This window comes from Rattus rattus, chromosome 15 (genome assembly GCF_011064425.1).
Source record: "Rattus rattus isolate New Zealand chromosome 15, Rrattus_CSIRO_v1, whole genome shotgun sequence".
Taxonomy (NCBI): domain Eukaryota; kingdom Metazoa; phylum Chordata; class Mammalia; order Rodentia; family Muridae; genus Rattus; species Rattus rattus.
Window position 1 is genome coordinate 70,034,252 of NC_046168.1, and position 125,249 is coordinate 70,159,500.

General features: G+C 47.1%; 1 protein-coding gene across 1 annotated transcript; it reads left to right on the forward strand.

Moving 5' to 3' along the window:
• Positions 1-1,581: 1,581 nt before the first annotated feature.
• On the forward strand, positions 1,582-119,612 carry Ablim3 (actin binding LIM protein family member 3). The gene is made up of 24 exons (XM_032885553.1): positions 1,582-1,727; positions 2,077-2,179; positions 45,728-45,865; positions 59,845-60,028; positions 61,639-61,751; positions 67,630-67,756; positions 72,306-72,399; positions 78,375-78,462; positions 92,814-92,872; positions 95,054-95,125; positions 96,983-97,138; positions 98,691-98,720; positions 99,102-99,231; positions 99,940-100,038; positions 101,888-101,935; positions 104,371-104,505; positions 105,089-105,153; positions 107,377-107,524; positions 109,736-109,765; positions 110,268-110,326; positions 112,325-112,385; positions 113,142-113,149; positions 113,640-113,720; positions 117,627-119,612. Exons 2-24 carry the CDS (start codon positions 2,167-2,169, stop codon positions 117,738-117,740), a joined length of 2,052 nt encoding a protein of 683 aa, XP_032741444.1. The 5' UTR covers positions 1,582-1,727; positions 2,077-2,166; the 3' UTR covers positions 117,741-119,612.
• Positions 119,613-125,249: the final 5,637 nt, after the last annotated feature.

Below are 125,249 nucleotides of genomic sequence, written 5' to 3' on the forward strand. Positions count from 1 at the left end.
GGATTGAATAAGAAATTCCGGTCTAAATCTGTAGCCCTCTCCAGAGAAATCTTGGAGAAGAACTTAAAAGTTTATTAATCACTTATTATGATTTCAAAGACATTCCAAGCCTCTGCCCTTTTCAGCACAATGGTGTATCTTAAATGCTTCTGGTGCTTAATAAAGGAACCAACCTGGATGCTAGACATCTGTACTTCTGCACATATCTGAAAACTTGTTTCACACATAAACGATTCTATGAACCACTTCGAGAAGACTGGAACGGTCTTCACCCTACCTCAGAGGGAAAGGCAATCACGACACACCAGCAAAGTGAGTGTGGAATCCATTGACACCTCAAGTTATCTAAAGGGTCTTCAGCCACTACCATGCATTTAGGGCATAGCAACAGTCTCAGCGGCGCCAGGGACAGACCTTACATTTATCTATAAGGTGTCTTCTCTCCAGTGTTAAGAAGGCAGCTACTGCACCTTAACCAGAGACCCCAGACTCAAGTACATGCAGTTGTTCTCACAGAGAACGTCTAGTTAACCTAGAGGGGTCAGGTTTGCAAAAAGACGCTGTGCCCTAGAATTGTGAACTCCGAGAGTATGGACATTCAGTTTTCTGAGTTCACACATGTCCCCTCCGGAGCACTGTATAGACCGGGATGGTATATACGGTCTCTAGTCTGGTTATTTGTTACATTTTTGTAAGCATAAATTAGGCAAAGGAAATGCCAGAGTTGGCAGTCATAGGAATGTGAAGGGTCTCCACCTCATGTTGGCCAGTTGTCACCAAAGAATTCAGAAAATAGCCATGACAACTAATTGCTATAACAATAACAACAACTCGAGGTAAGTTAGCTGTACAAAAGCTGAGGTGACCCAGCATCGTGAGGCTATGTACCTGCTGCCTTCCTCAGATGGGAGAGAGCAACAGGCTGAAGATGCTTAGACCTCCCACAATTAGGGTTGTGGTATATTAGGGTCACATAACACAAGGGTCATTTTTTTTCCGACAAATACTGATACCTACTATGCCAGGCCCTGACGGAGGAGGTCTACTGAAAAGACCCTTTTTTTTTTTCATACAGTGAACGTTGCTTGTGAGAAAGGGGAGGTAGGCTGTCAGAGCAAATTAATCTAGTGATCCCAGGAATCAAGAGAGTAAGTAGGGGAACGGGGACACGAGCTGAAAGGAAAACGGCATCCTGAGCATCTGTCTTATTCACTGACCCAGCTACCTCAGGATCCAATTCAGTAGGAACCTGCTCAAAGCTAAACTGCACCCAGCTTGTCAGCCCTGGGCTGAGTTGGGAGCTCAAACTCCAGCAAATCCAGTCTCTCCTAAGTGATAACTTTCCTCTTTCCTTCCTTATATCGGCTCACCCCCTAGGTCCCAGGTCCACCCCCACCCCACCCGGCCGTACTGGCCTCAGAACATCAGGGTCCCGTTTTTTGGGGGGCAGTTGGTGATTTTTTTTTTTTTCTTCCCACCACCCCAGCACTCAGGCAGAATGCCCTGCAGGGCGGAGCCTCAGACACGCGCCGGCGCGTCCAGCAGGTGGCAGCAGCGAGCGGCCGCGCCCCCCGCGCTGCCAAGCTGCGAGCCCACATCATGGATGGCGAGCTCTCAGGTTTCGCCTGGCTCGCCCTGGCATCCCAGACCCCAGACGACCAGCGGGATTCATGAGCCGCTTGCAGGGGCCGGGGCAGGGGCCTCTGGCTCCCAAAACTGGACAAGAGGTGGGTCCCGGGGCGGGTCGCTGCTCCCGAGGCCGGGCGGGGACGCGCTGCCTCCGCCCTGCCTCCCTGTGGTCCACACCCCCTTCGGGCTCCGCAGCCTGCCGGCTGGGATAACGCGGGGTGCGCACGAGCCGGCGCTGCCAGCCTCGCTACTGCCCGGGGTTCGGGTCCCAGGTGCTGAGGACGAGGCACCTGAGTCCTCCTCGCCTGCCCCTCCTCTCTGTTCACCTGCCCTGTTCGTCCACTCGCCTTAAAGGCCAGCGGCTCCAGCCCAGACGGAGAGGGGCCAGCAGGGGGAGAGCGCACCTGAGGATACACAGCTGGCCCTGCTCTGCCTTTTCACCCTTAGGTGATGAGTGAGGCCAGGAGAAGAACACAAGATTTAAAAAGCAACCCGGGCCTCCGTTTTGAATGAACGACCCAGAGCAAAGGCATCACCATGAACACGAGCAGTAAGTGGATCCTCCTCTCCTTTGCCATGGGAACAGGGGTGGGGGCGGGAGGTTCAGGAGCCTGCGCCCGGGCTGCCTGGAAAGAGGAAGGAAGCCGGTATCCGCGGGGACACCTGACTCCTTCTTCTTCGGGTGCTTTCGGAGCTCCCTGGCACAGGGAGAGCTTTGGGGTCTGCCTTTTCCTGATGATTTTGCTAATGTTTAATCGGCAGCGCCAGTTGCCTCTGTCGGGAAAACTGCTGTCTCCTAGCTATGCCTGGAAAGGCCTAAGAAGCAGTAGTGTGGCCATTGTCTGACTGTGGGGGGCTCCCAGGAGACCTCCATGCCCACATCTGTAAATCCATGGAGGCCCTGCTTGTCCCGGGAAGAGCAGAGAGGCCGTGGGCGGACCTGGGCGGACCTTGGATGGCAAAGAGCAATTTGATAAACAAATCCTCATGAAGCCACCTTTGGGTCCTGAAGAAGATCCAGCTCCTGTTCCCTCAGTGGTCCAGGCTGGTTCCCTACCGACCTGGAGGCTGCTTAGCCTACAGGAGAATGAGAGGAAGTGGCAAACCCTCTGAGCAACAGCTTTGGCAGTAACTGCCCTGCAGAGCCTGGCCCGGACACTTAGGGCCCTGGCTATCATGAAATGCACTCAAGCAACCCAGGAAGGCCCTGGTTGGGTTAATGTGACCCAGGCAATACCCTAGGAGGGCATGATTGTGTTCAACTGGCACTGTCTGGCTCTGTTTTCAACTTGCTGGCTGGGGTCATCTCGGTACCAAATCCGATGGTGGAAGCAGAGGCTTCCTGCAAGCATTCCCAGTTGGGGGTTCTGACTTTTGGGCTTAGTCCCAACTCTGCATCTCAGATTGCTCAGCTATGAGATCTGGAGGGATAAATCAGAGACCTTTCTGATCAAGAACTGACAAGGTCTTTCTACAAATGCTAGAGCTTGGCAGTAAGGGCGGGGTGAGGGGGGGTTCAGCACCTGAGTGAGACGAGGTCCAGGCTAGCCCGGCTACTTCCTGACCCTCCCTCCATTTCAAGGCCTTGGCACAGAGAGAAACTGCAGAGCCGCTGGGATGGAAACGAAATGTATTTATTTACTACGTATTTGCGTGACTCACGTCTCGTCTCTGTCGTCTTCCTTTGTGTATCACATAGCTACGCTAAGCAAGCGAGTGAGGCTTGACTCCCTTCCCCTCTTATAGCCAAAGAATTTTTTCCCTCATAGCTGACAGTCTGAAATGATATTCTGGCTTCGTACCAGACTTGGGGAGGGGGTGGGGCAAGCCCTGTCAACCCTGTCACCGGAGGGCCATATGTTTGCATCTGTGTGCTTCAGAAAAATTAAGGTGTGGATTGCCTGCCATTCCTTACTCTATCTAGGGGAATTTTTGTTTATGGGAGTCTTTCCCAGTAACTGATAGAGGAGAAGGAACTAAGAAAGGTAATTAGCAACTGACTCTGCCTTTTGCTGTTCTAGAATCCTAAGAAATGTTTGTGCTATTAGCAACACTGAGTATTATAAGCTGAAAAAAAAAATCCAAAAAAACCAAACCAGAGTTCCCTTCGTTCTGTCTTTTCTTCCTTCTGTCTAAATAATGATCAATGTAATAATGCACTTAAATGTTGTAGATGACACAGACAGAAGAAAAAAGTCTACTTTTCTAATTAGGAGATGTTCAATTTGCAGTAGTGTGGGGAAATGAGCAAGAAAATGCCCAGCACAACCTTGGGAACCCCCAAGCGCTCTAGAGGGAGGACTACTCAAGAGCTGGAGCATCCAGTGGGGAGTCTCAGGGCCTGAGAACTTCATCTCAACGGAGACCCTGCAGATGGAGAGAGTATAAGTCAGACCTCGTAGGAGGAACAAGGCCATAGAGCCACAGAGCAGAATATTGGCAGGAGACCGTTGGCTAGTCTGATGTGATTAAAAAAAAATGTACCCCTTTTAGATGTGAAATGATCCAATTCACATGACTCTCAGTGTTTATTCCACTGCCAGTTAAGGGGTCCTCATGCCAGTTACTAAGCTGGGCACTTCTGTTAGCTCCACAGAGAAAACCCCCACTGGGAGATTGCTCCAGCTTTGTAGCTGAGACCTTACTGTTGGTATTTGGTCATTTCAAGCCATTTATTTAATTGTTGGATTGCAAAAGGTTCTGGGATGTGAACTGTATTTGACAGTAGGCACTATTCCTAATCGGTGGTTCAGGTGCCAACATCGAAGTTTGGGCAAACCATAACTTACCGCTCAGCTCCTAATCAGGTCATCTGGAGAACACAGGGCTGTGGTTTAGAGACAACTCTAAGAGCAAGTACAGCCGGGTGTTGTGGCACAGGGCCTCTTATCCCAGATATCTGGTGGCTGAGGCAGGAGGACTTCCCCGAGTTCAAAGCCAGTCTGGGCTACCTGGTAAGTTCTAGGCCAGCATGAATTACAGAGTGAGAATCTGCTGAGAGAGAGAGAGAGAGAGAGAGAGAGAGAGAGAGAGAGAGAGAGAGAGAGAGAGAGGAGAAAGAGAAAGGAAGGAGAGAAAGAGAAAGGAAGGGAAGGAAGATTGATTGGTTGATTGATTGATTGATTGATTGATTGATTGATTGATTGATTGATGGAGCTTACCCTACATCGGAGGGTCCCCAGATCAGATCGTCTCTCTCAGTAACAGCGTGGTCTTCAGCCTGTTGTTTCATCTGCAGAAAATTAGACTGGAATGGAAACTACATGTTACACGTTTGTGTCAAATACTTGGTGAAGTACTTGTCTGCGGGCACAGCTGATGTGTCAGCGACAGGTGATTATCGGCCATCTTTACTCAGGCCATCGTTGGGACCACTGTCACCACTAAATTAACTCTGGGATGTTAGCCAGCAGTCCTCTCAGATGTCACAGCTTCACCAAGGATTGAGAAGCATACCTGGAGGAGGGTTAAATAGAATGACAAGGAAGAGCTCTTATAAACGTGTTTAAATTATGTTTATTAACAAGAAAGTTGCTTCCCATGCCACCAAACAGGACAGTGCCCAGCCAGCCATTACTTGGTGTGGATTTCAGCATTTTCTAGATCCTTACTTGTGATGAGCATTAGCAAGGCATCCAGAATAGTGATTCTGAGGCTGGGGAGTGGAACAAAAGGGTGCACCAGGTGGGCTCCCTACTCAGAACCCATGAGTGAAGTAGAAGGGACCACCTGGAGCAGGGTTTCCTAAACTTTCCCACTTGCCATCCCTGTTCGCCTGGTAATTATTGACACAGCTCCAGGTGTGTAGCTTTATAAAAAAGGGTGCAGAAATCAAATATTTGGGACTGAAGAAATGCCTCAGAGGTCTTCCCAGCGCCCACATGGCAGCTCACAGCCGTCTGTAATTCCAGTACCAGAGAGTCTCCAAGCCTCTGTGTCACAAGTCCTGCATGTGGCACACATGTGTACATGCAGACAAAACACTCATACACACAAAATAATAAAATAGATAAACCAAAAATAACGTTCAAAAGAAAGCAAATATCTGCTGATAATAAATTATAAAGAAATTCATTTTGAAATAATTCCTGGAGGTGTAAGTACTATAAATTTACTCTATATTGATTACCGAAGCAAGTTTGCATACCGCCACGATGTGATCATTTATTTTTACATAATTAATTAAAGTCTTGGTTGACATTTTGATACAGTAGGGCATAGAATATCTTTGGCATTTTCAGAATTTAACCGACGTCAATTCTGAACACCATTTCATGTAAATACATAGCACAAAATGGCAGAAATATGTGTAGGGCCATTTGAGAAATTGTTGGAAATTCTGTCCTAATCCCAACCCAAAATTCATTGACCATTTTCTTTTTTTTATTTCATTTTTTAAAAGATTTATTTATTTATTTATTATGTACACAGCGTTCTGCCTGAATATATGCAGAAGAGGGCACCAAGATCCCATTATATAGGTCTGGATTCACCACATGGTCGCTGGGATTTGAACTCAGGACCTCTGGAAGAGCAGTCAGTGCTCTTAACCACTGAGCCATCTCTCCAGCCCCATTGAACAGTTTTCTATGAAAGAGAAGTCAACGACTCAAATAGCAGTTCTTAAAAGCAAATGTTCCAACACAATGCACAAAAATATATACTAAAGATATACTAATTTAGTATTTACCTGCCGAAGGATGATCGTTAAACAGTAGAAAAGCTTTTATTTCCCATAATTAAACTATTATGTTTCTATCAGAGCAAAAATATTAGTAAATGCAGTGAAAACACCGCTGTTCTTAACATGCGGTAGCTTCGAATCTGCATCCTGGTGCCCTGGTGGTGTTTGTTGGCAGCTCATGGTGCCCTAGCCCTCTCAGCTCAGAGACAGGGCAGTGAGGTCATGTGACACAGCCCAGCCGAGACCTGCCAAAACACCAAGTTCACTACCTATTTGACTTTGAATTCGTCTTTGCCCAGTGAGCACTCAGAGACCTTTCACCGTTGCCAAATTTTTCACAGCCCCTGCATTGTGACACAGACCCATATAAGTCGTAACACAGCGTTTGAAAGTTGTATGCTAGAGGAGAGACTGGGCTTCAAGGCTCTGGCTTTTATGGCTGCCTCCCTCATCTGGCTTTCTTTCCTCCTATATATAGGCAGTCTAATTTCAGGGATCATTTGTCTCCTGCCCCACTGAAGCATCTCCCGTCTGTCCCGTCCCTCAGTTGTTCCCCAACATTCACTTTCTGTGTCACCCTCTGCAGAATTTCATGTGATCCAGCCCCATCCCTTCTCTGTGTCCTTCTTACGTTTGCCTCTTTCATCCCGCTAAGCGCTTGCTCCTCTGACCGTCGCTGTCCAGTAAGTCCTCTCTGTGTCACACCAGTCCCTCTGCCCACTCCCATGATTCATCTGGTGTCCTCTCCACCCTCCAAAGCTGCTAGGTTCTCCCCAGATTCCTATTCCAGCCAGTATCTCCACAGTAGATGTTCACGGGCTCAGAGACTGGGCTCTGTCATTCTGTGCGCATGCGCGTGGGCCCAAATACCCAATTCCACGTGGGCTGTGGCTTCCAGCCTGTGGCAACGACACACTCTGGGATTTTCATGAACCCAGACCGGTTGTTATCCCAGTCTAGAGTCATGGATACCACCCATCAACTGTACAGGCTCAAGCAACAATGTTTTATTGTTTGTTGAAGCTCTTGTGTTGATATCAGGAGTTCCAAAACTGGAAGAGACAGCGTTGACCCCAGTGTGCTTGAGGACCTGAACACCAGAGTCAGTTTCAGGTTCTGTAAAGCGCCATATTACTCACTGGCTTGGGGCTTCTACGGATCCTAAATGCTTAAGTGGAAAACTTAGGGGTGGGTCATAATCAAGGTGGGATTGAGCATCCTGCACACTACAGACCACGCCCTCTGTGCTCTTTCTCATGGCCTGGCACGCTAACAAAATTACTTTTTCTTTTGTTGGAAAGTGTATTCGGAAGTTATTTAACCCAACAAGAGTGTGACTGGCAGGAAGAAACTGTGCTTTGACGAATGGATCCCTAGGTTCCAGTTCAAGAGTTTCATGATCTCAGACATAACAGATTCTATCTAGACTGTGATTGGTAAGATGAAAAAGGTCAGAGTTCTTGAGAGAACCAAATGAAATGCTCGTGGGTGTTAGCTGTCACTGAGCAGGGGTGAATCTGAAGTTGGTCATTGAGTAAAGCGAGGTTCTGAACTAATGGTGTCATAGAAGCCAAGCTCTCAGATTGACGGTCATCTCCGAGTGATGGTTTCATCATTACGATAGCCAGTATGGGGTTTTGTATATAAATGAAGCCATATTATTCAGGAAGATTTTTAACCCAGCATTGTATTTGTCTTACTATAAAGGGCAGATAGAAAGTAAGAAGCCTGTGTGGTTGACACACATTGTCTTGGTTTGGAAAAGGTAAGAGGCCAGGGTTTGTGGTGGTTATAAAACAGAAATAAGGGGAAAGATCCTTTAGAAAATAAATCATGTCACATGCTACCAACTTGTAGTATGGGGTTAAAAACAGAGGAGGATTCTCACAATTGTGCTTCTGGCAGGGGCTAGAAGGGTACTATATAGGGAGATGAGAGAGCTTTTCCCCAGATGTGTGGGGAACATGTAGAAAAATAAGAATCATCAATGCCTAGGGGAGGGAGACTAGTTAAGACACCCACTCCCCAACCCTGACACGATGGCCCCTGGCCTGAAGGGGAGAAGGAAGGAACCAGAAGGTTCTGCTAGGTGCTGAGTAGGCACTACCTATCAGGACCTGCCATTTTTGGCTCCCAGAAAGCAACCAACACAGTTTTAGGGAAGCAGCCAGGAGAAGGAACATCGTTATCCCCTCTGAGTTCACACAGTAGCCCCGGCCCACTAGAAGCCATAGATAAGAAAGGCAGTTGACAGGCTATGCCCCATTCTCCCACATCCTCACAGGGTTCACAGCAGGATAGGAAGAGGGGTGGAAGACAAAGGAAGCAGCAAGGATACCAGAACAGGTAGCAATGTCTCTGCTAAAGCCATTGCCTGCATCCAGTGTCCTGAGGCTTCCTGAAGAGGAGTCATTTACAGCACAAACACAGTCAAACAAACAACAACCAACGATGCTTCCCGGACAATGAGGCCGTTGTTGCTAATGATTACCTGAGAGGACCTAGAGGAGCCATGTAAATGGCCACTTTTAAATCATCCAAAATTAACGGCACACGTCTCTGAGAAATCACAGTGTGATTTCAAGAGCACTTGGATGGTAGAGAGGAAGTGATATCAGTTCTTCAATCCCGACTTCCCTGCCTGGCAAACGCTTCATCTGGCTGAGATAGCATCTGCTGTAGTGAATGGTCAAGCCCTGGCTCTCACCCAACATTCACCAGATTCCATTGTACATGAACAGAAAACAACCAGAAGTGTGTAAGCATCTCCAACAAGCTGGGTAGTTTGCTGATTAAATTGTCATCCTGTAGTTCTTAAGGGAACACTGGACTGAAATTTATTGAATTTAAATCCATCCCTGTCCCTTACTTACTGTGTATCTTAAGTAAATTGCCTGCTTTCTACACCAACTTCCCTTCTTTGATGATAATTAAGAGGGCATGGAATATTAATAGGACTTCTCATAGAGTTGTTGCGAATAAATAAATCCGGGTGTTGGAAGTCAAGGTTTTACCTCAGTGAGTTCCCTTTGATGGTCTAAGGTTCCAGAAAGCTCCTAGCCTATACCTAGACATCTTTTTGTTTCTCTTCATGTCTTCCAATTCTGTGTGTGTTTGTGTCCAGCTTGCTCCTCTGGTAAGGGCACCAGTCCCACTGGATGAGGACCACTCCCATGACCTCATTTTTACTTGATATTTATACCAAGGCTATGTTCAAATAAGGTCGTGTTCTGACAACCAGGTCTTGAGATCTCCAGGTATGAATCACGGGGGGAGGCCCCAAGTCAATGCCCAAGGCCATGTCTGCTAAGGGAAACCCTCCAAAGGAAGCACTCCCTGTAGGTAGGTTTCCCCAAATATCAGGAGCCCTCATAGCTAACAGGTGATATGAAATGCTGACGGCACCTAAGTTGTCTCTCCAGGGTTGATGTTTAAACACTCCCTTTGCACTTATGGCCAGAAACATCACCCTCTTGACTGGAGAGAGAGCTCAGTTGGCAGAGTGGAAGCAGCACCTGTAATCCCAGCACTCAGGCAGTAGAGGAAAGGAGATCAATTGTTCAAGGTCATCCTCAGCTACATAGCCACCAGGGCTAGCCTGAGCTACTTGCGATTTTTGTCTTAGAAAGAAAGGGAGGGAGGGAGGGAAGGAAGAGAAAAGGAAGGGAAAATAGGGGTTGGGGGAGAGAAGGAGGGAAGGAGCAAGGAAGAATGGGAGGGGAAGAAAGGGAGGGGGTAGGGAACCTCATACAGGGGAAGACCAGAAGTGGCTTAGCATATTCACACTAAGTTTGCTGAACACAAATCACACACCCACTCAGGACCTTATGCAACTATGGTATTCAGTAGGATAAGGGAGTTTACAGGCATGGTCTTGGTTTTCCAGTCTGCCTAGTTCCTGGTAATGTCCAAAAAGGTAGTCAAAACTGCATGATGTACTCACTTAAAAAGTATTTGCTAAAAATTAGGCCAGCACCAAGCCTGATTCTGGTAACAGACAATAAATGTAAGCAGTGTGGCCAGATTTCACGGACCACACAAGTAAGTACAATGAGGCATGCTGGGTTTGCCTTGTACTGAATTTTTAATAAATTTGAATTATTATTCAACTCAAAATTGGGATTTCTAGATTATCTTAAAAACAAAACTGGAACAGCGTCGAGTGGTGGTGGCACAGGCCTTCAATCCCAGCACCGGGAAGGCAGAGGCAGGTAGATCTCTGAGTTCGAGGCCAGCTTGATCTATGTACATAGTAAGTTCCCAAATAGCCAGGATTACACAGAGAAACCCTGTCTGAAAAAAAAAAACAAGGAAAGAAAACAAGGGCTGGAGAGATGGCTCAGTGGTTAAGAGCACTGACTGCTCTTCTAGAGGTCTTGAGTTCAAATCCCAGCAACCACATGGTGGTTCACGACCACCTGTAATGAGATCTGATGCCCTCTTCTGGTGTGTCCGATGACATCTACAGTGTAGTTATATATAATAAATAAATAAATCTTTCTTAAAAATTTAAAAAAAAAAACGAAAACAAAACAAAACAAAAAAAAAAAAAAAACCTCGAAGATTTCAAAGCACTCTTCCCCCTTTCCCCCAACACAGACACAGTCAGAGGATTTATTATTCAGGTATACTGTATTTATACAAGTCTATTTAGCCTCATTGACCCTACTTCCTATCACTTAATAAGTATGTCTGTGTGACTTTGCCTCTGTGATCCTGGGTTTTATAGCCAGCTCTAGTAGATGATCTATATATGGTCAAATGTGGAGAAGTGCATCTTCCCATGGAGAAACTAAAGCTGACCCATGGTGTTTACAACCAAAACTAGAGTCAGAGAGTGACGCATGGCTTAAATCCCAGCACCCGGGAGGCAGAGGCAGGAGGATCTTTCTGAGTTCCTGGAGTTGGTAGGTGAATAACCTACCTCCCGCCAGATACTAAAGTCCCCTTGAAGGGAGCAGACCCCGCTGTGAGCCCTACTTCCCTAGCTGATGGACACCTAGAAGTGGGTATCTCATCGAGTTACATGCATTTGAGGGGAGGCAGGATGCACTATACCTCCGGGAGGTCACCTTTGGTTCCAGGGACCCAACCTGGTAGTAGAAATTAGGGCCAAGAGCAAAGAAGACTATTTTGGATCAATGGTTCCTGAAATGCCTGAACAGCATCCTTCAGGTCTTCTTTGATAGTTGTTCCATTTTTGTCATGACATAGAAAGCATACCTGGTCCAGCCGAGGACTTCTAGTCACAGTGTGAGCTCTGTAACAGCTGCCAGGAGTATGTCCTGGGAGGCTACAACAGGGACCTCGCTTAGATACCTGGGGTCTTTCTAGGATAGAATTTTTGCCCATTCCCCTGGGGAAGTTAGAAGAAAGCAAAGCACGCACGGCGCTTGTTACAGAGCGGCGACTCAGAAGACATCTGAGGAATGAATTAGTTAATGAAAAGCCCATGTGCTCTCTTAAGCTTTTGGATAAAGACAGATGATTGTGCCCCGTCCTTGACCATAATTCCCCTATCGAGGAAGGAGTAATCACTGAGGTGGGCTCATCTCAGACTCAGGAGGAGGCGCTGAGCACTGTGGGTTGCTGGCACATGCGATTCAGGCTATGTGGATGTGCTCTGCAGAACCTGCCTAGAGCTCTGTCCGCAGAAGCATCATGTGCTGAAAGGACAGTGGTCCCCTGGGTGCGCAGGAAAAAGTGGCCAGAACAGTGGAGGATTCGAGACCTGCTAGGGAGCAGGAAATGCCAGATTCAACATCATACACTGGTCCATGTCTGCCTGAGAGTAGTTAACTCCTCAGAAATTTCAGTGGGCACAAGCCGGACAAGGGGGGCATCGAGGCAGGCTCCCCACTGCTTCTGCACCGGTGACCAGCCCCACCCCTCCGAGCCCACTCCCCCCTCCCCCTCTGGCAGAATCTCCTAGAGCTGCTTCCTTTCCTCTGTTTAATTTTGTGCAAAGCAAAGGTCTTTCTCCGCGGGCTGCTGTCACTTGCCCTCATCAGCGGAGCCAATGAGATGACTGCTTGAGTAGTCTAATGACACAGTTGATCTATTTTAAGCACCTGAAGCGTACTCCACCGAGTGCCAATCTTCCTGCTGCGAGCCACTCTCAGCGTGCAGGAACGGGGGCTGCCTGAGGTCTGCTCCCGCATTTTAAGATCCAGGGAACCTCCCAGGAATCCTGGCCCTGCTGTCCAAAGGTAGACGAAAGCATCCGCTGAATGATGCTATTTTCACAGTCAGCATGGGTGCATTGCCTCTGATGTTAGGATTATGTGACCTCGGGTAACCATAAATCCCCCTTTCAAAGGGCACACACAGAGCTGAGACTGTCACACACATAAGAAGAGGAGACCTGGGAGGCAGCATTTATAGAACAATGAGAAGCCCAACCTCCATCAAAGATTCCTTCTCCTTCTCTTCCCCTCCTCCCTCTCCTCCCCCTCCTTCATCTCCTTTTCCTCCTCCCCTTCTTCCCCTCCCTCCTCCTTCCCATCTTCCCCACTTCCTCCCTTTCCTCCAACCCTTCCTCTTTCCCCTCTTCTTCCCCCTCCTCCCTTTCTACCTCTCCTTCCCCCTCCCTTTCCATCTCCCTTCCTCCCCTCTCCCACCCTCCTCCCCTCTCCCACCCTCCTCCCTCTCCCACCCTCCTCCCCTCTCCCACCCTCCTCCCCTCTCCTCCCAATGAAGAAACATTCTTTTCTAACTGTAGCCTGAGTGTTTTCTACACATTACTTTATGGGCTCCTTACAACACTCCCCTGAGCTCCGTATCTAACAAAGGTCTCTACGTGATGCTGCGTTCTCGCCATTCATCACAAACAGACCTAGCATAGCCCACAATGATTACGTTCATTAGCTCATTGATTTCCTTTCTCTCTCTTGTCCCCCTTTGAAAACCAGTGAAAAATAGTGTTGACTACGTGACAGTCTGCCCTGTTTTGTGCTGCTCTATCCCTTGCTCCACATTCAGTGTTAGATGAGCATTGCTTGTGCCTGCATATACAGAACAGAGAGGTCCACAGCTTCCCGCGCACTCACCCGCCGAGCCCACGCAAGAATCCTGCGTGGTGCACACCACGTATTATACTTACTTAACTCACAGAAAAAAGAAAGTGGCTCAGAGAAGAGACATAGCTGCTCCGGGCCACAGATTTGAAACAGGTGACGGAGCCTTGAGTAGATACACGAACAGATACAACTAATGTCATTCTTCTGCATAAAAGGGAACTGAAGTTCACAAGTAAATCACCTGGACAAGGTCCCACAAGCTGGGAAGCCGCTGTGCGGGTATCAAACCGTGTCTTCCCGGCCGGGGCCACCTTTCCTGCTTCTGCTCGTCCTTTGCATGGTCTTTCCCTGTTTTCTGTGAGGGGAGCCCCAGGGAACACAGGGACTGGATGTTAGTTTGCTCATTCACTCAGGCAATAAACAAGCTCCCCACCCACCCCACCCCCAACCCCCGATCTATGTGGCAATGATGTTCCAGGCACCTGAGGTGCACAGGACGGAAATCTCAACCTAAGACCATCTCCATCCAGAGTCGCCAAAGGACAGGCACTGGGAATTTACTGAGGGAAGCCTTCAGGTGTGGAGAGAGTAGGCGGGGTTTGATGAAGGCAAGTCTTTGCAAGGCTCAGGAATCTACCACTCAATCTAGACCTCAAGGGGATGAACAAATTTGTGTTAGGTCAAGGAGAAGGGACAGCACCATGGCTTGTTTAGTTATTCTGACTGACAAGCATTTCACAGCCCCTTACTGTACAACTCCTGAGGCCTGGGCCTTTGACTGGGAACTGGAACGTAGAACACTGTGAAAGGACATGAGCTCGCAGGGAAAGGCCAGGAGCACCAGCTGTTTGTTTTGCGCATGCGCTGAGCAACGTGGCAGATTGATATACGGTGTGGAGGAGGGCTGGGGAGCATCCGGTCTTTGAGAGTTTCAGGTACCAGCTAAGGAGTGTGCCTTACAGTCTGTAGCTGAAGAAGAGACGCAGGAGGTTTTGCGCTGAGTGACCTGACAAGGCTTGTGCATTATTTAAGAAGAACGCACGGCAACACCCAACTGATACACTGCAGAGCCCGGGGGTTGGCAACAGGTAGCTGTACAGTGACTTATGAGAGGGAGACCACCGGGGCTGCAAAGAGGTCGTGGCACTACAGTTCCCCATACATTATGACCTACATCGCTACTCTGATGCCCACCGGTGCGTCTGCCATCCGATTCTGCTTTCTGACACCATGCAAACTGGAAAACTTGAAAAAACGAGGTCACCGGCCCAATCAAGAAACCTAGATCGTGCTTGAGCTAGAATCAGACAAGTAGGCTGGGTTCAGATTCCAGCCAGGAACTCTGCTGGCCGCATCACCTGCAGTGACTTATCTCTCCCCGCCCACACTTCAGTTTCCTCTCTAGATAGGAGTGAGAGGGAGGGAAAGGCTAGGTGGGAATGCTTTGCATAGTACCCAACACATGGCAAACACTCAGACCGTGAGAGAGTGATGAGTACAGTCGAACGCCTTGGGAGAAGTCCCTTAAATATGTGAGTAATCCTCACGCTGGGCTGGCTGACACTGACGTGCCCTCATCATCCAGTCCCGTCTGTATTGATGACACGGGACTTAATTGTTAGCTAATAAACTACGGACTTTATTACCTGTTAGACCCCATTCTGAACACTCCCCACAAATAGTCCCACCCCCTATTTTTTTTTTCTTTTTACTTCAGCCATGAGTCAGGGGTCACATTGATTTTTAAAGTGAATTGTTCACTTCATTGAGGTTACCGAATTGAGATGGTGACAGAGGGGCGCCAGTGGCCATGTTATCTAACAAACGTGGGAAAAATAAAACCATAGCCTTGACCATATAAAAAACTCCCATGAGTCCATCCACACCTGAAGCCAAAGCTGCCGCCCATCTCAGACCTCCCTATTGTTAGAACCAATGAATTCTATTTTCACATCAAGTACTTTCAGCTGGGTTTCTGTAAACCACGCTGAGAAGATTTCCAACAAGGAAAGGGGGATAAGCCATGTGTTGCATTCTTATACTGTTCCCATCCTGTCACACTTCTAGCCATCTTTAGGATAAAATACTCTTCCAGAAAGATCCTTTTCAGTCCCCTCTGCAGTGATTTTATCCCCTCCGATAAAGTCCATTTCATTTGAATATTTTGATTCCACCAGTTTTCTGGCTACAACTCCTTTTCTGTAGATCTGTGTGGTTTGCTAGTGCATTCCTTAGTGCCCCCCTTGCATCCAAGGCTCTTGGAGGTCGGGAGTCCTGAGTCAGTCAGCTGTGCATACGCCTGCTCCCCATCTGCAGCCGCAGACCATGGAGGGACCGGGGATCGCTTCCAGAGCTTGAGAGAATGTCCGTGCATGCTCAGCTTCAGATGCACGGCATCTGTCAGTGCATGTGTTGGGGGAAATTCAACTTGACAAAAAGCTACCGAAAGACACTACTCGTGTGGAGAGATTCACAAATGGTTTTGACATTAAAAAGGAGTCCTGGGGTAACCTGGTGCGGCTGCATGGATACCTGTGTGGTTGGTTGGAAAGAAGGCTGTCCGACTTCAGATCCTTAAGATTTGAAACTTCAAACGCCCACAGTAAAGAGTTTAAAAGGAAGGAAGGGAGGAAGGGAGGAAGGGAGGAAGGGAGGAAGGTGCCACACACCTTTAATCCTAGCATTTGAAAGGTAGAGGCAGGTAGATCTCAGTGAGTTAGAGGCCTGCCTGGTCGACATAATGAGTTCCACAACAGCCAGAGTTATATGATAAGACCTCGTGTCTCGGTCTCTGTTCTATTGCTGTGAAGAGACGCCGTGACCAAGGCAACTATTATAAGAGACTGCATTTAATTTGGGGCTTTCTTACAGTTTCAGAGGTTTAGTCCATTATCACCATGCAGGAAGTGTTAGATCAGTAGCTGAGAGTTATATCATGATTAATATATTCAGAGAGAGAAAGAGAGAATGAATGAGAATCTGGGCATAGCACAGGCCATACCTACTCCAACAAGGGCACACATCCTTATCCTTCTAATAGTATGAAAAATTTCCACTCTGTGGTGACTAAGCATTCAAATATTTGAGCCAATGAGGTGTGTGTGTGTGTGTGTGTGTGTGTGTGTGTGTGTGTGTGTGCATATGTGTATGTGGGGGGGGATCATTCTTATTCAAACCACACACCTTGTCCCAAGATAAATGTTAAAAATAAAATTAACATACATGCAGAAGACCCAAGTCAGATCCATATCTGCTTCCTGATCTCTGTGAGCCCACTCGAGTTCTAGTCAGTTGATTCTGTGGGTCATGTTCTTGTGCTCTTGTGGTATCCTTGATCCATCTGCCTCCTTCTTCTTCCTCTCCCCTCCTCCTCTCCCTCCTCCACTGTACTCCCCAAGCTCCACCTAATATTAGCTTGATGTTCTCGTGGAATTCCTAACAGTGGATATGGGGGCATTCTCTGACGCTTTTGCCTTGCTGTGGGACTTTTCCTCCTCCTGCCTTGCCTCATCCAGCCTTGGGGGAGAATATGTGGCTGCTCTTCTTGTACCTTGATGTGCCATATGTGATCGATGCCCCTGGAAGGCTGGTTTTTTTCTGAGGGAAGTTAAAGAGGCCTTGGATCTTGGGGGAAAGGGAAAATGTGGGGAGAGATTGGAAGGAGGGAAGGAAAGGGAAACTGTAGTCAGGGTGTAGTCTATGAGAGAATAATAAGTATAAAAGAAAAATAATAAATTAAAGGGAATCTTTCTATAAGACCTCAGTTAATCAATATGTGAAAACTGATTCAAAATATATAATAGACCTAAAGAAAATAAAAGCTAAAAATTATAAGATTTTTTTGCAAGAAAATATTGATAAGTATGTTATGACCCTAAGGTAAGCCAGGGCATCCTTGATCTCTAAAATAAATAAAAAAAATAGGTAATAACCAAACCAACTCATCCCAAAAGAGTGAAAATACGTGGCCAACAGACTCCTAAAAAGGAGCTCACCATCATTAGTTTTTGGTGAAATACAGTTCAAAACACCTGCATATGCCCGCCCAGGTAGCTAGCATTTCACATAGGTTCCCGGTGGGAATACAGAGGGCACAACTTTGGGAAACTACATGAGAGTGTCATAAAAATTCAGAATACACCTACCTGTGATCCAGCAACACCTCTCTCAGCTGTGAACACATGAGAGATGAAAACATATATCTGCAGGAAGATTTATGCAAGAATGTTCCTGGCATCTCCATTCATAATAGCCCAGAGCTAAAAACCAACCCAAATGTTTCTTCTGCACACAGCTAGATAAGCAGATTGGGATCCATTTGTACAATGGATCGTTGCTTGCTAAGGAAAAGTCAAAACCTGGTAACACAAGCCGCAACGTGAAGTGGTGACAGAAGCCGGTGAATAGGGGAGTTAGGCATAAAAGTATAAACCGTCCGATTCCCTTTATATGAAGTTCAAGAGCAGAAAAAAAATTGATCGAGGTGGGCAGAAATCATAACAGAGAGCAGGCAAGATTAATCAACATGAGCAGAGACCATAACAGAGATGTCACAACTACTAACATGCTTGCTATGCAAGTCTGAAGACTTGAGTTTAAATATCAGCACTTGTGGTTTGGTTTGGTTTGGTTTTGTTTTGTTTTGTTTTGTTTTGTTTTGTTTTGTTTTGTTTTGTTTTGTTTTGTTTTGTTTTAAAGAACAACGTTTAAAGCCAGGCACAACTGCACATACCTGCAGTCCCCACATTGGGGAGGCAGAGACAGGAGGATCCCTGGGACTCAGGGAACAGCTAGCTAGTCTAACAAAATTGGTGAGCTCCAACTTCAGTGAGAAAGCCTGGCTAAAACACTAACGTGAACACAGCAGAGAAGGACACCAACGTTGGCCTCTACACGCGTGTACCCATGCACACATTTACCTAGATGCCTGTGCACCAGAAAACACAGCACACATAACAACACACACATAAAGAAGTCATAACAGAGTTTGTTCTTGGCCAGGAGAAAAAAAAAATGACTGCACAAAATCACAGCAAATTACCCAGAGACATGGAAATGTCCCTTATGTTGACATGACCTTGTTTGGGTTTACCAAAACTCTGTGAGATGTGTGTGTTAATGATAATAAATTGTGCGCCGTTTCAGCATGTCACATGATTCTCCCCTTAGAATCCGATCTTTAAAACAGAACTGCCTTCCAGCGTCCGCTGTCCTGCTCAGTCTGTAGTCACTGAGGCTGGTTTCTCGTCAGGCCCATCCTGTCAGCCTGCTTGTCTTAAAGGGCTAGTTCAACCCAACACCTGTAAAAGTATGATTTGGCGATAGACAAACCTAAGGATGGTGTATTTTAAGAGCCGCCTCTCCAACATATTTGTACTGTTCTCCATGGCCCTGATATCCTAACCACACTGGCCTCCTAGACCTTGTTGCCTTGTCCCTAGCCTTGGGTCCTTGTGTGTTATGTGCCTTTGGCCTGTTCCTTCCCCTGGCCCACAGTTGATTCCCTCCCAACTTTGTAGAATTACTGGAATACTTCCCCTCCCCCACTCCTCATTTCCTTCTGTAAATGTCTCTCTAATTACTTACTGTAGATCTCTCCCATATAATTATCAACTCCCAATGCCCAGGAAACACAACTGTTTCCCTAGTCCCCAGCACATAGAAATTACCCAGGAAATATTGATAAAGAATGACGTTTCGCCAATGTGCAGGGGTTATAGACGTTGCAATCTAGTTGTGCTCAGAACTTCCTGCTTGAGGCCAGGTCCTCACTGGGGTTTGGTGGGTGCTAGACTAATTCCCACTTGAGAAAAACCCTTCGTGTCAAGGGACTCGGAGAAGTCATTAGGGCACCTTGACCTTAGGAAGATTGAGACACTTTCCGTGTATGACTGTGCTGTACGGCTCCACCGTTAGCCTACGGCCCAGGAGTCTTTCGTATGTGCACAGGTAGAAAAGAATCTGAAGTACAAAAAGTCTGGCAGTGTGTGACCCAGGAGTTGTCCCCACCTCCAGTCCCTCCTCACCCTGAACCTGGCAATGGGCCAGGAGTAAATGGAAGGACCATCTTCCTCCTTTTATCCAGAACCACCCCTCCACCTTAATCTCTTCGCTCTCTGTAGCTATTAACCAAACTGCCTTTTTTCTTGTGTCGTCTGGAACCAATGCTACTGCCTGCCCTGAAGCCATTTCTCCCCTTGAGCCAAACCCAGGTCAGAGATTACCTTTAGACCCAGAGCATAGCCACTACCCACAACTCACCCACCCAGGAAGCCCTCAGATGCCCTCAGCCCTGCTACTAGAGTGAGTGTGGCCATTTGGATTACCTCAACATCTGTGACATCAGCATTCTGGGGAAAATACTCCATAGCCAGTAGCAAAGTCCACTGCTGGGTGTAAACATAAACGATGCTTTGGAGAGCCTCCAAGGGCTTTGAACTCAAGGAAAAACCTGGTGTCGGCCCACCCGCTTGCCCTGTAACCACAGTTCCGATTGCTGTTTTCACGGCTGTCTCTCTTGAAATGAATATTCTTTTCAACACATATTGTCAAAAAGTCCTTTATGTGAGTGCAGTATGGGGCTTCTCTGTTACTCATCTGAGAATCTGTCCAGTGCCAATGAGTTTGGGCCTCTGGCCTTCATGTTAATTATTGTACCAGGATTCCTGGAGTTGACTGGGGACAGGATACCTCTTGGGCTAGAAGGAAGACATCTGGGGGATGGGGGTTGTTTTGCCCATTAATCTAGCTTAGAGAAGGTGAGCAAACGTGAACGACATATTTGTGTCCTTTAATGAAGTTTTTCTTTTCTTGTCCGAACAACTCACTTAGCTGGTGTTTGAGAACCAAGTGGCAATGAATTGGGGGGGGGGGGTTTGACCTTAATATTGCCAGTAGTCGGCTTTCCTACCAACAGTGTAACAGTACCAGGAGAAAACTCTCTCTCTCTCTCTCTCTCTCTCTCTCTCTCTCTCTCTCTCTCTCCCTCCTCTCTCTCTCTCTCTGCCTCTCTGTGTCTGTCTCTCTGTCTCTCTCTCTGTGTCTGTCTGTCTGCTCTCTCTGCTGTCTCTCTCTCTGTCTCTCTCTCTGTCTCTCTCTGTCTCTGTCTCTGTCTCTCTCTCTCTCTCTCTCTCTCTCTCTCTCTCTCTCTCTCTCTCTCTCTCTCTCTCTGTGTCTGTCTGTCTGTCTCTCTCTGCCTCTCTCTCTCTGCCTCTCTCTCTGTCTGTCTCTCTGTCTCTCTCTCTGTGTCTGTCTGTCTCTCTGTCTCTCTGTCTCTCTCTGTCTCTCTCTGTCCTCTGTCTCTCTGTCTGTCTCTCTGCCTCTCTCTCTCTCTGTGTCTGTCTCTCTGTCTCTCTGTCTCTCTCTGTATCTGTCTGTCTCTCTGTCTCTCTGTCTCTCTCTGTCTCTCTGTCTCTGTGTGTGTCTCTCTTTCTCTCTCTCTCTCTCTCTCTCTCTCTCTCTCTCTCTCTCTCTCTCTTTCTCTCAGCAGGATGACAGGAAGTAGTCTACCTAAATGTAGACTTTATGTAGGAAGGTAGCTGGCTAAATGTACAAGGACTGAGCTGGCATCAGGCACATACATGGCTTCAGTACCCTACGTCTCAGTCTGCTCAGCTGTGAAACAAGTGGGGTGACCCTCTCCTTACCTGCTTCACTGGGCCAGAGATGATCACATGGCACAAACCATAAAGACGTCTGTCTCCTAGATAGTTAGCAGATATCTTCTTCCCTTAGCTACTTGAAAGAGAAGCCAGCAAAGATCTGACTTGATTTTTTTTTCCCCCATTAGATCTGGTTATTGGTAGCGTTTCTCTTACCCGTTAAAATCTCAAACAATTCTGCCCCAAAACTGAGCACAAAGCAAACCCGACTTTATTTGGGTTAGAGCTGAATGGACCAAGTGAGGAAGAACCAGTTCACTGTGGGTCTAATGTAATTACATACCCCTGCCCTCATTTCAAGTATTTTATAGGAACTCCGGGCCATGTCCCTGCTCACACATCCCCCGTGTCTCATTCAGAAAGCATGGCGTCTCTAACCAATTGATAATAAAAGGGTCTCAGGATGGTACCCACAGGGTAGCATCTTAGCTGTTCCCTTTGTGTCTGGAAGGGCAGCGGGCAAGCCAGACCAGAAAGAAAGAGCCCTTTCATCATGTCTGTCAGAGCAGGTGACTTGTCTTGGCTGACAGGCTCAGAATGTCACCCTTCAGCTCCTTTTACAGCTCCCAGGTGAATGATGCTGTCACCAGCATTTGCATTGGGAAGAACATGCTGTGACCCTCGGGAGGACTCAAGTTTTAGCTTTCCCTCTCCTCTTGCTTATGCTCCTGACTCTTGGCAGCTGTTCCTGAGACCATTGTCTGCTGATGGCTCACCTGTCACAGGCAGTAGAGAGGGTTAGAGATGACCTCTGCCTGCTGAAAGCTGTCGGATGCTGTACGGTTTCCTAAATGGAGAGCCAGGTAACCCAGAAATGCCTCCAATACACCTCCTTGGGAGAGAGGATCTGCCAGTGTGCAGAAGCAGCAGTGGAAAGAAAAGAAGTCCAGGGTGGATGCGGATGAAAGCCGGTCTGAGATGAGGCTGAGGAGGCCAACAAGAGCCAGGAGATAGAGCAACATGGCCCTTAGGCTATGGCAAAGTGGCTGGCTGGATTTCAGGTAGAGTGAAACTCCTGGGTACTATTCAGTGCCCCCTGGAGGTGATAGGAGTCAGAGTTGAGTGTTTGCATTTTGAAAGCATCACTTTGGCTGCTGTGAAGAGAACGAATCAGGAGAGGCCAGTTGGGTCTTAGATTCCTCCAGGCTGTGATTGGGGCCAAAGGTAGATGGGGTAAGTACCTCCTATTCCAGGGCCGTTGTATGGATGGCTTTGACTCCCTGGTAAATATTTTTTAAGATATTACTTACTTTTATTTCATGTGTATGAGTGTTTTGCCAGCATGTGTGTATGGTATGTGTATGTATGGGTGTGTGTGGGGGTGTGTGTGTGGAATGTATGTTGTATGTATGTGTATGTATATGTATGAGTGTCTTTGTGTGTATATGATGTGTGTATGTGTGTGTGTGTTTGTGGTATGTGTGTGTGTGTGTGTGTGTGTGTGTGTGTGTGTATCTGTGGTGTGTGTGTGTGTGTGTGTGTGTGTTGTCTGTTGCTCACAGAATTCAGAGGAGAGTATCAGATTAGGTAAAACTAGAGTTACAGACAGCTGTGAACTGTCATGTGGGTGCTGGGAACTGAACCCAGGTCCTCTGTAATAGCCATCTCTCCTGCCTATCTTAGTAGCTTTTGTATCGTCCGTGCCACTTAAAGTAATGATGTAGATGCTATTAAATAGTTCATTAGAGCTGCCATAGTGAACTACTGTGTGTGGCATAAATAACAGAAGTTATTTTATCATAAATATAGACATAGAAGTCCAAGGTCAAGGTTCAGGCAGGGATAATCGCTATTGAGATTCTCTACATGGCTTGTAGATGACTCTTCTCACACACATGTTCCCATCATCCACCCTGTGTCTTCTTCTCTTCTTGTTGGATTAGAGCTTACCTCACCACTTCACTTTAACTTAGTCTCCTTAAAACTCTGACGTGCTAGTGGTTACGATTTCAGTCAATGAATGAGGGAGGAGAGTTCATGATTCAGCCCATTGGCAGTCCCTCCTGATGTAGACCACCTTCAGTGTTGCTGTTCTCTTTCCCCACTTCCTTCCCATCGTGTCTGTGTAACCACACTGTCCAGTGACGATTTATAATCTGTAACCACACTATGTTCAGTGAAGGTTGCATAATCTGTAACCACACTATGTCCAGTGAAGGTTGTATAACATTTTGATGAATTTCGTTCGGGTTTTGGTCTTTCACCCAAATGGTCCTGTGATTGTTAAGATAACCACAGGAATTTCCTGTACTGGTTACTTCTTGGTAACAAACCTGGTGCATTTTACTTTCTCTGCGGCCTCCGGAAACACCTGCTATATGCAACAGCTGTCAGAATCATCCTGAGGAAAGAACTCTTAGCTCCTTCTTCCATTTGTGGGTGTTCCAAATATTTGTCGTACGTCCACGAGGACGTTCCAGGTGTCCACTCTTCAAGTGACTTATGATCTGATGGCAAAGTGGAACAAATGCACAAGTCCCTTAATTACATGAGGACCACGGAGGACAGAGGTTTGCTGTTTGATCTTAGGTCACATTATTAACATCACGTAGGAATTAGCTAGAGCAAGACAGGTTCTCAGCCCTCACCCTAGAACTACTAAACAGAAACCACAGGGGTAGAGTCTGGCCATCTGAGTTTTGACAAGACATCCAAGAATTTAGACGTCTGCTCAAGTCTGACAGCATAGCTTATCCCTAAGAAGCTCATTCCATGAGATTTCAAGGAAAAAGAGCTCATATGTGGAGTGGGGACGAAGGGAGAACCAGAGACTATTTCTAGAAACGCGGTGCGTGTGAGAAAGGCCTTGAAGAGTGGGTAGGATTTTTATATTTATGTGGAGAAGATCATATTTACTACAGTTGCCATCTGCATGTTTATGTATTTCTTTTTACAAAAGTAATTAGCAGCCTGGACTCTAACTGGAAAGATCTGCTAGCTGTCCCTTCCCTGTATTCTAACTGGCTCACTCTGAATTGAAGCTCCCACCAACATATGCTCAGTTACAGAACTGGGGACTGCAGCTGGGGGAGGGGCACGCTGCTAGAGGTTTGTCCCCATTCCAAACACAGCTTGATCTGGAGGTAGGGGTCCTAGCCCCATAGCTGAGACAAAAGCAGGTCAAAGCAACTTTGCACCTCACAGTGGGAAGGAGCTGTCTGTGTTATCTAGCCATTTAACCCAGCTAAACAGCTTCTCAGCTGGCCTGGGAGGGTGGGTAGCATCAGGACACGTATAGACGCACACCTATTTTGCCAGACCATTGAATAGAAAAATGGACAAGCTATGGCCTGGGGACCAGCTCTGATCCACATCTCGTCTTAACAGCCTCTATTTGCTTGGAATACATCATGCCTGCTCACTGGTAGTTATGGTTGTGTGACCCTAGAACAGAACAGGTTCTTAATCCTCTCCAAAACCCAGTTCAGACTACCTCAAGTGTTCACTGGTCCCTATCGTTGAAGTCCAGAGAAGGCCTGTATGGAATAGCTGCTGCCGAGTGCTCTGTGTGACAACTGCAGGGTCACGTCTGTGCTCCCCACTGTGAGTGTTCTCCTTAGTCACACCCACAGATAGCTCTCCAGGCTTCACCACCCAGTGTCCTTTCTGCTCCACCCAGTCCCCTCTACCGTGTGCAGGTGTCTTTTCAGCTGTCACATGAGCACCACACTTGGAGTCAAAAGTCCTGACTTAGCTACTCGATAGCAAAAATATGAGGCGACAGGACGCTGTGACAATCAAAACAAAACAAAATTCAGAATGAATATAAAGGGTTGGTTTTATCCTTTTAGAGACAAAGCATATTTAAGCTGGCAAGAAGACTAAAGTTTATCTCATCCTCATAGTCTGAGTGAAGAGAAATGCATAAATGTGTTTTAGTTGGCCCGTATGATATTCTTTTTTTATTCTTGTTTGTTTTGGTATTTGAGCCAAAATATAAGAACCTGAGAGTTTTACTTTAAAATCTAAGTTTCCAGTTTCACTGAACCAGTGTCCCTACAGGGCAAGAGTCAGTTGCAACAGAGTGGAGGCAAGCCTTTTGGACAACAACCTGCTGGTCCCTTTGTCTTGCCCCAACCACATCACTTTTAGCACTGAGTTTATGCATCTTGACCTGGTGTAATCCTGCATCTGATACCCAAAGATCTGGTTTCTCACTCTGTAAACTTTGTAACCTCACAGTCTCAACCACATATAGGACACACACTGACCTGGGAGGTCACCCATGTGGGTATCTCTGACTTGGGGACAGTTTTCTCTGTATAACCAACCTGCTTAGCATGCCAAAAATGGGTAAGTGACTTACCACAATTCTTTTGAATATGGAAGAGTTAGGAACAAAGTCCTCAAAACAGTGTTCATTTTACCCCCACCTGATGGAAGTGTGTTTGTTCCCACCTTCCTTCCTTACTCATGAACCCCCAACTTGGTTTAAATGGGAGAACACTTTTAAAGTTTTTGACATCAAGCTTAGTGTTGGTTGAAATCTCAACTTTCACAGTCTATTTTTGTTTTACATTTTAATTAATTTATTTTATTTTTTTGAAACATGGCCTCACATGGCTCTGGCTATCCTGGCTCACTACATAGACCAGACTGGCCTTAAACTCATAGAAATCTGCCTCTGCCTCTGCCTCTGCCTCTCTCTCTCTCTGCCTCTTTGCCTCTCTGCCTCTCTCTCTCTCTCTCTCTCTCTCTCTCTCTCTCTCTCTCTCTCTCTCTCTCTGCCTCTCTCTCTCTCTCTCTCTGCCTCTCTCTCTCTCTCTCTCTGCCTCTCTCTCTCTCTCTCTCTCTCTCTCTCTCTCTCTCTCTCTCTCTCTCTCTCTCTCTCTGTCTCCCACCCTCCCACTCTCTCTTTCTCTCCCCTCTGCCCTTTACCTCTCAAAAGCTGGCACTAAAGGTGTGTGCCACTACACCCTCCCAACTTTCCCATCCCAAAGAACAAACTTGGCGTACTTTTTCTATAATGAACTGCAGGTCACAGGGTCTCTGCTGCTATTGTAATGTGAGGCCACCATAACCATGTATCAGTGAGTAGAGATGGTTCTTATGGCGCTTAATCTTGAGGTCAGCTTTATTGGGCTTAGAGAAGCCTACATTAAGAAAGCACACCTTCAGGGGTGTCTGTGAGATTTCCAGAGAAGTTAGTTAAGTAAGATTGAAAGACCTACCCTGAATGTCCACCACACCATCCAATAGATGGAATGGGCTACCATGATGCAATCAGTCTCCTCTACCACAAGTTTCTGCCACCGTCACATCTGCCTCACTACGAACCCACATAGCAATGGACTGAGTGACCCTCGGACCCAAACAATGAAATCATACACCCCAACCAACCCCTTCCTTCCTTAAGGTGTTTTAGGCAGTGTTTGTCTAAGTAATGAATGGTCTGGCTAAAATAATTGTATCCCACAAAACTGTTCACAAAGACAGGCAGGCGTAGGTTTCGTGCTATGGAATTATGTAGTAGGCCCACAAAATGTGGGTTTGGGGTGGTATCCCAATGCAATCTAGCTTTTATGGATTACGTTACATAGAGCATTTCCGAATAGCTTGCTGTGATGTCTTTGTGGGATTTCATCCCTCTAACATCGAGGCAACTCATATAGCACAACACTTTTGAAGATGTTCCAGGGTCCCTGAGAGTCCCTGAGACCCTCTGAGGAGCCCAGGAAATCAGCATGAATTGTGTACAGACCTTAGGTTATTCTCCTCCTCATTGGCTCATGACGAAACAGCGGAGGTTTCCAGAGGCAGTGCATGGTCAGATCACTGCTTTGATGGCTAATGGAATCTGTGCACTTGTGGGTTTTTTTTAATTCCTTGGGCATGATTGTTCATATGGTAAGTATTTTATAGATATAACTGATATGGACAGAGGCTCTTTAGTATCCATAAGAAAATGTAAGAGTACAGAGGAATCCAGGGACCCAAACTTTCCAGAACTGTTGACATTGTAGGATTCTGACTACACTTTCCCTAATCTGCAGAACTCAGCTCAGTGGGTGTGTGGTGTGGCCTTCCGGATGTCCTCAACAAGCGCATCACTTTCTCATAGACAGACACTCTGCTAATCATTGTGTTTCAAGGAGGCTTGTTTTAATTTTTTAATCTTTAATGTTTGTCACTGTATGCTAGATATCGTGCTTAGCATTAAGACTACAGAGATAAGCTCAAAAATGCCCTCTGCCTATCAAGCCTAGAGTCTTTTGGGGAGACAGAGATCAAACAAATAATTATATGAGTACCTGCTGAGGATACCATTGAGAGAAAGTACCTAGGACCCTGAAACCAATGAGGCAGAGTTTATACTGCTCAGGGAGTTTGCCCTGAGAATTGTGGGGTGGAAGAGTTCTAGCCAAACCAGCATCTCTTAACATACATCTTAGACCAGATCATTCCATGTCAAGATGTGAAGGAGGAATTGCCCTACACATTATTGGATAATTCCTAGTGCTAAGTGTCAATAACATACTTGTACACACCACAGTTTTGATTATCAAACATGTATCTGGGCTTTCCCAAATAACCCTGGCTGGGAGCTGTTCCTAGTTGAGAACTGGTGATCTAGAAGAGGCTCATGCTAGGGAGGACACTACAGTGAGTGATGCACACAGTAAAATGGAGTCGGCAGCAATGGAGAGAGGCTGACCTGGAATGATACGGAGACCCATCTGTCTGTCTGCAGCTTGATAGTGGATAGGCAATGCATTCGAATAGAAAGTGGCAAAGGGCGGCTTTTGTTTGCATAAACAACACCAACACAAGCTGGTTATGAGACCTCAAGGTCCAAGGCTTATAATGCAAGACAGTGAGGAGAGATACATTTGCCCTTCTCTCTCCAGCATAGTCACCCGGGCTGTTCATCTTTGCCTAGTAAGAGATGGCTACAACTGGGCAGTCAAAATACTCTTCCTAAATGACAGTAAGTATAAGTCATTAGGAGTCAAAGCAATAGTCGTAGGTTCTTCCTTTAGATCTATAACCTGTCTGGACACAGGTTCTTAGTGTATCTCTCAAACCTTGTCAAAGAAGTTTACTTTTGTAGTAGATGGAGATTAACACAGAGGTCCTCGATTGGTCACGATACAAAGAATAAGGGACTGTGGAGTTCTCAGCCGTAAGTCGGACATCTACATCTTCGACTGCATCTATATCATACCTCCCTTCTTACAAGGCTCGAGGATCATTGCAGAAGAGGCAAAGGAAAGAGTGTAAGAGCTGGAAGCAGTGGATGAATGTGGGGAAACACTTTTTATTAAGTACATTAGGGCAGTTACACGTGCAAACTCACAGCAGGCACAAGACATACAAAAGCTTGAACCAGAGAAGAGAGAGGAGGCAGGCATAAAGTTACCCCCAGCTGAGGATCTGTGGGTAATTTATAGCTGCCCGGACAGGGTGAGTTAGTTTTCTTTAAGGATGTAGGTCAAACACACTCCATGAGTGTCTGGGTAGTACAAACTGGACTGGATGGGTTTTGTTTTAAGGAGGAAATGAAGTTGGGCAGGTATAGAATAAAGAGATGGATCTTGGAGGCATTGGAAGAGAGTAATTATGCTCAAAATACAATGTATGAAGTTTTCAATGAATTAATGAAAATAATTTAAAGCAAAAAAAGAAACGATAACTTTAGAGAAGAAAAACCATCTGTCGTGGCTGAGAGAATGAAGTGTGTGTTTAATCTAGCAGTAGCGGGACAGCATTTCAATGCCAGTCGACTTTTTTTCAAACATTCATGAAAGTTGGCAAACACTCTGCAGACATATACTTTGTAATACCCAGGAGGAGGCTGGCACACTGTCTGATAATGCTATTTGTAATCTTGCCTTAGCACTGAGGAGTGCTTAGCGTTTCTCTCCAGTTACTAACCCAAGGGTTCTCATCCTTGGGTGAGGATTGAGATGTCCAGGGTAGCTTGTTCAGAATGTGATGTCTGAGGTGGAACCCCATCACCTATATTTTAACGGGAAATTCTATAGCCTGTAGTGAGCTGACCACTTTGAGAAATATCTTACAGTGAAAAGTGCCTTGGAGGAAAGTGTTATGATTCCTATCTGTCATTACATATGCTCTGGGACCCCACTTATTTCTCCAAGCTCTCCTGTTTCTATCCGGAGCCATTCTGACACACTTTCCCCACTATTTAGATGCTCCCAGGTCACAGTCCTCTGGGCGCAGCAACAGATGCTAGGCCCATAACAATAGCTAGATTGGCCTTAACAATCTAGACATGTTTGTTGTGTATTACAGAAAGCAAAAAGAGGGCAAGGGTGGATTCATCAATGTCCATCTATGCCATCAAATTCCCAGATGGCTTTTTGTCTGACGCAGCTTGGAAGTCAACATGAGCACACGGCTCTTCTGCTGCATATGGATCACAATATCCACTGGATTAAATGTTCTTGGGACCCGGTTCTATTCACCCAACCTCTAGAAGATTTCACTGGTGTCTCATTGGCCAATATCACATCACATGTCTTTGCTTAAATCAACCCAAAGGAAGGAAATAAATGACTAGGATCCATATTCACCAGTCAGAAGTCCCTGGGCCAAGTTGGAAAAGGTTACTTCCTTCTCTGAGAGCTATGCTTGCTCTGAGAAAGGTCCACTAAGAAAGAAGCTCAGGAAGCTAATGGGATTGATGGCTGCTGAGAAGGCAGCTGCTGGGTCTCCATCTCTTATAGCACCATCTCCATCCTCCCCCACATGAGAGCCAGCGTCATGACAGGCAGGAGTCACTTGGATCACCTCAATGTCCTCAGTTAAGCTATGAGTCTTGTTACATACATGTACTCCAGCATGAAGTGGCCCCAAAATGACCTGTTCAGTTCAAATTGGTGGCAAGTTATAGTTTGGATGGAAAACTAAGTGTTAGTTTTAGCTATCTCCAAGAGACAAATGCTCAACTCAACATCACGTCTTTCCATAAAGGGAGAGGAGGATAGTGTCTTAGTTAGGGTTTCCATTGCTGTGACAAAACACCATGACCAAAAAGCAAGTTAGGGAGTGTCTTAGTCAGTGTTTTTACTCCTGCCCAAACATCATGACCAAGCAGCCAGTTGGAGAGGAAAGGGTTTATTCAGCTTACACTTCCACATTGCTGTTCATCTCCAAAAGAACTCAGAACAAGAACTCAAAGGGAGCAGGAGCCAGGAGACGGGAGCTGATGTAGAGGCCATATAAGGGTGTTATTTCCTGGTTTGTTTCTTTTGGCTTGCTCAGCCTGCTTTCTTATAGAACTCAGGACCACCAGTCCAGTGATAGCCCCACCCATAATGGGCTGGGCCCTCCCCCATTGATCACTAGTTGAGAAAATGCTTTACAGCTGGATCTCATGGAGGCATTTCCTCAGCTGAGGCTCCTTCTACCTTGTGTCAAGATGGCACACAAAACCACCCAGCACAGGTAGAAGTACCATGTTGGTACTTAGAATGCCCAGAGGACCCACAGACTCAAGCAGGGAACTCAGAAATCTATTCACACTCAGTCCTAAAGCCCTCTCCAAGTGGAGACCAACCCCAGATGGCATCGAACCCCTCAAAATCAATCCCCTGCTGGCTCAGTAAGACAGGTACCTTCCCCAAGAACTCCTATGGAACTAACATTTCAGGAGGGTTTAGGCCCTGTGCCTGCCATCACCCTAGAGAGGAATTAGCATCTGCTGGATGGGCCAGGTCTAGACTATTTGGCCACAATGTCCTGGGACAGTGTCAATTCTACCCAGATTTCATGGGATGGCTTCTCACAGGAAAGAGATCCCATTGCCAGAAGAAGCTGAGAACAGATGCCAAGCAGACAAAACAACAGATGCCCACTACATTTATGGGTGAAAAGAAAAAGCTGTTTGCAGGGCATCATACACAGGCTAAGCCACCATCGAGAGCCTCTTGCTCATACACTCAGAGATGAAACATGCCCTCCTGCTCCTCCATATTGTAAAAATTAAATTTGAAATTCAAGAGGATCATTTGTTTCCCAGGTTCAAATGTGAGTTTGGGGCCTGGTGGGGGTAGCAGCAATGGTACACACCATTAATCCCAGCACTCAGAAGGCAGAGGCAAGTGGATCTCTGGGTTCAAGGCAAGCCTGGTCTACAGGGTAACTTCCAGGACAGCCATGGCTACACAGAGAAACCCCTTCTCAAAAAACAAAAAACAAAAATGAAAAAGGGAATTATTGTCCATTGGTGTGTTAAAAATCTCTCCAGTTTTCCTTTGGAAATGATATCTAAAAGTTTTCTATATCTTTCTTCTATTACCTTTTGACGTTTTTCTTCTTTTTTATTCGCTGCTTATTATGTCTTAACTTCTAGAACTCACAAATCAAGGACCAGCAATTTATTAACAACTATAAAAATGCCATCTCTTTCTGAGGGCCAGCAAGATGGCTCAGCAGGTAAAGGAACTTTCCTTGCAAGCCTGTGGACCTGAGTTCAATTCTCAGCACCCATGTGAAGAAAGAAGGAGAGTAACAGCACCACAGGTTGTCCTCTGGCCTTCCTATGTTCTCTGTGATGCCTTGGTGTACACGCCCACGCACACACACTCACTAGTTAAATATTTTAATAGCATTTCTCCATGACACAAGAACTCAAAGCAAGGCAGGAACCTGAAGACAGTAGCTGATGTGGAGGCCATATGAGGCTGTTATCTCCTGGTTTGTTTCTTTTGGCTTGCTCAGCCTGCTTTCTTATGGAACCCAGGACCACCAGTCCAGTGATAGCCCCACCCATAATGGGCTGGGCCCTCTCATTGATCACTTTCTCCTTCCCTTCACAGTTAGAAGTAATCAATAATCCTATCACCCCACATAGATACAATGTCCTACTGTAAAGGGTAGCTACTTAGAGATGTGTTTTATTCAATCATTCAAATACAGTTATTCAGATAAATACAAAGTGAGTACCTACCATACCATACTGGGTACTAGATGAAACACTAGAGACAAAATCATGACCAGTGCCATAATCAATACCACCATCATCACCATCATCATCATCACCATCATTACCACCACCATCACGAACACATCACCACTACTATAACTTCCTTTGGGATAAAAGGTGGCCTCATCTTTACAGTTCTTTGACCTTTAACTTTTAGTGGTAACATCATCATTAACATTACTATGACAAGCTTTTGTTGCCATGGGCACACTGCTTTCTGATTCTTTCAGAAATCCTCAAGAGTAAATGCTGTGATTCCATCTCACTGAAGGGGAAACTGAGACTCGGCGGCATAAAGCCCCTTGCTCACCCTCGCAGTCTGTGAGAAACAAAGCCTAGAGATGACTGAACCCTGGTCTGACAGGATCTGTAGCCTACTCTCTCTCCATGCTTGCCCAGTAGAAAACTGGCTTCAGTTTGCCTGTAAAGGTTAAGGTTTGGGTCCACTACATTGCGTGCAAAACATCCACTCCAGACTTGGAGCTGTGGCTGTTTTAGTGAGGATAACTGTTTAAGGCCCGCTCTTCCTGTCAGTTGTTCCAAGCTATCGTTAGACATCCTTGAGGCTTCAATTAGTTCCGATTCCGTATGCCTTCCACCTTACAACCCTCTTTGAAGGACCTTGGCTTTTAGATCCTTCATTGTCAAAATTATGAAGCTAGATCTAAACCAGACACCAAATAGGACAATCTAGAGTGCGGAAAATGCTCCACTTCTGTCTTATCCGGGATAGCGGCTTAGTCGCTATTGACCACGTGAGTTATATAATACAACTCAGAACTGATTGTCAAGTCCTAATAAACTTTAACTTGAATAGCCACATGACCAACAGCTACCTACCACAGTAGACAGCCCATAGCTAGAATCATCTTTGTCTCCCTTTCTACCTCGGACAGCCTTCCTACAACCCAGTAGCAGATCTTGAACATCAATTCGCTTGGTAGCAGACAGCATTTTACAGGAAGTAGAAAAAAGTATGTGGACTAGAAGAGCATAGTAAGCATGTGTTCTGCATGATAGGTTTTCATAGTGACACCTCATTTCGCAGATTTATATCCCGGGTCTTTGTGCAAAAGAAAATGTCCCCAGTGGGTCATTGACCTAAAACCGTGTTTGGAAACTGCTGCCCACCCCCTGAGTAAATAATGAAACCTGGAGAGTAAACAAGTTCTGGTGGCTTCCTTTTCCAGCCAGGAACTCTGTAAGACCTCACTGCAGAAATATGCTGTTCCTCTAGGTCCTTCAGGCATGTGGACAGCATGTGGCTTGTCTCAGATAGTAATTGAAAGTGACTTTGTGGTCATCTGCCTATAGAGATGCGAAGACCCAAGACGATGACCCATAGGCAGAATCTAGTTTCCACAGACAGGTTCTCTCTGGGATTGGCATATGTTTTTTCACGAGTGTGGTTCCTGGGAACCACATTTGGGTAGCAAATCTCTTCAGTCTGGGTCTCTTGATTCTGTTTTTCCATGCCATCACCTGTCCCCGAAGGCACAGTGTGTGGCAGCCTGTACTTGCTCTGTGTTCAATTGTACAGACTCTGAAAGAAGTCTGGGAGACCTAGACTGCAGTTCTTAACCTTACAGGGGGAAAACAAGAGCCTGGAAAGGGAAGGGAACCACTAAGACTTCCTGGAAAGTTGACTGCCGCAAAGGCCAGAGAGAGGAATGATGGCGGGAAAGGGATGGGAGGGGATAACAAAGGGAAGGCTGGAAGAGGAGTTGGAAAGATGATTAATATTCTCATAACCTGGGGGAGAGGAGGCCTACAGCTAGGTCAGGCTCTGTGGGGTAGAGAGATGAGCGTCTACTGAATATTATGAAGGTCTTGAGGGGAGCTCTGCAGGACTCTGAGCAATTGGGCCAGGACTTTATACACAAAAGAGAGCCTCAAGAAAACCCTGACTATCTCAGAGCTGAGAATGCTTAAGTAGCGTCAGTAACTCCATAACTTGTACCCTCCCCCCTGAGGAAATGTCCTTGTCCTGGAACCCAGTGTTGCCCTCAGTTCTGATAAAGCCACCGTGATGAGGACCATGAGGACCTCCCTTCTCTGAGGCTCAAGGTGGTATCTATAAAGACAGAGATGGACAGGATGTAGCAGAGGTTCCCCGGAGACCTGATTGGGGTGAACAGAGATCGACTTCGACTGCAATGGCTGTCAGTTCATCTACCTAAGTCTTCTAGGATCTCAACCCAGAGCTGTGGAGTGCCTAGAGTTTGGAAGACAGGTTGATCATGGCTAAGGAAAAAGGAAGAGGGGTAACCATAGTGATCCACAAGACCTTAAACACAAATACTAGGCCACCCAAATAAAGCATGTGTGGGAGAAACATCCAAGCCACACAACAGCCGGTCCAAGGAAATTCCCTTAATAACAACCAGGACAGAATATATTAGCATTCCGGGGGGGAGGGGCTGAGGAGGGAGCTTAGCAACCTCTGGGTATTTCTAGAAAATTAGATGTTTTCCAGAGTTCCTCCACTCTAATGAGAAAACCGTTGCGTCCCAGGGCTCAGTTTGCTAGCTGCTATTCCCAGGACTTCTCTGCAGTATATGGGAGCTTGATGGCCTGCCAGGGTCTCAGGAAGCAAACATTGTATAACTACTGAAGCCTCTGGCTCAGGGACCAGGGGACTGAGTCACTCAGAGCACAAGGACAATGGCCAACTTCCTGAGGGCCTCCATCTTCCAACATGGTTCCCAGGGCCCCAGACAAAACCCAGTTTCTTAGATAAGCTGTGACAAACTCCTGGAAAGGGGCTGCCAGGCTGGGGTAAGACAGCCATGCTCCCCTTCTGGCAATCCCTGTCAGGCCCAAGCTGGAGACACAGCAGGGAGAAGAGCAGTTGTCTTTCTTTTGGGGATGCTCTGGACAGGAGACACTGCTGAGGACATCCCACCAAAGAGAGAGGACAGAAGAGCAGGCCTCTCCTGGATGGACTGGTGCCTGGCACACGCAGCTCCAGCCTTTATCTGGGTGGTGACTTCAGTCACAACAGCCATCCCCTCTGGGTCTTGGAACCCCTGAGGTGTCTGTCTCATGGGATTGTTTTGAGAATTAAATAACATGAAGACCACCAAGCACTTAGCACAGGCTTGGCACATGGTAACTGCACAATTAACGGTAGCCACTTTTATCCACTTTTCCAGGCTTCTACGTGTGACTGACTGGGCATCTGGGAAGGTAGTGAGGGATAAAAGAACTGGTGTTGATCGATCAGAGCCACTCCAAAGTGGAAAAACAGTCCCAAGACTAGCAGAGGCCTAGTAGTGTCTCCCTTCTCCATGGGTCACCCTTGCCTGTCCTCGGCTATTCTTACACAGCTTTGGGGAGCGGGTTAGTAGAATCCCATAAGCAAGGCAGCCAAACAATATTTTTGGAGCATCAAGGGGACTTTTCCTTCACCACCCCACTCTGAGTGAATTCCCTCCACTCAAGGAACAAGGCCTGGGGGTCAGGAAGGGCAAGGCAGAAAGCCGGGCCTACAGAGAGCAGTTTCCTGACTTTAGAATTTCCAAGGCCTGCAGAAGAACATGGGGGGCTGGGAGGGTGGGGCGTACTGCAGATTCAGATGTTCAGCACAAAGCATAAATTAGGGAGGACAGAAAGGGCTCCTATCCCACAGCTAACGGGATTATTCCTCTGCCTAGGGACAGGGAGGAGGCTTTCTGGGCAAGAAAGGAAAAGGCACATTTAAACTGAGCCCTAAGGAAGAGGCCCAGTGCCAAACGTCTGGATAAAGCCTCGGACACGGGCACAGCCAACAGCAGACAGGGCGGGAGGGGAGGCAGGAAGGGGCGAAGTGACTCAAACTTATCACAAAAGAGAAACAGATATATACTTAGAAAGATAGGCCTAAATTCAAGTAGAGGCAAGAAGAATGATCAGAAACCAGTGTGTCCCTGGTGTGTGGCAGCCACTTGTAACCCCTCCTCGTTCGTGACGCTCACTGCTGTGAAGCCCATTTCGGGTCAAACCCATGTGCTCCTGCTGTAGCTGTCTTGTGGCAGTGGCTGTCAGACAGGGGCAGCGTGTCTGGCCAAGAGCTTGCTGCTCTGACATATGTACCGACAACACTCTCTGGAAGAAGACAGCCGTGGTGTGAAGCATGCTGCTTAGCTTGGCAGCATGGCGACAGAGGATGTTCTGATGCCCGTGCTCTCAACCTACTGACAGGGGAAACTACAGCCAGGCCAGGCCCAGCTGTGCAGAGACCTGGGGATTGGGGAGACTCAGAGCTCCACCCTGCTACCGCCGCCAACACCTGCAGAGTTGACCTCTCTTGAGGACCACTATGCACATCTGCCAAGCTCTGTCTGCCCGTGCCAGGGAACCACTCGGGGCTGAAGTACCCGGCCTGAGAACATCCGTCATGGTTTCCTCATCCTCTGTTAAGGATGCTAAATTACACGAGTCCTACTCCGTACCCCAGGATTCTCCAATCATCATTTCTGGATCTTTTCTTAGTGACTTTTTGGAACCTAAATGGCCACAGTTAGGGGAAAGTAGATGCTCCTTTAGCTGTCCAGCACCACCACTCCTCCAGAAAAGCATGTGGCAGCAGACGACTGCTGTGATCAGAGCATAGGTCTCAGAGTCAGGCTGGCCGGCTTCAGGCTCTGACTCTACCCCTTATTAACTAACTGTGTGACTTTGAACAGGGAGCCTCCATTCTCTGGGCCTTGTCAGGAAGAGTGACGTTCTCCCTTGAATGAAGGAAACTCATTGGGAGTGCGCACGCAGCTTGTTGAGCATGCTTCCAGACAGAGAGTATGTCTGAATTTTACCTATTGCCTTTGCAAACTTTACCCCTGTGCTCACTCCCCTTGCTTCACCTGGGCGTCTAAGTCTTGTAAACAAACCCCGGCCACCTATGCAGCACTAGAGCTCAGCCTGTCCACTAGATTTAGTATAACGTCTCCTTTCTACGTTCTCTGACCCCCTCTCTAAGACCTGGGCTCTGTGTCAGCCCAGCTGACCTCTTTTTTGCCTACTCTGGTCCAGTTGTTCTATGGCAGACATGTTTATTCTCCGATGCAAGTCTCTGTGGTTGGTACAAGTTTGACAGACCCTTTTCCTTAGGCGTCTCCCCTAGGGCTCATTTGTTCAGTGGTTTCCTGATTTGGTTCTGAGAAAGAAATGGCAGCATGGTGAGAGGAACATGCTCTGCACACTTGGTGCTGAGGGCAAACTGCTAAACAAGAGCATGGTCCTTGCCCACATGGGACTCCCAGGCCAACACATAAGACCTCCCAACCCCTTTCTGTTCCAAAGGTCTTCGATGAACATTATTGGCATGGCTGAGACTTGACCCTTCCAGGTTACCAAAAAGCAGCCAATCACACACTTATTCTAGATAAGCAATCACCCACCCACTCCCACCCCTGGAAACAGCAGATGTGTTCAATTACATAGGGACATCACTGACAGATCTAGTCTCATTCCCACATCAGGAGGGCCCGACTCATACGTTCCTCTGCAGCCCACAGTAAGCCTGGGGAGGGAGAGTTTGCTCAAGATGACGAGTGGGCTGTAACCAACAGCTTTATTTTGATAGCCGCCAAGAAGGGAAAGAAAGGAACCCTGGCTGGATGTGTCCAGCAGTGGGTTTGAGAACTGTCTGAGCCAGGTTCAGTGGCTAGCAGGTAGGGGTAATTTGGGGGGAAAATTTTTATAGTGGGTTCAAGGTAAAGATACAGGACTTCTGACAGACTTTAAAATTATGTATTGCTTTTGAGCCTAAGTTATTGGTCAGAGTCCCCTGAGCACGATTTAAGTTACTTAATCTGTGCCAAGTTATTCCCATTCTAAAGATAGGGAAGTTGAGGGCTCAGTTCTGCAACTTTGCTCAGTCAGATACCCATCAAGTTACAAGGCTATAATCCAAGCCCCACCCCCAATGCCAGCAGCCAAATGCTCATGCGCTCTTCCTCTTCCGGTGCAGAGACTAGTATCACTGTGGTCTCACCTTAGGAAGCTAGATCACACCAAGAGGAGCCTTTCAGCTCTGAAGTCAAACCCCATCCCATTGCGGGTTGCCAGATCCATTCCTATGCCAACCCCTTGACCTTTCACACAGCCATTTCATTGCCTGCAGAGTGTCGGGATCCACACTTGGATCTCCTCGGCACTTAGCTAACACTCGAGAACACACCCGGGGTGTTTTGGGTTCTAATAGACTCTGCAAGCTGTAGGATGGCAGCTGCTACACCCTGCACCCCGCCTAGGTGTGCATTTCTCTGGGCCCCGGGGCCTTGGCAGCTCATTGCTGAAGCAGTGGGTCCTCTGCTTGATGTTTCACCTTGCGACAGGAAACTCTGCTGTTTTTATTACACTTCTAGCCAATTATTCAAGCTGTTAGATCAGCTCCAAGTCAGCTTTGCTGCTCTCTTAATTAGACTCCAGCGTAGCATAGGTGCCCTTACTTTTTAAAGACTATTCTAAAGGCACTCTATTAAAACATGGGAACATTTTTATCTCCAAGGTCAAGTGACCCTTGGGGAGAAGGAAGAGAAGATTGCACAGGTGGCCCACGGTAGAAAGAAGGTAACTTCTTAGTTGTCATGCGTACTGAGTGGGGGGGGGCGGGGGGACCGGACCTATGCCATTACCTGCTTTAAAATAGAGTAATAAATCTGGTAGCATAAAACAGAGTTTAGTTTAAATGTAGGACCATTTAGTAAGGGGATAAAGAAAGATGGGAGACGAGAAACTCAGAAGCAAACGACAAAGGCAAAATCATTTGTTAATTAGAATGAGCCTTACAAATCACACATTGTCTACCAGGATGCTTGGTGGCCAAGAACAGAGCTGAGGCTCGAGAGATGAAAGGATTTATCCCAAAATCAGAAAACTAGGCAGCAACGGGGAGGAACAAGACCCAGGTCGCCACCAGCCCTCTCAGAGAAAGGTACATGAAAGCCAAGAAAGATAGGGGGGAAACACAGGTGCGGAAATCAGGTGCTGAGTCAGACTTGCCGAGAGCAAACCAGTGTTGGTGAGGTTGCAGTGGGGACCCTCACACACAGTTGACAGGGATAGAAATGAGTGTAGCCATTATACAAATCAGCATGCAGGTTCCTCAAGAGCTAACATTAGAGCTGTCATATGATCCAGCCACACCTCTCATCAATATGTACTGAAGGGATCTGCATGGGCATACAACAGGCATATGTCCATACTATTGTTCATGAAATAACGTCACTAGAGTCAAGTTAAAAAATCAATTTAGGTGCCCATCAACATATTAATGGGTAAAGAAAAAGTTATCTATCTATGTATATCTATATATACATGTATATATACATGTATGTATACATACACATATATGAATATATACATGTATATATACATGTATGTATATATACATATATATGAATATATACAAGAATATATATTACAAATGTATGTTTTTAGCCATAAAAGAAAATTATTCTTTGCATATATATATACATACATATGTATATGATTTTTAAGTGTGTATGTGTGCCTCTCTACATATCTATGTACCACACTCATGTGTATGGAGTGCTCGTGAAGGCCAGAAAAGGGCTTTGGATCCTGGGGCCTTGGAGTTAGAGATGTTTGTGAGCCACCTGTAGTTGCTAGAAATGGAATCCTGGGCCTCTGGAAGAGCAGCCAGTGTTAACCACTGAGCTGCCTCTCCAGCCCAAAAATATCCATGATTTTTACACAGCTCAGAACCTTTTGTTTTGAGATCAAATTCAGGATGTGTAAGTGTGTGTATAATTGGTACTGATTACAAATTGGATTTTTTTATATAACTTTACAACTTTGCGGGTGGGGGGATAGAAATGAATGATTTGGGCCGGGAGGTGGTACAGGATTAAAGGTGGCACACCTATAATCCCAGCATTAAGGACACAGAGGCAAGAGGATCTCTGAGTGATGCGTTTATAGAAAGATAGTCAGGTATAGGGGAAGGGGGTGTCTCTGTGAGCCCATGCTGAGGCATCCCTTCCCCCTGTGGGACCAGCCACAGGACAGTATAGCATAGAATAGAGTTTATTCAGGGATGGGGGAGGGAGTTGAGAGGATGGGGGGATGAGGGAGGGAGAGAGAGAGAGAGAGAGAGAGAGAGAGAGAGAGAGAAGCAGAGGCAGGCTATGAGCACGTGGGAAGGGGAGGGAAGGCAAGAACAAGAGCAAGAGAGAACAAGAGAGTGAGGAGGGGGCAAGCAGCCCCTTTTATAGTGAGTCAGGCACACCTGGCTACTGTGGGACGGAGCTTAGACAAAATGCTACCACTGAGTTATAAGCTAACTTCGGGATTACATTAGAGAGACCCTATCTTGAAAAAAGATAATACTTTATGTCAATGGTGGTATCTGAGATAATTTACATGTGCTGGTTTTATATAAGCAGAACTCAACCAGACTTAATTTCTTTTCCTCTGCCTGATGCTATCTTTTGAAACTGTTACTTTACTTGCGCTGCCCAATATGGTAGCCACTAGCTACATAGGGCTACTTCTATGTCAGCCTGTGCCAATCAAAATTAAGTTTAATTCCAAATTCAGTTTCTCAGTCATGCTAGCCACATTCCAAATGTCCAGCAGCTACCTACAGCTGATGGCTAATAAACTGGACCATGCAGATACCTGCTGTTTCTGCCACCCCACATGCACCTCTAGATAACACTTTCTAAGTGCTGATAGCAGTCGTGACTCTCACCCAAATAATTCTAAGAGAAGCCAGAGGTTCCCTGAAAGCATGTTGAGAATATATGACACGGTCTAAGTGATTAAACTTGGCAATGCCAAGTTACATCACAAACAGAGCTACTGTCCCATGAGGCTTGTCACCACCCTTACTTGGTGCTCTCGAGGTCAGGGTCCTTATACATGAGGTAGTTTGAAAATCTGTATGTAAATTGACTTGGAATCTAAAAGACCTTTACTCACGAGACAAACATGATAAACCATAAGACCGCACCTCACTACTTTGTAGGTTTAAAAGAGTGTGTGTGGTGGGGGGCGGAGTGTGGAGTAGCCAGGAGAAAGTCAACTGTCAATCTCAGAGTTTGGGATGTGGGGCAGTTCAGTGACAGAGCTTGCTGGGCATGTGTTAAAGCCCCAAGTTCTATCTGCCAGCTTCACAACTAAAATCAAAATCCAAATAAATCAACATTTCGAAGAAGCTACAGATGGGTGGAGAGAGGACACGTGCTCTCTACCCGTCCCCCACACACACACCTACACACACAAAAATAAGGTTAGGTTAATTCCCTAATCTAATTAGCCCAAAATACAAAATCTCACTGAAAACAAGATATGTGACCTATCTCAGACCAGCCTCCTTGACCCAAGAGGTCTCATTGACACTCTCTGGTTATAAAAATGGTCCTAGAGCTGGGTATGGCGGCATACACCTTTAAGCCCAGCACTTGGGGGAGGGGGAGAGACAGGTAGATCTCTGAAAGTTCCAGGCAAGCCTGGTTTACAGAGTAAGTTCCAGTATAGCCAGGGCTGTTAACACAGAGAAACCCTGTCTCGAAAAACCAAACTTAAAAACAAAAACAAGAAACCACCCTTTTCTAATCAGCCTCCATCAGCAACCTGGAAGAAGTCTTGCAGGGGTGCATAGGTTTCTGCTAATGATCTACTTATAAGCACCTCACGGAGCCTTGACCGTGCACAGAATCCTTAGGGCAACATCCTTATCCTGGGGAGGGGGAGAGGGGGACACAGAGAATAGAGTTAATGTTTCAGTCCACAAAGGGCCATTTTCCTCGTCTACCCCCTCTAATTTTATCTCTTTCTATCAGATTCAAAGACTGAATTCTGATGGAGGATGATGCCCACAATGCTACTTCCCTAAATTAGAAAAAAATGAAACTGACCTTGAATGGTGCCTCCTGAGCTATAGGACAGATTGAATAAAAGCGGCAGATGAGCACGTGTGCTTCTGGTTCTGGTAGGGATCTGAGAACCTTCCAAGCTCTCCTCACGCATGGGGATGGCTGTACTATTTGTTCTGATTTCATTTCCAGGCTCACAGCTTTGCTTCCCTTGGCAGTGGTATGTCACCGTGCTGCTCATATGAGTGGGATTTATATTTTCTCACAAACCAGAGAAGAAAAGGGAGTGCAATATTTTCCAGGGGACTCGGAGCAGAAGCTAGAAAGAGAAGAAAAATGGATTAGACTAAAGAGAACATTTCATGAAACATTCTAGGTGAAGAAAATTGTTTTGAGCTATGGAAGCATGGTGGTCATGATTTTAGTCAACATTTCCAGGACACACACACACACACACACACACACACACACACACCCTGGGTGCATGCATGGGTGCACACAGAGGCCAGAGAGGATATCAGATCCTCTATAGCTGGAGTTACAGGAACACACACACACACACACACACACACACACACACACACACAGAGGATGATGTCATTATGCAGGTAAAGGCAGGTACAAAATAGAACAAGGCCTACCATTGGACAAGAAGGAAGGATGGACAGGAGAAAAGTTTTAGAGAGAGGAGGAGGAGGGACTGGAAGAAGCAGTGGAGAGAACATGGAGGCAGATGTTAAGATTCCTCTCTGCACATTTACAGGTTGTTATGAATATTCTTAAGGGATGGATGTGTGTCTAGATGAGCAAATTAAATATCAATTGGATCGCTGGTTATTGTGTTGTGTGTTCTTTCATGTGGCAACTTAAGTTTAAGAGAGTGTGTAGTGACTAGACACGCTAGCCTGCCACAAAATTGGGATGTGTATGTCCGGCATGGTGGCAACCTGCCTTGGGAACTAGATGGGTAGAGAGATTGTTGCCAGGCTCAGAGAGTAGCCATCAGCAGTGTGATATGGGATGGAGCAAGGCAGGTGAGCCCCCTTGCTGACTGAGATGAAAATCTCTACCAGATATCTAGAGGCACTCTGGTGCCAGACCTAGAGCAAGATAAAAGACAGCATTTTTGATAATTTTACAGCAACACACACACACACACACACCTGGGTGCACGCATGGATGCACACAGAGGCCAAAAGAAGGTACTGGATCCTCCGTAGCTGGAGTTCCAGGAAGATGTGAGCTGTCTGACCTGGATGAAGCAAGAACTTCTAACCACTGAGTCATTTCTCAGCCCTTTGCAGGTCACTTAATGGACTTTTCCATGTTAACTCATTCAAGTGATTTACTGATCTCTTTACCTGGCTAATCAATGCATTTCTTTGATTTACTTTTTCTGTCTTTAAGGTAGAAAAGAAAAAGATGAGCAATGGTGAGAGAGATTATGAAATTGAGTCAGGCGTCCTGGTGAGACCCATATTCTTAGCAGTTGAGAGACAGAATCAAAAGAATTATGAGTTCAAGGCCATTGTGTGTGTGTTGTGTGTATGTGTGTGTGTCTGTGTGTGTATCTCTCTGTGTTTCTCTGTCTCTCTCTCTCTGTCTCTCTGTCTCTGTCTCTGTCTCTCTGTCTCTCTGTCTCTCTGTCTCTCTCTCTCTCTCTCTCTCTCTCTCTGTGTGTGTGTGTGTGTGTGTGTGTGTGTGTGTGTGTGTGTGAATGAAATTTCTTTTTCTCCCCCAACCCTAGCTACCAAAATGTTCAGAGTCCAATTTCAGGGCAAAATAGCCAGGTCATAGCCCTGCAGCACACTTGTGATTTAGGACACTTGTAAGGAGGAAAGAATCAGAAACTCTATTCTCTTGCCTGTAAACAGAGAAGACTGATGAGGTGAGCTGTAGAAACCATAGCCCTTCTGACCGTGAAGCTGGCTTGAGGATGATGTGGGCAATGCCAGATTTCGCTGGGGAAAACATCAGGTTCCAGGTGGATCAAAGAGAACAGTTTTGGTTGTGCTGCACTAACAAAAGGTCTTGGGTTCCATGACAACCAAGACTGGTCCTTGCTCATGTTGGATGCCCATGCATGGATCCAGGCTCCAGTATCCTGACACTATCAGGACATCCTTCACTTATCCCTAGGTGAAGAGAAAGACATTATACAGATAGAATACTGGCTCCTTGAGGGAAGGCACACACAATTTCCATTCACACTCCATTGCCAAATAAGTCACCATCCAAATGCCAGTGAACAGACTTCAGCTACACTAGGTTAAGAACTTCTAAAGGGTGTGATCTCTGGATCCCTCTGTAGTTCAAGGTGGCTGAGAGTCCAAGAGAACTTATAATCCACTCATCCATGAAGACTGCATGTGTAAGTGGTATTTTCAGGACAAGAGTGGACCTTCTAACAGAGTGAGAACAGATGGTGTTTAACTGTGTCTCCAACTTTGAGTGGAAATAAAGGAACTGAGGTCATCAAAGGTGACTAAGGCTACCTACAAGAGAGATTAGATTCCTCAAAGGCAAAGTTGCTTATATCAGGTTATTAATCAAGCTCTTAATATAATTTCAACCCTGAGGTCTTGTGGTCAAGGCAGGAAGCTCTTATTCAATTCCAAGTGACCAGATTTCAGGGTGGGTAAACCACCTTACATTTCTACATAAGCAACCAATTACATCTCAGGGAAAGTAGATCTCTAACATAACCATGAACAGATCTGAACAGGAGATTAATAATAGTGGATAGATCAATGACCCTTTGCATAAGTATGCTGTATAAGACTTCTAAAGTATTGCTATGATCATTTCAGAAATTACTGGAAAGTCTGCCTCAATCCAAAGTCAAAACTGATTTAACAACTTCTTTGTGGAACTCAAGTCAACAACTCAAGCATCAGTCTTTACAATCAGACATCCTAACACAGCACAACCCAAAGATACACTTATTTGCTACTTGCATGGTAAGGCCTGACAGTTGGAAAATAGCAGAGGTCTTTGTTTTCCATGATTAAGCTATTATGTTTCAATGAGAGGGAAAGACCTTGAATATCAGTAAAACCACTGTAGTTCAAAACATACCATGGTCTCAGATCAGAGTCAGCCTTCTTTAGCACTGCATGGTATGATGGAATGAGCAGTGTGGCCAGTGCCCATAGTATCTTCAAAGACAAGGCTGAGGTAAAATCTCACAGTTCAACACAGCTGAGCACTGCCAGGAACACCTAGATTCACAACACATTAGTACTACTACTATTACTACTACTACTACTACTACTACTACTACTACTACTACTACTACTATTTTGCTGCTGCTGCATGTTCAGAAATCTTTGGCTGTTGCCAGATTTTTTTACAACCCACCCCGACTCAGTTCCATGACCCCATATGAAGCTTTGACCTGTGGTTTAAATACAGTAACAATGAAAGGTATAGTACAGGAAACACAAAATGAGTAACAACCATCTGTTATCATGGTCAAGCATTCTGTACTATGTATAAGAGTTTGTGCTTTCTATGACTGGCAGTGAAGTGGGTTTGTTTGCAGGCTATGAAGTATGGTCATTGAAGTCAGCGAAGGAAGCATCAGGCAATAGGGCCTTCTTAGCTGACGCCAAGGGTCCCCATCATGTATCTGACCTTGGCCCAGATCAAATACAGCACATGTCTGTACACTATTTCCGCTTTCGTTTCTCTTCATTCAACAGTTGGCTTCTATGGTTGTAAGGAAAAGCTATGTGCATGCCTGAGTCTTTGCCTGTTGGAGGAGGCTAATAGACTCCTCTCAGAGCCACCCAGTGCCAAGCTTGGCATATATAACGTGCTGAGGACTTCTGTTTGTTGGAGGGATAATTTCTACCCTTCCTACCTCTTATTCTTCTAGTTAAGGTTATGATGACTTAGGACTGACTTCTCAAAGAATCAGAGCCTCCTAGACACTGATCTCTTGTTTCTATTTACAGTTCCTTACCAGCAGAGTCCGTACAGTCCCCGGGGCAGCTCCAACGTCATCCAGTGCTACCGCTGCGGAGACACCTGCAAAGGAGAGGTGGTCCGTGTCCACAACAACCACTTCCACATCAGATGCTTCACTTGTCAAGGTAGGAGGCCATTTCTCAGATGCTCGGCTGCCCCCTGCCAGTGCGTGCCTCGGGACAGGAAGAACAAGTTGTTGAGATGGTATAAAGGCCAGAACTCTCTTCAGAGAATTCTTGAAGCAGTGTGGAGCTCAGGGAAAAATTCCAGTGAGATTAGGGATGGATGGATGGATGGATGGATGGATGGATGGATGGATGGATGGATGGTTGGATGGATGGATGGATGGGTAGAAGGATGTGGGGGTTAAGAGAGAACTTGACCACCTCAAAGAAACAAGGGCTGGCCAAGAGAAAAGGACAATCCTTAAGGCTAACTTCTACATCTTTAAAGACTGTGACTTGTAATTGTCAATCAACTGGAAAGTAAATGTTAGTGTAAGCTGTCATTGGTAAACCCGGCCTGGCTTTGAGAGATGCAGCCATCCTGTGGCCATATGTGAGTCCTCAAAGGCTTAAGACTGATGAACGAAAAGATCTGCCTTGACCTTCTTAAGGTTTGTCATTTGCAAACAGATGTTCTGGTTGCTACAGTTTTTACCCACATAGAGCTGACTCACAGTGTCCTACAGCCTACGCCCAGCCTCGTTCATAGTTCCCAATCAGAAAGGATCCCAGCAGCAGGAAGGGAGAGGAGGTTGGCTAAAAGAGAGTCCTGTCGCCCACTTCCCTCCAGGGTCCTGACAAATACCTCTCTCCCCCTGAACCTCCTACCTCTGCCTCCAGGCTGCCAAACTCACAAAGCAGACATTCCCGGGAAGGACTGCTTGTGGATTTGACCTAAAACCTGTGGCTTTCACCTGTTGATCATAGATTTGTGTGCTCCAAGTTTGATGTGTACTTTCTGCTCACCATTCCCTATGGCTGAGCTTCAGGCATGTGTAACCAAGGTTTCCCATGACAAACGATATCACAGTTCCTCCAATTGAATGTCATCTGAAATGACTCCCACCTGTGTCATTATCTTGACACTTCCTTTTTGATCCATTCTAGCTTGTCAATATTATCCATAAGTCATGATTCCCAGAATGTATCTCAGTTCTCAAGGGTAGGCAATCACAGCAACACTGTGTTTCTATCAATGGGACTCATACTGACTTGATTTCTTAAGGATCCAATTCTTGCCATTAACTTATATTGAATTCAATGGAAACTTTCAGATCTCTTCTTATCAATAATTACCTGAGTCTCATGGCTTCCCTTGCTATGAAGAAAAATCCTAAATTCCTTCCTTTTTGCTCCAACTAGGCTTTGCATTGAGCAATATGTATTTCATGTTCTCTAATTCATTCTATAGAGGCACATATAGGATATATTGATTTGTATGGTTTAAATTTTACCTTATTTATATTCAGAATTGGCAGACCCTTTAGTACAATTGAGCTCTTCAAGTGTTTTGGTGAATGACTATTTTTACATCTCCGAAATTGGAGCAGGACAGGAAATAAAATCAATAAAGATGTGTCGTGTGTCTCTGCGATTAATTTTCTAAAGAAAATGTGGGCGGTTAACTTTTTGCCTGCACGTGGCTTGTCACTTCCTGGCCCTGGCCTGGCCTCATTCGTGTGATGGTGTCAGATCTCTAAGCACAACAGGAAGATACTCTCCAGTGATTAAGACCTTTAACACCCCAGCTTGGGACATACTTAATGTCCTGCTATTGACAAAACAAGCCAATAGCCAACCCAGATTCAAGCTCCTGGAGAAACTTTGCCTCTCGTGGGGAAATCTGAAGCCTCAGATCTCAAGGATGTGAACACACAGAAGGAATAGTGTGGCCAGGTCAACAGTCACAACAAGGAGGTTATAGAGTCTCCTTTGATGGAGATTTTTAAGGAGAAAAATAGACCATTATTTTTTTCTGAATATTTCTAGGTCAGATGCTCAGAAGTAAAACAAATGACAGGGATTAGGGTTTCCTTCACTAACAAGGAAGCAGATTCGTTGCCTTCAATAGGCACCTCATTTAAAATTCTGAAATGTCTACGCGTGCCTGTTACAACTCTTTCAACACGCTGCACTGTGCCAGGATGAAAGGAATGGATCTGTAGAGGTCAGAAACAATCAGGAGAGCTAGCAGTGGAACAGCCAGTGCCGGATTTCATCCTGGTGGTCAGTGCAAAGCCTCAGAGATAACCTCACCTTCATGTCTAAGTGGATCATGGAGAAAAACAAACCATGCTAGAGCCGCCAAAACTGGGATTTAATAGGAGACACAGAGTGAGGCCCAGCGGCAGAGCACCTACTCACGGTGCATGATGGGAGAAGGAAGTGTCTCTGGAACCAAAGAGGACAGCAAGGAAGCTTGCCTGTGGGTACAGGGCACTAAAACGTCTATGCAACTGTCGAGAATCCATCCTTTAGCGACTCATGGACGATAATGATAATATGTATTTGCTTTACATAAGAGTTGAGGTATATTTTGTTTCTATGAATAATTTTATTATCAATATGCCATTGATAGAAAGGAAAATGCAACAGGTCCCTACAAAGCAAGTGGAGAAAGCGTTACTATGCACACCAAGAAAGCTAACTCTAGAGCAAGAAGGAGCATGGAAGTGCACGGGGGAGGGGGTGGACGGAAAATCAAATAAATGTTAAATGAAAATGAAATCTAGCAATCTCACGCACAGTTGTTGAATAGCCTATTATCTGGGGGGGGGAGGGGTGGAGACTTCAAATTCCAGGCCCCAAAACAAAACAACTACAAAATAAAACAAAATTCTAAAATAGGAAGGTGGAGGCAGGGGGACTAGGAGTTGGAGGTCCTCCTCAGCTACACTAAGTGTGGGGCTAGCCTTGGGTATGTGAGCCCTCTGAGAACAGAATGATAAAAGCTGCAACCAAGCACATGCAGATTAGGGACTCGGGTGTGTACTGCTGGGTCTACAGGGTGGCTTCCCTGTAGACTCAGGGATCCTTGGAGATTGGTTCGTTGTGTGACATATCATTTCTGCCTTGATACCCGAATGACGAGCCTCCTTAAGACTTCCAGGACTGTGGGAAGCCAGGGAGTATGGTTGTCCCACATGGCCCTACCCTCTAGCCCCAGTAGAAGCACCTGTGCTCACTGAGCAGAGAGGAGATCTCCTCAGGTGGACAGAGAGATCCCTGGTTCTCCATCCTTGTTTCAGGCATTGGTAGTGAAACGACTAGCAATGGTAGAGCCAGAGGCTGAGCCAGGTAGGACAAGGACAAGGACTCAAGGGTACACGTTGTCTACTAGTGCAAGGCTGGACAATAGGCATGCTCAGTGGTGCCCTTCTTGTGCCTACACCATTAGAACCAGGTCTCAAGTTGCGCCACTCCACAAGGTTGAGTCTGGTGGCCAGGATCTTGCCAGCCTCCTAGTGAGGGTAGGAGTCGACTTTGCAGTGTTTCTGGTGCTGCTTCCTGATGGTATTGATGACTTGGTAAATCGGAGAGCAAGGAATCCCGAGTCAGCTACTTGACTGTAGCTCGGTTCAGATCAGTTCAAGTGTTTTCCAGAGTCAGAGAGATGACAGAAACAGTGGAGAGCAGAGTGCATTTTAGAATACACGTCATCTAATAATAATTAGAATATATGCTATCTAATAACTGTATAATAAAACCCTTTAGGGAAATATAAAAGAACCAGCCTACATGCGTCAGAGTGAAACCTCAGATCATCGAAGATAAAGAGATAATCTCAAAAGTAACCAGAAATAAAAGACAGGTCATCTGCATATGAATGGTAAATGGGTTGACAGTTGACACTTTAGTAGGAACAAACAAGCCAAAAAACAGCAGGATGAACTTTCGTTGACTGGTGGGGGGAAAAAAACTTGTCAAAGTAGGATTACATAATCCACAAAACCACTTTTCTAGAGCAAAGGCAACCCCACCTGTAACACCATACTCACTGGTGAAAGACTGAATATTTCCCTATGAGAGAAAGAACAAGCCGGGAATATCTGATCTCACCACTTCTGTTCAAAGATATATTGGGCTAGGCAAGAAAGCTAAATAAAAGTATGCAAGTTGAAAAGGTTGAAAAGGATCTCATTGCAGATAAGATGGTTGCATGTATAGCCAAATCTATATAATGCATGAAAAAAAAACCTGTTAGAACCGAGAGAATGACATGTTTCAGAACACAAGATCAGTACTCCAAAACCATGTGTGTGGTTATGCACTGGCGATCTGAAAATAAATGTGGGAAAGCGTGGAAAGGTAGTAGCTCAGTGGCAGAACACTTGTCTAATATACACAAGGTTCTGGGTTCAATTCCCAGCAATGCTAAAAATAAAATAAAATTGAGGAAACAATTCCAGGGGCTGCTGAGATGGCTCAGTGGGTAAAGGCGCTTGCAGACAAATCGGTCAGTCTTTGAGTTCGATCCTAGGAACAGGTGTGGTAGAAAGAAAGAATCGATTCCCACAAGTTGTCCTCTGACCGAAACATATAAACAACATCACACACACACACACACACACACACACACACACACACACACACTAAATAAATAGTTTTTTTAAAAACTACTTACAATAGTAAATATATACAAATAATATAACAAAATATAAGAATTATAATGATAGCTTGTGTAGTGGCACTCAATATCAACAGTGTCTACATGGTAGAGAGAAGGGGCAGGGCAGGGAGAGAGACCTCCTTATAAGAGAACTGACAATGCCACTGATTACATACAAGACCCTGTCCAAACATAAACCTAACTATCTTATGACAGCCATCCCCAAATACCATCAGCATGGAGAGCAAGGCTTCAACATATGCATATATCACTCCGTAAAATCCGTATCAAATTACAAAGAGCAAGCAATGAAGAATAGCATTGACGATTCAACACTTCTCACTCTAAAGGCTTGGTACAAAGCTAAGCTGCGAGCAGTGTGGTGTTAGCACACAGATTGACATGCCAATCAATAGAATAGAATCAAATGTCCAGAAATAAACCCCTTATATTTACAGCCAGCTGATTTTCCACAAGGGTGCCAAGATAATTCAATAGAGAGAGAAAAATAAAGAACAGCCTTTTCTATAAGTGGTTCCAGGAAAACTGACTATTCACAGGCAAAAATTTTTAAAAAAAGGACAGGAAATAGATTGTTTCTTACAAGCGCATAAAAATTAACTCAAAATGGTTCAAAGGTGGAACACATGAGCTAAACTGTAAAATTTTAAAGAGAATATAGATGAGTAAATCTTTGTGTCCTTTAGCATAAAAGGATACTCAGCAAAGGGAAAGTAGGCAAGTAAAACATCATCAAAGCTTAGTCATTTTATCTTCAGAATATACACCTGACTATGATTTGAGACAAGTTCTCACTATGTAGCTCTGGCTAGCCCATAACTCACTGTCTAGACCAGGCTGACCTCAAACTCACAGAGATCCACCTGCCTCTGCCTCCCAAGAGCTAGGAATAAAAGGAGTGTGATACCACGCCTGGCCTAAGTACAACCTTAAGAATGTGAACAGGTAACTCCCCAAATAGAGGAAGATATTTACCCGTCAGATATTAGCCAAATGCTGGGTCCAAGCTGTGTGAGGAATTCTTGTCATGAATTTCAATAACCCAACTTCAAAATGGCTGAAGGATCTGCAATGACATTTCTCCAAAGAGTTGTGCAGACGTCCCATAAACACATAAAAATGCTCAATGTCGTTAGAATTCAAAGACATCAAATCTAACCACAATGCGTACAGGTTCCCATACGTAAGCCCAATACAAGTGTCAAGAAGGAGGAGGTAGAGACATTGGGCCCCCTGTCCGTTGGTGGGGATATAAACAATTGTGCTCTTTTAGAGACTGTCTGGCACTTTCTCAGAGGGTTGAGCATAGAACTCTAACTGTCGTTCCTGGGTGGTTTTCATTTCAAGAAAAGTTGACAAGAGTAAAAGACTGGATCCCCAAAACCCATGTAAATGCAGAGCTAATCCAAGTGGTCATGGGATGGGAAATGGAGACAGGCAGATCCTAGGAGCTTATGAACCAGCAAGCATGGCTGTGTGGAAGAGACGCAGGGCAAACAAGAGTTAGAAGGTGCCTAAGGATGGACAGCAAAGGTTGTCCTTTGACCTTCACGCCTGTGCCATGCATGCAGGTACCTACAGCTTCCACATACACAAATGCCTGTACATGTACACAAAAAGAGTAATGAAAATAATTTCACACAAAATACTATACATAAGTGTTCACAGCAGTACTGCTCAGAGCAGTTGAAAAGCAGAATATCAAATGTCCATCGACGGATGAGCTGATAAATCAACACATTTTGTCTATACGATAGAATATTATTCAGCAATAAAAGGAATGAGATACATTCTCTAATGTAGATGAACCTTGAAACACGTAGGAAACATATCACCAATATGTGTTTGGGTCCATGTATATGAACTTCTCAGAATAAGCAAAATTAGTGGTTCCCTACAGCTGGAAGCAGTTGAAGAAATGTAAGGACTGACTTTAATGGGTTTATCGTGTATTTCAGATGCAATGAAAACACCAGATATGCTAAAGTATACTAACTATGGATGAGTTATACATGTTTAAGTAGTTGAATTTTATATCGTGTGAATCGTTTGTTATTGAAACTGCTCAAAGAACATTTTTAGGAAAAAAAAGACTGGATTTTGTTTCAACAGACCCTCATTAGATGAAATGTTGGAATATGTTCTGTAGGCAGAAGGGAAGCAGCCCAAAGATAGAAGAGATGAGATGAAATTATTAGAAAAAATCTTTTTTTTTTTTTTTTTTTAGTTCTTTTTTTCGGAGCTGGGGACCAATCACTAGGGCCTTAAGCTTCCTAGGCAAGCGCCTAACCACTGAGCTAAATCCCCAACCCCTAGAAAAAAATCTTAATGGAAAAATAGAAGGTGCTTAGCAGTGACAAGAGATAGGGACATGATGTATAAAATGCACCAGAAAATGTTAAGTGGTTCTCAGAAAAAGCTGTAGAGCCTTAATAATGACAACAGGGAAGAAGTTTGAACACTAGTGAACCAAACACCCACCCAGTTCTAGAAATTTAAAAAGAAAAGAATCTGAGGGAAACAGGAGGAAGGGAACAGTAGATACCAAACACACACACACACACACACACACACACACACACACACACACACACAGAGCAGACAATGAACAAAGCAAAAGGCGACTCTTTTAGAATGTAAGTTTAATAGAATGATGGAAAAAAATCATTTAAGTAAAGAGAAGAGATATGCAAATAGACAGTGTAAACGTTAGAAAGATACTACAGGTGAAAACATAGCATTATAGTTGTATAGCTATACATAACATGCATAAATATACACATATGTATATATAGTTATAATATAACATATAGTGAAAACATTTTCAACAGTGTCAGAATAACAGATTTTAAACAAAAATTGATCCTGTCAGAGTGAAACTGATCAAAACTTGCTCAAAAAAATGTGAAAAGGTGAGTGGTCCTGTAGCTCCCCAAGATATTGAACCACTGGATCTTCAGTTAAAACTCTTCTGCAAAGGAGAGGGGCTTCAGCAGCAAAGAACTGGATAGGCAGACTATATTATGTTTGCAAACCCCCAGCGAAGTGATGTACTCAGACTGTGTTCATCGATGGCCAGTTCTACCCACATCCCCACCCCAAATCATAAAAGTACAGTGAACCAGGTACCGCTCGCACTTCTAGACTTAACTGTCAAGTCCGAGAAGTGTAAGAAGTGGGGCAGGTTAGTCTGCGCCACAAGGTGCAGCCAGAAGAACCCAAGCTCTAAAGAACTTTAGAGGGCAGGTGACCCAGTTTCTTCAGGAAAAACATTGCAAACAGAAGGAAGGGTAAAAAGAGGGCCTTGAAGATAACAAGATCCCTTGTGCCGTGTGGACCTTGAAAGACCTTGCATCGAACAGCCAATCACCAAAATGGAGAAAGACGAAGAGGTAATTGGGGAAAATTGAACACATAACCCAGATGCTGCCTTAGTAGTTATTACTTTTAATGACTAGGTTATTGTGGTTACTCTTCTAAAGAGTCCTAACACTTTAGAGATGCCTTTTGAGGTACGAATACCGAGAAGGAAATCACGAGGCAGGTGTGCTGATCCAAGCCTTTTGTACTGCCCAGACTGGGGAGGTGGAAGCAGGAGGATCAGGCATTTAAGACCTGCCTTATCTAACAAGCAAGTTTAAGGCAAGCCTGGGCAACCTAATGAGACTCTATCAAAGTGGGGGAGGAGGAGCAGGACTGTAGCCCAGCGGTAGGGTGGTGAATCTACATAGCCCAGGGTCTTTGAGGCAGAGTGACCATGGAAGAAAATATCAATCTTCTAAACTTGCATAAGATTTTATGTCAAAAATTACAAAAATTCTAAGTTTATAAAGCATCATAAGAAATGTATCTTCATCTAGGTTAAAGAGATAGGACAGGGTGGGGCTGGAGAGATGGCCCAATGGTTAAGAGCATGTATTGCTCTTGCAGAGGACCAGGATCTGGTTCCTAGCACCTACATGGTAGCTCACAATCATCTGTGACTCCAGTTGCAGGGGTCTCATGTCCTCATTTGATCTCTGAGGGCACCAGGTATGCACATAGTGTACAGACAGACATACATACAGGCAAAGACACTCATACACAGAGAATAAAATGAATACATCTAAAAGTAAATTTAAGATGGCGGTGCTATACTGGTTGAACTGTGGATTCAAAGACATTCTAGTACATGAAGTAGAAATGCATACATGGGAATTTAGGAGCCTGTTAAAAATGAAATGTAAGCAAAGAGTCTGTGACTGTCCAGGACCCTGAAGAACAAGCGCCAAGTCAAGGGCCTGTCCTAGCAGCCCTTATCGGTGTGTTATTAAGTCATTGGAAGAAGGATGGGTAAACAGGCCAATAGAACTGCATATGAAGCCAGAAGAAAAGCACATAAGGAAACCAGTCTGTTGCTGACCAGTGGAGAACAATTACACTGCTTCATAAACAACACAGACATAATTAGCTATCCATGTGGGGGAAATTACATCCCTACCGTATATCCCTCACTAATGAGGGTTCCAGACGGGCGGACGGCAGCCGTATGGAAAGTCATACAACTAAACTTCTAGAAAACAACCACGAGACATCCTTTTAGGATGTTGGGGCAGAGAATCACTTCTTAAATATAACAAAGAGCATTCAAATCACAGAGAAAACAATGATAAACTAGCAACATAGAAGCCAAGGCTATGAATTCATCAGAAAACGTAAAAGAGAGAAGACTGGAAGCTCCGGGTGTTAGCAGGAACCAGTGAAAGGGACTCGTTTCTAAGAGAAAAAAAAACCCACCACTAAAGGTTTCAGCGGGTAAATGATTTTAGCATTTTTCCATGCAGGAAATACAAATGGCCCATAAACCTATGAAAATATCCCCAAATTCACTAATCATCAGGAAATGAAATTTCAAGTCATACTCTGATATTATCTCACCTGGGTCATGTTGACAAGTCAGGTCTCCCCCAAGTGTTGGTGGGACTGTGGCTCTGTGGGACCTTCTGGTGGGAACATAAAATACAAACAACAACTGCAACAACAAAACAACAGCCTAGAAGGTAGAAGTGATGCTCTCGGCAGTGTATTTATACGAGAGTGGCTTGTTAAAGCCCAGGTTCTCAGCAGAGGGAGAGCCCCTGTAGCTTCATCCACCCTGAGCACACCCTGAGCCAGCACAAAAGGGTCCAGCAATGTCAAGCTCAGACACAGCCTATACTGAATGATCTACTGTGCACAGATATATCATAGATGGTAAAACTATAAGGAAAAGAAAAGGATAATAAACAGCCAATCAGGGACCGTGTGGGGAGGAGGCGGTACAGGAGAGTCACAGACAAGCTCCTCAGGTGCAGCCTAGTTAGAAACTTGGTACAGTCGTGTGGGTACATGTTTTGTTATTCCCTTAAACTATTCAGATATATTTTCCTGTGTGTTATATATTTCACAACTGAAATGTTTTAAATATCAAATTAGATTGCCCTCCAGGCCTCTCTAACAACAATCTCGAAATTTTATAAAATCTAGTCTTGAGCGTCTCAATTTCTCTGGCAGAAACCTAGACTCGCACACCTGATATCTCCTTAGTAACAAGCTAGCCCCCTCACCTTACAAAGGGGCTTCAGAGACCGAGGGAACTTTTAAAACTCATGCGACACCCGAGACAAGGACCGCAGACAAAAGCCCAGCAACCTGCAAAATGGTGCATTTCTCTTTGGCACATGCTATGGCGGTGTGTGAGACCTACTTCTCGTCAGGGTGTTCACAGATAACATCCATCTGCGTTCTCAATATCCCTCACCAACGAGGGTTCCAGATGGGCGGGACGGCAGCCATATGAAAAACCATACAACTAAACTTCGAGAAAACAGCTGCAAGACATCCTTCTAGGTTCTAAGAGGTTCTAAGTTTGTGTAATCCATCCTTCTTACTGGTCAGCCGTATGACCTGCTTTGCTTTTGTTTTTAATCTTTGAGTATGTATGTGTGCATGCATGTATGAGGGTCTCTGCAAGTAGCACAAGTGTGTGTGCATGCGTGTGTGTGTGTGTGTGTGTATGAGGGAGTCTACAAGTAGTACAAGGGTGTGTGCATGTGTGTGTGTGTGTGTGTGTGTATGTATGAGGGAGTCTACAGGTAGCACAAGTATGTGTGCATGAGTGTGTGTGTGTGTGTGAGTCCACAAGTAGTGCAAATGTGTGTGCATGCTGTGTGTATGTGTGTGTACTCATGTATGTGTGTGTATATATGTATGTATGAGGGAGTCCACAAGTAGTACAAGCATGTTACGTGCATGTGTGTGTGTGTATGAGGCAGTCCACAAGTAGTACAAGCATGTGTGCATGTGTGTGTGTGTGTGTATGAGGCAGTCCACAAGTAATACAAGCATGTGTGCATGTGTGTGTGTGTGTGTGTGTGAGGCAGTCCACAAATAGTACAAGTTTGTGTGCATGTGCATGTGTGTGTGGGGGGAGTCTACAGATAGCACAAGTATGTGTGCATGAGTGTGTGTGTGCGTGTGTGTGTGTGTGTGTGTATAAGGGAGTCCACAAGTAGTGCAAGTGTGTGTGCATGCTGTGTGTGTGTGTGTGCATGTGTGTGTGTGTGTGTTTGTGTGTGTGTGTGTGTGTGTGTGTGTGGTGTGTGAGTTCATGTGCACTCGTGCCTGTGTACGAGGGACTCCTCAAGCAGATGTCAGAGGATGGCCTCACTTTCTACCTTGTTCATGATGGGGTCACTTGTTCATCGCTGCATGCCCGCTGTCTACACTTCCCGTTTCACTATAGGAACGCTGGGGTTATCAGTATGCACCACTGGTCTAGCTTTACATGGGCTCTGAGTATCAGGTCCTTATATAGCAGTCGCTTTACTCACTGAGTCACCCATCTTCCAAGTTCTTGTTTCTTAGCCATTAGACTTTTACATATGTGCGTATGTATGTGTCATGGCTGCCCGGATGTGCTCATTCTTACCAGCTCCTCACGTAGCCTGGACCCTGTGTATGAGGCTCTGCTTGGCCTCCTAAGCATATGCTTACTGCTCCTGTTGCTCCTTGCTTGTCTCCCATCCCCGGCTCCCTGCTGGATTTCCAGGACTCCCTGAGATTCTTATCAACTTTTACATCCTTCCCACCAGAAACTTCCTCCTCTAGCTCCTTGGAGGAAATGAAGGAACTGGTTGTTCCAATTTTTCTCATGGCCTCCTGGTTTTCTCCACTGGGAGAGATGACTCTAGAGATGGAGTTGGCAGAGAAAACAAAGGAGAGGGAAAAAAAAAAGAAGGGAAAAACAGGAGCTGTTTCCAATGAGGTGATGGGCCATGACCCAACTAATTCCATGAAGCAATTGATCCACCACCTGCACGCCCAGAACAGCCTGTGCTCTGCCTCTCCCTGCTCCCAAGGCCAGGTATTGTTTAAGAGGATGAATCTCCATGGTGCCTGAAAGCTGAGACCTTCCTGGCCTCTTCTCAGCACTGTCCCCACCATCCATCCTCCCTTCCCCCAACCCAGCAAGACTTCATACTGATTTCAAAATGCTCAGACACATGACAAGCCCCAAGTTCTTCTCCTGGGCCTGTGGGAGGTCAGTTCTAAAAGTTCAGCCTCTTTAGTGTAAACTGAGGCCCCAGGAAGCAGAGGGCCAAGTTCATAGTCATCCAAAGACTTAGTGGCAGGGATGAGACTTGAGCCCAGTGGTCTGATTCCAAGATCACCCCATCCCCCCACTGTCTGTCAAACTTGCTGCCAACCTACAGAAGTGAGCAAACACTTTGCGAGATGTGTTTGCCCACATCGGAAAAGCTCTCCTGCCCTTAGCCTGGCTTCTTTTATAGAACTCTCTGTAACGAAATAGTATTTACTCAGGTGACATCACCCATTGCAAGCTGGTTCTGCAAACTGACAGGTTTGGAAATTGTTGGTTCCCCAAACCATTGCCCAGACTTGAGAGAGCTGCCTTTTATATCTACCAAAATCCTCAGAGAACCCATGTCAAAGATCGGAGTACCTGATGAGTACTGTATCACCGTTTAGTGTAGTAGTCCCAGCCCTCTCCACCCAAAGACAGACAGTGTGGAAAGCGATGCAACCAGTCTCCAGGTAGGTGCAGACGAGCAGGGCTAGCACAAGATCCAAAGGCTTTTCCAGCTACCTTCCTTGATTTGCTCTTTGACCCATTCTAGTTTTGGCTGAACTGGTAGGCTCACCTGCTTACTGAGGGTTTCATTATCACCGGGACTCTTTGGTTTCCACTGGAAGGAACAGCCTCTTCCTATAGCCTAACGTATTGGTTCCATAAATTAACTTCCTATCTGGAGATCTTATCCCCAGATTCCCTTTGTAGAATTGTTTCCTCCACAAATTCAATTGTTCAGATACCTACAAATCTACCTGTTTTTCTCTCACCTAACCTCTATTTATTTCTACAAAATACCACACTGGAGAAAGCTTCCCAATCAATATCAGCTTGTCTTCCCTGAGTCCTGGGATTAAAGCCCGTGTTGTTTTCTGCAGTAGGGTGTTACCATCAAGTTCTGGTGGATAGCCAAGAGTAATGGCAAAAGCCTGCATTGTTCTCTCACCTCACCCTCAGAACCAAGCATGGCTTGGGAGCTACCCAACACAGGGAAAGCCTAAACTTCTTAAGCTGGACTGTTGCCTTTCTCCCAGTGGGTTGGAACTATTTTGTCCTGTGTACGTCTCTTCACTCCCTGCAGACTCCTCTGTGCCCCAGTCCCACCCCATACAACTGTGTTCCTGTGCCTGTACACTGTCACATTCAATGCTTCGATCTCTCCCTCCATACTGACAGGATGTCCTTTCTCCCACGGTCTGTACCTGCCCCATGGTCCATCACACATAATGCGTGGCATCTTCTCTCCGCAGACGCATTTAGCTTTTTACACTTCAGGGGTTGTATATTTTGCATCACATGCCTGGTAACAGACCAACCCTCTGGCTGCAGTGAAAACCAATCAGAAGCCTCACATTTTCCATCCCGTTGCCAACCTATTCTCTCCTGTAAGGGATTTGGAGCCTACAATCTCCACACTGCTCTCGACCCAAGAGAGGGTGTCAAGCACATAGCAAGTTACCAGGAGATTTTTTTTTTAAGTGAGTGATTCATTCTCAATTTCGTGATTCCACCAGCTGTGTGGCATGCCATGATCCTCGAGGCCTTGAAACTCAGTGTGTTGAGAGGACTGTATAATGTCCCTAATCCCCAGGGAATATACATCACAGTCAGTTGGGCAATGTAAAAACCCAGCCCTGGACTCTGAGAGTGCAAACCAAGCTTAGGCATCTACCTCTGAAGAAACGCCATGTGTCTCTAATGCAGATAACCCAAAAGCCCATGAGCTCTAACATGCCACCCTCCCATGGCTACTCACGACAAAGTCAGACAGCAGCCTTCCCCCTAGTAAGGATCTTTTTCTTCTTGCAAACTCTCCCTGGACTCAACCTGCATTGTTTCCCTCCTTGTTTCTCCAAGTATGTGGATGTGGCCTGGCCCAGTCGGGCTTCTTCTTCAAGAACCAGGAGTACATCTGCACCCAGGACTACCAGCAGCTCTATGGCACTCGCTGTGACAGCTGCCGGGACTTCATCACGGGTGAGGTCATCTCCGCCCTGGGCCGCACCTACCACCCTAAGTGCTTCGTGTGCAGCTTGTGCAGGTGAGTGTCCACGGAGACCAGGCCCTCTTGGGTAATCCCTAGGGAAGAGGAATACCTGGCCTTTCCCAGGCAGCTCAGGAGTGTACAGGCTTTTCACTGATTCTGAAAACTTGAGAGCGGATGGACTGCTCTAACAAGCCAGTGACTTTTTTCCAACCATGTCGCAGCCAGATCCTGTCTTGTCACATCCAGTGGGATGTAAAGCACTAGTTTGTCCTATAATGATAGCCCGAAAACCACTGACTACCTTGTGTCTCGGAAGTCAGTCTGGGAGCCAAGTATCATTCTGGCCCACGCTTCATATTCTCATCCTTAGGGTAGCATAAGGATGTCCACCAGAACCCTTCCTCCATTATCCCAACACTGTCACTTCCTGGAAGAATGACCCTAGCAAGTGGCCTCATCTGTGTAAGCCTGGGTAGTGGAGATCAAACCATTGCAACCTCTCTAGCCTCAGTAAAATGCATAAGACACACAGAGACTTGCATCCAGTGGCTGGCCTGCAGTGTGCCTGCTCTCTCCCCTGCGGCATGCATTCAACCACCCTCAGGACAGTTCCTCTCTGCCCGCCTCCCAGCCAGACAGCTCAGTCACGTGTCTGTTAATCTAGCAATGTGCACTACGGGTCTGCTGTATGCCAGGCAGCACATTAAGGAGATGGAAACAAACTGAAGGAAACCTCAGCCCCGCCCACCAGTGTGTTAAAATTTAATGGCCCTCTCCGATTAAGTCCCGAGCAAAATATGATTTGAGTACATGTGCATTTTTTATTTTGGAAAAGAATGTATTGATTAATTAGTCTCCCTGTTAAAATAACCACTGGTTGGTTAGTTGCCAAACAGAGTAACCAGCTAGAATTTCTGACTAATGGCTGTGTAAGAAATGTAATAACAAATCGGGATGGCCGAGGATGTAGCTATCCAGATTCCCACCCCAGACTTCCCTCCACAGTCCCATATTGCTGATAAAAAGACAGTGGGGCCACTTGTTATGCGCTAAGCTCTGAGTGCACGTGACAGGCACCCCACAACGCAAGAACAAAAGCAGCCACTCAACAGCGTTGCTGATGCTGGGGATCTGTATGTAGTTTCTCATTTTGTTGGGCAGGCAGATACACGAGCCTGAGACCCCCTGGCTGGAGAAACAGAACTCTCACAGAGGACGAGGGGGAAGTGTTTGGGGTAGGGTAATCCTCTCCTTCGGAAGAGGGTTTTAAGAGATGTCTAGATAGTGAAAGGGAGAAACTGGCAACTTTGGGGCCTGAGCGGTCCCTTGATACATGGGGATAGAACCAACTGCAATGGCAGAACAGCTCTGTGAGGAGTGGGCTGCCTCTCTGTTACAGCTGGAGAGTATAAGCTCACGGCAACAGTATGACTTACCACTGTCATGTGACATAACTAGCCCAACAAGTCTTCCAATTCTGGCCCCTGGATATTGAGTGCTTTATCCAGTCTGTTATTCTGAATAGCACTTGACTTGTCTGATGCTCCAGAAAACACGCTACATGTCCTACAGAATATCCAAGCACACGCCCTCCCTGTCAGTTGCCAGTAGCCACAGAATCTTCAGGACAGGAGATGCTGACTCTCTTTCTTGTTCTCTCACAGGAAGCCTTTCCCTATTGGAGATAAGGTGACCTTCAGTGGTAAAGAATGTGTCTGTCAGACGTGCTCGCAGTCGATGACCAGCAGCAAGCCAATCAAGATCCGTGGACCAAGCCGTGAGTCCTCCCCTTAGGCACCTCTCTGTCCATGAACACTGTCCTCCCAAGTACCCTGTCCTGGCGGGAAGCAGGGGAGGTTGCCACCCTGGATGGGTCCCGAAGCATTACCCAGTTGGCATACAGCCCAGATACAAACTCCATAGAACAATGCAGGGAAGACAGGCTACCTGGCTATAGGGAGTGACAGCTGGAGCCACTTAAGTAGATCCTTGCCAGGACAAGGGGGAGAGGAGTTCCTGATTCTGTGTACTGGGAGCGTTACAGCAGAGCTGATCAAGTGGTTTTTTGTTACCGGTAGTTCTCCATTTCTAGAAGCTATGCAAGAAGTCAGGAGTGATCCAAGAATAAACCCCACAGGGCATGTTTCTGGGGCCACCATGTCAGCCTTGTGGATCATCACATTGTGAAAAGACACCTTTCTGGGCTCATCCTGAACCTTTGAGAATGGAATCCAGGCGTCGTCATTCTTTCCGAGCCTCTTGGGTGATTCATTAGCTGCTCTTAGGGCGAGAATAGCATCCAGTCATGAGAAAGACATCAGCCGTGCTGTAATAACAGTGTGTTTTATCAAGCCACAGATTTGAGGGGGATGTACAGGTTGAGAATATGCCTTAGGGCGGTCCTAATCTGTGGGAGTCAGTCCACACGGCACATGTACTGGCCAGACTTTTAGATCACTGTTCCTAGATGTCCCTGTAGAGCCGTGGATGACATGTGTGCACCCACAAGCACACACAGATCCAGCGCTCTGGGTCTCCTGAGCCACACTGAGCTCCAATGAGCTTTCATGTTATATGATACCCTAACTGGCCCCATCAAGAGAATCAATGAAAATCCATTAGCATCCTGTGCTGCATTACTGTGTGGGCACAGAGGCAGCCAGGCTCGGTACCAGCACAGTCAGCATGCCGGAGCTGCTGCATCACACCGGGGAGGCGAGCCAAGAAGACTCTACGTCAGCTGCCCTCAGCTCCCAGGGGCTCCATTACAGCCCACCTAGCTGTGGTGAGCTGATGGGAGAGGCAATGAATGGACTTGCCTTGTCCACCCTTCCTTTCAGTGGAGTCAGATCTGTTCCTGGGATGTGTTGTTTAGGGCTCTTCCTTTAGTGTCCTTGACGATACCCAAGAGCAATCTATTGCTCTGGCCAGATTTCCTCTCCAGGTAGCTGAGTGTGCACACGGCTATCCTTCATAACTCCTTGAAATCATATCCCCATGACAGAAACACTAGATAAGGGTTCTCGCCCTGTGGCTTAAGCTTCCCGGAAACTCAGAGACCAGCGGTCATATCCGTGAAGGACAGCAGGAAGCAAATGGGTTGGGAGGGCTGCCAGCCATCTGCGCGAGACAAAGTGGTCTTGTAGCCTCCCTGAGACTCGATTTATACAGCTATGAAAAAAAAAATAGTGGGATGCCTTATCATCTTCGCAGGGGTGTTGTAAAAAGCAACTGCGTTCCGTACAGGGATCAGGTTGGCATGATGGGTTCAGGCACACCTTAGGATACAAATCAGAGTATCACCTAAAAGGGAAGACTCGTCCTGAATGTGGGTACCATTGTCCCTTAGGCTGGAGAGGCAAATGGCTCACCATAACGGGCTGAAACATTCAAAACCACGAGCCAAAATGAATCTATCCCCCCCCAACCTTAAATTGTTCCTCTCTGGTATTTGGTTACAGAGGTGAGAAAAGCTAGCTGACTCCAAGGTTTACTGTAGAAAGCACACCAACGGGACATGGAGAATAAGATTCCTGAGCACACTATGAATTCTCTGGGGTGTGCTGTGTGCTTCTGTGTGTGCTGGAGTCTCAGAAACAGGGCAGGCTTTCTCTACCGAGTGAAAGCCTAATATAGGAACAAGTTCTAGAAGAGAGATTCTAACTTGTCTCCACCGTAACTTTGCAGATCAGGATATCCAGAAGGATGAGGGAAAGATGGTAAAGAAGAGTAAGTGGGCATGTGAGCGGTTTCCAGGGGAACAAAGGCCTTTGGCTCAGCTCAGAGATAAAAACATCCACCCGGGCACCCACAGAGCCTATTTCCTTGAAGCATTCTCTCCAGAAGTGATTGCAGACAGCGCTGCAAATGCAAGGGAGCCCCGACTGGAGGGCATAGTGGATGCTTCCCGAGTTCCCAAGGAATAGAGAAAACCAAAGTCAGACCTGAAAGATGGAGAAAGGCATACCAGAGGACAGAAAAGGGAAACACAGCATAGTTTTTCTCTTAAGCTATAAGAGTGTTAAGCTTCACCCCAATGGGGTAGATATATTCTGGAAAAGCTAGAATAATATTTACTCAAAGGAAAATAGTCATGAACTGTCAAAAGGAAAAAGAATCATGTTATCATATGCAGAAGAAATGACCCCCAGATCATAGCTCTCACAAAGAAGAATCAATAGCATGAGACCCATCCTCATCAACATCAGCACCACCACCATCATCACCAGCACAGCACAATTGACGCATCACCACCACAGCCATCACCATCACCACCAGCACACTCATCACCACAATTGTCACCATCATCACAACCACAATAGTCACCATCACCACCATAATCATCACCACCATAGTGGTTACCATCATTAACAACTCCCCCATCACCACTAATCCACCGTCACATGTGTTAGCGTCACCACTGCCAGCATTTATTCTACCGTTAGGCATCGCAGCAAATGAACAGATATCTCATTCCATCATCTCAAGTCTATGAAGGCAATAAGAGTAATTGTTCTATAAGAAAGAAAACCCAGACTCGAAAACTGTAGATGACCTTCCCAAAGTAACACAGATGTTAAGTTAAGGCTCTGAGGCTATTCCCCTAGCACCCTCTCTCAGGAGTGTGTCTTCCTAATTGGTAAAGGTCCTCTCTTCCTAGTCTAGTTGCCTAGAGCAAGGTGAATAACTTGCTGTGCCTCACAAAGCTCCCGTACTTTCGCTGACCTAAATAGAATGGATGATGTAGCCAACTAAACTAAAAATGGCTGCAGGGATCTCTCGGGGCTTTGATAGTAAAGGGAGAGATCTGAGAGGAACAGGTGGGGGCCTCGTGCTTCCTGCCAGCTGAAGGCTGTAATTTTTGGAATGGAGAGACATACAAGAAGACTGGACAGCTGGCTCCCAAAAAACACCAAGGCCAGGAAGTGGCTCTCCCAACCCTGTTTATGGCATCAGACCCGGGGGCTCCCAGAGAGGTGTGTCCGTCAGTGGACAGGAGCGAAAGGAGAAGGAAGAGGGGGGAGAAGCCCCAGGAAACAGGAGGCCAGTACAATGGAGGAGCAGCAGAGGAGCGTGGACAGAAAAGCCACAAGTGAGGGCATCCCAGAATTCTCACAAGGAATAAGCAGGGCTTCCCCTAAGAGCAGAGACTTGGCAAACACACAGGATGTGTGTGAAAACACAAGAATGTCAAAGAGAACCACCACTTATGTGCGTGTCAGTTATACTGACCTGCTTGTAGGGAAGCCGTTTGGAAGAGGAACTTGCCAGAGCCAGCTCCTACCACTCACTCTATTCTCTACCCACTCCAACCACTACACCGCCACTGGCTCTTAATTGCATGTAGCTCAGAATGCTAAATGCATCTCCGGTGTGTTCCTATAGCCTGTAGAAATGGCACTTTTTACTGGAATGTGGCCATTTCTACAAACAGCCAGCTGCCAGGAAGCCTCATTGAAGAGTCAGAGACTTTCGTAATGAGCCGACCTGATGCCCGCCACCATAGCGCTCCCTTGCGAATGTGGACGACCACATCAAGAGAAGCATAAAGGCATGAAGGCTAAGGAAGGAACAAACCACGCTTGCCTTTAGTTATTTGAAGGGACTGTCATGGAAGAAGCCATTCTTTGATACGTAAGAATAGGGGAAGTGACAGGGTCAGGCCTTAGCTCCACGGAAGGAAGACATCCTTGACAGTCACGCCTATCCAAACACGGCACAAGCTGACTTGAGAAGGGCTGAGCCTTCGCATGTAATAAAGCATGAAACAGGCACCACCTGTCAGAAACATGGCCGATTCCTTCCCTGGCTGGGACACTTGGCCAAGTGCTCTGAGAACTTGAAGCCCCTCTGTGATGGTTAAGTCCTCTTGGGGCGCCACATAGAAAGCACAACCAGATGCTGTCTGTCCATGAAGAGAGGAGGCACCTGGCCTACCCAAGCCAGTGAATTTTAAAACCAACAATTTTATTTCATTTTGTTAGTTTTTTTTTGGGGGGAGGGGATAAGGACTGTCCTTACTCTGGTCCTAGAAGAGGAGGTGGTGTGTCTAGGAAGGGTGGCACCTTTAGAAGGCTGCGGGGGAGCATCTGGGACCTGATGACACATTTGGAGGGTCAGTTCCTGCAGGACTGAACATGTGACTGCTGGGCACCTTTTTAAACATCCCTTAGCATAAGGTGGAGCAGGAAGGTTTCCAACTGTACCGTGCTTTAAGCCTTCAGATAGGCTAGATAACAAAGAAGGAGTAGCATTATCTTTTTCCTTTTCATTTTTTCTGGAATCAGTATGTTTCCCCGTAACACCTCCCTCCCCACCAAGTTTAGACATGGCTTCTCCTCACATGCTCCAAAGTGTGCGTGTGTCTTGTGTTGTCAATAAGGAGGTTTGACCTCTGATAAACTTGGCCCGGTGACTGTGTTCCTCCTCAGAAGTGGACCATCTGATCAGCAAGGCCCGAATCCCCAGGATTTCCCAAGTACCTTGGATGCTGGCTCTATTTCCTGCCCCACCCACCCTGCTCTACACTCATCAAACAATAGGCAGACCAGACCACCGGGCTCCAACTTATTTTCTGTCCCATTCTGGCAGTGACAGTGACAGGGAGTGAAAGCACATTCCTGGGTTGGGACGGTCTCTTTCAACTTTAGTCACTGAGTGCTGGGGAAAGACGAGCATGAAATTCACTCCTTTGCCTGAGCACTGTGAGCTCCAGGCATTCGGACTTTCTTCAGCAAATATCCTTTGAGTTCCCACTCTGTGCCTAGCACCAGGATAGACAAAAGGAAATAAGAAATAATAAATAAATAAATAAATAAATAAATAAATAAATAAATAAATAAATAGATTTAGCACAAGAATGGCCTTTCACTAGTTATTTTTCTCCTTACTGCAGTCAAATACTAAGTATTTTAGCTCGTGGCTCAGAGAACATGGTCCACCATGGTGGGGGCGGGGAAGGCAGCAGGAGACAGTCCCAACCGTGGTAATATGCTCACATCTCAGCAGACCAAAGGGAGCACAGGCACTGGGCCAGCTGCCTCTCTCCTTGTCTCCTTTTGATTCAGTCCAGGACCCCAGCCCACAGGGTGGTGCCAGTCACACTTGGGGCAGACAGTGTCCTCCCACCATCCATTCAAACCGTACGGAAATACCCTCACATGTAAATGTGTGTGTCCTGTAGGACTCCAAATCCAGTCAGGTTGACCAAGTGGATTAACCGTCATATGGCCCTTGCCTAGAAGGGAAGTGGAAAGATGCAGCCTGTGTCCAAAAATCAGGGCTTCTCAAATTTTGCCATGCAGAGGTCGTGGTGGAGTTCCATCCTCTAGATGGGGGCTGCAATGGTGTGTGCTTAAACTCCTAGGTGGTACAAATATGACAGGTGCTAGGGCGATGAAAGAGGGCATGACGGCACGAATGGCTGTCATGGTGAACAGTGGGTGGCTTTTTCCTTCCTGTCACTCCATGGTCCTTTGTCGACAGGTCAGAGTTCTGGCAGCCTTTCCTCCTGCCTGGCAGGGTCTCTGGGTACAGGCAGCACCAGGGTGGCCACCTGTGGGGAATAAAATGGCATCCAGGGATGAGCTCCGTTGGCAGGTGATGACGGTGGGAGGTCAAAAGGACCCAAGATGTTCTTACTTTTGTCTTCTCAGACTGTGCTGGGTGCAAAGAGGAGATTAAACACGGCCAGTCACTCCTGGCGCTGGACAAGCAATGGCACGTCAGCTGTTTCAAATGCCAGACCTGTAGCGTCATCCTCACTGGGGAATACATTAGCAAGTGAGTGTCTCCCTCTCCCCATCAGGGCCCCAGGGGCCTCTGCATCCCACAAGGCCTGTCCCACTATCCTCTCCTGAACCCCCACTACAGAAACCACAGTCGCCACCCTCCTAGCCTCCTTCTACCTCCAGGCCTTCTGGGGTTGTTCTCCCATGAAACAATGGTGGTCTTCACCTGTGATTCCTTCTTTTCTTTCCATATGCCTCCAACTCGGAGGTAGCCGGCTCCATGCCATCACTCCCACCTCCATCCCCCCATCACTACCATCAGACTGTTCTGTTTCCTGTACAGACTACCACCATTTATAATTATATATAGCAATGTGAGTTTGGTAATGATAATGCTTCCTACCGTTTGCTGAGCTTTCACTATGCACAAAGAACTAACAGACATCTTTGAATGGAGTATGACATTAAGCCTCCCTTAGCCAGGCATGGCACATGCCTTTTACCCTAGCACTCAGAGGCAGAGGCAGAGGCAGAGGCAGAGGCAGAGGCAGAGGCAGAGGCAGAGGCAGAGGCAGAGGCAGAGAGGCAGAGAGGCAGAGAGGCAGAGAGGCAGAGAGGCAGAGAGGCAGAGAGGCAGAGAGAGAGGCAGAGAGAGAGGCAGAGAGAGAGGCAGAGAGAGAGGCAGAGAGAGAGGCAGAGAGAGAGGCAGAGAGGCAGAGAGGCAGAGGCAGAGGCACCTCTGTGAGTTTAATGCCACCCTATATAGTGAGTTCCAGGACAGCCAGAAATATACAGAGAGGCACTATCTCAAAGCCAAAACCAATACAAAATTAAAAAAACAGCTCTCATGGGACAGAGACTCAAAGGAGCAAGCAACTTGCACAGTGACAGTTCTGTTCTCTGTCCTTTTCAGGGCAGTGGCTTTGATTTAATTACTGCTATATTCCCAGCCTTCAGCACAATGCCTGACCAAAAGTCAGTACAGTTATTACATGGGATTAGTTGAGATAGCAGGAGGTGATGGATAAACAAAACTATTAGGTAAGAGGATTCACTTTCTGGGACTTAAACACAGCAGCTTTGGACACGCTCTTCAAGCCTTAGAACTGGTGACCACACATATATGTTCAAATTCCCAAAGGCAACTGGAAGAAGGCCCTTGGCACTTGATACTTTCTGATTCCAGACACTTCCTCTGCCCCTGCCTAGCCCAACACCAGGAGATGGTGAAGCTGGTAGAGCTACAGTGTACATAGTGTCTGCTGTGGAGACACATTCAATAAGGGAAACAAGCTACAGACAGGAAGATTTAGGACACCAGGGGTTTGTGGAAGAGCTTGTGAGCTACGAATATCAGTCATGAGTGACCAAAGGCCCAATGCAACACACTTAAAAGCAACAATTGGAGTTGTTTGATTCAGACCTTGGAAGAGTCAAAGGTACACTAGCAGCAGCTGCTTCTTCTTCCTCCTGCTCCTCTTCTTCTTCCTCCTCCTCCTCCTTCTCCTCTTTTCCTCCTCCTCCTACTATTCCTCCTTCTTATCCTCCTCCTCCTTCTTCTCTGTCTCTCTCTATATATCCATTTATTTATTTATTTATTTATTTATTTATTTATTTATTTATTTATTTATTTTGAGACAATCCTTCTCTGTATAGCCCTGGCTGTCCTAGAACTCACTCTGCAGACCAGGATAGCCATGAACTCACAAAGATCTTCCTGCCTCTGCCTCCCAATTAAAGGTATGTACTACCACTGTCCAGCTTGGTATACTAGCTTCTTGAAGATGTCTTCAACACTACGGTCTGTCTCCTCCTCTACTCCCTTTTCGTCTCTCATCCTTCCCTCCCTCCTCTGCTCCCCTCTCCGTTAGATTTATCCCCAGGCAGATTAAGTAGCAAAGAAAATCAGCAAGGGTACCTGGCTTCAGATCATCAGTTTAGCAAGGCTGGTGAGAGAAGAGGCCTTTCTCTAGAGACAGCAGCAGAAACCCCATGGCTACCTCTGACTTTGCTACCTTGCTTTACATGCCTTCTCCTGCCCAAACACTAACCAGGAAGGCCCAACGCTAAAGCAGCCATTGTGATGTTTAGAAAGCTGTAAGTAGGAAAGGGTAGCCTCTGAAGGAAAGTTCACATTCGGCTGCCTGAGGAAGGAGAACTAGCTGCTGGCCAAACACCCCAGCCTGTGTCCACGGTGCAAAGTGGGGCTATGAACCTTCAGGGAAAGGGAGGGTCCCTTTCTAACAATCGACAAAAGCCATGTGGAGTCTGTAAGAGCTTTGTGGAAGGTTTGAGCTGGGCCCTGAAAGACTGGGTAAGATTCAAAGACCAAAGACAAGCTTAAAGGCAGAATACTAGCCCGTCGGGGGAGGTAGGGTGGGCATAGGTTAATCACTCCATCCTATTTGCGAGCACAGAGGTGAAGCTGAATGCCAGGCTGCAGAGGTAAGCTGAGGTGGAGTCACTGAAAGCCCTAGATGCCATGCCATAGGTATGTGGCATTCCCCCTCTCAGCATGCCAAGTAAGGAATGTCTGTGGGAAGTCACCAGCCAAGAATCGTAGGTCCTAGGTTATAATTCTCTAGGCCAGTAAGAGATCTCACACAGCTCTGGAGCCCTAGCCTAGATGACTCCCCACCCCCTGGGTCTCTGAAGTCTGTCCCTGGGCCCTCTCCTGCTGCAGCAAAGTGGCAGGAGTCATAAAGCTATTACAGATGCTCAAGGCAGAAATCCTCTTGCCTCTGTGACCTTGGCCAAGGACTCAACAGCTCTAAGTCTTAGTTTGCTCATTTGTTAATAAGATGACTATGGAGGTCGATGTTCCACATCTAATAAGGACACAGTAAATGCGACCTTTTCCATCTGCCTGTGTTTATAATTATGTATATTTCCAATTCCCTAAGGCATCCCCAACCCAGGAATCCAAGTGAAGTTGTATTAGCAATTTTTTTTTAACTCAGATGATAACTTTTTCTTTGCTCCGTTATCCATACTTACACCTGCAGAGTAAGAACCTGTGTTACCTGAGTGGCTAGTGGTCAGATTAGTTGAAAGAGTCAGAGAAGTTTCATGGGCTCACAAACAAGAGTGACTTTAACTTCAGGTAATGTTAATCATGGAGACAGAACTAGCATGCCTTCTCTTTAGGCCTATCTGAGTCTGATCCACAGTATCTTATACCCAAACATGGGAGAACGGTCTCCTTGAGGACCATCATAGCCACCGTGGTGATCGATGCCTTTCCTGAGTAGGTGAGCCGGACCCAGACGAAACCTTAGCAAAAACTGAACCCATCTCCTTCAGTCCTCACGAAAATGTTGGGAGAAGCCAGATAAGCTGGGCTTGGTCTTCAATGTACGCAGTCCTGGATGACCTGGGGAAGTTACTTAGCTATTCCACACTTGGGCTTTCTTATTCACACACTGGAGATTAATAGACCCTCCCTGGGCCGCCATAACTATTAAATGAAATGATCCATGCAAGTCACTATCAAAGCAAGAAATGCCAGCCATTGGCTGCAGAGGACAGGGTAATAAGGCATAGCGGGACTGGCGAGATAATTCAGTGGGTAAAGACGCTTACCTCACAAGATTGACACCCGATTTAAATTCCGTCTGACCTCTAGAACCCTGGAAAAGTGGAAAGAGAGAGCCAACTCCATGCTTATCCTGTGACCTCCACATGACTGCTGTGGGACACACACACACACTCACATGCACACTCTCAGACACATACACACACACACATGCACACTCACACACACATGCACACACACACACACGCACACTTCACACTCACACACACATGCACACTCACATCCACACACATGCACACTCACACACACACACGCACACACATGCACACACCCATGCACACACACTCACATGCACACACCCATGCACACACACATGCACACACACACTCACATGCACACTCACACACATGCACACTCACACACATGCACACACACACTCACATGCACACACACATTCACATGCACACACACACATGCACGCACACACACTGATAATGGGAGGCATAGTGTATAAACGGTGGGATACTTCTAATGTGTGGGTCTCTAAGCTAGGGAGAACATTTTTGGCTAAAGGAGGAACTCTTGAGGGTCTGTGAGAAACTGATCATATTGTTATATCCCAGAAGGGAAACCAGGAAGGTGTGGAAGGAAAGGGGAAACATTTATTTCCTTTATCCCTTTCTGTACCATGTGTGAGCATTATGGTTTTCTACAGCAAACAAAATGTGTCTTAAATTGTGTCTTAAATAATTTTCCAGAAGAGTCCTTTGGGGCAGAGAAGCAGACGGCTCCAGATAACTCATGAGGGAAAGGGAAGGGAGAAAAGAAAGGACCCCCAAAATGGCAACTCAGAGTAGTGTTCCCATTAGGGCTTAGGGACCTGGCCAAATGGACATCCCCACGGATTTTCTTTAGGTGTATATCTGAGGGGCAGTTTGAGCTCGAAAAGCGCTCCCAATTTCCTAGCCTTGGCCAGTCCTGAACAAGACCTGGACAGACAGGTTCTGAACAAGAACATCCCCCCACTCTACTGACTTCCCCCTCCTACATGAACTTCCTCTTGCAGGGATGGTGTTCCGTACTGCGAGTCTGACTACCACTCCCAGTTTGGCATCAAATGTGAAACTTGTGACCGGTACATCAGTGGCAGGGTCTTGGAGGTAAGTGAAGCTGAGAAACCAGAGTAACCATGGAGATGTGTGAGCAAGGTGACCTGGGACTCCAAAAGGTCATCACCCAAGAGGGAGAAAGTACCCCCACTCCCTGTGACCCTTTTTTTCATTGCTTCAACCTCCCAGAGTTTGCTTACTGCGTGGCCCTGACCAGATAACCTTGCCAAGAGCTGAGCACCCCCAAAATAGAATGTGGACAAAATAATTCTTGGTTCAAAAACCGCTGTGCTGGAAAAATCACTTGCTTCTTTGGATTCAGACCCAGACAGATTTCTTAGGAGTAACAATTAGGATTTTCCTCCAGGCTCTGCCTCAGGATGGAAGCCCTTTTTATGTTTTAACTGTTTGATAATGTGCTGATTTAAGAAGCAGCTTGTCTAGCAGCTTGCTCTCTAAACCCTTCTTTGGCTGGCCCATCGCCATGGCAACAGCTCTCCCAAGCCTCTGATGCAGCATCTCTCTCTGCCAGTGACAGACAACCTACCGCCCTTTGCTGAGTCTTTGGCTTTCTCAGCCTTTCCTTCTACACCTTTTGGGGCTAGATGCTGCCTTCCCATACTTTGGGGTCACCTACCTCGAAGAGCTCAGTGCAGAGGCAAAATAATAGCTTAAGGGTAGGGACAATTGAGTTGTGGCACGTCTCTACTGCTAGCTCGTACTCCTCTTTGGGGTGAGGACCTTTGTATCTATAGACCTCTGTCTTGCATCTGATAGCAGCTGAGGAATTGCAGGCCGGTTCAGCTACTGTAGACACAACTATTAGCACTGCCATTTGCTTGTGGTTACCATGAAGACTAAGCTGAGAAACACTCTACAGCCACATACAGGCTCAGCAAGAGAGCATAGCGATCTGGAAAGGTCTCTGTGAAGAATAGCATGGAGGCAGAGCCCTGAGGGTAATGATGTCAGTGTATGAAAAGCTAGGGAGCTCAGTGGTGGTGGCCCAGGCCTTTAATCCCTGCACTCTGGAGGCAGAGGCAGGTGGATCTCTGAGTTTGAGGCTAGCTTGGTCTACAGAGCGAGTTCCAGGACAGCCAGGTCCACCTGTCTCAAAAACCAGGAAACAAAACAAAAACAAAATCTTAAAGGTGGGACTTGGTACGTCATGTTTTTGTTTTTGTTTGTTTGTTTTTTGTTTTGTTTTGTTTTTTATGTGGAGGAGGTTTATTGGAATGGGGGGGGAGAAGTAGAGAAAGAAGAGTGGAGGGTGGCCATGAGCATGTGGAGAGAAGCGGGAGGGGAATGGCGAGAGAAAGGAGGAACAGAGTAAGAGCAAGAGAGCAAGAGCTTGGGTTTTATGGTAAGTATAGGGGCAGGCCTTTGGAGAACTTTAAAACGGAGCAGCATTGTAAAATTACATGTTTTTGTGAACTGCATTTGATGTGATGAGGAAAATTCATTGTAGGGAGTCGGAGAAAGTCAGATAAACAAATGCAGTGGCTTCCTAAATGATGAAGCATCTCCAAGGACCAGCAAAGAGTGCCAAGCAGAGTGAAAGGAATTCACACAGGAAAGGGATTCACTGTTGCTGGGCCCAGGATTATAAGGCTGTGGGTACAAGAATAAGGAGTCTATGTATGGTTCAATGGGTGCCGAGGAGTCGGGAGAGACTGAGTGGGAACAACCTGTCCACTGGAGGAAACTAGAAGAGGAGGCCATCAGGGAGCCATGGCAAACCAAAGGTAACCAACCACCTTTGTCTCCAGCTTCCTGGAAGTAGAAATTCAAGAGTTCAGCCAATGTGGGGCAGCCTGAGACTTTGAGGACTGAGGAAGAAGAAGCCAAAGTTGTAGCAAAACGATGAGTCTGGGCGACGAGACGCTTAGTACAGCATCTGTGGCACTGGAAACGGAAGAGAGACATGATCCCGGCAGAATCATGGAAAGCATTTGAGATGGGTTGTGACTGAAATCCCAGGAAGGTTGCAAGAAGATAGACAGGAGCATAGATGAAAGGCCAGAAGCAAAGTCAAAGCACTCAGAAGTGAAAGACAGTAGAGGAGGTGTCAGGCTTTCCAAGGTGGAGGAGAGATACTGACAGACTGGAAAGGGACTGGCACCAGCCTTGTGAAGGGGTTGCCTACAGGTGGCACCGAGAGCGGGAGTTGTTATCAGAGAGATAATTAAGGCTGTAGAAGGAAGGTTGGGGAGATGGCTCAGTTGGTAGAGTGTTGGCCTTGGAAGCACAAGGACCCAAGTTTGATCCCCAGAACACGTGTTAAGAAGCCAGGTACAGTGGTGCATATGCCCTGCTCCAGTGCTGGACAGGCAAGGACAGGTGGAACCCAGGGGTTCACGGGTCAGCCAGCCAAACACCAGCCAAGCCTACTTGGCGAGAGACCCTATCTCCAAAGACAAGGCGAAGGGCATGGAAAGATGACTCAGGTTAAGAGCACTGGCTGCTCTTCCAGAGGATCCAGGCTCGATTCCCAGCACCCATATGGCCGCTCACAACCATGTGAAACTCCAGTTCCTGGGGATCTCATGTCTCCTTCTGGCCTCTGTGGGCTCCAGGCATAAAAAGGATGTGCAGACACACATGAAGACAAAGCAGACACATCATAAAGTAAAGGTCGCTTGAAAAGCGGACAGTTCCTGAGGAACTCTGGCCTTCGCAAGCATGTGTGCACGCATGAACTTGCACACATATGTGGACCTTTTAGGTGCATGTGCAACAAGATAAGGGAGGAAAATTGAAACCTGGCAGGTCAGTTGGCGTGTTGATCAAAGGCTGGTGTGGGTAGTGGAAGTTTGCCTTCAATGGGAATTGCTGGCAGCTTCTGCATGACTGGGAAGAAGAAACATCCAGAAAGTTGCAGAACCAGTGGGATAGGGGCCACAAAAGCTGGATTTTCTTCCAAAAGAAAAAAATCTTGACACACACACTGCAGCTGAAAACGTTTTCTAGTGGCTGCTTTTCCTTAAGCCAGTGGGATAGTCTCTCCCTTCGAGGCAGCTGTGCCCGGGTTCCAATTGACCTGGTCCTTCACACATGTTGGACTTAGTGACTTCGTTTATTTTCCTTTGAGCTGGGAAAGACAAATGTCTTTCCATCAGCGATCTCATTCTCCTTGTCTTACCAATGGAAAAAAAGGAATGCCCAAGACAAGTGGTACCTTTGCAAGGTCAGAGACAGACAGACTCCAGCCTTCTGGATCCTACACCGGTGCCTAAAGCTCTCAGCCACTCAGAAACCAGGAGGAAAGGATTTGAATTCTAATTTTGCCACATCAAGCCAAGAAACCTTAAGCCTTTGTCAATAGTGAAGACTGCCACTTCGTCCTAATGGATATGTTAAACAGGGCTTTATTTAGTTGGAAGGCAGAAGCTACCCTCAAATCACAGGGGTTCAAAAGGAAACGTGTCCATTCTCATAATAAGAGTGTAGGCATCGTTCTGGCTCTAGGCACTGCTGGAGAATGTGGCTGATCAAAATCACTTGAACCTTTGACCATCTTGGCTCCACGTTCTTCTACGTGGCCTTTATTCTGAAAAGGGCTCTGTTTTGTGGTTGGACACCAGTTTCTCAAGCTCGCATCCTACCAGCCACATCCACAGTGGATAGCAAACTGTTCTTTCTTAATAGTTCAGCAAACCTCGGAACTCTCTGGATAACTTCAGGCCCATCTCTGAACCCGCTGTGCCCATAGAGTTGGAATCAGCTTTTCGGTGGGTTTAACACAATATAACCATATGGCCTGATGGCAGGAGGTCCAACTGAGCAAGGCTGAGTGCTATTTCTGGAAGATGGGAAAGGATGCTGGCGAGGCAGTTGCCCAGTACAGGGCCAGCACACTTCCAATATACTGCTGGCACTTAAAACTGTTTCTCATCTTCTCACCCCAACCTTCCCGTTCCCTTCTGAGCCTATCTCATGACTCCTTCTCTGGGGACAGACAGACCTCAGTATGCTGAGTGTCCGATCCACCCTTCCTTCCTGTGTCCTCAGCAAAAGGAGCCACAGCCTGCTTTTGCTCCACTTTCAGACCTTGGCTGCTATTTCTCGGTGCTTTCTAATATGGCCTCATTTGGCGGTACCAACTCTCCGCTACTTTTCTTCCCTGATTTCTTGACTTCAGTTTGTTTGCAGGTGAAATGGTTCATTGGATTTCTCTGCCTTTGTTCTCTTATGCTGGGCACAGGCTGCCCTGGTAGCCTCCCCTTTCTCCCATTGTTTTCTAAGCCTTCCAGGAGCAAGGTTGCTGAGACTGGCACGAGGTCCCTTTCATCTGGGGCAGGGTGGTAGAGGGTGGCATTTAAGAAGACGTGTGCTTCAGTATTGCTGGGGCACTGTTGCCGCAAAGGGGGAAAATCAGGGCCAAAAAAGGCCTGTAATTGAAAGGATAAGGAGACGCAGTGGGAAGAGGCTACTAATTAAGCTGATTTTCCTTGTCATGGTAGTACAGATCAGTCCCACGACTTCCTTACTTGGGAAAATAGCAGGCTCCTTCTAAAGTTTGAACACAGCTCGCTTGGTTAATGATGAGAACATTTTCTCATGGTGGGAGCCACATAAACAGCCAGGAATGGAGAAAGGGGGCATTGAAGATTATTTTTTTTCTTTTGTAAGAACCTGCCCTTTTCACATTCTCGGTGAGTTTTGAAATAAGAGTTTCTCCAGAAACAGACAAGCTGATCCCAAGAACCCCACCCCTAAGGCTCTTTGGAAATAAGGTTTCTTTATACGATTGTAATTTTGGAACTAGCATCAGACCAACTAATGGCCTAAAAGAGGATTTCACAACTCCCAATAGTCATTCGTTTACCTCATCCCTCCCCCAAAATACCTATCCTGATATGAAAAATATCCATCAAAACACGGTGCACCTCCCATCTCAGCCTCTGAGCTGTTCCTCCCATATGCAAAGCCAAGATCTATCTCCAAAGGGCCCCTGCACATCAGGTCCTCTGGGGTACAATTCCAGTACCTAGTGCAGAAGTAAGACAGGGCTCGACACTGGTACTGGTTTCCAGGAAGCCTTTTCCAAAGCCACCCCCCATCCCTGGCCCCCAAAGAGATTTAGCAACTTCAGTCGTTTCCATTTCTAAATGAAACATCGGGAGGAAAAGTGAAAAAAAGGAATGGATTTACCAAAGCCAGGTTAGAATAGAATAGCCAGGATCAGTCTGAGAGATCCAGGTGGAGCAGTGTAGGAGCTCCCCGGGATTCTGCTTCTCACATAATATAATTTATACACTGAGCACATTTAAAAAAAGAACTGTCCTTCATAGGTTTTTTCTTGTATTTTTTTTTGGCATGTTTGTAAACTTCATACACTTAGCCTTACCTAATACTTTAATCCATCTGTAAGTTGACTCACTTAACAGACAAATGGTACAACATAACAGGAAAAACCAAGTCATTTGCCAAGTTGAAGACAACCCAAAATGAATATAGTTCTGGCCAAGTTTTCTTGTTTGTGAAGACTTCAAGCCTTGTACTTGTTCTCATTCTTAGAAAAATAGATGAATGTGCTTTAGATAATGCTAAAGATTCATGGACTCTAAACTGGTTCGTTTCCCTTGGTGAAATCAGAATTCAAACAGGGTTCAAAGGATCTATCTATCTATCTATCTATCTATCTATCTATCTATCTATCTATGTCGTTCTTTAGCATAGTACTTGAAGTCATCTTTGTTATCACTAGTGTTAGGGGCCCTGGCAGTCCTCAAAACGACACTTCCTTGTGGGCAATGAGGATGTGGGAATAGCAGCCTCTGATTCCCCTGCACATGTCTAAGGAGAGTCCCTGAGTTTTCATGAAGACCCATGAAGGAATCAACAAGCTCTCTGAGTAGACTCTCATATGGTTGTGGATGCCCCTGGGCAGCGTTCCAACCAACCACAGAACAATGGGGGGAGACACCAACACCATCAATATACCCAAGACGGGTTCACCCACCAGCCTTACCATACAGCAAACCCAATTCTGACGTATCTACTTCATGTGCTGGTTCCCACAGGCAGGAGGAAAACACTACCACCCTACCTGTGCCAGATGTGTGCGCTGCCACCAGATGTTCACTGAAGGGGAGGAGATGTACCTCACAGGTAAGCAAATCTGACCCCTCTCTAAGGCATTCTGATAGGCTCACGGCTGGAAAAGAGATCCGACCTCCTTCCATTTATCAGTGTTATCTCTGCTGTTGGCTTTTCCTCAAGGTTGCAATTAATTCTCTCCTCTCTGGGTGAGTGAGGAAAGTTGCCGGAGTGGCTAATATAAAGTGACATGTAATTTGCCTTCCTTCCCTGTGTACCTCCACCGGCTGCTCCCCTGGCCTGCTTCCCTGGCAGTACTAGGAGCAAATTCCTCTAGCTCCACCTGGGGGTGGGAGGTTGAGGTGTACTAAATTAGAGAACCTCCCAGAATGCCCGGGGGGGTTGTGAGTCTACACAGCTTCTACACCCCAGGGCATCCCAGCAAGCTGTTGCTTGGGGATTCCCCAAGGTGAAAGACACAGTGGCTTCCCCACCCCACCCTAGCCCTCCTGTCCCAGGATTCCTGCCTCGGTCACTCAGTTAATCTCTAGATTCCTCTCATCCCCCTGTCCTTCCTCCAGCCCCTCGTCCCAGTACGCCACCGCCACAGTGCTCTTGGCTTTGCTCTTCCTCCCACTCCACTGGTTTGATTTCCCATCACTTCAGCTTCTCATCTGAGGCCTTCTCACCAAGGCATCAAACCTTGTTTCTAGACTTGGACAAACCCACCACCTAAGCTCCCAAACCAACTTGACTTTAGCAATTCCTTCTGGGGGCCTCTCACATATGAAAGGTCTGTCTCCCCACAACCCCCCAGCGCAAGGAAGGAACTGTGTTTCTCAGTAGTCACATGAATGGCGGTCAGCCATGCCAAGTGATGTCAACCGGAGGGTCCAGTGGGAAGTATGCCAGGGAAGGTCCCTTCCAGAAGGACCAAGAGCAGATAACTGGTGTGTTCTCTTTATAACACTGTCACCAAAGTATCCAGCGAGAACAACTTAAAGAGCAAAAAGCTGATTTCTTTTTGCTCAGTTCAGTCCATCACAGTAAAGAAGGGTTCATGGCAATGGACCTTGAGATGTAGGCTTTTTTTTTCATGGCAGACAAGAAAGCAGGGTTCAGCCTATAACTTTCAAAGGCCCACTCGTAGTGACCCACTTCTGCCAGCCAAGCCCCACCTCCTAAAGGTGTCACAGCACCCAGCTGAGAAACAGGCAGGCATTCCCAGTATGAGCCTATGATGGACATCTGAGATTCAGGCTACAAAGCAAACTGAGATAGACTGGTAGCTCCTAAATGATAGAAATGTATTGTCCATAGCTCTGGAGGTTCAAGATCAAGGTGGCTGCAGATTTAGTGTCTGATGATGGCCCACTTTCACACCGGAGCCACCCTCTGGCTGTATCCTGACACGGTAGAAGGGGCAAGGTGGTTCCCTGAGGCCTATTTCAGAAGGGTATTGAGCTCAATCATGGAAATTCGCTTTCACGGCCCAATTGCTCCTCCGAAGCTCCTCCTCCTAATATCGTTACGTGGAAGGAGTATCGTGGGGCCAACGTTAGGGCTAAGAGGCAGAGAAAAGCCAACAACTCTTAGACAAACGAGAGGGAACCAAATACAAGCAAAGGACAGAGACTGTAGGGACTCAGAAAAGAGGAGGTTAAGCTATGAATGGTATTGAGAACATCCGGGTGTTGGCTGAGTCACTGTGATTAGCCTTGCTAAGAATGCTCTAGTAGCCTCTTGGAGAGGAGTAAGAGTCCTTCAAGGCTTCCCCAGAAGGAAGGCCTGAGTCCATGGGCTAGTTACAGGGAGTGGGTCTTCTTGGGAATATTGTTCTCACCACAGATTTCCACAACCACAAAGTCCTTCAGCTGCACTTTGCCTTCTGTGTCTACAACAGAGTGTCTGAACATCAACACTGTTGATACCTGGGGCTAGACAATTCTTTGGTTAAGGATTGTCTTGTATGCTGTAGAGTGTTTAGTAGCATCCCTGGTCTGCACCCACAAGGTGCCAGTGATATACCCTTTCCAAAACTGTCTCAGATCGTGCCTAATATCCTCGGGTACAGGAAACCAGACAAAGTCATCCTCCACTGAGACCTGTTGCCCAGAGCTATGCAACAGAAGCCTGTGTCATCCACAGGATGGGCTGGGCATGGGTTCCTGGGTGGAACTAAATGAAGAAACCATTCCAAAGATTCTGAGACTCTGTAACTGATTCCTTAAATATAGTCATCATTCAGATGTTGGAGGGGAGAGGGTGTACGTAAAGCCACCGCCCTCATTGTATAGGTGAGGCAGAGGCTATACCAGAGAAGAGCTTTGTGAACCAAAGTGTGCAGGGCAAAGGAGAACCTGGACTAAGATTCCCTCCAGGCTCTCTCCACCTTCTCCCACAAGACTCAGACCCTGGCTGATATTCAAATCTGGTCCTTGTGGCTCCCCACAGACAGCAGTGACCTCCATTGATCCTGAGTGAGCCCTGCTTCAGGACCCTGTGTTACACGTCTCCGCAAAGCAACCGCCACTAGGGTGTGAAGTTGGCACTTGGTAGAAAATCTGCTGTGCAGCGGTCACCTTCTCAGCTTCCTGGTGTTGAGCCTGCCCCAACAACCACATTCCCACTCATCACCACTGGGCAATCAATATCTTTGCTTAAATTCCAAACCTTCGTTCTCCTGTGGTAGTTTGGGCTACACTGCTTCAGTGTGAGTCCTGGCACTTATTGCTTACTAAGATTTCTAGACCTTGATTATCTAACCTGAATGACAGACTTCAAGCAGCCCCTGTAAGATACAAGTATAGGAAATTCCTAACACAAGGGAAGCTCTCTTTGCTCACTTACCATCCGTATCTATTAAGACCTAGCATGTGTCCAATAGTGTTCTAACAGCTGGAGAGACAGGCAGGAGCAGCAGAGGCAAAGCCCCTGCCCTCAGGGAGTTCAAAGCTATGAGTTAGGAACTTTGCTGACCCAACTTCGAAATGGATGCTGAAGAAGTTAAGCGATGGAGTTGAGCCAACAGCTCTGTGACCGTGAGACAGACTGCACCATAGAACTTAAGAAATGCCTCCAGGAGGTGGGAGATATTCTTGTAGTGAAGAAGAGCTGTCACCCTCTCATTAATTATCCCCATTCCTACCCTTCTGGCTCCTGGAAGAGTGGGAGTAATTGCAGAGTGTGAGAGGACCTGCCTCAGGGGGTGCTGAGCGATCCGGAATGAGGGGGCTTGGACCATGGGTGCTAGAGTCATAATGATTCTGGTTATGGGTGTCATGTGTGGGTGGCAGCCACCAGGAGTTTCAGTTACTACTGGGAGCTGAGCCTAGAATACTCTCAAAGAGTAATAGCACCGGGACTCAAGAAATCGAAGTTCAGAGGTGAAATGAGTCAGCGGAGAGCTAGGAGTCCTGAGTTCAAGGGTCAGCACTTCCACTAATGGGCTGGGATCTTGAGGAGTGACTTTCGCCTCTGGGTCTCTTCCTTCCCTTGACAAGTGAGTCTGGAATCAATCCCTCTCGTCGAGCCACTCCAGTGACAGCCACACTGCTCCAGGCTCTCTACTGCATGCCAAGTACTCTGCTTGGAGATGAGCAAGGTGGGCATGATAGTTTGTCCGAGTGGAGTTTATTGTCAGAAAGGAGAGACTGGTACTAATCAAATAGAGGCAATAATATCAACAACAGAGTGAGGAGAGTCCTCTAGGGACAAGGGGGATGTGTCGTCAGAAACCCAAGAGGCCAGGAGGAGGCTCCTCTGAAGAAGGGACACTTGGAGCCAGGATCCTGAGCATGGATAGTGGTGGAGGGGCGATGAGGGGAGTAAAGGAAAGTTGTGGAAGCAGGAGGATGGAAAGTACAAAGTCCTCAGGCAGATGGAAGCATCACCTGGTGGGGACATGGAGCCAATCCACAGGGGTCAGAGAGAACTCGTACACCTCAGAAACACTGGAGAACGGAGTCAACTTGAAGGTGCTGAGAGCCCTTAGGGCAGGCTGTGCAAGTGGGTGGGCCAGAAACAGTGTCAGCTGCACCCCGCACCCTGCACCCCGCACCCTACCCCCACACAGAGCTTATAGACCAAGGCCTGGAGGGTGTGGGGGGAGGTCTATAGCAGGACAGGCTGGTCCTGGCAGAGGATCCCCAAAGAACCTTTGGTTCATTCGTTTGCCTTTTAATTGCTGTGTGATGGTATTCTGATGGGCCTGGCTTGGGAGATGTCTGACGGCTGTCTGGGGGATGTCTGGGGCCCCAGGAGACTACAGCAAGTTTCCTTTTCTTTGCTTTAAGTTCTGTTGCGCATCCGTCTTTCAACTGCTTCTGTAAAGAGGCCAGACTTCTAATCTGCTTGTTATCCAAACCCTTCATTTGGGCTTCCCCAGGAAATTAGGTCACCGGTTTTAGTGCAGCGGAATGAAGCTGAAATACCTCAGGTTCAGGGCAGAATTTACACTGAAACCACGGGGCCACAGTCACTGCAGAAGTGGGCATTGGGCTGGGCTCTGAACGTGGTGTGTATGTGTGTTCTCCTAAACATGCCTTCATCAATGAAGGAGGGCGTGTGCAATCTTCATCTTCCATGTCCTCTGCACCATGTCCTCCCCTCCCCTCCCCTCCCCCATTGCAAGGATCTGAGACAGCACTGGAATGCATGAGGTCAGTTCTTAGCAGCGTTTGCATACTCAATGAGTTCATTTTGAAATCCAGGGACAGACCAAACACTGCTAATGGAAGCACTGTAACAAAGTTTGAGTCCAGCCTGTGTTAAATCTGAGAAACATGGAGATCATCCGGAGTCTGCTCCCTGCTCCTGCATCGGCCACTCTCAGGGGCGGTACTGAATCCTCAGTGCTCCGCCCCATAGACCTAGAGTTGACTCTCCTGTCTCCAGTCTCACCTTAGGAGTGTTGGGATAGCAAGTGTGTGTCTACGGAGTGCATCCCACTTAAACTCGGGCTACTGAGCCTTTGAGCACTTTTACCAGCTAAGCCATCTCATTGATTTTTGAGTAAGGGTCTCTCACAGGCCTAGAACTGGCCAAGTAAGGGAAAGTGACAGGCCACCAAGCTCCAGAGATCTGCCCTTTCTTACTCTCCAGCACCGCACCAGAATTACAAGTGTAAGCCATCATGCCTAACTCTTTCACACAGGTTCTGGGCATCCAATTCAGGTCTTCATGTTTGCCCAGCGAGCGCGTCACTAACTGAGCCATCTCTCCAGACCCTCTATTACCAAACTCTTAATCAGAGGTTCATAACCGGCCTTCTGAATACAGCGAGTCTCCTGAAAGTGCTCGCCGAGTTCCGCATATAGATGTAGCTCTAGAGAGAAGGCCGATAGCTTTCGTCTGATCTTGAGCAGTGTACGTGACCCGAAAATAAAGCGAAGAGAAGAACCTCAGTTCTGCCTTCATGCAAACCCCACAGATCCTGGAGCTGCCTTTGAGAGCTACGCCAAGCCCTCTCTGTAGAGCTGAGGCTATTTCTGACCACACGCTTTTCAGTTCAGAGGATACGAGGACCTGGTAGCAGGAGGCACGTCCCGGCACAGCTGGAGGTGCAAGTGACATTTAGCAAAGCCCTCCTTTTCCTAACAGGTCGCTCTGACAGGTGCATCGGGCCAATAGAGGTCCCACTGAAGTCACGCAGTCGTCTCAGACTGTGGAATACCAAGCCACATTCTTTTTTTTTTTTTTTTTTTTTTCGGAGTTGGGGACCGAACCCAGGGCCTTGCGCTTGCTACAAGCCACATTCTTAATCTCCAGATCTCCAACCATGTTTGCTGAGGCACCGTTGCCAAATGCGTTGCTATCATTCCATACTTCAGGCCTGCTGCATTCAACCGGGTCTCTCCAGTGACAGTTTTAGGTTACAAGAGTTATGCTTAAAAACTTTAAAACGTATGTTTCCCCCATCCTGCTACATAATTTTAGTTTCCTCAAACATACTCTTACTCTTGGACGAAACTGCCGTTTCAGGTTCTGCCTGTGCTAAGCACATTTCATTTTAAATAGAGTACATTTTAACTTTCGACGAGCTGCCTTCTTTTTGATTTCTTCAAGATTTCTATAGGGCTACCTAACATCCTGAGTCACAGAAAGTATGGTAGTGTTGTCGTTCTGAAATCTGTTTCCAGCTCGTCCGGATCAGGTCGCCGCAAACGCAAAGCGATGTGGCCATTTTCTCACGGATTCCATGTCACGTCTATACTTCACAGTCAATTTGTTCACGTTGGTCCAAATTAGGTCCAGAGCAGCAATTTTCCTGGTTGCTTCCTGTATTTTCTAAGAAACAAAATTGCCTTCAGGGCAAGTCAGGGATGTGTCAGGCACTGGAGTCTGAGTTGAAGGAGAGCTTTTATTGCTCTGGACTTGTCGGGTAGCCGAAAACTCAGCTTTCGCCACTAGGGCAGAAGAGGAATGACTGATAGGCTGATGGGATTGAGAAGCATCCAGAGGCAGCTTCATTGAGCAGTACTTTAGGATCCCCAGGCTGGTCTTTTCTCTGCTTCTTTGTGTTGGCCTCATGCTCTCCTGCTCTAGACCGGGAGCCATGTGATAGAATGGACAGTGTGGTTGTCCCCCAGCCAGCAGCTGTGTAGAGAGGTGTTGTTCCCATCTGAGCTCAGCAGAGGAGTCCCAGGAAGGGTCTGATGGCCTTACTTGGGCAAATCCGGGCCCAGGCATGGGTGGATCGATAAAGGTGAACAGTTAAGACATCCAAGCTCCAGGGACCTCAGCCTCAGCACCACATAGGTCGTCTGTGAAGACCAATTACGGGATTCAGGCTTGGTGCACAGCCAAGCTCCGCCAGCTCAGGGCTCATGACAAACCCCTAGGGTTGGCTGTGCCCTAGGGTGCAACCCATTCATCAATGCTGGACAGTGTCACTATTGCCACCATGACATTAAGAACACATTAAGGTGCCAAGGAGATGACTAAGTGGATAAGCACACTTGCTATCTGAGCATGAGGACTGGAGTTTGGGTCCCCAGCACCCATGTAAAACTCCAAGCATGGATACAGGTGCCTGTAATCCCAGCATGAGGGAGTGAAGACAGGCAGGTCCCTGGAGTTCCCTGCCAACCTAAGAAAATTTGGTTTACTTAGCCATGCTATGTGTCTCAAGGGAAGAATAAGGCAGAGAAGATAGAGAAAAATATCCAATGTCCTGTTCTGGCCTTTACATGTGTATACACAGGTATGTATACCCACACACCCACATGCAGGAACACACACACACACACACACACACACACACACACACACATACACACACTACATACAGACTTCCAAAAAAAAAAAAAAGGAAGAAAGAAGCGAAGGCAATAAGAACACTTAGAGAATCATGAATTCAAGTCCACATTGGGCTACATAGCAAGATCTTGTGTCAAGAAAAGGAGAAAGAGAGAGAGAGAGAAGAAAGAATTTAAATAGGGCCCTGCATATCTGCATATTTGGTCAGTAAGTGTTAACTGCCTTTATATTGTAATTATTATTTTTTATTTAGATACTGCTGTTTCAAGGGACCCTTGAATATGTAGCATGAGGTCAGCCCCAGGCACTCTTTAAATGTATTATGATAATTCAGGGAGGGGAAGAAGGGCAGTGGTTCCCTGGGTAAGAGCTCACCATGTGCAAGCATCTGCGTTTGAATCCCAGCATCCACATTAAAAACTGGGCATGGTTGGGTGACAGAACCCAAGAGCTTGCTGGCCAGCCAGCCCAGCTTCCACAGTGTGTTCTCATTGGTGAGAGACCCTCGAAGGAATAAGACCGAGTGATAAAGGAAGATACCTAACACCCTTGCCTGGCCTCTGCATGTACCCATGCACCCACACACATTCACATGTGTACCCTAAGATACGATGGCTTAATGGTTAAGAGCACTTCTCGTCCTTACAGAGAAAGAGGATTTGATTCCCAGCTCCCACATGGTGGCTCACAACCACTGTAATGCCATTTTCAAGAGACCCAATGCACTCCTTTGGTCTTTACATAGACCATGCATACACATAGTACACATCCATACATGCAAGCAAAACACTCATGCACACAAAACAAAAGTAAAAAAAATAATAATTTTTTTTATCTTGTCTCTACCTTGGACCCACATAGCCTCCTCATAGCCTCCTCATAGCATCAATAAAATCTCAGGAGAAAAATAATAATAGTACGGGAACTGTGGATACCTATTATTGGCACAACCTAAGCTTCCATTCTGTCCTCATCCCGTGAAGTACTGGACCTTCAGTCCTGCTGTGTTCCTTGCCCCTTCCTGCTTGGTTCCATCCAATGGTAATGGGGTTTTAGTCAGCAGATATTTTTCTCCCTAGCTAACACCACTTCCTCATGCCAAGAGGGTACAGTGGCAGCCACACCAGGCTTCTGCTCAGCAGCCACACCTGTAAAGCCAGCCATTTGTCCTTTTGCCCCCTTTCGATTGTGGGGAGACAAGAATAAACATCTACTCACCCTACATAAGAAAACTGCTGACAGACCAGAGTATAAATACCACGGAGTATCACTCGGTGAACCAATGAGTTTTCTCGGGGTTACTCACGGGAGTGTGGGTGACAGGTTACTCAGAGTAGCAGAGGCGACTCAAAGACAGCTCAAAGCCCTCCCCAGCATGAGTGACAACAGCTCACAAAAGCCCACCTCAGGGTGAGTGATGCCTCACAAAATAGAACCATACAACCTACAGGCTGGTTGAAGACTGTCTTCCTGGTGACTCTGTTGGCCTGAGCATCTTCTGGGCAGCTTGGCTTGTCTGAGAGTCTTTTAGCAGGCCTTTCTGCTTTTGTAAGTTTGGGGATAGAGAAACCTGTTAAATCTGACCATTTTTAGGGATTTCCTGTTTACTTCCTGTTATTAAGAGCTCCCTCCAAAATAGAATGTTTTCATTATGCCCTGCAGCCCCTCAGCCACTATGCCGGGCTCACCCAGGCCCTGTTCCCGGGAGTCAGAGAATAAGTCTCCTACTCAAATCACACTAGGAGTCTTTTCAGTTTACCCGAACTGGTTAGCCCCCAGCACATTGAATTTTTGGATGGGAGAGAGGAGATATTAACAATAAAAATGTATACACAATGCTTACTATAAGCAGATATCACTCCAATGCTCTCTCAAGCCCTTTCTCTCTCTTTTTCTGTGTGTGTGTGTGTGTGTGTGTGTGTGTTCATTCATTAATCCTCACAACAAATCTACAAGGCAGATACATCAATCCCCACTTTGCAGATGGGAAAAGGGAGCACAAGCAGGACTGAGCTGCTCTGGACAGTGCAGCCAGTGATGCAGTAAGCTGCAGCCCAGGATTCAAGCCTCATAGGATATCACATTAAATAATGCATCAAGTGCCCGATACCTGGGAAGACCCCTGATACCCAAACTGGTGGCAATGGTAATATTGTTATACACAGCAAAGTCAAGGGAAGAGCTCGCTCAACCCTTTTAATGATAGAGGGCGAGTGGCGTGCCTTGTAGTCTGCAGAAGCAGTCCACTTCCTCTGGGGTTATGGGACGGGGGCTTTATTTTCCTTGAGATTAAAAACTCATGAAACATCAGATTAACCATTTAAGATATATATTCAGGTAGCTTTCAGTCCATCCATGATGCTGTGCAACCATCATCTAGGTGTATATCTATCTCACCCCCAAAGAAACCTCACCCCCTTTAAATAGTTGTCTACTCACCTGTACCTGCTCTAAGCTTCTGGTATCCATTAATGTGCTTTGTGTCCACAGACTTTGCCTTCTATGGTATGTGACTGTCTAACTTAGGGTCTCTACTGCTGTGACGAAACAACATGGCCAAAAGACAAGTTGGGGAGGAAAGGGTTTATTCAGCTTACACTTCCACATTTCTGTTCATCACTAAAGGAAGTCAGCACAGGAACTCAAAGTGAGGCAGGAGCTGATGGCAAGGCCATGGAGAGGTGCTGCCTACTTACTGACTTACTCCCCTGGCTTGCTCAGTTTGCTTTCTTTCAAAACCCAGGACCACCAGGCCAGGAATAGAACCAATCACAATGGGCTGGGCCCTCCTCTGTTGCTCACTAATTGAGAAAATGCCTTACAGCTGGATCTCATGGAGGCATTTCCTCAACTGAGACTCTTTCCTCTCTGGTGACTAGCTTGTGTCAACTACAATGCCAGCCCCAGCCACTACAATGTCTGAATGTGAGTACAGAAGTCTAAGAAGGCCAGAACCTCTGATCCTCTGAAGCTGGAGTTATAGCTATGAGCTGTCTGGTGTGGGTTCTAAAAACCAACCTCAATTCATCTGGGAGAGCGGCAAATGTTCTTAACCACAGAGCCATCTCTCTGGCCCTGGGTAGAGTTCTTAATGGAGCAACTCCAAGGTCATTGGTGGGTCATGTCACAGAGGCAGTGCTGCTGCCACAGAGGCAGAGTGTGGAGCAGCCTCACCCCGCTTATGGTCATGAGCAATCTGAAGAGGGAACCTGTGGAGGCAGAATCAGAAACTTGAAACTCAACCGCCTTCATCACCAAGTGGGAAGGGCTGTGAGTTAGGTACTGGGAGGATCATGGCAACACGCAGTGTCTAAAAACATTCAGATTCCAAAGTGTTTACACAGTGCTGATCCAGAACTTCCAGTCACCTTTGTATTTATAACCCCTCACTGGGCATTCTGAAAGACAATCACGTCAGATCTGGCTCTGACATTTTAAAAGAGGCACTGGCAAATTGAATGGCAAGGCCCAGAGAGGTGAGTGGGATCCTAGAATCCTGTCAGCCCCAGACACTATAGGTCTGGGCCATAACTATAAACTAGTCTTGCTGGTTCTGGTGAGCGTCAAAGCCATTCTGAGGACTATGCTGGATTTCGCTTTCTCTTTCTAGTCAGCTGAGGGACCTATAACCTTCACAACAGGTTTCAACCACAGAGTATGAAGGCCTAGGTGACAGTCTCAGAGAGTGAGAGAGGGTGACTTGTAGAATCAGGAGTTCAGACAAAACATGTCCCATTCTTGTACGATGTTAGAGTTCTGTCTTGGGCTGTTGGCTTCTCTCTCCCATAACATTTTTAAAAATTTACTTGGAGTGCTGTATGTGTGTGTAGACTTGCCACAGTGCATCTGTAGTCAGTGGACAACTTGTGGGAGTCGGATCTCTCCTACCATATAGGTCCTAAGGATCAGACTTAGGTCAGCAGGCTTGATAGAAATTGCTGAATCATCGTCTCATCTGCCCATTTTCTCTACTCACTCACTCGGTGAGCATTTATGGAGACTCTTTGGTCAGTAGACACACAGATAGAGATCATCCTCTTCAGAGAATCTCCATTCTCATTGGGAACACTGGACAGGTCAAATGTTTATTATGTGTGTGGAGAAACCTATTAATTTAGAAACAAGATCTCCAAGGACTAGGATGGTTGTCCAAAATCCGTCAGCGTGATTGACATGTGATGAGTCCCCTCCACAGTAGTGAGGCTGAGCTTTTCCCCATCCTGTGTATATTTGAAAACTTGTAGAGGAAGGGAAGCTCGTTATGAACTGAGCAAGAACATTCAATTAATAAAAGTTTGCTTTCCCTCCCTGGAATATTTGCCCTCAGTTCTCATTGCAAATCTTTTGAAAGCACCTTCCCTCAGCACAGAAATGTACATAGCATGTCTCAGCCTTCTATTCCACCTTTAGGGACTAATTTCAGGTGCCCTCCCTGTTCTTGTTAACATACTCTGCTGGGTTCCCTTCACTTGTAATTGTAAAACTAACAAGATAGGATCTGCCCAGTCATTCACATGGGCCAGGCTCTGTGTTGGGAATTTAAATGGGGGAAAAAAGATGATTACTTTCTTTCCTGGGTGTCTTAGTTAGGGTTACTAATGCTATGGTGAAACACCATGACCCAAAACAACTTGGAGAGGAAAGAGTTTATTTCACTCACAGTTCCATTTAATAGTTCATCATCAAAGCAATGAGGGCAGGAACTCAAGCAGGGAAGAAACCTGGAGGCAGGAATCAGGAGCTGACACAGACACCATGGAGGGATGCTGCTTACTGGCTTACTCTTTGTGGCTTGCTCAACCTGCTTTCTATAGAACCTAGGACAACCAACCCAAGGATGGAACCACCCACAATGGGCTGAGTCCTTCCCTGTCAATCACCAATCAAGAAAATGCCCTACAGGCTTGCCCGCAGTCTGATCTCAGGGGAAGTAGTATCCCAATTGAGATTCTCTCTTCCCAGATGACTCCGGCCTGTGTCAAGCTGACACAAAACTAGCCAGCACGCTAGCTGTTTGCTTTCTGTTGGGGATCATGCTATTGATCTGGTGACCTAGGGCACAAATGCTCAGGAGACCATAACTTCCTACAAGTCTTCATGGTGAAAAAAAAAGAAAACAAAACAAAAACACTTTTCCTTACCTTTATCTGAGTTTATTGCTAGCTACCAGCAATCTTTTTTGTTAAACTTTCTTTTATATTTATGATATTTTGGCAACTCCTGAAGCTCCTGTCTTATGGTTCTTCCTCTCCCTTCTCAGTTCCTTTATAAGCGTACGCTCTTGTCTGCAGAGTGTAGCTAGCATATAGCTAGCATATAGCATGTAGCTAATAGCCATTGGTGGCTTGGTTTTATTTCAGATCAGATACGTCATGTCACGCAGTCAAAGCAAAAGAGACAGTTCAGTCTGAACCCACACACACTGCTCTCATTTCCCCCAGCCTAGACATCTGCCCGCCTCACCTTTCCTTTTTGTCTTTCACATAATTTCATGATCTCATCAGACCCCCAGGCCCACCTCAAGCATTTCCTACAGTGACCTGGAACATATGTTTCCTCCCATAACCACAGCAGTAAACAAGTCCTGGTGGACTCAGGAACAACCCAGAGAGGAACCGGAAATGCTCCCTGTAATTTAAACTCCCAAAAGGGAAGATCACAGCCCACAGCTTGCTTGATAGCAGACACACCCTGTGATCCCTGGCCCAAGCCACAGACACAGAGTCCCTCTACCGGGCTCAGATAACCACTGCATTTTCCTCTTAGAAGCAAACTCCTCTTGAATAATTAAAAACGCCCAAGAATGCCAGCAGAAAAGAAGTGGGGATTCTTATCCCACAAAAGACAAAGCCATCCCTGGAATAAGAATTTTAGAAATGAAAATAACCTAGACCATCCAAGTGTTACCTTGATATTTACTCAGATGAAGAAATGGGGCTGGGGGTGGGGAATCTATTAGGGGCTGAGTAGAGAAAAAAAAAGCTTTGGACTCCATACTTGGGGCTGATCCTCTTTCCTCTTCTTCAGGTCTTTGATCTCACATCAAACCCCTGTGCCTTAACCAATATTCTAGTCCTAGGAGCTCCAGGCAACAATCATCATGGAAAATATAACCTAGAAACAAAGTCAGACAAGCAAATGCCATCTGCTGCTTAGGAATGGAGCCATTTGCTGGCTCCTTTCCTTTCGGGGCTGGTTACCCAAGGGATGGCTCCAGAGGGATAACGCGTTCCTATTTTTTCCCCTCTAATCCAGGACACCTGTCCCTTCTTTGGGGAATGTGCAATAGTCGAGGCTTCACAGCATGTCACCAACCACCTGTTGTTCATGCCTTTCCAAATTGGCCTCTTGGGTTCGGAGCCAGCCAACTGGACCCCCACCCATTATAAAATGTGGGTATTAGCGACACTGGTGTACTAAATTTGAAGGGTCTGGAGCCTCTGAGGAATTATCAGGTCAAGACAATGCTCCTGAGCGGAATATACACCATGACACCTCCGCCCCTTAAATGCAAATACATCCTAAGTCTATCTGAAGTCTTCAGAGAAAAGAAAGCTAAGGTTAACCATGGTTTGTCGTCTTCTTTCACCCCCTCCCCACTGCCATTCATCCATTCAACAAATATTTATTGGCCACCTGCTATGTGTCACTCAGAGATAGTCGTCTGTTCGTCTTTTCGCCCTGCAAACCCATGGACTTCCGCTAAAGGCAAACTCTGTGCAGATGCTATGGGAGACAGACCCATGGGTAAAGCTCAGTCCTCTGCTTAGAAGGCTCTGTTAACGTATTTAGGGTGGCAAATTCGCAAGCTAATATGACTTAAGACTGTATTGTGGAGAGACTTCAGAGAACTATGGAGCCCAAAGGAGGAAAAAGTCACCTCCAGCTGACAGGTAAGAAAGTTCACAAGAGGATGCCATGTGAACTGTGAAGGAGTTAGGATTTAGACACCCTGAAAAGGAGTATGTATAGTCAGATTGGCTCACCAGTGGAGCACAGGGACAATGAGGAACTGAGAAAGCCAGGAGACAGAAAGGACTCTTCCTGACTGATGTGTATGTAGGGTGCACATGCTGTCAAAGGAGTAAACCGTGTAAGGTGGGGACTCTGGTCATTGGTAGCTTTGAGAGGTCTGAGTCCTTGTTATTTTCCTGCCCCCTTAGGTTCTGAGGTTTGGCACCCGATCTGCAAGCAAGCAGCCAGGGCAGAGAAGAAGCTCAAGGTAAGAGGCCTCCATGCCACATTTTGTCCTAGGTTAGGAAAGGTGTGCTTTAGTACAGAGCTTATCGGCTCCCAAATGTGTGAGTATCTCTGTGGTCTCCTTAATGGGAAGAGTAATTTCATAGAGCTTGGGGTGAATTAAGATCTTGCATATTATGAAAGAGCCTTGGAAACAATAAAGGATTTCATGCATGGGAGATTTTTAAGTATGTCTAGGGAAGGTAAATTTATAACCATACCAATGCCAGCCAAGATGGCAGCCAGTCTGAGGTACTTATGCCATGGCTTTTCCCTAGCCTAAGATCATTTACTAATAATTGTATTGTTGCTATCGTCTCAGTAGTTGACAGTTTACAGAGTGTCTTCATAGCGTGCTTCTCTGGCTGGTTTCCTTTAACCTCCTGAGGCATATGAGGCAAGAAATTGTATCTCTACCTCGCCTGTGAGGAAATCAAATCTGAAGAGAGTGATTTGACAGCGGCGATGCAGCCAGGCCGAAGCAGAGTGTCATGTCATCCCCAGGCACACGACCAGACCAGCTGAGGCCCTGGTACCTCTGAATTGCTGAGCTCTGACAAATGCCAGGGAGCCTGTTCATCTGAATCCCTGATACTGAAGGGAGAGGGTGGGCTCACCCAGGCTTATGCAGGGAGAGGTTGCTTTCATGCTCGGCTTCATGCTGCAGAGAGGCTCCTGGGATGCGCATTAGGGGAGGGGGCAACACTTGGGCTCTAATGTGCCTTTATATCCTTGCCCTGCTGTCAACTTGACCCCTAACGGGTCTCTTATGTCACTTGCTAGAATCTTCTCAACTTAATGTACCAGTGCACAATTTCTGATTAGCTAATTAAGCCTTCTCCTTTGCCACTTCATCCTTCCAGTGTGAATTTGGTGAGAGAATCGATCCTATTGCTGTGTCATTTCTTTCTATCCATGTGCGAATATCCCACCCTGTTCTTTCTAAGGTCTGTAAAGTATAAGAAGACCTAGCTGTCGTCTCTCTCAGTCTCTTCTCTGGAGAATCCCCTAAATATGAATTCTCCTTTAAAATGCTTTTCACAGTATCTGTGTACCACCTTTTCATATGAGTTACGCTCTCTCTCTCTCTCTCTCTCTCTCTCTCTCTCTCTCTCTCTCTCTCTCTCTTTTTTTTCCTTTAAGGCAACTCCCCTACTTTTCATTTAACTGCATCCATTTTAAAATAAAACTTGAGGTTCACATTGTAGACAGGCATAACGCTGGCTATAAACAAAATAAATCCAATGGTAATGGAGTAGTTATTAAAAATAAATCTTAAAAAATGCTAGCTAGTGCTGCTGACACACGCGTTAATTCAGAGGGGAAATTAAGTGCTGTTGGGACAGCTGTTGGAATGTGTTAGCACCAAATCAAGAGTCCTCCTCCAGCTAGTCAGGAGGCTCAAAATAAAGCAATCCACTCCCCACTGTAGGATGCAGTGCCATTAGATGTTCCCTTTTCGAGACCCACCCCTAGTTCTCATTCATGGTTTGGTGAAAGACATTCTTTAGCACCACTCAGAATGCTTTGAGAGGGAGTGGGAGGGACTGAGCAGTCCCGAGACACGACCACCATCTCCTTCTGCACATCGGGGATCTGAGTGCTCTAAACTTGCACATATTTCCTAGTGGTCCTTGAGTCCAATCTTGACCGTCCCATCACTGCACGCTGCCACACTCCGAGATGCACAGAGAGGGCTCCAGACTATTAGGGTGGGGGTGGGGGTGGGGGTGGGATGCTGGTAATCCATCATGGCTGACATACAGAGGCAGATGATTAAAGGTTTTCACTTAAGTTGATACCAGTCTGTGCGAGTGAGTGAGCTGTTGTTTACTAAGCCACCGAGAAATGAAGGCTAAGCAGTTTTATTCACTTAAACTAAATACCTATTGGCTGAGAGAGCCCAAAATGAAGTTTTATGAGCAACTTTCTGTTTAAAATGCTGGCTACAGATAAATCCCCATTTTACCCAGCGGCATGAAGCTCTGGACCTGCTGCATCTCCTTCACAGAGTTATTGGCTAAAGGGTCCGAGAAGAGAGAGGACAGCGGTAGCCAGAGTGCTTTAACAACACTGCCAAAGTGCCTTGCATGTTGCATTATGGACCTGCCTTCTCCCCACTGAGCCTGAACTTCTGCTTCTCACCTCTCTGTCTTTCCCACAGCACAGACGGACATCTGAAACTTCCATCTCACCCCCCGGGTCCAGCATCGGGTCGCCTAACCGAGTCATCTGTGTATGTATTGCTACTCAACACTGCTGGGGCTTTGCTCACCCCTGACCTAGCACCTGAAATGTTTTTAAGATCATTTGGGCCATGCCTACCCCCTTCTGCATGGCATACCAGATCTTGGGGATACAGAAAGGCATGGGGAGGGCCTGGACCTTGTTCTCTAATAAACCAAGGGCCACAGGGACAGTGTAGAGTTCAAGGAGCATGAGGAAGAATAGTGACATTCTTCCCTGCATTGTAAAATCAACTTGCAGCCACCTGCTTTCCCGTTCCTTCACTGAGACAAGACAGCAGCTATGAAGCCTGAACTGAGACCAGGCAAGACAACCACGAGGGGGTCAGAGTGGCAGGGAGAGGTGGGATAAGGTTGGTATATAAGGAGTGGAGTGTGATAAAGAGGCAGGAAGGAAGGAGAAGAAATGTCAAAATGCAACTACAAAGCTAATGGAGACCTTTCTAAACAGGCGAGAAGTCTAGAAACAAAGCAGGTCCTTAGAGCTGTCTAGACTCCCAACATCAGAGCCATTCACACACAGGCAGAAGTGATAAGAGGTAGACTAGATGCCCCCAGGGGTCCTGTGGTTGTGTAATGTATGCATTCATTCCGTGTATGCTGAGCTTCCTCTCTGGGGTAAATACTGTGTTCTCTGCTGGGGAGATGCTGGTGGACTGATCTGGTACCCTCATGACACTGGACATCTTGTGGGTGATCAGCTGTAGCCGTGACAAGTAGCAGAAGGAAATGTCACCGCACACCCTTACGATACAACCAATGAAGGAAGAAGTCTGACCATCCGGAGCCAATTGAGAAAGGGCATCCCAGAGGAAGAACTACTGAATAACAGAAGGGATGGAATGGCAGAAGGAAGCCGAGGGAGTTGGGTGGCAGAGCCAGGGAGCAATGAGAGAACCTGCACGTCTGGCTACAGGCAAAGGAACCAAGTCCAAGAATGTGGGGTGTCGGGCAACAAAGAACCCAGCCCCAAGGAGAAGGGTCCATGCATAGTCCTCAAAGCTGCCAGGCCTAGGTGAGCTTTGACACCATGGCAAGATCCTTCGGACTCACATCCAGTTTCTTCTTTGACCCTGGATAATGCCCATCAATGGCACTATCTCCTGTCCTTTCTTCCCCTGGACAAGTGAAAACAAGAAGAATTGTTGCTAGAACTTCAATATTAGTCAAGACTACCATGTGGCTGTCTCAGAAAACAAATTGCTTTCTTTCTTTTTTATGGACTGGGATTAACTTCCGTCCAGACACTTGTTGAGCCAGTAAGCTACTGAGTTCCATTCCCAGGACAAGACAAGTTACTGTCATCACAGGCTGTACAGATCCCCATCCAGAGCATGAGAGAACACAGGGCCCGACTTGGAGAATGGCGCCAGTCACAGCGGAATCAGTGGGCTTAGTTTGGGGACCCGTACTATAAGAAAGTTATTGGCAAGCATAAGCTAGTCCCCAGAAGGGAGTTATCAGGGTGGCTACAACTAAGGATGCTGTCCTGTTATGGGGTTGGCAGCAGTCAGCATCCAGGAATGGAGCTTAGACTGTAGCCTGTGACACCAGTTATGGGATGAATGTGCCTGTTTCCACATCTAGACAACATTATCAATTCTTCCGAGGTATCGTGCCCTTTGGAAGAGATCATTCTGGTAAAGCCTGGGGCCTCACAAACAATGTTGTTCAATAAGTGGCCTATGGGAGCCTTGTTATTCTGACATCTACAGCTCTTTTCTTCATGCCTAATAGTTGTTCTTCATAGAAACTGGAGCTTGAACCCCTTGCTTTTGTTTCCCCTCTCTTTCCCCCTTTCCCTCTTATCTTTCTTCTTCTTTCCTGTCCATTTCCCTCTCCCCCAGGCTAAAGTGGATAATGAGATCCTTAATTACAAAGACCTGGCGGCTCTCCCCAAGGTTAAGTCCATCTACGAGGTGCAACGTCCCAACCTCATTTCCTACGAGCCTCATTCCAGATACACCTCCGACGAGATGCTGGAGAGATGCGGTTACGGAGAGGTATCGCGTCTTGCCCTCTCTGGGACTCTTGAAAGAGACAAGGTCCTGCTAGAGTCCCCAGCCAACTTCATTATAGACAGCCTGTCCACCACAGTATCAGCCCCTAGTTCTTTCTAACCTAGAATTCATAGCCAAGTTTTAAAGACCAAGAGCTCTCATCCAAAAATCCGGCATTAACTAAAGCATTAAGTGTGTGTGCCCATCATCTAGAGGTAAGTGACAGTGTGCCAAGTGGACAGGAGTAGCTCTCCATTCTTCCGGGTCCTCACCACGCCCTACTGAGCCAGCATACAAGCCGAGAGCCTAGAACTATTCATTGCTCGAGCTGCTGCCTTTCTTACAGTAGAGAAATCTTGCTGGTACTCAAGCCCATGTCTCTGATACTATACCAGGCTCAAAAGGCAGTAAAGTTCCTAAACTCTGGTTAGGTATTTCTGTCCATATTTTAAACCTTACTTAAAACCTTGTGCTCAGAACAGGACACACATTTATAAAAATGCAGCATCGGGTGGATTTAGAATCCATTCTACGGCTACTTAGAAAAGAGAGCGTCCTATGGAAAAGGCAGAATAACTGTCACAGAATAGATCCTCACCAGTCATGCTCCAAGAGGTTTTTCACCCCTTACTAGGCCCTTGAACTATAACAATGGGCAACAGGATCCTGGCCTGAGGTGCAGTCTTCCAGGTACCTGTTTCAACCCCATCACTCATTGGCTGGTATTCTTGGGCAGCAACAGCGCAACCAATGGGGGTTGAGTTCCATTTGGTTGAAGAGTCCAATACTGAGACTCTAAGATCTGGCTCCTAAAATGGACCTGGAAAAGAGGCTCAAGTAGTTGCAGTCTCTAATTCTGAAACTAGAGGCCAGGGCCCTTGGGCCAGAGCCAAGTCCCAGATGGTTTTGGTTCACTCACAGAGAATCATTCAGAAACGTAAATTAGCTGCTGGCATGTAAATGTTAGATTTCGCCTAAGACTCTACATTTCTTACTTGTCTTAGACATTAAGAATCTGGTCCACGTTGGGTAGGTGTTCCCACATGACTCTGGTCGCAGCTGAAATCAGGAGCCTGGCTCAGCGGGCTGAGCCTTCTTCAGCTTGCTCTGCACCTCACCCATGCCAGCCTTCCCATTTAGAGCAGTGGCCTGGTCCTCGCTTAGCCCTAAATTTGGATACTGTGCCCTGGGCTTTGTCTTCATGACCCACAAAAGAGACGTGAGCCAGGAGAGAGACAGGTGAGGGCTGAGAACGTAGCTTTGAGCTCACAAGACTAGCCATTGCCTGAGAACCCTAGCCTGGCCCTGAGCCCTCATATTTGAAAGGGGAGTCATAGTCACAATATTTCCTACCACATTCCAGCGGTTCTGATATTCTAGAGTTCTAAGTGAAATGTTGTCTGGCTAGGATCCCCTCCAGACGGGCAGCTGCAGGCTCTCCCCTTACCACCATTTAACCGTCTTACAATGTAACCATGTTCTCTCCCTTCCTCTTGCCTGCTTCTCTCTCCCTTTGCTCCCTCCATGGCTGCCTTCAAATTCTTCGCTTCTAAAGTCACTGGGAACATTATCTCCTTACTCCCAGGTAATTCGTCTGATACATTAAAGGATATATCACAACTTCTTGGTCACAACTCCCCCTGCACTACAGGACGTGGTCCCAATCCAAAATGTATCCCCCAACCAAGCAATGGCATGAAGGGTGGAAGTGGCTAGGAAAGAACCCCAGACTCGTATGGGCCTCTGGAATCCTTAGACTCCAGGAACTGCCTGTGTGGGTTCTAGCCAAGGGCTGTGAGTGGTGAATGAGGCCTAAGAACTCACTCCCATCCTCCTCAGGTTGTATGTGTGACTCAAGCCTGAATCCCTAGAATTTCAGACTCCATAGCACCTGACTGGAAAAAAAAAAAAAAAAAAAAAAGTCTTGCACCATGGCTGTTGCTCATAGTCCTGCCTCCTTCCCCAGGACATCTATGAGAACTTGGACCTCCGGCAGAGACGGGCCTCCAGCCCGGGATACATCGATTCCCCCACCTACAGTCGGCAAGGCATGTCTCCCACCTTCTCCCGCTCACCTCATCATTACTACCGCTCAGGTAAGGCACGGGAAGCCCCAGAGGGAGATGAAGAGTCAGGGCAATGTGGCCACTCAGCGTCTGTGGGCTGCAGGGCCAATAGACACTTTCCGAAGCCTGTGGCCACTCGGGTGACTAGTGAGCCCGACTGAGTCCCTCAGATGGGTTTGTGGCGCTGAGAAGCAGCAGGAATGTGGGTAGAGAACTGCCAGGAGAGGGCATGTCAGGCAGCCCAGGGACGGTGGTTAGGGGAAGAGTCAGTCCTCTGTCTCATCCTTCAGCCTGTGTATCCACAGGAAGAAACGTGACTCATCATGGCTGGAGTCTGGTCTTCACCTGAGGGCCCCAGCCAGTTAAAGTATGTGTGGCCACCCTGAAGGAAGGAAAGGAGCAAGTTTTTGACTTGGAGAAAGGGGGAAACAGAGGGAGGAGCCTGAGCAAGGTGGGGCGGGAGGCTACACAAATAGACATCTTCTTGGCAGAGTCAGACTTGGGGGTCAGATGAGGGGAAAGGTCAAGCTTGTTTCACCCACATGGTGCATGAAAGCACAGGCTGCTTCCACTCTGGAACCGAGCACACTGGGGCACCCAGCCCTGCCCACCCCTGCCACCGCAGCTGGCTGCCACCCCACGCTGCTTCCTTCAGTGCTTCCTTCAGTGCTACCGTGTCTAATGCTTGTTTTCTCTATGCTTCTATTCTCTCTGGGAACCACTGCCCGCACGCTCTAGGGCCTGAGAGTGGCCGGAGCTCTCCGTACCATAGCCAGTTAGATGTGAGGTCCTCCACTCCGACCTCTTACCAGGCTCCTAAGCACTTTCATATCCCAGGTAGGCGCTGCCAGCTCACCCTTCTCCCCATGAGTGCATGCTCCATGGGGGTGCCAGATGCCTGAGCCACTGGCTTGATGTGACACAGGCATTGAGGAGAAGTCTGTTCCTGGGGACCCATCCTAACCAATCACCCACACCTTCCAGCCCCAGCATGCCTATGGGCTTTGGTTTATTCTCTCCATACAACCAGCTTTGATCATGACCATTAGGAAGGACTAGGGAAGAAAGGGCTCAGGAAGCTCACATGAAATGCCCAAGCGTTGGTCCTTTATATGACGGATGGGCAGAGTAACGGCAAACTGGTGAAGGGTGCTTGCCTCAGGTATTTTGGCTTGAATCCTGGCCCCACTGTTTGTCATCTGGTGGTCTGGGGCCCATCCCTTGGCTTTTCCGGGTAGGCAGGTAGTATTCTGGACTCTGAGGCTTCAGCTGGGCTTGCTCCAGCCCAGATCTCACCTTCATAGTGAGGACAGTTAAATGTGCGGAGAGAGCCATCCACCCACTCAGTTCAGGTGTTAGTGTGAGACTCACGGTGTGTGGATAGCAATGGTGAATGAATCTTTAAAAAGACCATAAAAGTGAAAGGGAAGTAGAAGGTGATAATAGCCACTACAGAAAGAAAGGGGGGAAAGCCAGAGCGCTGTGGAAGAAGGCTGGAGTAGGGGAGGTTGTGTTGGTGCGGTAGGCAGGAAAAAGACTTCTTGGAGGAGGGGGCATCAACATTAGTGCTGTGACAGTCCCACAGCCAAGAAGTGGGAGCAGCAGAAATAAAGTCGGCATACTTAGTGGAGGTGAGAGGAAGCCAGAGGCTACATGGCCTGGTAGGAAATCACACTGTGGATGTTCATGTTTGCTTTCTACTGCTGTCATTAAAAAAATGGCCAAAAGCAAGTAGGGAGAAAAAGGTTTATTTCACGTACAGGTTATAGTCAATCACTGGGGAAAACCAAGGCAGGAGCTCAGGGCAGAAACCTAGTGGCAGGAGCTGAAGCAGAGACTGTGGAAGAACACTGCTTATTAGCCTGCTCTCACTGCTCACCTAACTTACTTTATATATATATGCATGCATGCATGCATACATACATACATTCATACATATATACATACATACACACATACATACCACAGCATCACATGCCCAGTGATTGCACTGCCTACAGTGGACTGGGTCTTCCAACATCAATCATTAATCAAGAGAAAGTCCCCGCATGGAGTCAGCATCTCAACTGAGTTTCCCTCTTCCCCGAGGATGCTGTCTTGCATCAAGTTGACCAAAAAACAAACAAACTAACTAACTAACTAACTAACACTAACTAACTAACTACCAGCATTATGATTAGAGCCAGGTCTAGACCGTTTTCCAGCTGTGCAACCCCTCCTCACTTGCCCCTCGATTGTTGATCCTATTTCTATTCCCTACCCACCATTCCCCGTGGCTCCTGAGGGGCCCAGCATGTCTCTAAGGGAGGCCTAATGTAGACAAGGCTAAACCAAACCCTGCAGCTTCCAGAGGACTTTTGCATGGAGTGAGGCGAGGCGTGGCCACTAGGGGCAGAAGCAGCGAGCACTTCCAGCACCTGGCCTGCTTAGCATTCTCTCTCTTTTGCATGCCCACCTCCCCTTCCTTGGTACCATTTGTACGCATCTGCCCTCTCCCCTGCTATACCGGGGACCTGTCTGGTGTGAGCAGCGGAAGAGACTAGGAAGTCTGACAGGGGAAAGAAAGATGGTGGCCCATTGGAAAAAGTTGCTGACTGGCTCTCTCTTCTCAGATCAACTGACCAAGTGCTGTCTCCTCCCCTGTCTCTCTCTCTCCTCCCCACTGTCCCTTCCTGGTCTCTGGCAGCTGGAGAAAGTAACATCTACCGAAAACCCCCGATCTACAAACGGCATGGTATGGTCAGAGGCAGAGAGAGCTTGGCCAAACAATGAGGGGGGAGGGGATGGTAACCAACAATGCAGATGGTTCCCAGGAAGGAGGTGATGCAAGACCACACCATCGTCCTTCTTGCTAACCCACCCCCAATCACTCAGGGTGACTTTGGGTGTCAACGTCATGTCAAAAGAGCAAAAAAGTATTGATGTCCCCGAAATACTTTCTTACCACCTCCCCAACCTCGCCTGCTCTTTGCTGCTCTAAATACCATGATCAGAGCAATGCCTGGGAAATGCCTGAACTCCTATGAGAGCTGCACTCAGAATGCCGGCAATTCAAATCGCTCATTAGAATTGTGTGAGATGCGTGGATCCCTGTACTGAGTTCGAGGCCTCTGCTTTAAGGTTTTCCTCCTGCTTCTCTGAGTGCAGACGGAAGCTCATAGATGAGAAAGGAGCAGGAAACCGTTTTCTCCTTTCGCATTTTGTTTCCCTGGTGCTGGAGATCAAACCTGGGGGCCTTGTGCATGCTACATAAGCACCCTCCTTCCCTGGCCCCTCGTTAATTCATTTATTAGAAACTAATTTTAAAAGGGCAGATTCGCCGGCTTCCTCCCTGACCCAGACCCCTTAAAAGTAGAAATGCTGAGATCACAGCCCAGAGATCGTCTCTTAGCTGCTTTACCCATGATGCTGGGACCGCCTGTTCCTTACTACAGAGCGTTCATTAAGCCTCTGGTGAATAAGCAAACCTTTCCCTTTGGTGAGGCAGACGGCAGCTGCTACCCTGGGCGCCCTCAATTGCTCACTGTTCTGGTTGAACAACGGAGGAAACCACAGGCTTGGATTCGAGCTTGGAGATGGTAGAAATAACCTGTACTGTGGACCCAGCTAATCAGACGGTAGAAGGGGCAGGACGAGTGTCAGTACTGGCTCTGGGCACTGAAGAGCTGAGTAATTTTTTAGGGTTGGGGGTGAAGACAACTCTTGCTAAGAGAATCAAGAGAATCTCTGTGAGTTCAAGGCCAGCCTGATCTACAGAATAAGCTCCAGGGCAGCCAAGGCTACACAAGAAACCCTGTCTTGAAGATGGGGGGAGGAGGGGCTTGCCATAAATTCACTGTACAGTCCCAGGTTGGTCTTGAACTCCTAGTTGTTCTCTACAAGCCTCTTGACTGATGGGATTACAGATCTGCACCACCATGCCCAGCTCAGAACCTGCATTTAAACAAACCTCTGGTTTTCAGAGCTGGTGGAGCAGGGGCCCCATAGTGAGCTGCAAGCCTGTTGTGTTTGTGCCAGGAAAAAATTTGCTGCCCCTCACAAAGATAGTCGGCCTTTACATACAGAGAAGGCTCCCTGCACCCCACATGTTTTAGGTTTTCCAAGAGGGTTCCAGGAGATAGCACCAAAGCAGGCTCAGGGGGAGTCCAGGGTGCAGCCTGGGGGCTGCATCATAGGAAAAGGCAAAATGCCATCCGCCAAGAGCAATCATCCAGGACTCGAAGTTAAGGAAGCAAGGGAGCAATGCACGGTCCTAGGCTGAATGAAAGCCCGCCCATGGCAGTACCTGCTGCTCTGGTCCTTGGAACAGACCTTGTCCCTGACAGCCTCCCCATAGCTCTCCCTCAGAAGGGTTGACAAGCCATGCTGACTTCTCCAGCCCTGCTCTCTGTCCTGTCAGTCTGTCACCAGCCTATGTCCCTGAAAAGTCTCTCCCTATGAACATGTGTCTGCAGCAGTAAGTATTTTGGTCACCTCTGTGGTAGGATTACTTCAGGCAGAAGCATGAAGTCAGGTAGAACATGAGCTCACACAGTCCTCAGACTTAACCTAAGGAACCCAAGGCAGGGAATGCCGGGATTTGCTCAGGACTGAGCTCAAATCAAGCGGCAGAGCTGTGACCGGAGCTCTGCGTTCCTCACTCCCTGTTCAGGGCCCCTTCCATCAAGACACACAGCCTCCTCAAATAGGACACGGAGACAGCTGAGCTAACTCCGCCAGCGCCTTAGCCCTGTCTGGCAACTCCTCCCTCAGTGTGGTTCAAAGCCATGACAAAGCAGACTTCAAAGATGTCAGGAAGGAAGGGCAAGATTCATCCGGAAACTTCAGGGTTCTTTGTTTTGTTTTGTTCCTTGAGGATATGGTTTTAATGTATACCATCGAATCCCACGGAATGTGCTAGAAGAAGCCCAAAGTCTAGTCAATCCTGTTAACAAACCAGCTGGGTGGGTGGGTGGTCTTGATCGGGTCCTTTTTCTTCCCTCAAATGTAAAACGGAGGGTGGGGGGTTCACCAATGGCTTCACCAGCTCCTGTTTCATGCCCCAGGCTCTCCCACCAGAGACCTCTAACCTTAAGTAGCCTTGCCTCCTGGGGCTGGAGCATGACAGAGAGTGCATGGTCAGAGCCGAGACTCTATCTTCTTAAAGTGCTGTCCTTGGGTCCTTCACAGGTGATTTGTCCACAGCAACCAAGAGCAAAACAAGTGAAGACATCAGCCAGGCCTCCAAGTACAGCCCAGCCTACTCGCCAGACCCCTACTATGCTTCAGAGTCTGACTATTGGACTTACCATGGGTCCCCCAAAGGTAGTATTATCATAGGGCCAAAGGGCAGAGCCCTGCCATCTGTATCAGCAACGGTCACCCACTCCTTCACACAACCATTTCATTGGGAATGCTGGGAGAAGATATAAGTGAGATTCTTGCTGCTTCCACAGCAGGTGTTAGATGCCAGCCCCAGATCCTAGGGATGTACTAGGGAACAAAATGCCAGGTTCCTGTCCTTGGGAAGGAGACCTAGGGTCTAAAGATAAAAGGCATAAATCCTCTAGATACCATACCATACCTCACAGCCCAAAATGTTTCTTTCTATGGTGTGGAGGAATTTTCACCAATATCTACGCTAATTCAACATTGGGCTTTACTAATTGACTCTCCTATCTAAACAAGGCTTTACAGAAGCCCAAGGGTGACTTCATTACCTTCTAAGAAACCTCCATTCGGAGAAAGAGTCTGACACAGAAGCAGTCATAAGCAGAATAGACAGAAATCGTCCACTACAACAGCAGCAGTGAGGAGCCCACAGAAACTGGGGGATGGAGGGAAGGAGCCAGAGGGCTGAGCAGAAAGCACATGCTGGCTGGAGTTAATCTCCCCTGTCCTTTGACAGTGCCCAGAGCCAGAAGGTTCTCATCTGGAGGAGAGGAAGAAGATTTTGACCGCAGTATGCACAAGGTGAGCTGACTATGAATGAATGAAAATACTTGGGTTCTTTTTTTTTCATTTGCAAATGACAGAAATCAAAATCAAACTCACCCTGGAAGAGATGCATGGTTAGTTGTACTTAACTGAAGAGTCTGGTAGCAAGATTAGCTTCAGTTATGACTACACTGCAGCTGCTCCAAAGGAAAGTACTCTTAGAAAGATCGAAAATCACTCTTGATTTGTGGTGTTTGCCTCTGCATTGGCTTCATGTTCAAAATGGTTGTTTGCATGTGTGGGAAGCAGATCACAGTATCCTTCATTGCTGGTGGGAGTGCGGAGTGGCCTAGCCACTGTAGAAAACAGATTCACTGTTCCTCAAAAAGTTAAACATAAAATCACCATAGGACCCATGCAGTAATCCTATTTGGATGGATGGGTGGATGGATGGATGGATGGATGGATGGATGGATGGATGGATGGATGGATGGATGGATGGATGGGTGGGTGGATGGAAGGATGGATGGATGGATGGATGGAAGGAAGGATGGATGGATGGATGGAAGGAAGGATGTTTGGATAGATGGATGGATGGATGGGTGGATGGATGGATGGATGGATGGATGGATGGATGAACAGATGGTTGGACAGATGGATGGAAGGAAGGATGTTTGGATAGATGGATGGATGATAGATGGATGGATGGATGGATGGATATAAAAACAAGCATCCGAGCAAATATATGTTCATATCAGTGCTTATCACAATAGCCCAGAGTGGGAACAACCCAAATACCCATCAGTTCCCAAACAGATGCACGCAGTGTGGTATAGCCACACAGTCTGCTCTTAATTAGCCATTAAAAGACAGGGAGGACGAAAGAAAATTCTCACCTAGCAAAGTTTTTCATGAGAACCTGAGTTCAGATCCCCAGCACCCATGTAAAAGCCATGCATAGCAGTGCACATTTATAGCCCTAGTGCTGGTGGCGGGGGGGGGGGGACAGAAACAGGTGGGTTCCTGGAATTCTCTGACCACCCAGTGGAGCTGAATCAGTAAATGTCTGTGAAAGACCCTGTCTCAAGAAATAAAAAGTAAATAAGGCAGAAAGTGACTGAGGGAGTGTCTTAGTTAGGGTTTCACTGCTGTGAACATGACCAAGGCAACTCTTACAAGGACAACATTCAATTGGGGCTGGCTTACAGGTTCAGAGGTTCAGTCTAGTATCATCAAGGCGGGAGCGTGGCAGAATCCAGGCAGGCATGGTGGTTGCTAGCAGAGTACTCACTTCCAGGCAGCTAGGATTAGGGTCTTAAGCCCACGCCCACAGTGACACACCTACTCCAACAAGGCCACACCTCCAAATAGTGCCACTCCCTGGGCCAAGCATATACAAGCCAGCACAGGAAGAGACCCAGTGTTGGCTTCTGACCTCTACACATGCACATGTGCATGCCCATACACAAACATTCGTGTGCACACATATTGTGAACATGTATACACACACACAAATGGAGTGCTGATAAACCCTTGAAAACACGATAAGAGCAATAAGACCTGAGAGCCCCCATGTTTGTTTGAACGAAACGGAGGTGGATTTTACACAGCATTATAAATTTGCTAAACGTCATTGTTATCGTTCACACTGGGTTCAAACAACGACAGCCTGAAACGTGTGTTGTTAAAGAGTGTGTCTGTGCTGCTTTTCTTACCCTGACTCCTCAGACAAGACAGCATTAGAACTGTCACATGGTGTCTCCGTTGGGCTAGTCAGCTCGTGAGAGGTGACCCAAGCTCCAGGGTGCAGGAAGAGATGCGTAGGCTATACGCAAATACCACGCCGCCATCGTCTGTCAGAGACAGCCTAAGTGTCTGAGGATCTTGGATGGCTGGAGTTGGGGAGAATTCCTAGAACAAATGCCCTGTAGCTACTGAGCGATGACTGGACTTCAGAATCATTAACTTTCAGATTGTACGACATTTCATTTCAAGTGAAATAGGGAGGCGGGTGCACATCATTGAACCAGCGACTGTAGGCAGGACAGGTTGATCCGGTCACTAGTTAGACCCTTAGGGGGACCCACCTCCAGAGCCTTCACCCAGCCCTCAGGACTACTTGGGAAACAGAGATGGACTCACAGAGGAAAACATGACCACTGCAAGGAGGGAGAGTTTGGGAAAGGTCAGCAGAGGCTCCTGTCATGCCTGATCCTGCCCCATTGCCTCCTCCTGACTTCATGCCCGCTCACCCCCCAGCTCCAGAGTGGAATTGGCCGGCTGATTCTGAAGGAAGAGATGAAGGCAAGATCAAGCTCCTATGCGGATCCTTGGACCCCTCCGCGGAGCTCCACCAGCAGTCGGGAGGCCCTGCACACCACTGGCTATGAGATGTCCTTCAATGGCTGTAAGCACTTCTCTGTCATGGCTCTCTTGGCTACTTGCTTTGTGCCAGCCCCACTCTGGGGCACAGAAGCCCAAGATCACTGATTCATAGAAATGGATCTCTCTCTATTGGGCCTCTTGCTGTAATTGTATTGGAACATAGCCAGCACCCAGATTCAATCTTTAAAGATTTGTTTGTTTGTTTGTTTGTTTGTTTGTTTACTATAAGTATACTGTAGCTGTCTTCAGACACCAGAAGAAGGAATCAGATTTTATTACAGATGATTGTGAGCCACCATGTGGTTGCTGGGATTTGAACTCAGGACCTCTGGAAGAGCAGTCAGTGCTCTTCACCATTGAGCCATCTCTCCTTGAGCTAATGAAGGGATCAGAAGAGACTGGCTCTGAAGGTAGCCCCAGGCTCTCTCACTTTCCTGACTCTCTGTTCATCCTTCTGGGCCTCTCCTGGGTTTGAACCACAGACTGGGGCGCCAAATGAATCCATGTTCTACTAAGTTCTCCTCTTGGGAGAATTGTGGAGCCTAAGATTTCATTAAATATAAAATACGGGGCCTCTTTTCTGAGGTGCTGAGCCTCCCATCACTTAGAAGTAAGCAAGTAGGAACTGTGTCTCAAGCGTCCCAATTTGAAACTCTCGCAGAGCTCCTTACTGTTCCTGGAAAGGCACACCTGCTCTGTCTGTCTCCTCTCACCCCCATGGAGTTCAGTCCTACTAGGAAGTTGCATCTCCAGCCACTGCTTTCTGAGTGAGAGAAGGCACTGTTGGCTATAGTTCTGTGCTCCTGGCCTTGGCAGACATCACTGTTGGTCCTGACCATCTACATAGTGTAGAAAAGTTATCATCGCTCGTTTCACAGATGAGAGAAGTAACAATAGACCACTTGCCCATGGCCAGAAAGCCATTATGTGACTAAGTTGGGGTCAGACCTAAGTTGGAGGGAACCTAAGGCCATGATCTTTCCCCTCTTCCCCTTGCTAACCCTTGATTTTGGTGAGACTGAAGATGGAGAGGGATGGTGAAAAAGACAGTGTTATGTATGGGTTAGGGACTGTGCTAAATATCATTCTTTAAGATTTTGCGAATTCACACATAGGCATACACACAAACACACACACACACACACACACACACAAGGGCAGGTACTCATGAAGGGCAGAGGTATTGGATCCCCTGGATCTGGAATTATAGTTACTTGTGAGGACCCCAAGTTAGGTGCTGGGAACTGAACTTGGGTCTTCTACAATAGCAGTACAGGCTCTTAACCACTGAGCTATCTCCCCCACCACTGTACTAAGTATCTTACTATATTATGTCAAGCCGTCTTAGTTATGGTTACTATTGCTGTGATGAAACACCATGACCAAAAGCAAGGTGGGGAGGAAAGGGTGTATTTGGCTTATATGTCAACATCATAGTCCATCACTTCAGGAAGTCAGGACAGGCATTCAAGCAGGGAAGGAACTTGGAGGCAAGAGTTGGGGGTAGAGGCATGGAGGTGTGCTGTTTAATGGCTTGCTCTTCATAACTTTCTTATAGACCCAGGACCACCAACCCAGGGATGACACCACTCACAATGAGCTGGAGCCTCCCCTATCAATCACTAATTAAAAAAAAAAAAAGTGCCTTAGGCTGGAGAGATGGCTCAGCGGTTAAGAGCACTGACTGCTCATCCAGAGGTCCTGATTTCAATTCCCAGCAACCACAGGGTGGCTCATAACCATCTAGAGTGGGATCTGGTGCCTCCTTCTGGCCTGCAGGCTTACATGCAGGCAGAAAGCTCTGTGATTCAGGGCACCAAGACTGTGTGTGTCAAATACACCTGTTGACTAGGGATGTAACTTAGTAGAAAGGAATGTGCCTGGCATGTGTGCGGCCCTGCCCTCCATCACCAGCACAATACATAAATACACATATAAAGTCATATGTTCATACATACATACATACATACATACATACAAACATATATATGTATCCCAGCTACATCTATGCAACGGATATCCCAGAGCATATGTTCCATGCAGAGAGGGGGAAGGAATGTGGTATTTAAATTCGGCAGTAAGAAACTGACCTAATTGGAAATGACCCTGATTGAGGCCCCTCCTTCCCAGCCAGAGTCTCTGAGCGTGAAGCCACGTCTCTTTGTAAGTGATCAATGTTTCCACCTTGCCAGTTTACACCCACAAGCACTGATCTGAATTTTCTCTCTTGCAGCCCCCCGTTCACACTACCTGGCTGACAGTGGTATGTTCTGCTTGCCCGACCATAAAGCCCCTGTGTCTTATGAGGACAGAGCCCAGGCAGTCGCAGCTCCCCGTGGCTCTATTGGCAGAATCCGAGCATGAGTTAGTCCACCTGTCAGACGGTTTATCCACTGTCAGACTTCGGGTCTCCACTTGGGGTTCCCCCAAAGAGAAGGAAAGAGCACACGGGTTTATACCCACCTGGGAGCCTGCCTGGGTCTGAACTTAACTCCAATTCCAAGGCCTGTAGCCAAAACACAGGCATCTATCCTAAGAGGATAGATGAGTATACGTCAAGGCCAGAGTGTGTGAATAGGAGCTTCTGGTGGGCCTAGAATTCTGCTGGAGCCAGGTTCCCCAAGACAGTCTGGAAAATTTCAGGACTGGGTATCCCCTGACTCCCACCCCGCTTCCCACTAGGTTGAGGTTAATAATGGCCAGACCACCCCAGGGAGAGTAGCATTGGCTCAGGGATCCTGACGGTTGTTCTGCCTCTTTTTCAGACCCTCTCATCTCCAAGTCTGCCTCACTGCCTGCCTACAGGAGAAATGGGCTGCACAGGGTAAGAGGGCTGTGCTGGGAGCCTCTCCCTCAGATGCTAACTCTCTAACCCTAGTGACGACTTGGGTAGGACTTAGGAGAGGCCTTAGAGTGGCGTTGGTGTTGATGAAAGTGATGATAACTTCCTCTCCCCTTTGGGCCGCCCAGTAGAAAGCTAGGACAGAATTCTGTTCCTTGCTGGCTTTACCAGCACCGACTACCTTCACACCTCAGGCAAGGCAGTCACTAATGTGAAACCCATTCTGTGGGTGGGGCAATAAAGGCAAAAAGATGGGAGGTACAAGCCCAGGTTCTCACACCTAATGAGTGGTCATGCTGGGATTCAAACCTTCTACACCCCGCTTTTGAGCAGCTCATAAAACCTCCATGTAATCAGTTCAGAGCTAGTTCAGTGGCTGGAAAGGGAGGGGAAATGTTGCTGTAAACCTGAACGAGTGATGGGGACAGGGACAGTGTGACAGTATTGAGTTTTAAGCACCTACTAAGCGCCAGGCACTGCTCCAGGTTCTGAGGATCCTAGAGTGAATGGAGTCGCTTTTCCTGTGACATTCACAGTCCCTGTTAGAAGATGGGCAGACAATAAGAAAATGGAACAGCCAGGTGGCCAGAAGTGCCAAGATGGAAAATTTTGGGATAGAAACATGGGGATAGTGATGATGAGACAGGAGTAAATTTAAATGAAGGCCTGGGCGTGGTAGGAGGGCTCAGCATCCGAAGGCCTGCCAAGAAGCACATGACTAAGTGTCTTCTGTTCCAGAAGAGAGCCATAGTCCCAAGTCACATGACCAGAATAGAAAGAGTGGGCATGAAGCCACATGGGAAGTCCTTAGAAGCTACAACCCCAGGGAGGGACTTCAGAGGGTGCTCGGAAATGTGCCCTCTGAACCCAACTTGGCTTTTTAGTGGGATCCTTCTGTGTCTTGTGTAGAGTAGGTCCTGCGAGGGGACCAGGAGTGGAAGCCATAGCTCCCCAAGGAGACCATCTTAGAATGGGACACACAAGAAGCTCTAGTGGAGAGAATGTTTGGTATTTATGGCCCTGGCCTGTGGAGACGCCTGTCTTCCCTGCACTCCAGCACACATTCATTCATTCATTCGGCACACATTCATTCATTCATTCGGCATACATTCATTCATTCCCCACATTTACAGAAGGCCTGTTCCGCTGCCAGGCTCTGCTGCTCTGAGTGCTTAGGACCTGTAAATGACCAGAACAAAAGACCCCTGCCCAGGGCATGGAGAGATGGCTCAGGGGTTAAGAACACTGGCTGCTCTTGCAAAGAACCTGGACTTGGTTCCCATCACCTACATTGTCACTCACAAATGCCTACAACTGCAGTTCCAGGGAATCCAACGACCCCTTCTATCCTCCACAGCCACAAGATACACACACACACACACACGCACACACACACACACACACACACGCACACACACACGCACACACACACACACAGTACACATACATACATACATACATACATACATACATACATACATACACACACACATACATACAGGCCAAACACTTTTTTTTTAATATTCTGTCTCTTCAGAGTTTACTAATTTGGGTTGTAAGTCTAGCCTTTAATGGCTGAGCCATCTCTCCCAAAGTTTAGATTCTTGTAGGGGAAAACAAAGTATTAATAATGAGAAATAAATCCAGTTATATATAAAGTTGAAAGATGGTGTTATGAGAAAAGAAAAAAGTTGAACTGGTTCGAGGAAGGGGTGACTTACAGTTGCCGTCAGGGCTTTCTGTCAGGGAAGAGCTTATACAAAAGGATCATTCCACTAATAAGTGGATCCATACTGATTGTCTGCTGTGTCCTGGGAACAACATTGCAAGAACACAGAGAGTCACATTTCCCTAAGCTGACACTGATGCTAACAGAAAGAGTCCCCTGCCTTGACCCTGCTCCATATTCTGGAGGTAGGCAAGTGCTTCTGGGAAGCAGAGGTGAGCTTCTCAAGCCAGCCTGGCTCTATTTCCCTACAGACACCCAGTGCTGACCTCTTCCACTACGACAGCATGAACGCAGTCAACTGGGGCATGCGAGGTGAGTAGTGCTGGCTGGAGCTGCAGGGCCAGGCCCTCCCGGGACTTCCCAGCAACTCCGGATGGAGTGCTCATAACTGTTGCTTGACCTGCAAACCATTGCTACCGGTTTTGTAGCAGGGGATGGAGGGTGGGGGTGGGGATGGGCTCTGTCCAAACCCTGAGTTCCCACTTCCACTCTCTCCCTACCCTTCCCACATCCTCTCTCATCCTGGACCTTGGGTGTTTTCCAGGCCATCTGTCCAACCCAGGCTCTCAGAGCATCTGAAAGTGCTGATTACTCTGCACTACAGAGCTAAAGGTTCCAGTCAGACACGGTAGAGGGAGACCATCAGAGCCAACTGTACACTGTTCCCAGAAAATTCTCCATGAGATCCGTGCTCTCTGCCAGGAAAGATCTCATGCCAGGCTCCAATGGCCGCTCGGAGTAGACCCCGGTTTAGGGGGGTCATATCCCAGCCTCCAAGGCCCCCTAGATGATGGAGATCACTTCCCCAGCCCCCATCGTCTCAGAGTCTTCTTCCTACTATGCATAGCTCACAAGCTACTTTCCTCATAAAGCCATCTCAGCAACAGCCAGCCCCCACCCATGCTCATACCGCCCTCCGCAGTGAACTCAGGAAGACCCGGATTCTCAGAGCTTAGAGCAGTCACTGTGTGGAAGCCAGCCCCTTGAGACACTGAGACAGAGGCCAGCATAGTGACTCACAGCCCGGAGGTGGGTTCTAGTTGGCGCGTGTCTCTTTTCTCTTTGCAGAGTACAAGGTAAAGAACACATAGACCCTGGGGGTCTCCAGGATTCGGGGAAGCTCTACCTTGGGGAGCAGCAAGAGGATGGCAACACCATCTATGCAAGGACGAGGCATAGATGAAGGACCTGTCAGAACTAACATGGTCTCTCCTTGGCCCACTGTCCCTGAATCCTCCCTAGGTCTCCTCTAACCCTTCTGCTGCCCCTAAGGATCCTGGGACACACAGGCACCACCCGGATAGCTTAACAGTCACCAACTATTAGACACTTACATTCCAAAGGCCTTGGGGCCACATTAATGTCAAATGCCACCACCAAGCTTATCTTTAGCAATACTATTGCCCTCTGGGGACCATGCCAACCCAAGGAGGGCAGAGCCAGCCCTTGCTCCTGATTAAATATCTGACCTTAGTGAATAGAAGAAGCGGCCCAGTCACAAGCTGCTGCAGGAAAAGACAAACTCACCCCCCTCAACCAAGCTAGATATGCCCCCTTTCTCCTTAGATCTACCCATATGAGCTGCTGCTGGTGACCACAAGAGGAAGGAACCGGCTGCCAAAGGATGTGGACCGAACTCGCTTAGAGGTATGTACAGTCATGTCTAACTGTCTGACATTGCAGCATAACCTTGTCTTCTATGACGTTCACACTCAGGAACCTCTTTGTTTAGTTTTTAAATCACGAGAAAATCTCCTGGTGTTTTAAGTTTACAGCTTGGTATTAGGCTGAATGAATCGCATATATTGGGTTGTATGAAGGTTTGCACTCGGAGCCATTTCAGGACACACATTAAACATCCCTGGTGCTATACGATCATGAGGAAGACCTTGGGTATCGAAGAGATCCCATAATTGCCAGAGTTGGCCCAGCTCAGGAATGAGTAAATTAAGTACCTGTTGAAGGTTGATGCAAAAGCACACTTGGGCTAAGCTTCCACAGCCTGACTGCTGCACTATTCTGAGCTGATACCTCTTCAGCCTGGTTGGTGTCTGCGGTGCACAGCTGCTGGTGTCTCTCACCTGGGGGCTGACGTTCTGTCTGCAGAACAACAACTAGGTTTGCTCCCTGCATACTCAGGGCTGTACTAAAGCAGGGTCAGGTCATGGGATGGGTGTGAGATATGAGGCAGACAGCTCGGCTTAGAGGGAGAAAGCATAAATAAGTCCCAAGCTACAAATCTCCATTCTGCTTCTGCCATCACTGGGCGGGCACTTCAGATGAATGATGACCTGCTGAAGCTGGTTCTTGATGAGTATGTCTGCTAGGGCTTCCCTCAAGCAGCCAAGAGAAGTAGATGAGGGTATACATCAAGCCCTAAGCAGAGTTCGGCAGCTAAGGTTAAGTACTAGCTAGACATTACTATGGTGCTATTCAAAGAATGCCACTAAGTCCTGCCTGGTTGACACAGACTTGCAGGAAGAGGTAGGTGTGGGTTAGACAGACATGGGGAGAAGCATCCGTGAGCAGTTGAAACAGTCTAGATGGAAGTGCACAGTGGTCCTGGGCGTGGTACTGGGTAGTATTTTAATTAGCATAGAGTGGACCCAGGCTACCTCTGGTCCAGAACATGTGTTGCCCTGTCCCATGACGTGTCCTTCGTGCCTTTAACTCTCTTCAAATGCCCTTACCATCCTGTGGCTGTCTTACTTCTTAGGGCCTTGCATCAGAGATCACAGTTTCCAAATCCTTCTCAAGTCCTTCCCTAGGATGGGTCTCGTGCCTGGTCCTCCAGCCTCCCCTCGCCTGCACTCAAGAGGTCCATGGTTCACGTACCTCTCGCCCCTGTTTGTGTCATTTCTTCCGCCTGAGCCTGAGCATTCTATGGGAAAGACTCTCTGTCCTGAACGATGCGTCCTGCTTAGGAGAAATGTTAAAACAGTGGTAGACTTGTATGCTGGAAAGGTATGGGGACCAGCCTTGCTCTGGTGCTGAGGAACTCACTAGGGGTGGAAGCAGATGGGAGGGTTGCAAGTGGGACATGGAGCTCTGTAAATGTCCCCAGCCCTAGTGTGCTGGGTTAGCAGCCCAAGAACCTTGGGTGACTTTTTCCCTTCTTAACAAGAAGCTTCAGGTGTCTGCTGGTGCTGAAGAGGACAGCTCCCAGCCATTCCAAAAGAACCAGCTTTAAGACACTGAATTTCCAGTCCCCAAAGTTCAGGCCCAGTGAGCTCATTTCCCAAGCAGAGAACATTCATCAAACATGGTTTTTGCCCCAGACCAGATAAATCAACAGGGAGGGAGCTCAGATGAGATAAATCAACCTGGGAAGAAGCTCAGGTCAATCCATATAATCCAGGTTATATCACCCAGGAAATGTCTAAAATGTAAGAATGAATTAGAAACACTGGACCAGCCACTACTCCAGTTCTCAACCCTGATGTGTCCTCAAGAAGTTCAGAGTACACTCATTTATCCAGCAAATATTTATCACAGTTTTATTATAGGGCTGCCAAAATAGCTTAGCAAGTAAAACTGCCAGCCAGGTAATCTTAGTTCAATCCCTAGAAACTATGAAAAGGGGGAAGGAGAGAATGTAGTTCACAAAGTTGTCTTGCCCTCTCACATGCTCTGTGACATGTACAGCACACACCATGCACATGCACACAAAATAATAATAGCAAATGAAGTTTTTAATTTAAAAATTCATTATGGTCGCTAAGTATTGTTCTGTGTGTCTATGAACAAAATGGAGACCCTGATCTCTTAGCGCTTGCATTCTTTGGAGGAAGGCAGATCCTACAGGACACACACGAAGAACAAATGCCACACTGTGCTAGCAGGTGACGAAGGGGACAGTAAATGGCCAAAGGAGGGTTGAGCGTTGGATTGGGAACTAGGAGATGCGAGCCGTGCTTGCAAATGAACTGACGAGAGTGGCTCTTGCTCACTATATGACGTATGAGCCAGTTACCCGTGCTTTTTGTGAGCACTTTCTGGGCTGAGGGAACGCCAGTACTGAGGCTTTACTGCAGGGGTGAACCCCCTGGGATAGCAGATGTCAGGAGGTGAGTATGCCTGGGACAGTATAAGTACAGAAGAGGAGAGAAGGAAGTGACATCCCAGGAAAAAATGTGGATCGGGTCATCAATTTGTCCACGTCTCAAAAAGCTCACGCATACACAGAAGGTGCTCTCTCTCTCTCTCTCTCTCTCTGTCTCTCTGTCTCTCTGTCTCTCTCTCTCTCTCTCTCTCTCTCTCACACACACACACACACACACACACACACAGTGGTATAAGTGTGCACACCAGGCACGCCCATGCACTCTGTGCTCTAGTTCACTCTTGCTATGCCAGTGAGGTAGGTACTAGGATGGCCCTTTTTTCCAGAAAGGAAAACTGAGGAGGCTTGGAACGATTGCTCATTTGCCCAAAGCCACACACCCATGTCTACCTAACTAAAGACCATGCGAAACTATTAGCTCACCATGATAATAAGCCAACAAACTAGCTAATTGCTGTGTGGCTGTGCGCACAATTCTCACTGGTTGTTCAACACCCAGTTAGAGATATAAAATGCTCAGAGAGTTCAGGAAGCTTGCAGCCCAAAGATTGGTCATACGTCTCCTTTTAAAATAAATGTTATTATAAAAATCACACAGAAGCTGGTCAGACCAAGCGTATACATCTCAAAGGGTTTCTGTACTCTAACTAGAGTAGCCATTCTGCCGCTTCATGCTGGGCTTCACACTTTGAATGGATTCACTCCTTTCTTCAGACTTGATTTTAAATGACACACTTTTAAACATCCTCAGACCTCTAGAAATGCGGTATGAATGGTAAAACAAACACCCACCTACCCTTCACCTAAATCTAGCAATTCCTAATATTTTGCTATATTTTAAACGTCATTTACTTCTAAGTCTAAAGGCTTTTGACATGAGCCTTCAAGACTGCAGAGAACAGAGAGGAAGAGAAAATGAAAGGCAGGAGAGGAACCTGCCAAGAACTACAGAACAATGTTTGGTCGGTCATACAACAAACTGGTTTCCATTCAGGAGGGAAAAGAGAGGACATTCCAGTAGGGAGAGAGATAACAGCCGTGATGCCTTTCACTCTTCTGAGGCACAGACTGCTAGGTCATTTGTAAACCTGTTAAGATGAGGCAATACACCCTGAATTATTAGGTGTACCTCTTTCTACCCCAAAGGGGTGTTGGGTAACATTAACCATGTAAACACATGTAACGTGTTCAGATACATGAAGCTCAGATGCGTAATGGTGAGATCAACCAGGGTGTACAAGTAGTAAAGCCAACGCCCACCTGAAATGGAGACAAGGGAAGCTTCTAGAGCAAGAATACCGCACCCCAAGAGGCCTCCCAGTAAAAACTACACCTACACCTCCATCCACTCAGCCCATACCACACAACCTCCCCAGCCCAATGCTGGGCCAGAGGCAGGGCACCCAGGGTGAAGGTACAGTGACTGACTGCTGCTGTCCCCACACCGCGCTTCCTCACGCTGTCGTCTGTGTTCCCTCCCCTCCGTTCAGCGCCACCTGTCCCAGGAGGAGTTCTACCAAGTCTTCGGCATGACCATCTCAGAGTTCGAGAGGCTAGCCCTCTGGAAGAGGAATGAACTGAAGAAGCAAGCCCGGCTGTTCTAGGCGGAGGCTGTATACATATAGATGCGTTTATATAAAGATGTATGTAAATCTCTATCCTGACACACAGTCTAGTCCTCTTGTATAATGGAACCCGACACGCTGCCTGCCAGGAGACTCGCTTTCCCGTACTGTCAGGCAAGCCCACACCACCGAGGTATTTTTATGCTCCTTACTTCTCTTTTCTACGTGCCGTGGGGATCTGGGGAAGAATTCGAAGGGACTTCCATTCTTTTGCTGGGGATCCTTTTTATACTGAGACATCTGTCCCACCTTGAGTCCCCAAGGTCCAACTCTCCTTTTAAAAGGTGCCTGGAGGAGCCTCTATCCCCGTTGCAGGACCTTTCCCCAGTCGCCAGGGCTGATGCTGGCCATGATGTTTTCACACACTGTGGTCACGGCTGGGCCCTCCGGTAGAAGGTCCACGGGGATCCACCCAAATCAGTGAGCACCTTTGAGGCCTCGTAAAGAATTCTCTCCACACATCCAAAATAGGAGCTCAGCGCTCCGTGGGGTGATGCGGTTAGATGTGTGGTCCTCAAACCCATTGCTTACATTAGTACAGCGTGGGTAGGCCCTGGCATCTCCTCAACTCAGCAACCCCTTCCTTCTTCTACCCTTGGTCCTAAGCACTCCCTCGTGCAAATCTAGAATTCATGGTAGGAAACAGAAAAAGGCACTCCTCTCCCCTCTACCACCCGCAACGGGCTCCTCTCTCCACCTCAGTGGTCCCAGCACCTCCCAACCCTCCCCCCTTTCTAGGAGAGGCCATTGTTGCAGCCTGTACTCTTCAGCCTTATTACAATCTATGTGCCTGATGATCTACACACCACAGGGCTAATGTTCCCACCATAGCTCCAGCGAGCATCCAGACACACTCACCACCCTGTGCAGGGAGAATAGGCCATACCCCAAAGAAAAATCTTGGCCTAGGCCACTGGTCCCTAGAGGACAAGGCATTCTTATCGGACCCCCTCCCGTCATCCTTTGGTAGCGCTACAACATTGACTGGGGCTCACAGGGGAAGCTTTCAGAAGCCTGGCTGCTGAGAGGGTTCCAAAATGAGGCCTTGACCAAACCCCTGCTCCTGTTCTGCCCCCATGGTCTCAGGGACTGGTTCTCCTGTTTTCTGGGACAGGTGAGAACAGAGTCTTCTCCCCACCACCCCCCACTTCAATTCTGAGTCATTGATTAGCGGCAGCTCTTCCCTCTTGGAGAAGCCTGTGTCACAGTATTTGGGGGGGGTCCCAGAGGAAAGACGGAGATGTTTAAAAGGACAAGTACGGCGCTCAAGAAGCTGGATGTGATGTGGCAAGTGTAGAAGTGACTTCCGCAAACCCTTCCTGAGCACCTGCTGAATGCTGAGCACTGATTGGGGGAGGGGGTGGGGCACCGGGATGACCCCTAGAAGGCCCTGGTTTCTGGGGCATGCGTAGTAATAGGAGACCTGGTTAAGACATGTGCCAGACATGACGGACGCGAGGCAGAAAATGACAGACGGACGGAGGCCTGAGAAGGTGTGCGTAACGTTGCCGAAGGCGTGTGCTGCTGGTGCAGACCCAGGAGGCTTTTGGAAGAGGTTGCATGTGAGCAGAATCAGGAAGGATCTGAGGAATCTGCAAATTGGAAGGGTGACAGGGCAGAGGGACCGGAAGGGAAGTTCAGTGTACTCTCATTTAAGATGTCACCTCCCTGCCACTTCTCTTTTTGGCCAATGTTTTTCAACTTTCCCGACCCATTAGAAATGTCCCCGACCAGATGCAATCATTCAAACTGCCTCACTGTCAATGGTTAACAACTTGGGAGATTGAAGGGCTTTTGTTATTGTTGTTGGATGTTTTTGTTTCCCATAAAAGCACATCATTTCAACCCAAACCCTTGTCCTTCTATTTTTTTCTTGTGTAGGGGGAAGTAGCTGGTATGGGAACAGGCTGACCATGCACAAAAGTAACTAAAGACTAGGACTGGCCACAGTTAGCTCAATAAAAATGCTAAGGCACAAAGACCTTAGTTCAGTGGTTCTCAGCCTTCCTAATGCTGTGATCCTTTAATACAGCTCCTCATGTTACTCCCCAACCATAAGATCATCTTCGTTGCTACTTCACAACTGTAAATATCCAATATGCAGGATATCTGATAGATGACCCACATGAAGGGGTCATTCAATGAATGATCTGCCCCCAAAGGGGTCATAACCCATAAGTTTAAGAACTACTGCCTTAATTCAATCCCTAGGCCATACAGAAAAAAAATCCAGGAGTGGTGGTTTACTCTTGCAATCTCAGTACTGGGAAGGTTGGGGGATGGGTGGATACCTGTGGCTCCTATGCTAACCAGCCGAGCCTAATTGGGAAGCCCCAAGTCCTAATGAGAGACCCTGTCTCAAAAAACAAGATAGGCAGCATCTGAGGGACAGCACCCAAGGTTGCCCTCTGACCTCCACATATACTTGCATGGCACACACACACACACACACACACACACACACACACACACACACACACACACGCAGGAGACACTATGCAGCTTGCTTTCTGCAGAACGCATGGCACTTTGTGATAACAGAGGGTGTTCTGATCACAAATAAGACTCTACAATCGAAAGTAGTATTAAACACCATCAGTGGGCCAAGTTCTAAAGTCCTTCTATTCAGAGGACCTTAGACATCACATCTCAATCAGGTTTCTTAGCAACCCAACAGGTACCCATGATGAACACCCGCATCTCACAGATGGAACAACTTCAGAAAAATAAGTATTACCTCCAGTAGGACCAGGCGTCATCTCAGCTAGTCTAAATAGAAAGCCCAGCCTCCCATTCTTAGCAGGCAAGTCTCTTTTTACCTGCAAGTCCGAACTGCCTCATTAAAAGTAGCTTAAGCAGAAAGAACAGCCAGAAGCCCATGATGTAAGGTTTCTGAACTTGGCAACTCAGCGATGCCATCTAGAGCCAGGTTCTTTGAGCCCCTGCAGAAACTCTGCCCGTGTGTCCCCCACATTTACAAGAGGCTGCTGGGCTCCCAGGCATTGCCTCGCACAACCATATTTAAAAAACAGGAAAGAAACCTCCCTTTGCAAGTCTAGTTTAACAAGGAAAACTTTCCCAGAGACCCAAGGCTGCCTCTGTTCAGGCCGGTTGGAACTGTGAAGTACTTCCTTGTGCTTGCCACAGGGGAGACAAGAACATTTAGGTTTGGCGCTTATTAGCCACCACAGTGAGGAGCAGACCCTACTGTGGGAACTGGGATGGGGGTTAGGGGAGGCAGAGTCAACAAAACAGGGAAACAGACTCCAGAGACCAGCATCGAGGTGCAGATCTACTGTATTGCACAGCAGCAAGTGTTTTTTTTATACAGCCTTTGGACCAATGGAGTATTGTATTGACAGGAGCTCTGGAGTAGCCAACCATCCTACTGGCACCATGGGGGAGGTGCCAAGCTGCCAGCACCCAAGGGGACTTCCGTAAAGAAGTCCCTGTTTCAGGCCAATCTGAGGTTCCACTAGTTTGCTAGGATCTTCTATTTTGGGTCACGTGGTATGCTAGCAGACACCGGCACTCATACTACTAGAGTGGTGAAGCCTTCCTCACCCGACGTCCTCAGGCCCCACCCACGGGCTGTACACATTCTTACCTAATAGAAAGGCAATAGAAAAGGGATAGCAATGACCTGTGAGTGAGTGTAGCAATCTTCACCACGCTGTCGTTGAAGATACTCAGTGCACACCGCCAAGGTCCCTGGGATGGCCTGCAGTAGTTACAGCTGACCAAGTATGTCATAAACTAGCCCCACATCGGCTCTCTTCAAGAAATGGAGGCTTACCGTGCTTTGTCTATTTTAAGCTGCCCACTTTGTGATCACACTTTGACATCTCGGAAAATGAGATGTGGGAGTCAGGGAGATAGCTCGGCGGTAAAGAGCAATTGCTTATGTGATCATGTGGACCTGAGTTCAGGCCCCATCCCCCACATAACAAGCTGAGCACCCCAAGTACCCCTGCGACCCCAGATCCAAGAGGTGCAAGGTTAGGAGTAGGGGTGGGGTCTCCGGGGCTGGCTGGCTTTCAGCCCAGCGGAGGAAGCACGAGCTCTGAATCAGAGAGAGACCCTGACTTGGAAGAACAAGCAGAGAGTGATAGAAATACCTCCTGACATTCTCTTCTGGCTTGCACACGCACACACAGGTGCCCACATGTGTGCATGCGCTCACACAGAAGCACATAAATAAATGAATGAATAAGTCATTTTGTAAATGAGACATTACAACCAGCATCTTTCCTGACCTCTTATTCCGTAATTCTTTAAGCAAAAATAATTGAGATAGCTCAACAGGTAAGGTGCTGGTAAACGGAGTTCAGTGCCGGGAACCCAGATGGTGGAAGGAAATAACTGACTCCATAAGTTGTCCTCTGACCCACACACACATGTGCGTGAGTGCACATATGCATATGTGTGTGTACACACCACACACACACACACACACACAATTTTTAAACAACCAATTCCTTTTTAAAAGAAAAAAAAAGTAAAGAAGTAGAGAATACTTTTCCTACTTTCCTCCTCTCCCTTCCAGACAAGTGGCTCAAATGTGCAAAAACGATGCCAAGAACGCCTTTGCTCCTCCCTGCGTATGCGCCTAACAAATGTTTACTTCATAAGCATCTGCTGCCAGATAAACAGTATGGAGCATGTGCCTCCCGTGTGCAGGTCTATAAAAGAAACAAGTTCTAAATAAGTAAACAGAGATAGCACATGGAGACAGCTCCCACCGAGACAGCAAACAGGATGTCACGGGAAAGGAACTCCCTTCAAATACTGAGCGAGCGAGGAAACAGATCAGCAGAGAGAGCAGAAGAAGCAGCATTCTAGGCCCAGGGAAACAGTGTGCAAAGGGATTGGGTGGGCGAGAACTTGTCCTACAGAGGACCTGGAAGTGAGGATGGAGTGGAACCAGTTAAGGAGAGAAGTGAATTAGAGGTAGGCAGGGGCCATGGTAGCCATGGAGACAGGCATACATTCTAGCAGGTGCCCTCCTATTCCTCCGTGCTTTGTACGGATAGTCTGGCTTGTTCTGCGCTTATTAACAGTGAGTGTGAGAAAGAATCGCTCTAATTATCCCCACAAAGAACGTCATTTCCAATCAGGAGAGTATGGAAGAGAAATGCAGAGTCTCAGGCCCTGCTCTGGCCTCTGATCAGCATCTCTATTTTAACGAGTTCTCCCAAGAGATGCCCAGCAGAAAGGGTGAGACGCTCCGCTCTAAGTCATCTACCTTTTATGGGCAGCCTCAACCTTATCTGTCCGACTCCCTGAAGTTCTTAGAGAGGGGTATATTCTCCCATACATATAGCCTCTCCGAATACCAGGACATAGCGTTAGGAGCCACCAACATCAGGGGTCATAATTAAAGCCACTACGATGGCTGCGCTTTGTAGCTATGAACAGACCAACTGAGTCTTGAGCAGACTCATTAAGACGAGAATCCTGGTCAGCCACACCAGAGACACTCGCCCATGGCAGACTGCAGGCCCGGGGTACAAACGCAGGCTATTGGAGGTGTCATGGCTGCAGCTGGCCTCTGAGGCGTTTCACGGGAGCTCCTGAGCTCGAAGTGTTGCTGTTCAACACAACTGTAAAGGTTAGTGGGAAAACAAAGAACTGCTAAAAGGAGCAGGAACCGAGAGCTGGAGAGATGGCTCAACAGTTAAGAGACCCTGCTGCTCCTGCAGGGGACCCAGGTCCAGTTCCCAGCATCCAAATGGTAGCTCTCAAGCAGCTCTAATTCAAGTTCCAGGTGAACTAGCACTTTCTTCTGGCCTCCCTGGGCACCAGACACACATGTGGTGCAGAGACATCATGCGTGCAAAATACCTGTGTACATAAAAATTTTAAATCTTTTTCAATGAATAGCAATTAGTATCGCAGAACTATGCCCACTCCAGTAATGCCCTGTGTAGAATGCAGATCTAAGTATTTCACAACCCTAAAATGTTTGACTGCACCATGACAAATACCCACTTACGTATACCATTATGAGCTGCTTCCAAATCACCAAGAAGCCCCGGAGTGGGGACTCTAAATGAGCAAAACGCACAATCTGTGAGAGTAAATGCATAGCCATTTACAAACCCCTCTATACCTGGGAGACATGGGCAAGAGACACCAAAGGCCAGCAGGGACAAGTGTTCACATAAGTAGAGTTAAAGAATGACGTGTCCTCTAAACCTAGTGACCAATGGGCTGCCTTGTTGAAATGAGCTAAACACTACTCTCATCATTGCCAGCGGCTCTGCCAAGTTCAAATCATTGTTTCCCCAGGCTATGAGTGCCCCCTCTGGGCCACTGCTGGAACTGCAGGGAGATGAGCATGAGTCTCCGGATTCTCCAGCTATTGAACATGCCTGTCCGGATTCTCCAGCTCTCAGGGAAGCTTACTAGCTTCCGTCGTTCGCCACAGAGACTCACAACCTGGAAGTAGAGACTATGAACACAAGGAAGAGCTCAGAGAGGGAGGAGAGAGCAGAGACTGCTCTGTTTCCATACTTAGATCTGTGCTCTCTTGAAAGGCAGCGTTTTTCTACGTCAGCCTTTGGGTTTAAGCTGCTTTCAGTTCCACCAAAGGACTTTATGACAAACACACTATATTAATGCTGGCAGCATGGCCTCATGTGCCGTCCATGTGAGGGGTGAGCACACCCGGATGGTGCATGTGTCTGTCCCTGTAAAAGCTCATGGCAGGATGTGTGAATGGAAATGGAAAAGCCAGTGTGAAGGACTAGGAGTGTGTCTTTCAGTCCTGGAGAAGGCCTTCTTCCATGGCCTTATGCAATCTCTGGTTCCCAGTACCACTCCTGACTGTACCATACGTGTGCCTTCCTCCCTGTCCCTAACACACTGGGCCACCTGGATCAGAACATCCATCATGTGGCCCAAGAAGTTTGTGTTCCTGATGAAATAACATAGCCATTTATTTTTCCTTCAAGACTGAGTTTCTCTATGTAGCCCCGGCTGACCTGGAACTCTCTCTCTGTAGACCAGGTTAGCCTCAAATGCAGAGATCCTCCTGAGTGAGGGAATTAAAGACCTACCCGCGCCACCACTAACAGGGTGCCATTTGATTCTTTAAATGTCTGTACAAAGTGCAGCTTCTCGTCAGCCTCTGCGGCAGCAAGTGCTGGACCCCTGGCAATCTTCCCCTGTGGGAATCCAGATGTTCCTGCAGGGCAGGAGGAACCTGACCAAGTGGGTTCCCTAGCCAGTGCTTTGACCTAAGAAACTCCCTGCAGAGGGCAGCCTCGGCATACATAGTCAAGATTTCACTAGTGTTCCCATAAACTTTTGGCTACTCTTACCAAGGAAAACCAAACTGGTGACAAGTGACAATACATCTAACAGCAGGTGAGACGTGAGCTCCGTGCTCTGGTCTCCTTTGTACGGCTTTCCTCCCCGGTTTGCAGATGAACAACTTTCTGGTGAAGAATTTATCCAGTTGTTCACAGCTACATGTGGCAAAAT

Bases quoted from the DNA above. Each gene is read 5' to 3' on its own strand.
- Ablim3 (XM_032885553.1), top strand. The intron at 78,463-92,813 runs GTAAGCAAATCT...CTGCCCCCTTAG, and splicing joins GGAGGAGATGTACCTCACAG to GTTCTGAGGTTTGGCACCCG. The intron at 97,139-98,690 runs GTATCGCGTCTT...TCGCTTCTAAAG, and splicing joins AGAGATGCGGTTACGGAGAG to TCACTGGGAACATTATCTCC.